This window comes from Adiantum capillus-veneris, chromosome 5, assembly GCF_014529385.1.
Source record: "Adiantum capillus-veneris isolate H3 chromosome 5, ASM1452938v2, whole genome shotgun sequence".
Lineage (NCBI taxonomy): Eukaryota > Viridiplantae > Streptophyta > Polypodiopsida > Polypodiales > Pteridaceae > Adiantum > Adiantum capillus-veneris.
The window spans coordinates 78811224-78955402 of NC_140935.1; the positions used below are offsets into that span (position 1 = coordinate 78811224).

The 144179-nt window shown below is 42.6% G+C and overlaps 2 protein-coding genes across 2 annotated transcripts; one reads left to right on the forward strand and one right to left on the reverse strand.

Annotated features, from left to right (window-relative positions):
• Window positions 1–31710: 31710 nt before the first annotated feature.
• Window positions 31711–52804, forward strand: LOC147457573 (uncharacterized). The gene is made up of 3 exons (XM_086513620.1): window positions 31711–32033; window positions 50045–50104; window positions 52168–52804. Exons 1-3 carry the CDS (start codon window positions 31779–31781, stop codon window positions 52312–52314), a joined length of 462 nt encoding a protein of 153 aa, XP_086369746.1. The 5' UTR covers window positions 31711–31778; the 3' UTR covers window positions 52315–52804.
• Window positions 52805–58354: 5550 nt separating this feature from the next.
• LOC147457574 (uncharacterized) lies at window positions 58355–112467 on the reverse strand. Its single transcript, XM_086512431.1, has 6 exons — window positions 112226–112467; window positions 63647–63700; window positions 62174–62247; window positions 61853–61970; window positions 58749–58807; window positions 58355–58670 (listed from the first exon to the last, which is right to left on the reverse strand). Exons 1-6 carry the CDS (start codon window positions 112364–112366, stop codon window positions 58592–58594), a joined length of 525 nt encoding a protein of 174 aa, XP_086368557.1. The 5' UTR covers window positions 112367–112467; the 3' UTR covers window positions 58355–58591.
• Window positions 112468–144179: the final 31712 nt, after the last annotated feature.

The window sequence follows — 144179 nt, forward strand, 5'->3', positions numbered from 1 at the left end:
ATCTTTTCAAATTTGAGTATTATCTCTCTATAGTCCGAGATGTAATGAGTTAGGAACTTGTTCTCCATCAAGCACTTGTCCATAACTCATAGTTTCTCTTCTCTTCATTGCCTAATAAGAACTCCTTTCAAAACATCATTTCAAACTTTGTCCAAGTGGCAGGACGAGTAGTCAAACTCATCCACCATTTGTACGCCTTGCCAATCAACAAGAAGCTAGCCTCTACAAGCTACACACAACTAGACTGTTTTCATAGTGCATGAATGTTCGACCACTTCGCTAGCTAGCCTCTACGGACTGTACATGAATTTTCAGCTGCTTGGTGGGCGGCACCAATGTCGGCATCGGCGTGGGCACCATCCATTTTGATGGCTGCAAGGTTTTTGACATCATACTGAGTTGCCATGATGACTACACCATCCGCAGCATTGGTGTGATGTGAGCACAGCAAGGGCAGCCTTCCTAGCTGCAAGAGCTTTTGATTCAAAAGGATTGGCAATGGAAATGGTCGTAGCAGGCACTTCTGCAATTGCGGCAACAGCTTCGGCTGCAACCAGGTTGATGATTGTCATGGCTGCAGAGGTGGCAACATAAGAGGCATGCAGGTGTGCATGGTGAGTAGCACAAACCAAGGCTCTGCCAGCAGCTGCAGTAGACTCCATGTCGCATGTTAGGGCTCCATGAATAGGCTTACCGTAGCGAGCGCTGTGGTGTGAACATCCACCATAGGTTTGGTTGCGACCAGGTTGCCAAGCAAGGCATCAATGATGGTTGCATCATCATCATTGGAGTCTACTACTGGGCATGAAGAAGGACGAGTATCTACGCCTGCATGAAGTGTCTGCACCATAAGCGGAGAGCAAGGTTGGTTGTGAGCTGCCACGGAGCCTTCGGGCTTGAAGATGGAGCACCTTGCCTCTTTTGAGGGTCCACAGAAGTTATGGAGGGCTCGTTGTAAGGTAGCAAGAAGAACCATGATGAGGTTTGTTGCCCATAGCAGGGGTTACACCAGAGGCTTGGCAAGGGGCATGTCAAGAGGAGACATATGCGCAGGGGCTGCACGATGGGGCTCCTCAGATCAGGGGAGGCACGATCTTTTGGTTTATCGACGATACCATGTAGAGAAAGGAAAGGCATATGCACAGAGAGAGAGAGAGAGAGAGAGAGAGAGAGAGAGAGAGAAGAAGGCTATTAAGCCTGAGGTGCACAGAAAAGATGATAGGCAAGAAGCATGCTATATTGATTACCAAGGAGTGCAGTTATATACAGTACGTATGGTAGTTACACGGCCACACAATGTTCATGTGATTCATCGGGGTGTGTGCAGTTTGGCATCTGACCACGTGTGGTGATTGGGTGATGACATGGATGGATGATGTGGATTAATTATTCCCACATGATCGGTGGCATCACTGGCTGTGGCTAGTGGTGATGGACGATATGAGGGAGCAACAATCATCGACGGAGGCAAGCGCTGAGAGGAGCGAGTGGGCACAAAATGACAACAAGAGGAGAGCAAGGACGAGCACGAAGAGAGATAGCACGATTGCATAGGGTGTGAGTGTGTGCATCAAAGAGTGGTGAGCATGTGTGAGCGACCAAGAGAGTGAGAGCTTCCTTACTCTAGCATTGGCGTTCTCAGTTGTCTTCCTCGTGGCAACCGATTCTAGTTCTTATCCTCTCAACCTACCTTAATCTGATCAAAAGCTAGATTAAGGCTCATGTAGACTCGTTCACACACAATTGAGGGCTCTAATAGCAATGTTTAAATACGGTAACACCACTAAGGGTGTACCTCTTTAGGAGAAATAGGTTGTTATCTCTCCCCCAACCATTGAGAGAATGAGGATTGCCCCTTGTTCCTGAACCTTATATATGTGTGTGGCATGTTGTCCAATTGGTCCAGTCAGCTAGGCACTACGATTGAGCGGTCTCACCCCTCAACCCCGTCCTCCTAGCTCTACGGCTGGAGGGTGATCCACCTCGTCACGGCCATTAGCGGCTATGTGTAACATTTAATGGTCTAGTAACTTGTGTGTAGCGGAAAATAGCATGAACATAGTGAGCATTTCATTAGAATAGTTTCCCAATGAGAATAACAAGAGTGCTTGGGTGGAGAGAGCAATAAAAAGCATAACACCTAGTTAGATATCATGGACAATACTTCAAAAGAGAGATAAATTAAGCAATTGACAACAGTTGAGGACCGGATTTGCATGGAGCCGGTCCCCCCTCCAAAAGGCTTTGTATTACGGTTTCTCCCATCAAGAGAGACATTTTATAATACAATTCTTTGTGTTCCTTCAATTCTAGCTAGTGTAATGAAGATGGAAACTTCATGCACTAAGCAAAACACTTATCAAACACAACATCAATTCCCTCACGGTCTCCGACCCAAGACCTCACACACCTTCAAAGATGGTGAGAGCTAGCGGGGTATGAGAGTAGATTGAGAGGAAAAAGGAGTATTCTTACGAGAAAGATGTACATCTCCTCACATAATCACTCATATTAGCATAGCTTAGCTTAGTAATTAGCATGGTAGAGGAGATGAGCATGCATTGAAGCTTGGCTCTTGGTTGGATTTGCATCACAAAGCCAAGAGTTGTTGGTGTAGGCCTTCCTTCTCACAAGCTTGGAGTAGGTGATAAGCTTTCCATTAAAGCTTGAGAAGGAGAGAGAGTCTTCTTACTCCACACATGAGCTAGTGTGAGTGTGTAGGTGATAATGCCTTTGAAAAATCAGCCCCCTCTCTCTCTTGGTCGACCCCTCTCGCTATTTTCTCTTGCTAGCATCCTATTGGACCTCCCCACGCTTAGCCAATGGTAATTAAGCAGCATAAGTGATAGCCTTTTGACATGTGTCCCCCTTTCCCCTTTTGTCAAAGCTTTAGGTAATTAATAAATGCAACTAAACTCTCATTGGACCCCTTTGCCTCCTGGCCAACCAATAGGAATCAGGCAAGCCATTGGGCTCTTGAATGCTCGTTAGACCCCTTGGGAGACTGTCCAATAGTCTTCTAGAGAGCTTAATCCCCATTGCTTCTTTTATTAAGTGTTTTTAAATTAATTAAACTAGATTTACTCTAGCCTAATTCTCATTGGTCCACCTCCAAGGCCATCCAATAGGATTTGAGTACACCTTGTGGGAATCTGGGCTAGGGAGCTGACATGTGTCCCTCATTCCCTTTGTGTAAAGGGGAGGTTGTGTGTGTGTGTGATTTTCTCTCTCATCCCCTACTTACAAGGCTCGCCCCCTCCTATGCAGAGATGGATGAAGACTTTTGGGGCACACACAAAGCATCCAATTTCCCTATTGTTTGACCTTTGGACACAACCTTTGAATTTTGGAACCTCATCATTATGGAAGTCTTAATGGACTGAACCTTAGGTTCTTTTAAGCCCATTGGTGCACATAGCTCTTTTGCAAATGGCCCCCCCTTTGGATCCCTATTTTCACTCCTTTGGATCTCTACTGTGGCCGGTCTGCTTACTTAACCAATATTCTAGCTTTTTCTCCCCTGGCACTTTCCCATATTAAATGATCAGTTTAACATGAGAAAATCATTTAGGAGAATTAGATATTGATTATTATGGCATTACCTCTCTCTTGAAATTATAGTCGTCCTCGAATATGGGGTAGAGAAGATAAAGCATATTCCTTAGTCCTTTTTCCTAGCGGGTAGAGGATCCCTATGTTACCCTACGACATCGTTCCACAATGGATGACTAGCCCATTTGGCGCTTGAGAGCCTGAGGCTGCCGCAAGCATGTCTGCACATTAGTCCTATCACCTTCCATAGTAGAGTGACAAGCTCTACTTGGTGTTTGAAAGATGTCGTCCCCGCAAACTTGATCTAAGCATGCATAATACTTCATTTTTGTGCACAAGAAAGAAAAAGAGAGTCTTATAAAACAAAACAAAAAAATCATTTTTAAAATTTGTACATTTGCTTACTCTTGGGAAGCATTGTAAGCATTGACAAGGTCTAGGTTATCCTTTAATTGTATGCGTTGCATGTTAAAAAAAGTTAAAAATTGGGCAGATGTAAATAATCGTGATTATTTACTACTAACAAATTTTTGCATCTTTTTGGTCAACTGAGCATGTACACATGTTTATCACGTCAATATAAGCCTATGAATCAATTTTCAACAGGTTTTGACAAATTTACCCCAATTTACACTCAAGATTCAAAAAGTCAGTACAAACTTTAGTTTTCACCCAGTTTTTTGCCAGTTTAGTGATCCAAATCTCTTGGGCCTTTACAAAAGTTATTTGTACACATGCAATGAGTCAATGGTATGAACCTTGGTCAATTTAGAGTAGAAAGTTAATAATCGCGATTATTAACTTCACACTTGACATGAACACTTTTTTGCAATTTTTTCGAAGACATTCTTTATATGAGCTATTTTAAGCTTATGAATCAAGTCAAAACTTAATTTGGCCTAAAATGTCAAAAACAAAAGTAAATAATCTGAGTTTTGGCCAACTCTTGAAATTTTTACCTTGAAGTGTCTTTGAGCTTACCAACTGGTTCAGACAACTTTTAAGCTTACTCTCCAGTCAGATTGAGTGGTTTCGAGTCTTTTCGAGCTATTTCTAACCATAAACCTGAAATTTTCCAACTTCCAATAACAACTTGCACTTGATTCTTTCAGAGAGAGCAATGTTCTGAAATCCTCCTCGGATCCTACTTACCCCTCCTAGATTCTCATGCAATGGGGTTGTAGAAAGTGTCCACAAATACTCATTTTCTTGTGTTTTATATTTTTTCTGAGCACTGGTCTTAAGACTTGTCTCGTCTACCAATCATTCTCAAAATCCCTACAATCCTAAAGACACTCAGCAAGTACGATTACTTCCAAGCTACCTCTACACAGCAAAAGACGACAATCTTAAGCTATGCGGTTTCTTAAAAGAAAGTTTGTACCTCTAGGCAAACCTAGAGGAAGTTAAAGGATAACTTTACAAGACGCTCATGTTTTTTCCTAGTTTAGGTCTCTTCGATCCCCGACAGCGGTGACAAATGTGGGATGCATGTCTAACCTCACCATCCTATCTTATTGCAGTATTAGCCAGAACCACGATTAATTTGTCAAACCATGGGATGAAGCTGACTTGACTAGTGCATAGAGGCTACAAGAAGTTGTCAATCTCTTGGAAAACAACTAACAACTCGCATCTAACTCAAGCTACACTCAAGTGACTGAAATTACCAAAAGCCAATCGCTCATCGACAAACAAATCACATCTGCAGCATCAGATGACATCCAAATGTAACAAAACTTCTAGGACAAGTTTATAAGACCTAAGCAAACATGCTTATGGTCTCAAATTCCACTTTAGGTCAAGTTCCAAAATTGGATTATTAACAGCAGTGGATTTTTGACCTAGTCGTTTTCGACCCAGAATGCATCTAAATGCCTAGCAATGATGCCCCAATACCCCGCCTATGCTAGTTTTTTATTTAAAAGTGTAAATTTCTAGTTATGATGAATTAGGCCATGACTCTCAGCGACGCCAAAAGCTACGAAATATTGTGAACTGTTTACGTCAATGCGTAGAGCTCTTACCTGCAGTTGCAATGCAACAAACGCAATCCCAATGTGACAATCGAGGAGGGAGTAGGAAGCGCGAGAAGGAGAGGAGTGACCATGTTAGCTCACGCTGTGTATTTCTTTTCCAAAAACTTATAAAAAACTTACAAAAATTGGATTTTATACCTTAGACAAGGTTTTTGGGTGGTCAAAACGAATAATCTGGAGTTCTACCAAAGCTGGGAAATGACTAGCTGATACAATCTGGAAGCTTGTAGCTTCGGCTCATTAATTACAGAGTTTTTCCAAGAAAATAGGAGTTACAATATTCATGATTTATCAAAATAATAAATGTTTTACAAAGAACGATCCGAAAAATGATGTCCTCCATCGAGGTTTCCTGTCAACTATAATTTTACTCCTCTTTCAAGTTTTTAGGTTGTCTATTTAGTATTTTTGCCTTGTACGTTGCTATTGATGACTGTAAGATTTCCGTTGCTTGTTCATGTTTGCAGATGTTTTTCCATCCAATTTTGTAGAGTGGGAGCCAATAGAGTCCTTAATAGGAACTTTGAGGCCATCCACACTGATCTTGGCAAGCTGCTCTACTTGGTTGTCCATCCTTTGAGCTTGCGTAATGTGACATTTTTTTTAATAATCATACTTATGTCACACCTAGGCAAAATGGGTATGGTAATCTTTCTCCAATTTACTTGCCAACTTTAGAGTGTTTGAAATGGCCTAAGCCAGACAGTGCCTTGATCGCAACAACCAAAAGGAGAATCGAGGTGGATGTGCAAGCAGCAATGAAGTGCACCTATGGTTTCCACAAAGCCATGATATTTATGTCTCTTCATGTGTTTGTGTTTATCTTGCTACTTTAGAGTTTTCACAAGACACCAACAATGTGGACTTGCAAAGGGGGACATGCGATCAACAAATTCCTTGCAGCTGGATGTGAGACTAAGGTGGTCAACCATCAGGGAGATAGAATCCAGTGCTCTGTATTTCTAGACAATGTGGTGTTCAGATACCATATTGCGAAGCAAAGCTTTTTGATGGTCTTTCCCTATAGAAGATGGAAGCTCACAATGGGAGAATGGGAGGCACTAGACTCTAATGTTGCTGCTAGAGAATCAATTGACCTGCAAATATGCCTCCATGACAATGCAGTGCACCACATTATAGTGAATAATGACTAGCACTTCAGTCACCTTCGTGAGTATCTTAATCTCAAATATACCTTGCCCAAGCAATATCTCTTTGTAATCAATAAAAAGGTTGTTCGCTCCAGAAAAGAGAAGATCTTTCTATGTGAGAACGTTCCGTTTCCGTGATGTATTTTTGTAACAGGATTTGCTCCCAATAATACATACGGTGTTTTGAATCTTGTTTCTGCACATACTTGTTTATTCTCAACTTGTTCAAGTTTTCAATTGAAACATGCAATTTCTTTGATGTGGAACACAAATGTTTTCAATGTTGGTGTCTTTCAATGCTTTTTCACGTGATTTTGTTTACAATTATATTTTTAAGCTATTTTGACGTTAATTTTAAGTGATTTTTAAAAAGTGACATTGGGTATACAAGTGACTTTCTAGGTTTTAAACTTCATTTCTCACATTCACAAAACTCTAGCTCTAAGCTCTCTTCACATCTTCTTCCGAACGAACCCATGGCAATGTCTACTGATGCACTTCTCTCACAATTAGAAAAGGTAGGACTTGCAGATCGATCACATGAACTACTTAGTGTGTTCAAGGGGACAATTGACATGCATGCCACTGCCAACCTTCATACAGAGGCATTTGAAAGATTTCTTAGTGTGTTCAAGGGGACAATTGACATGCATGCCACTGCCAACCTTCATACAGAGGCATTTGAAAGATTTCTTAACTACATGGTGCAGCACATGGAAGAATATGCCATAGTCTTTGAGGGATCCAAGACGGTGTGGTTGCCAATGGATTTCTCCAAGCATCTCTATGCGACCAACAAAAACTTTCACTTTTGGTTGTTGAGGTTTATTAAAGGCCTCACGGAATGGGACTATAGGGCAGAGGATGAGGATGATCTCATAGATTTGGGCATGGGGTGCATAGGCACCCAATTCATTTATTGGGACATGGTTCTGGCCCTACTTGTGGTTGAGGCCATGGATAAGGGAAAATCAAAGGAAAAGGTCAACCAAAGACCACCTGTGACCATTGTGGAGGAATCAAATGAAGTTATCGAAGAGTAGGGATGTAATTTTTAATGAACAAAATATGTACAAAGATTACTTGGAAAGAAAACAAACAAAAGAAACAGGTGATGAGTAATGGAGCTTGACAATGATGAAGACTCAAGGAGTGCAAATGGTGACACGTACAACAATGTCAACCAAATGAGGAGTCTCAACCTATTCCCCAAAGATCTACAAGAGCAAGTAGACCTCCATAAAGATTTATTCCTTCCTTTAACCATCTCTTAATCTCAGATTCAAGAGAGCCGGAATCATATTAGGAAGCTATGCAGCACAAATCTAAAGAAGAATGGATAAAGAGCATGCAAGTGGAGATAGAATCATTACATTGCAACCAAACATGGGAGTTGGTTGAGATGCCTAAAAGTAAGTGGGCACTTAAGAAAAAATGGGTGTACAAGCTGAACGAAGAAGAAGGCGAGAAGAAAAGGTACAAGTGTAGGCTTGTGATAAAAGGGTTTTCTCAAAAGAAAGGTATTGACTTCAATTAAATATTAAATCTCTTGTTGTAAAAATGAACTCAATTATGCTTGTCAAACCTTGTGGTTGCTCATAATTCAAATCTTGAGCAAATGGATGTAAATACGACATTCCCTCACGGTGACTTAGAGGAGGAAATTTACATGCTTCAACCAAAGGGGTATGAAGTAAGGGGTAAGGAGAAAATGGTTTGCAAATTAAAGAAGAGCTTGTATGGTTTAGAGTAAGCATCAAGACAATGGTACTTGAAGTTTGATCAATGGATGATGGATCATGGATTCAGAAGGTGCAACTCAAATCATTGCGTCTACACAAAGAATTTGGGAGATGGGAAGTTCATCATCCTAATGTTGTAAGTTGATGACATGTTGATTGCAAGTGCTAATATGCAAGACATCAAAGACCTAAAAGAGGAGCTGTCTAAATCTTTTTCAATGAAAGTTTTAGGTACTGCAAAGAGGATACTTGGTATGAAGATAGCAAGGGACAAGATGAAGAAGAAAATAAAGCTATCTCAAGCGGATTACATGAAGAAGGTACTAGAAAGGTTTGCAATGCAAAATGCAAAAGCAAAAACAGTTTCTAGACCTTAGGCTAGTCACTTTAAACTGACCAAGGATATGTGTCCAAAGACACAAGAGGAGATAGCCTATATGTCTAAAGTTCCATATGATGTAGTGATAGATTCTCTTATGTATGCTATGGGCCAGACATTGCATTGACAAGCTGTGAAGTGGATACTTAGGTATCTGAAAGGGACAACAAAAAATGCTTTGTATTTTGGAGGAAGTATTATATTTATTCAAGGGTATGTTGATGCAGATATGGCAGGTGACAAAAATACTCGAAGGAGCACTATTAGCTATGTCTTCACGGTTGGAAGCACAGTAGTAAGATTAAATTTAAACCTGTAGAAATTGGTTTCACTTTCTACCACAGAAGCACAGTATGTAGCAATGACAAAGGCAAGCAAAGAAATTATGTGGCTTCAGAGATTCTTAGAAGAGCTTGGATTCAAACAAGACCATTGTGTCTTGTACAGTGATAGCCAAAGTGCTATCCATCTTGCAAAGAACTCAGCCTTTCATTCAAGGACAAAGCACATTGAGGTAAGATATCACTTCATATGCACGATTTTGGAAAAGGGACAGCTAAAGCTAGGAAAGGTGTATACAAGTGAAAATCCTACAGACATGTTTACAAAGATGGTCAACAAGGAAAAGTTGAGCTTCTGCTCATCTTCAATTGCCATTCAAGGATAAGAAGCCAGAATGGAAAGCAATCACACAGGTTTGGTGTAGAGATCAACCTCCAAGTAGGAGATTGTTAAGTATGGAGCCTGATTTACCCTTGTAATTTTTTGTACTAAAAACGCACATTTGGAAGGTCCCCCGTTATGAGGAGAAGCCATCGTACATGAAGAAAAATCACTCGCTGAAAACCAAAATTTTCATGACCAGTCTCCAGCTTTGCTCGAGATTGGCTTCACGGGAATACTATGGTTGGACAACGGTCAAAAAGTGGTCGGTGGGTCGGTTGGTCGGTGGCCCGTAGTCAATGGCCGATTGCCGATAGTCAGAAGTCAATGGCCCGTGGATAGTGGCTGAATTCAATGGCCGGTTGCCGATTTCATGATGGACTTGTCTTCTCAAGGGCGGCCACACATGGGCACGTTGGAGAGTCCAACTCGGACTTGTCAGTACAAGGGCGGCTACACACGGCTGCCTTTCATGAAAGAGGACAGCCCTTTTGGCCTATAAAAGGAGGCCTCTTCTACACACAAAAACGGATTGTGAAGCATTGTGGTGCATTGTGAAGTTGATGTGAGGTGGTGAGACTAAAGTAAGGGAGGAGCTCCAAACGGATATAATCCCTTTGTAATATTCTTATTGTTTTGAAGTACTAAAGCCATTGAGTGGCTGCTTTCCCGTGAACGTAGCCACATTGGGTGAACCATGTATATCATGTGTACTCTCTCTCTCTCTCTCTCTCTCTCTCTCTCTCTCTCTCTCTCTCTCTCTCTCTCTCTCTACTCTATAATCTCTCCTGTGTGAAAATTATCTCTCTCCATTAAGTAAACTAAATTATATACTTAGTTACGTCATATTCCCTAACATTTTGATGTTTTATATTTTTTGAGATTTTTTTATTTTTGGTGAATTTTTTTAAAAAAATAGTTTTTTGTGCTTTAATTTAGTTTTGGCTTTTTTTCTCGATTGTTTACTTTTACCTTTTCAATGACATTTTACATTTTTATTTAAATTCTACTATTTTTTGGTTTTTTTGTATTTTCCTTTTTTTGTTTCTTCATTGGATTTCTTAATCTATTTTTTGTGATTTTTCATTACATACATTTTTTTAATTATTGTTTACTTGATTTTTTATAGGTTTTCTAAAATTTATATATATATATATATATATATATATATAACAAAAAATATCAAAATGAAATTTATATCAAATAAAAAACAAATAAGAAATCAAATCAAATTGGAATTCAAGTGACATTTAAATCAAGTAAAAAATAAAATATAATATAATAAAAATTTGTAAATAATTGAAATGAAATTAAAATAAGATGAAAGCAATTAAAAAAATGAAACAAAATCAATGGTGTACCGCAGGCGGCATGCAACGAGCGACAAAGAGGGGGAGAACTTTGTTTACAGAAAAAGGCACTAGGCTGGGCTCGTGCACTCAGCTAAGCTGGGCTAGGCTAGCACAGAGGCAAACGGGGGGAGCGAGGAGAGAGAGAGAGAGAGAGAGAGAGAGAGAGAGAGAGAGAGAGAGAGAGAGAGAGAGAGAGAGAGAGAGATCATTGTGTGTGTGTGTGTATGTGTGTAATGCGAAGAGTTTTTGCTCCTCTATCACCTAGATACCTATGTGCTGCTGTAGTTCTCTGCACCTGCGCCTGCGCCTACGCCAGCAAGTGTGCGTTGTGTGTGAGAGTGTGGTCACAAACGTTGCTGAGCTTTCTATCAAGCGGTTCTGCCGTGCGTGTCCTCTCTGCAGTGCACCTGAGCTAAAGTCTACACGCGAGTCCTCCTGCTCTTCTGCACAATTGTCCCAACCCTTGCAAGTGTTCCACCCTTGCTGCCCTGAGCTGCTCACCCCTTGTCAGCCTCTCTGCGACCTGCTGCATCCACAGCGCCAGGCAATTTACAGCTCATGACAGTTTGCAATTTTACAGGCTCTATTATTTTGCAAGATGTATGTCTCATGTGGCAGATGTAAATATTTTTGAGGTCTCTGTGAATAGATTAAATGACAAAAAATACAACAAATTCTTTTGTTTTCATTTCGGACGTGGTCCGGTTGCTGTATGTTAGAGTTCCAGTGTGTTTTCAAACGTCGTAAAGCCATGGATAATGTTTTGAAGAGTGCTTCTGAAATCAAAAGTTATTTGTATGAAGACTTCAAAGAAGCCCGAAAAGCCTGGAATGGTCAGGCACCTTCCTTGAGGTGTGAATTCCAGTACAAGACCTTATGGATCAGGTAGCGCGATATGCCATGAATGTGGTCATCTTGTTTTTCCCGGGCAAAATGCCAATTGTGCAGGATGTCGGACAATGGGTTGATTTCCTTCTCAAACGACAGGCTATCCAAGGAGTTTATTTTGGTGCTCGGGGTTTCTATGAGGTTTTACTGGCAGACACTGAAGCTAGAAAGCCTTTTGATGGAGATGTCTTCGCTCTTTTTTGGCACACAAATGCCTCATGTTCTGTCATGGGCACTTATGAAGGACTATCAAAGCCTTATTTGTCACAAATGTCCTGTGTGGGTGGAAATTGTTGATTTCCCTCGCACGTGGAGGCATTTTCTTTTGTTGCTGGCTACTCAGCTTGGCAAGGTAATTTGCCCTCCGAAATTGGATGCGAATACCAATAGGTTTTGCATTATTTGGGATATGGACAAGCATACCCCGGATGGAATTATGGTGGATTCAGGGGATCCATGGGTTGGCAAGGGTCCTTTTAAACTCAAATGGGGCAAACTTGCAAACTCCTGTTTCCGATGTGGTAGATTTGGTCACATGCAATTTGAATGTCCTGAACTAGTTCTATAGCCCCCTCTTTTGGTTGTTCCTGCTTCTGCCCCTATAGCCAACTCTGTTGGTGAAGCTAAATTGAATGAAGTTTCTATTGTGAAGGTGATTCCCAATGTAGATAAAGGGGAAAACAAAAATCCGCAGTTTGCTGATGTTGGGAATGTAAATGCAGGGAAAGGCATAAAGGTTGGATCAGGTGATGTTAGCTCATGGGTGGTGCCTAAAAAGATAGTGAAAATGTGTACTCCACCTTCCTCCTGTAATTATGTTCCTCTGGTTAACGTCAATTAGAATGTATCATTTCAGAAGCTTCCCTGCAATGACAATCGCACGTTGATTGATGCTTGGGAAAAAGCAATGCATTCCTATAAGGATGTGCTTTTGGGTGAGGCTTCCACCTCTTAGGCAGATTCTATGGACAAGTCTGTTGCTTTCACTCAGCGGATGGGTTCTGGTATGGATGTGGTGTATGGAGGTCTCCATATGGGCATCTCGACTTGATCCATGAGTTTCTTGCCATTGTACATAGGATTTCTACTACACAGTCGCATTAAATACATTACATAAATGTGTGTGGGTTATGTAACCTTGACAAATGGCGATTGAACTGGCACTATGTACATACATGTAGGGTAGATATAGTTGTTTTGCAAGAACACAACCGGCATGAATTTGTTGGTCAGTGTTCTCATTTTGTTAGTTATTGGATTGCATATGCTGGTTTGAAAGATGTTGCAATGGAATCCACCGTATCAAACGCTAGCACAGCAAGACCTAGACCAACATAATGTCAGCCAAGGATGGAGCAATGACCCGCAAGCACATGGAAACAAGCAAGTGGTTGTCAATCACCTACTCGACCTTCTAAGACAATCACTACAAAGAAATCTATCATGACCCACTATGTACATGATGGCTACCATATCTACAACACATCTACCTCTCGAAACATAACCTAACGATCTCCAATCGTAACAAAACTTGAGGGCCGGTCTCTATACACCTAGAGGACACTACCCTAAAGTCTCTACCCCAATATACTATCTACACACACACGAATCACAATCATGTATGATGTCTGGTAGTAAAATTCAGGTCACCGATTTTGAACGTAATTAGACCTAAGGTGTAGCTTGTCTCACCGTGAATACGTGGATATATAACAATAATGAAACAGACACACGGATAGGGAGAGAACTCACCTTGAAGCTCGAGGAAGAGCCCTTCATGAGGAATCTAGAACTGCGCGTTCTTGGCTTTGATGCTTAGCTCTCACCGTAGCTAATGCGTTGATGGAGTCACCTAAGCAATGTTGCTCCAGTAGCATGCATAGAGAGAGAGAAGGAAGACCCACTTACACACGGCACACAGTACGTTACACAGTTGAGCCCAAGATTGATTTAAAATGAAAAGTCTCCCTCAAGGTTACAAGGGTTTGGCTTATATACCTCAACCCTAAGTTGGGTATTTTAGCTAAGAGAGGTACTAATTACAATTATTGAGTGAATCTGGCTCTCCATCCACTTTCATCATTACAGGGGTTTTCCCGAGATTAAAAAAATTAAAAGCATTTCCCGTAATCAGTGAGCTACAATAGCTGGCTTTAGGCAAAAATGATATAATTAATTAATGGGCCTCCGTTGACCGCTTGGATTTGGAGTGTGTTGGTCAATCGCTTCAACATTCCCCCTTCTGCGTTCTTGTCATCCTCGACAAGACTTGTTGTCTTTTGTTGGGGGGTCCTTTGCTTTGTTTTGAATGTCACTTGTCAATTGTTGTTGGAGATGAGCCTTGGCTTGTAATTTGTCACTCTCTTTAAAGGATTCTCTTGTGTACAGAGGGTAATGGATTTTGTTGACGAGGATTTTCTACAACTTGTTATGAATGTTGCTTTTTTTATGATTGTTCCTTGCATCTTCGTATTTGAGTACTTTACTTCTTGTGAGACTTTTTTTGAAGCTTGTACTTTAGTTTTTGTGACCATGATTTTTTTGTGGAGAAGTTTGCGCAGCTTGTCCACTTTGTCTTGTGAGACAACCATTCTTTGTACCTCCTCAGTAAGATCATGTTATCTTTTGTAGTCTTTCATTAATGTCTTTGATGTATGTACACATATTATTGAAGTGTTTTCCTACATTAAGGTCTAAAACCTAGATGACCAAAGGGAAAAACCCAGTGGGAAAAAATACCTTTGGTATACGCTCTTATTTGAGTTGAGCTTGTTGGGCTTTGAGTACCTGTTCATGCAAGGTTAGTGCTTAGGTAAATCAAGAAAAGAGTACCTATTGCAAGTGCCAATTATGGGACACTCTAAATGCATGTGAGAATTGAATTTTTTTTCAATAAAACCATGTTGTGTGAGAAGTGGAGTTGATGGGTACTTCAAGGGAAGAATGTAGCACTTGTGATATCCAAAGACATCTCAATAGCTTCCACTTTTCCTAGAAGGGTTTTTGATGTAGAAGCTTCTCCACTTATTCCTCACTATGCTCAGTGTGTGAGTGTCTTTTAGACATTCTCCTACTTCTTCTCCGGACTTAGATTATATAGATTTTGACTCTTATGCTCACCTATTCCAACATGAGCGACCTAACTTAAATATGCTCAACCTTTCCAACTCGAGCAGTACCTATGGTAGCTAAGACTTTTAGACCACAAAAATATTACATGAAGCTTTGGGACTAATGCCTTGCTCATTTATTGGCTCAGCTATCCGACTCTGACTTTTTATGCCATTTTAATGGTGACTTGGACTTAACTTTTTTTGAAGTCGTTATTTGTGTAAGAAGGTTCTTGAGCTTGTGGACTTCATCATCGTGCTGGTCTTTGGATGCCATCATTTTTCTCATAATTGGGCATACTCTAGATCGTTGTATTTTGAATCAGTGTTGATATTTACTTAAAGCTCAATTTTCTCTCAAGTCTGGTGAATTTGATTATTATAGTTGCCATTGGATCGTCAAAATCTTTGTCGCTCTTGAGTTGGTTTTCACTAATGTCGCTTTACCTTTGTCCACCTTTTGTTGTGTTGATATGAGTTGATGAGCTCCTTCGTTTCATGCTTAATTGATTTTCAGTTAGTTTTTTCTTTTTTGGCGGCATTACTCCGTGTGTCTTTCTATGTAGCATTTGCTCCCCTCTCTCATGGTTGAGTCCTCTTGAGCAATTTAAAGTTACGGCTTGATGGGGTTGATCATTGTGTGTGGGTGATGTCATATGTCAATTTGATCTGTGATGGGCTTTTGAACGCATTTCACCTTGACGTCTATTTTGGTTTGAACCTTTGGTCTCCATTCTTGTTTGATGGGTAATTCCTTTGTTGATACCTCCTTAGAGTTTGTCGCTGGAACCCAAATCTAATAGTAGTTCTTATGGGCTTGATATAGCTTCTTGGGTACCCAAATTTTCTTTATCGTAACTGTTGGAGTCCTTGTTGGTGCCCTTGATGGAGACTTCTTCTTTTGGTTGGTCCGCTAATCTTGGGGTTTTGTAGTGGCTTGTTTGGGTATCCAAACATATTCTTGATTCTTCTATGCATGAAGTACTTTCTTTGGAACCCAAACCTATTTGTAATAACCCTGCGGATGTGAATATAGGCTTAGGTCTTTGCTTTGGTTGTCTCTTCGGTGATCTGTTGTTGGTACCTGGATGTTAAAGTTGAAGATGTCTCTTGTGAGAGTTTTTCTTTCTTGATCCAAATTTTTGGTTGGCCAAGCTCTTCTTTAGGTATCCAAATTTGACGATGTGTACCAGGTTGGTTGATCTTGGGGATAACCTTTGTCGATTGGGCTTTTGTAGGGACTGTCTTTGTCGTATTGATTGCCATTTTTGAATCTAGAGGTGGTCCTTCTTTGGGCAATTGTGAAGCTAACTCTTTCGTAGGTTTTAGACTTTCATGAGTCTTGTGTTTATCAACAAATGCAATTGTGTGCTTTCCTTTGAATGTTTGAATCTGTAGAGCCCTTTGTGAGCATGCAATTTGGGCGTCATAAGATTTTTGCCAAGGTTGTCCCAATAGCATTTGGTATTGCATTTGTGTATTGAAGACAATGTAGAAATGGTGTGTACACATGTTTTTTCCCAATTGTAGTGGAATTACTGCTGAGCCTATGACTTTAGCTTGATAACCAATAAATCATGCGATGTCTTCATCTATTGCTTGTAATTCCACCTCAGCAAGCTTGTTGTATAAGCTTAAGGAAATCAAATTTCCTAGTGCTTTTGTATCAACCATTTCTAGTGCTTGCACTTTATTATAACCAGCCTACTTGGACAATTGGGTCTATATAGTTATCCTCATGTTTATCCTCCTGGTTCTGTTTTTTGGCAATATTTGGAGTTTGTTGAGTGGATTGGGTTTCCTGCACAGCTGAAGACCCTGCTTTAACATGTCTTTCCAAATCAATTGAGCTTGTTCTACTCCCTCTGTTAGCACACTAAAACCATAATAAGCAACCACATTGTATCCGCTTTCATCGTAAAAAAATTTCGTTGAACAATCCATTGTGGCACATACATCTAATGTTGCTAGGACGTGCGTCCATTCCAAGGGTTCTAAAGCTTCTTCCAAAAAAAGTTTCAGGATGTAATATATGTCCTCTATAGTTCTTTCTAGGATATGCTCCTATTGTTTGAGGCTTTCGCAATTAGATGCTCTACACATCCATAGCTCTTTGGGCTTACCCGACCATGCTGGAAGTTTGGACCCGGCTACAGTAGCGAAATCAAACTCCTCAATAGGTGTTCTTATGACGTCCTTATAGCTATGGTCTTTTAGATTTATGCAGGTTGTGGTTTCCAAATGTCTCAGATGGATATTGTCGTATCCCCAATCTTGAACCATCTTCAGCTGTCGCATGAATGGCCGTCCTAATATGACATCATAGTTGTTCTTCTTGCCAAAATCAACCACATTAAATGTATGCTCGTACTCAATACCAGAAGATGTTACAACTATCTTTTCTAGAAGACCGAGGGGCTTTTCCCTGTACCCATCTACAAGCTGCAATTTCATTCTGGTTGCTCTTAAGGCCGGTTTTCCCCATTGTTTTCAAATCTCTTTTGTTGCGATGGCAACTCCAGCTCCACTGTCTAATATGGCCATAGTGGTGACACTTTGAAATTCAATCAAAAGAGTTGTATTACAGTCCTCTCCCTCAAAATATTCTCCAACCTTGTTTAAAGGAGCTGGCCTAGTGTTGAGCTGAGGATTCTCAAACTCTTTGATTCCTTCTTGGATTCAAGTTTCTGGATTCTTTATTCCAAACTTCTCCAAACATTTCCCTACAGTATTCCACATGTTTGGTCGTATTTGTAGAAGGTTAGCAAATGTGATTGTACAATTTATAGGAGTAGATAGAAGGTCTGTCAAGCCCTTTGAGTCCATGACCTTTTTAGAGGACAATCTCTGGGATGGTATTGCCATGATGTTTGATTTAACTTCATGTTCTCCCGTATATGAGGGTAGGGTTCTCAAGGAATGAGGCTTATTGTCTAGTGATGAGAGATCCTCATCTCCAAAATATGATTGCATCCACTTGTGACCTTGCCTCAAATTCCTCAATCAGAGGAAGAGAGATATCTCTCCCCTCGCCGGACTGGTTTGTTTGATGACTCAGGTCATTGGCTTCATTTGCCTCACGAATTTGTCGCGTGTGTGTGTGTGTGTGTGTGTGTGTGTGTGTGTGTGTGTGTGTGTGTGTGTGTGTGTGTGTGTGTGTGTGTGTGTGTGTGTGTGTGTGTGTGTGTGTGTGTGTGTGTGTGTGTGTGTGTGTGTGTGTGTGTGTGTGTGTGTGTGTGTGTGTGTGTGTGTGTGTGTGTCCTCCCTTACCCAAGCACCATAACTAATGAGTGGGTAGACCCATTAGGTAAGGGCCTACTTCCTTAGTAATAGAATAAGTAATGAAACATCAAACTTGGCACCTGGCCATTCCTTTTTACTCAGAGTTGCAGTTATGGTAGTAATCAAATATTTTTTATGGAAGCCATTAGCTTGAAACTTCCTAATACGAACCCAAGTTTCTTCCAGGGCCGAAAACACATTAGAGAAAGAGTAAATAATTAGATACAAAATACCCAAGCATGTATTTAAAGCAATTTTAAAAGGTTTGTTGCTCTTTTTCATAACAAATACAACGGTAGAAAGTGTAAGGTGATTGTGTTTCCAAAAAAAATTAGTAGAAAAGTTACCATCAAATGGAGATAGAATAGTTAACTCAATAGAGAGATAATTAATGTGTTTGGTGAAAGGAATGTGTCTTGTTCTAAAAAGGTAGATTCAAAAGCCAGACAAGGTGGATAGATGCCCAAGTCCAGCTGGGCAAAGCTAGGATTATTAACACTTAGGATGTCATCCATAAATTGAAACGTGTGGTTAAAACACGTAAGAGTTAGTAGACCTTCTATTTGAGTAGCATGTTTAATGATACATTTATAATCAAAATACAGTAAGTAGAGGTTGCACATAGCAGGAGAACACAAGAATCCCATAGGAATACAACACATTTGACGGAAGCAACTATTTGCAAGTAAAATATAGCAGTGGTTAAGAACCCATTGAATAACCTCTTGAAACTGAATACTATTCATGTGAAGAGCGGGAGATTTGCACAGTTTTTTAATCCACCTGGTAGAATTAACAAAGGAGAAGCTACAAAACCCTTCTTTGGCTTTATTTGAAAAGGTCAAGTCCACATGAAAGTCTGACACATTCATGAGGCCAAATTCACCTACTAATGGGATTTTTTGTAACAATGGGTAATATCATCCATATACACCGAATAAATCAAGGATGGAATATTCAAGAGGACTTTAGTCGAGTTACTTACCAACCATGAGGGCTGGATGTTCACCCCAGAAAAGCATCTTTAAAATCTTCCCATTTAAGAGCAGAAGTGTTTTTGAGCTCATCACATACCAATTGAGCCCTTCAATAACATGTATAGTAATATCGGGAAAAAGGCAATTGGAAGCATCTGAGATCCATTGTAATTTTTCTTTGTCACTCTTAAAAGTTGGAAATAAGATGGGAAGTTTGGTGGTTCATACCTGATACCCTAATTCAGTCATACTTTCATAAGTTCTATGCATAATTATATCAAAGTTTTCACCAATGCAGCAGAACTCGTTTCCCTTGAGCTGGGTTTCAGCTGCTTCAAAGGCAAGCTTTTTGCAAATAACACTAGTCATGTTAGAAGCCTTGTCTAGTTTGACAATGAACCATTTTGACTTAAGCCTGCAAAAGGCTAAGGAGAGGTTAGTGGTAAGGCATGTAGATTCATCTTGTAACCACTCATGAGGGAGTTGTGAGACCAGATTGTCAAAGATAGAAGCTAAAGTGTTGCACAATTCATGTTGAATTCATAACTCCATTTGGAGTCTACTGACCAAGTCAATCAGACATTCAGTAAGTGCCTTCAAAGAAACTTGAGGGTTAAGTGGGTGAGGGGAAATGTGATTGAGACCTTGGGAAAGAAGGCTTCTCACAGATACACTCTCAATAATAGAGAGATCCGTGGTACACACATGCTTTCCAAGATTGCCAAATTCCCTAGTAAATCCTTCCCATAGATGACAGACACAAGACAATGGTTTTGTCTTCCTAAGGAATTCATTAGAGTAGACAAAATGCAAGACAGACTCAGTAAATTTCCAACCTATCTTACCCGACCTAATAAATTCAAATTGCCAAAGGCAGACATAAAGCATTTTTAAAAAATAAATCGTGGAGAAAAGAATTCCAAACTTTTGTTGGTAAAGACGTTGTGTGTGTGTGTGTGTGTGTGTGTGTGTGTGTGTGTGTGTGTGTGTGTGTGTGTGTGTGTGTGTGTGTGTGTGTGTGTGTGTGTGTGTGTGTGTGTGTAAGAATCCCCAGAGAATGTATCAATGATGCATATACTCATGCATCTAAGGGTCTTGTCAAGAGGCTCGAGGGTGTGATAGGGGAGTTGAAGATACAAGCTCACTAAAGAATAAGTTTGTGCATACCAATCTATAAATATCTCCCCAAAAATAAAAGCAGATTTCTTCATGTCAAGGCAAATGTGTCAATTTCTGTGTGTATTTATGTGTGTTTGCGATTGCCAGAGAGATTTTCCTCAAGAAAAAAATATTGAGATGACATTGTATATGTACTGTGTGTGCGTGTGCGTGCCTCTGTGTGTGTGTGTGTGTGTGTGTGTGTGTGTGTGTGTGTTGTTGTTTAATGGGCCAAAAGGCACACGAGGGGGAGGAGAGACAAAGTGAGAGAGCTGGAAAGGGGAAGGAAAAGCGATTATTATCGTCGTTGTCAAAGGAGAGAAAGAGAAGAGAAGAGAGAAAGTGGAAGAGAAGAGAGAGAGGGATAATGAGTGGAGACAATGGGAGGGAGAAAAGAGAGAAAGATAATAAGCAAGCAGGGAAAGAGGGAGTTTTCTTTTCCAATTTTTATTTTCTTAATTTTGTTAAATGCAAATTGAAGGAGATTCCCACAATGAAAAAGCCCAAAAAAAAATCTAGTTGAAGCAAGAACTGAATTTGAGACGGACTTTAAACCTTTGTTGGGGCTTACACCAAATCTCATTAGAAATTTTCAATTCTCGATAGGGCAAGCTCAAAATCCGTTAGGATTTTTGCAATTCTGGCCGGTTAAACTCGCGAAGTCCTCAAACTTCCTTTGCCAAAAACACTGCTAGAGATAGAGGACTCACGAGTGAAGGTGCAGGTACATATGTGCTAGCACGAGTGCACACATCAAAACTTAAATTATTGATTTCAATTTTTGCAATTCCATAAATGCCAAAATTAGCGCAATCATCCAAAAGTTCCAAAAATGCACAAAAAATCCAAACATTTTTATTAAAAATCCAAAAAAACTTATGGAATCATTGGCAATCACATTTTCACACATTGGACACGTAAAAGCATGCCAATCATACCATGAATTAGGAGATTTTTCCCAGGTTGTTTGGCCTTTTTATGCTAGAAATGGGCAAAATTGGATTTAAAATGGTGAGAAATGGTCATTTTTGGCAAAGTTGATAAGAAATGAGACGTTAGAACTTTTTCCCGTGTACCTAAGCTAGGGGCTGATTAATAGGGGTGAGTTTCCATATATAAATTATGATTGGGGTTATTTCCATAAATAACTAAAAGTATTTTCATATATGGGGCATGTGTGACATTTGTTATCAATATCATTTAAATTCCCCTAATATCACTAATGCATAGCGGGACTCCGCTCTTAGACAATCAAGTTAAAAATCTAGAATGGAGAACATCATCAAAATTAGTCAAGGCTTCATTGAATATACTTCCATAATTTACATTTCTCTACCATTATCCACCTCTCTTACTTCTTTCATACTCATACATGTACCTCCAATGATCCAATTTTCTTTTTTCTTGATAAATTTTAACTATGAAGTTAAGAAAAGGATGCATTTAGCAAAAGATCAACCAAATCAAGTGTATTCAAGGCACCAAACACAAAAAAGTGGAGGTAGCCATTCTTCACCTCTCCAAAAATTATGGACGGGAGAAAGAGTAACCATAATCAATTTTGTGCTAATTTCTCATTTCACATACTCTACCCTTGTCATTCGCATTATAAGGATACTAACTTAAATTCTAACCTACAAACTTCAATCCTAGCCCTACCACCTCTCCCCATCTACACAATTAATTCTCAAGGAAGATTTGCACTCATAATCAAGCTAACTTTAAGCTCTACATTCTCTATGAAAGAAGGGTCTCACTTTGTAACAAAAGAACATGTAGGTTGTGCAACAAGTGATAAGCTATAAGCCTTGCATTATGTCCATGCTAGCTTAGAGAGTGCCAATTGTCATAACCTTGCCTAATGCTTTCTTAAACCAAAAATTCAAAGTGCTTAGTCTTTTTTCTCAATTTCTATTGCATGTTGCCTTAGCATAGTGCATGCCAAATGAAACTTGTGCTTCCATACACGAGAGAGAAAAATTGTGTTATGCCTCTATAATTGTACGCTTGTTCTGGTCATCATTGGAATGAGGTGGTCACTTATGAAAACTATTCCAGGCTGGTCACTTACAGTTAGTTCAAACCAGGCAAGAGAAATCACAAAAAGACATTCGATATCAAAACTGACTGACTGAAATGAAGTACAAGACTTAAATTGAAATGGAAACTGGAATGGGATAAAGTGGAATATGTATATAGATAAGTAATTAGAGTACAACAATATGAGTTAAAGTTAAGCACTATGGTGTCTTCCAAACCCATGAAGCTATTGCTACAAAAGTTGATGATGATGATGATATGGAATGGGAGATAGCTTCAGAATGCTCAGATATGGATGAAGTAGATTATATGGCTCGTGTGTCTAGGACATGTAGACCAACTAGTAGCTCTTTTTTGTGTATGCCCAACACTCGCTCATCGAAATTGAGTCTTCAACTTTCGTATGCTATGGCATGCCTTTCTTGAAGCAAAACTGCTCCAAAGCAATCTCCACACGCATCACATTGGACCTCAAATGGCTTTGAGAGGTCCGGCAGTGTAAGCATTGGTTGGGAGGTAAGCTTTTCTTTAAGGTTATCAAGAGCATTTTGCTCTTTGGTAGTCCATGTATATTAAAATTTTTTCTTTGTTAAGTCAGGTAATGGTCCTCCTATTTGAGAGAATTTTTTAATGAAGCGTCTGTAGTATGCGCATATATTAATAAAGCTTCGTAGCTCATGCAAATCCCGTGGATTAGGACATCCTTTTATTACCTCTAACTTTGTTGGATCCATACGAATTCCATCTTGAGAGATAATATGACCTAAGTATTGAATCTCTTGAAGGAAAAAATCACAATTTTGATTAATGAAAATTATATTCTCCCTCAAAGCTTCAAAGACCTGGACATGTCGCTTATGCTCCTTGATCATCAAAGAATAGTCTAGTGAACTTGTGATAGGGCCTAAAAATTTTCTCCATTAGACGGTTGAATGTGGCTGGAGCATTTGTCAAGCCAAAAGGCATGACAAGATATTCATAAAGACCAAATGTTGTGTTGAAAGTAGTCTTTACAATAACTTCATTCACTATCCTTATTTGATGATAGCCACTTTTCATATCAATCCTACTAAATTAGGTAGAGCCTTTTAGCTTATCAAACAGATCTTTTACCCGTAGTACAAGAAATTTGTTTTTGATAGTGATCTGGTTTAGTGCTCTATAGTTGACACACATACAATATGTGTCGTCTTTCTTTTGCACTAGTAGGATTGGTGAACAAAAGGGAGAGGAGCTAGGTATCACCATCCCCTTATCTACTAGTTTATGCACTTGCCTTTTAATCTCCTCTTGTTGAGCTTGAGAAGCTCTATAAGGAGGCTTATTAGGGGGTGAGCTCCCAACTAGAATCTCTATTCCGTGGTCATCATCCCCTCGTTTTGGAGGTAACTCCATAGGGATGTCATTGATAAAAACATCTTGGAATCTATTTAGAAAACTAGACAAATCTAATTCTTCTTGATTCCTACCACTTTGTTTTGGTAAAACATTAGCATCATTTATGGGCTCTTTGACAAAAATGATATACGCGGAAAACTGAGCTTTTCATTGACTTATCAAAAGCAGGTGAATTTACAAGAGGTATAGTACAACCCAACTCATTGGCATTTATGTACATGTTCTTTTCCCTATAGGTGAAATAAATTCTCATTTTAGGGAACTTCATATTGGCAGCCATGCGGTTGAACCATGGTGTCCCTAGGATAACATCCTCATGTTGGAGAGGGGAGATGAAAAAGTCATATTTGTCGACGTAGCTTTGGAGCCTCAAATTCCCAATCAAGGGAGTGACGGAGGCTTGTTGTCCCTTGAAAGCTCCATCAGCAGTTACAGTCTCTCCCATCTTGAAAGCTTGTATGCCTAGCTTAGTGGCCAACTCCGTTGATATGAAGTTGTGAGTAGAGCCAGGGTCAAAAAGGATGAAGGTATCATGCTCCCTCACCTTTCTCCAAGCATAGGAAATGGATGATCCTTTGCAATGAGCATCCTCTTGTAGCACTTTAATCGTGGAAGCTAAGGAGTCTCACTGCGTGCATTTCTTTTGGGGCAAGAACGATAACCATGTCCTTGCTCCCCACACTTGAAACATTTATGATCCTTGCAAAAAGCCTCTAGCTCTTTAGGAGAGACTTTATTTTTACCTTTATAAACTCCCTTCTTCTTGGTCTTGTTATTTTTGTTATTGTTGTTGTTGTTACCTTGGGAAGAGTTTTGAGCATTGTTCTTCCCTCTTGAATCATTTTGGTCTTTGTTTTCCATCGGCTTGGCATTTCTTTTAACCCCTTGTTGGAAATTAGTGCAACAAGCAACCATAGTGTGGTGGATGACTTCGGTGATGGTACTAGGCCATTGTGAGTTGACATACTCAGGAATTTCTTCAGGTAATCCCGCAAAAAATTGTTGCTTTTGCTCGGAAAAGTCTATCTTTTGAAAGATTGTAGCTTTGAGATTGATTGTAGCGGAATTGAAATAACAATAGTGAGCAATTCCTTTAAGAGAATTCTTAAAGAGCATAAGAAGAGTACTTGATTAAAGGTATTCAAATGAGCATTACACCTAATTATCTTGGCATGGACAATGCTTGTAAAAGAAAGAGAGAGAGAGAGAGAGAGAGAGAGAGAATTAGAGAAATTGACAACAGTAGAGGACCGGATTTACTTGGAGCCAATCCCCCCTCCAAAAGTTTTTTGTATTATAGATTCTCCCATGAAGAGAGACTTGGTACAATACAAGATTTGTGTTCCTTGAGACCTTGATGGTGCAATGAAGATGGTAAGCTTCATGCACCAATGTTATGTCCTTAACAATCTTACCAAAGCATTAACTTATCACCGGCCTCAATCCCAAGACCTCAAACACCTTTGAAGGTGGAGAGAGCTAGCATGGAGTGAGGGTAGGGAAGAGGAAAAAGAAGTAGTATACGAGAAAGAAATAGTTTCCTCACTTGTCATCACTCTTGTAGCATAGTAGCATAGTGATGGAGATGAAGAAGATGGCAAGATTTTGCTTTGAAGCATGGCTCTTGGTTGGATTTGCATTCCATAGCCAAGAGTTCTTGGTTAAGGCTCTCAATTTCTCAAGCTTGGAGAAGGAGGAGGAGTTCTTGCTCAACACACAATGAGAATGAATGTGGGAGGGTGTGTGTGTGGGAGAGAGAGTATACCCTCAAGCATTCCCCCTTCTTGCTTTGGTCGACCCCCTCTTCTAGTTCAAGCATGTCATTGATTGGACCTCACCAAGCCTAGCCAATCACATGCTTTAGTTATGTCAACCAACAACGGTAGCATTTGGACAAGTGTCCTCCTTTCCGCTTTGAGAGAGAGGACTTGAATAAAGCTAGGATAACTAAATAAATAACCAAATTCTCATTGTACTCCTTTAGAGGCCATCCAATAGGCTTTAGGCACAATGCGAGGAGAAAGAGAGAGAAACTAATTTAACGTCGTAGGAAACTAATTAAAATTAAAAGACCTAAAGATCTAGCCGACGAGGAGTTGAACTCAAGACCTATTATTCAAGAGGGAAATGGCATAATCAATCTATCATACTTGGCATGGGTGATAGAAAGGTTATACCATTTATCTCTTTTTATTGGCACACACATCCACATACGCGCACACACACAAGAAGAAGAGAGTTATAACGTCGTAGGAAACTATCTTAAAAGACGTTAAAGATTAGGTTATATGTAGACTTACATTAAATTAGATTTAGGTTTATTTTTAACTAGATTTACGTTTATTTACGCTAGATTTAGATTTACGTTATATTAGATTAGATTTAGGTCTCCATAGACTGCGATGCCTGCATGAAGCGGGTGAAGAAAGCCCTCAATGGAATATAGGGTATTGCTGCCTTCACTCATGGTGGGCTCCGTCGATCCAAAAGTACTGGTGAAATGTCTTCAGAAGATAGGGAAGAAGGTGGATCTTCAGGGCGGCAAGAGTCACTACATCCCCGACACAATGACCATCTAGACAACCTCTAGTCATTCAACAGCAACTTCAAAGTTAGTAACAAGAGCAAGAACGGTCTAAAGGGCCAATTGCTGTCGTCAGATGTGGATGGAAATGAGGCAGCGTCACCGCCGGAAGTTAACTCTCACATCTTTAGTGATGAGAATGCCAACTCTTGCCGAGTTATGTGAAAAATTATGTGTTAAATCAGTTTTAAGGTTCTTATAATCCCTGTTAGTTTAGCTCTTTGTTTTTAATATAACATAATTTATGTTAGATTTAGATTTATGTTATATTAGATTAGACTTAGGTTTATTTAGGTTTACCCACACACACACACACACACACACACACAAGAAGAAGAGATTTTTAACGTCGTAGGAAACTATCCCAAAAGACGTTAAAGATTAGGTTAGATGTAGACTTACGTTAAATTAGATTTAGGTTTATTTTTAGTTAGATTTACGTTTATTTAGATTTACGCTTATTTACGTTAGATCGAGTCCACGCAAGAATTACTTACGGTTTAGGGTTTAGAGTTAGACGAACAGTGAAAAGATCTAATGTGAAAAGATGTTAAGATGCTGTGAAGTGCTACAGCTAGAGAAGAGGCAAAGGAGTTTTGTCCACTACATGCAGTATCATGTAGACGTGGGTGTGTAGATTTCTTGTACCCACAAATATAGGTATTGACCAATAAAGACGAGATTATAACCCGGTGGTTCTGATCTCCGTGCACCTCTAGACCGAGATGTGCGGGGATTGGACACGACTAGAGAATGTGAGGTAAAGAGAGAGAGAGAGAGAGAGAGAGAGAGAGAGAGAGAGAGAGAGAGAGAGATGGACATTCTCAGTTCTCGCGGCGGCATGGTTAATATTAGGGTTTACTCTTTTCTATTTTTTGTATTGTTTTATAAATGTCGTTATATGTTTATACTTACTGAAAGCTGTCTTCTTGTCTTTTTTTGCAGAATCCGATAGATACGCCGCTTGGACGCGATGAGACGTCTGACTAGACGACGTCAGTTTAGCCGTAGCTAGATAGCATTAGTTTAGGGTTTCTCATAGCTTATGTATCATGAGACGAATTTTATACGTCTTTTTGAACCATGTATATTATTACATTTGTCACCGCAGTTCCTTTTGCCAATCAATTCTTTATGCCTATGATGTTGTACAATTGTCATTATTACATTTGTCAATCAATTCATTTTGCCTATGATGTGTACAATTGTCAATTTTGCAAACAATGCGTCTTGTGGGTGACTATTTTGGGTCTATTATCTACCCTTGCACTTTTTTTAAAAAGTGAATCAAGTACAATATGGTTGATGGGTGGCAAGGCATTCAATGCCCTGCCACCAAAAAAAATTTCTCTCGGGCGTCGCTATAACCGTCGCTATTTATGGCTCTGTAGCGTCGCTATGAGCGTCGCTATAGTCTTCTGTATAAACGTCGCTATAACCGTCGCTATGAGCGTCTCTATATAGCAACGCTTATAGCGACGCATATAGCGACGCTCTCGTAGCGACGCTCGTAGCGACGCCGGGGGTTATAAAAACCCAGTGTATTTCCGTCGCTAACAGCGTCACAAGAGCACACAACCTCTTGTAGTGAGTGTACTCTTCACTAATCTATTTTTCTACCTCTCACAATGATTACTTGTTGAGTTCCATGTTGAAAACCCTTGCCATGGGTTATTGGAATCATGATTCTCAATCTGAAATCTGTTTGGTTGAATGTTTTGGAATGGACTATTCACTGCATTGTTTTGCTGCCTTTTTTAGTGATTACTTGTTGAATATGTCAATGGAATAGAGTAAATTTTCTAGATTTGAATATGTTGCTTATTGTTCATGACCCGCAAAAAAATTTGATGTCTTCGTCTTTCATAACATGAATGAAAGAAATGCCATTGATAATTGGAGTAGATACCAAAAATACATCATCATCTATTTCTTGGTTGGCCATAATGTTGAGTGCATGGATATCTTAATCTTCAATACTTGGAGCTACCAGTGTGTTAGAGGTACCTGTGACAAATCCTCATCATTCGTTGCATCATCCACAATGTTTATGTGGTTGCATGACATATTATCAAATTTGACCGTTGAGGGATCAAATGGCCAAATTCCCGTGGCCTTGAAACCTGCCTTAAAGTTGACCTCTGTAAATGCAGAGCGTATGGATTTTGCCACAATTGTGGCCAATTCTGTCATGCTAGCTTGCCGTGAAAGGGTCCTCATATGCCAAATGTCACATTCCTTGCAAAAGTGAGTCTTCAATGATTTGAAGACCGATACATTTAGGGGCTGAAGCTTGTGAGATGTATGCACGGGAAGTGTGATGATATCTATTCTTGAGTCCCATGCTTTCTTAACAACATCCAAGGAGACATGGCTTCCATGGCGATCTAGAATTAGGAGATGCCTGTCCTCTTTGCCAATGGTTGTAGTGATAGCTTTGTTGAAGTGACCTAGCCAAGCTTCAAAAACTTCTCTCATCCAAGCCTTTTTTTTGGACAAATAGTAGGTTCCCCCAACTTCAGAAAAAGAAAATCTTTCTGAAAGAGCATGGAGATTCCAAATGAAATCGTGGAGAATTTGGAAGGTTTACACTTGAGAATGTAGAAGGTCGTTGACATATCGTGGAGAATTTGAAAGGTGTACACATGAGAATTTGGAAGTTCAAATGAAAATGATATATCGTGGAGAAGTGGAAAGTTGCAAAGTGGAGAATCTAGAAGCTGACTGATAAGAAAAATGATGTTTTCTATAAGAGCTAGCCTCTCCAGGCCAAAGAACGGGAACCGTGGGAGATGGCTACAGATGAGTTGAAAACCTGCGTGCAAGCGTGGGATTTGGTGATGGGCTTTGCAGGAATGCTGGTGGCCAAGGCTGCCTACAAGCTTGGCATTCCAGACATGCTGGCTGAGGCCAAGAAACCGCTGTCGGCCAGGGACATAGGGGAGAGAATGCGCGAGCTGACTGGAGGGGGCGCAGCAGGTGGTGACAGTGCAAATACAATGCCGCCATTGCAATGGCAGGGGAAAGAGAGGGTGGAGATGATGTATCGAATGTTGAGAGAATCTTTTATAGGAATATCTTTTAATTTTTTTAAAGCCATTAGGAATACCTTTTAATTTTAGACAACCATTGTAGCACTTGCTTCACAATTTTGAATATAGTTGCCGCTTAACTCATCGACTACCCTAGTAAGCAGGAATCGTCAAACACAACACAAAATTGTCATCCATTCACGTGAATCGTATGTGACACCATACCCAAATTTTGCTCCCTTTCTTGCTAGCACTTTCATGCCTTTGTCTCTTGAGCGTTGGAATTCTGTCTTGTTTGTATTCCATATGTTGGAAGGTCGATATTTGTGATCCTCATATGCCTTTTAAATATTGTCATGTAAGGACTTGACACCATCTGGTCTAAAATGGGTTGCTCTTGACTGATCCAAACTTTCGAAAGCCATCCCACCAACTTTTGCCGAGGATTTCATTGGAGAAAAGGATATGTCTTAATTGATAGACTTCAATAACTTTAAGCTTTACATCTAGGACTGATAGCGCCATGTTTGAAGTCACAGTTTTTACATATCCATGTAATAGAGAAGATTCCTTTTTGGTTGTTAAAATTGTTGTTGGACCCTTTCTCTCCTTTAGAGTCCTTCCCTCGTCCTAGTTTTCAATTGCCGTCTTGCTCATTCCAAATTGCATAGAGAACTTTTCTAGTGAGAGGCCCTCCTCTCAAGCTTGAAGTGCTTTAGTCATATCTTCCTTTGTCCACTTCTATTGTATGCGAGGTTTGGGTGTTTTTGGTAGTGACTCCTCACCCACTTCTTGAAGTGGAACTCGTAATTCATTTAGAGGGTTGTTGGGTTTAGGGAAGGCAAGTTTGGCTATAGAAGCAAGTGGAGGGCTTTTGGTTAAGGTCCAGGTTCTCCTTTTCCTTTCAACGACTTTGGATGGCACCTTCATGCATTGGCTTAACGAAGTTTTCTTTGATGTATTGCTGACTCTTTCACTCCTAATTGGTTGGGTCCTTTCTCTCCTCTTTGCCATGAGCTTGTAGAAATAAATCAATAAGAAATTAGGTGGAAATATTGAAAAGAAAAAAATTATATGCATGTAAATTATGAAAGCCGATTACACACAATGTAAATTTACACTTCCTGTTGAACCTATCACATTTTCAAGGAGATAAGACTATTCTTTGACAGAGAACTTCTTCTTGGGCATGGGTAGAGTGACCTACTTAGGGCTGGGAAATCGCTTTTGCGGTGTAATGTTTGTTGTGGAAGATTTGGGACTAATGAAGGGAGCTTTCCTCCTAAGTACTTTGCAAGCAAAAACTGGCATCATCTGTACTTTATTGCGACAACCAACTCTGCCACCATTTTTATGTAGCAGAAAAGATGTGCAAAGTAGTCCCTCTAATTGGGGATGTCTTTCCAACAAGCATACCTTACACTCAGAAGGTGCGATAACTGCCATGTAAAAACAAACACATTGATTGGAGTACTATTTTCCTGGTTGAAATAGATATATGCATCAATTAAACACTGTCGATAAGAGTAGGATATGAAGGCAGAAGATTTGTTATGTTTTGTGTGTGCTCTCACATGTATACTCGAATAGCAGGGGTACTGCGTTTCAAGTAAGATCAAATTTTGGAAGTGTTGGGCAAGGCCTAGTCGGAGACATGTTGCAAATACAAGTGTGTTGGGCTGGATTATAGCTTGAAGCGTGTCGTCACATGCTGGTTATGTTGTATGTAAATGCAAGTGTGCTAAAAATACAGATAGAAACATGTTAAGGCACAAGTTTGTGCCAGTAGAGATTGGGATTTACTTTAGCAACTATTGTAGATGGCAATGTATGATAAATATGTGTTGCAGAGAGTGGGTATGGCTTGAGAGAGGTCGAGAGCTTGGTTGTGTAGCAATTGGCAATGTATGACGTGTATAGGATTAAGATGGTGTAAGAGAGGTTGATGAGTTGGTATGGCTAGTTTTATAATCAGGTTTAGGGCGGTTGACAAGGCATGTGGGATAGATATTTACTTAGTGTTTTTAATTTTTGAAATCTATTGTGTCGTGTGTGTAGTATTGATACTAGTGTGCCTGCCCATGATAACTATTGAGTGCTGAGATCATTCATAGATATGGTTTTCTCTATATGGATGTTTCCCTCAATACTGAGATGTATTGTTTGTTATAATGACTAGGTGAGGTGTATGATCAAGGAAGATACTTTGCAGGTGAAAGTGGAGAGACGAAGCAACAATGATATGTGCACTTACGGGTTTGGGTAGAGTTATGGAAAGGGGAGACATATGTTTCAACAATGATGCCGCGTTGTAAAAGCAAACCATTAATCAAATTCTTTTTTCCTTGTTGTGACTTCTTTTCCTCTCTAAGTATAGTCCTCTTCAAAGCTCTTCCTCCGTTCAGGATCATTTCACGTGAGAAGGGCCCAAATGCAAAAGAGAGGTGTGCACTCTCTTCTTCAGCTAGCGGGAAGACTCGGAGGCAGGGCGCGTGTTGAAAATGCGCCAGCACGATCACTGAATGGGCGATGGGCGATGCTCCCTCCCGTTCCTGTTGTTCCTAAGAGCAATGGCTTACTTGTTTGCTTGGAGAAGCGCAAGCCACTGATTGCCATAGCCTGGCTGAAGCAGTGCTGCCCGCTAATCTCTCAAAATGATGCCGAAACTCTGTTCCGCACAGGCCAGGTACTGCAATGTCAATCAAGGCCTTTTTTTTTCTGTGCTTGCAGGGGTGTGAATTGTGTCCGACATCTCGTGCTTTTACTGAGTTGATGTTTACAAGCAAAGAGAAAGAAATATCATTAAAGAAATGTGATTCTCAGTTTGGGGAGTCGAGTGTGAGTGTGTTTCATAAGGTAAAACATGAGAAGATACTACCAAACCTAGAACAAACTTACTCTGGCAATTCCTATTCATGAAGAATAATGAACTTGACTTTGCTAAGACCGTTGTAGAATTTTGGCTTCTGCTCATGACTTGCAAGAATGTTCCTTGTCGTTTTTAGAGTGTAGAGAGAGAGATGGGAGGTGTTGAGAGGTAGAGGGAGAAGACCACACAACGATGGGGTCCATGACCAAAGGGGGTATTAAAAAGTGAGATGCGTGGAGTGCTATTTGTGAAGTGCTTTAAGGAAAGAAGAGCACGTTTTATTTTTCCCAATGTATTTTTTTGAGGCTAGGTATGCTTCGTGAGCTCTCTTGTTGTGTGTCGTGGCTATGCTCATCTTCTTTGCATGTCTGTATGTTTTAAGTTTATGGAAGCCAAGACATGTACAAGAAAGAATGGCTTCCAGTGCATGCTCCCATGCTTTCCAACATGCTAGAGAATTTGGAGGAGTATTACATTCTGATGCACTTGTGAGAAGCTTTGTTAGTGCTTCCCAAGGATTTATCCTACACACGACATGACACAAGGAAAATGACATAAAACAACATAAGGGATAGACATGCAAGTCACCTCCCGAGTCCCAGCCATAGAGCCTAGCCTGCTCACCTAGGAGCCTGGGAGCTTGCATGCTCACCCAGGAGCTTGGGAGGTAGTGCCTCACCTCAAGGATTGGTGTCCCATACCACCATCCCACACCCTAGCTTGGGTGTTTGGGCAAGCACTGTCAAGGGTCTATAGTCCAAGTGTGGGGATTACACGAGAGCTCACAAATGAGCCTAAGATTATATTTATTTGATTCCTCAACCACCCTTCTTAACCTCCTTTTCAACTAAGGTGTCCTCACATATAGGGTCCGTTCACACTCGTCGGACATTGTGTAGACGTCCATCATGATGTCTAGGGACATAACACTACCCCCCCTATTTTGAAAATTGTTGTGTTCAACAATTTCTTCGGCTATTAACCCGAGAATTGACTCTTCAACAACCTCAATGGTTCCCGAGTCGCAGCTGGATCGGGCCTATAATTCAGTTTTATGTTTCCGCTTGTCAAATTATTTGAGTAAGAGCTCCAACGAGACCGTTTTACCCTTCAGTGAAGGACCAAGTTAGGTTCAAGTGGAACTGATCGAGTAGTATCATCCAAGTTAGGAACTTTTCAAGTAGAATAGACTGCTTATTCGGCCTCAAACATTCCTTTAAACAGCTAAACGTGGAACACCGAATGAATGAAGGTAGATCCAACTTATTTTCTCCAAGTTTTCGAACGGTTCACAATACCGAGATGGGAACATAGGCTACTTATTTGTTCGAGAGTTTCAAAGTCTGTGGGTATTTTATCATGTATCTAGAAGCCCATTTTGAGCTCTTGGGGCTGCCTATGCTAGTTAGCATAAAAGGTTGCACTATCTTATGCAATCTTTATGCCTTTTTCGCATCAAATAACCTTCCTTGAGAAAATATCCAAAAACCGTCTCCACATTTTGCACCTTATCGAATATCTCTCTAAAATCTGGGTCTAGCATACTATTCTTGCATTATATGGAAATCTTGATGAGGCACTTCTATAGTAGCAGATATGTGTGGCTTGCGAGACAAAGCGTTTGCAATGACTTTCTTCTTTCCCCTCACGTAGACTATTGAAAAACGAAACTGAGACAAGATGTTCGTTTATCTCATCTGCTTCTTTGGCAACTTGGTTTGGGACAAGCACTCTAAACCTTGATGATCCGTGTACTACAAAATTTTCGTGAAGCAAAATAATGCTTCCAGTGGCTCAAAGTGTGTATGGCTGCTAAGAGTTCTTTCTTGTAAATTTGTGAAACTCTTTCTATTTTTGAAGTATCTGACTCTCATATCTACTACGTGGCCTTCTTGCATCAAGATCGCACCCAAACTGCTTCCACAAGCATCGCAGTAAGCCTCAAAAGATTTTTGTAAGTCTGGTAGAATTAAGACTAGCCCCTCACATTATGTACGTTTCGAAGTGTAGACTGATTGCGAACTACCTCAACTTTCATTGATGGCAAATGGAACTCACTCTTCTTTCTGTTGATCACCAATCTGTGTTCGTGTAGCGCTCTAAACACTCTTGTCACAAGTGAGATGATGTGGCGTGACCTACTGGGCCCCTAATGGTGTTAGTCGAAGATGAGGAACCGTAGAGCCAAGGGAGAGATATGAGAGAGAGAGAGAGAGAGAGAGAGAGAGAGAGAGAGAGAGAGAGAGAGAGAGAGAGAGAGAGAGAGAGAGAGAGAGAGAGAGAGAGAGCTGAACTAACCAACTGGGCAATGAATTAGTGATTTACAGTGGGGGACACTTCTTATATACTAGCTTTGGGGGCCTTCAATTGTTAAGAGTTCAGATTCCTATCCGGCAGTGGCTCCAACATCTCCCAAGAGCAGCTTAGGGTTGGAGAGATGATCTAGGTGTGGGGAGATTTCTACTCCGGCATAGGTGATCAACCAATTAAGATATCTACCCTCCCTACCTTTTCCTCGGATCGGCAATTGAATGGAGAGAACTGTGCCATTTGGAAAGCAACCATGATGGCGGTCTTCGACTCTTACAAGCTTGGAAGCTTTGTTCCAAGCAACTTTCAAAAGCCAAAGGACCCTCCAAGAGCGAAGCTATTTTACTTGTCAATGCTCGAATCCGGTCTTTCATTATCCTCAACAATACACCATCCGTCATCAGTCACATCCGATTGATGAAAGACGCGAAGTTGATTTGGAATTGGCTTTCTTCACTATACGATATAGTTTCTCCAATGAAGCGGATAGCCGTTGAGGTACAGTTGAGGACCTTGAATGTGAAGAACTCTTTTGTGTGGGATCGCATCAACAAGATGCAGGAGCTTCAACAAGAGAGACTTCATATGGGAAAGCTTATCAGCTCAAAATACATGGTCGTCCAGCTATTGGCCCAATTACCTCCTCGGTATACCAATTTCTATCGTTCCAATGGTGTTGGACTAGGAGGAGCGGTTTAATACGAGGAAGAAGTCGGACTCCGAAGCCTTGACTGGTTCTTTCAACAACAACAAGAAGCAGAAGGGTAAGAAGAAAAGCAACAACACCAAAGAAAAAAAGAGTGATGCTAAAAGGGAATCAGTTGAGGTGGAACAACATTGCAATCATTGTGGGGACAAGGGCTATTTTTGGCGGAAGTGTCCAAAGCGAGTTGGAGATGCTTCGACTTCTTCGGGCGGCAGTGGTGCAGTCACCCGCCTTTGTTCATTTGGAGATTCTACCCTTAGAGGACTCTCCAGGGACATCAAAGGTTGCATCCACTCTTGCTGTTGGAGATGATCGTGATTGGATTCTCGATAGTGGTGCCTCACGATACATGACACCTTCAAAGGATCTTTTGTCCAACATGCGGCAACACTGTGCGGGTTGGCTCCGTTCTTCAATGGCTTGACACATCAGCAGTTTGTGACATGCATCGCTCCCAAATATCGGAAAATGAGAGACATTGTGTTAGGTGCAGCGGAATGATTGTTTGCGCTTTGCTCAAGATGAGTGCTCCGAACTGTGCTCAAGGTTCCTTTTGTTCTTATGGAAGGTAGAGCCTTCCGTTCTTAATGAGAGAATGCTATGATCACAAACAAGGTGAATGGACACTGTGCGTGCAAGTGTATGAGACTGAGAGATACGACACCAGAGACGACGTAAAACCCTCCTCCGAAGGCCCCACTCTCATCGGCGAGAGTGGTCTACTTATTGATTGCACAAAGTGGTACAATGACGATGCATGGAAACTGATGCAACTTGGGACTATGCCAATGACGACGACGGGGATGACGACGACGACTTAAGGGTTGAAATCTGCGGTCTTCTATGTGCTGTCCAAGAACGCTAGGGCTGAAATCTGGGACTGTTTTCGGTGGCTGAAAAATGACTGTTTTGGCTGCGTTTTTGAGGACTGAAAATGGGGATACTCTGCATGAGGCTAGGGCTGAATCTGTTGCTGTCCAAGAAGGCTGAAAACGCTGACCATCTGCTGCATGTGAGGCTGAAAATGGAAACGCTGATCTGCTCCTGGAAACGCTAGTAAAAACGCTAGGCCAATTGGGAAGTGCAAGCGATGACTGCAATGGAAAAACGTCAGGATCAGGTGGGAGGCGCTAGCGATATGTAAAAACGCTAGGGCTGAGTGTAGGCGAGGATGGGAAGACCAAAAACGCCAAGCTTGGGGAGGTACTGCGGGTTCTTGCTGAGAAGATGCCTGTTGAGTGGGGAGCTCCTACTGCCTCTTCTGCCAGAAAGTGCTAACTTGGGTTTGCTTATATATTTTCTTAGCAAAATTGCCCTACCACTTTTGTTGGGAAATCACTTAAATTAATAAGTGAAAAATGCCAAAGATAGGTAAAATAGGCTAAATGCACTGGAAATTCTCCTAATGGAATCTGATGGGAATACTGATGATCATGTTGTGTGCAACTAGAGGATATGCATCTATACTAAGTGACTGGGCATGCACGGTCTACGAATCGACTCACAAAAGTGCCAGATCACTTCTAATCTAGACTGATTGGACTGACTGAACCCTGATCGTGCTGTAGCTTGTCCACAGACACATAGGGTTGGATGTGTCACGTGACATCCCCTCCTTTTCAAAGTGAGGTACTGGTACCGAACTGTATGGCGTCGAGGGAGATCGCCAATAGCATCCGTAATCTTGGAAGGGACTCTTCGCCGGCCCACTCCGAGATGTGGGTCGTGCGGTAGGGACTCTTGGAAGGGACTCTTCGCCGGCCCACTCCGAGATGTGGGTCGTGCGGTATTTGAACTTCATAAAGGTCTGCAACGCTTGCTTCTTTGGGCCGCACCGAAAGCGACAAAGTCTTTTGTGGCTCCTTCGATGCTTCAACTTCGTCTAGAGTCATGCTGCTTTCTTCTTCAAGAATCTCCATGGCTGAAAATTCCTGAAACCATTTCCAACACAAAACCATGAACATACCCATTCCATGTAAAGTGAAGGAAAAAAATATTGTCTTCGCTAAAGACTGTGCATGCAATGTAGATGAACCTAGAGACGGAGTGACAACCCGTTCATCAAACACATACAAACAATGAGATCGAATCTTTCTCGTATGATCTAGAGCAATCAATTGTGGCAAAACACAATGGAAATGCCCATGCTTGGTGCTCATACTTTCATGTGCTTGTTCTACCACTGTGTCGTGCCAAGGAAGAGACATGGAATGTGACTTCCTTACATGCATACTTTTCAGCTTTTCATGAAAAATCCGCATACATTCGTGCTCATCCATGAGAGAACGTGCTCAACATACAATATGTCATGCCTAATAAAAGGGATCACATAAAGATGCTGACTAAAATACAGGAAACGATCACGAATGAAACACTCGAACAATGCGTGCGTATCAATCATGCGAACACATAATACTTCCTGTGAGGGTTCTTTGGACCTAGGCTCGAGAGCCAAGATCGGTTCTTCCTGAATGATCGAATCGTCCTGTGGGGGTTCTTTGGACCTCGACTCGAAAGCCAAGATCGGTCCTTCGTGATTGATCGAATCTACAATGATGTTAGCTTCATCGAGACAGTATCCACTAACACATCATCCATGTGAACAATCACATTTTCTTCATGCTTGTGAGAAATCACATCTTGATTATGCAATTCATCATGCTTATCATTGTCATTCAAATCATCATGCTTCTCATAATCATGCAAATTCTGTGTGTCATGCTGTGGAGAAAAAGAGACTGAGAGAGTCTCCTTTCCCCGAATCTCTTGCATCTGTGCCTGAACTTGAGAAAAGAGTCGCAAGAATTCTTTCATGTGTTGGTCGCTCTTTTCTTTGATGGCTTTGTTCTCGCGATCAAATTTTGCTTGTCTTGCTTTGTTCTCGCGATCAAATTTGGCTTCACTTTCTTTTTCTTCCAAGTCGTACTGACGTTGTATGGCTGCCATTCCTTCTTTGTATTCACGATCTATGGCTGCCCTTCGTTCTTTGTAGGCCTTTCTTTCTGCTTCTCTTTCTTCGCGTTCTAACTGTCTTTCCTTAAACAACTGCTTCAACTCCTCCATAGGTGTTAGTGCAATCCTTGACGTAAATGGGGAAGGGTCGGAAAAACCTCCCGGTGGGGAAAATTCTTCTTCGCCTCTCTCATGCTCATCACCTCCAAGCGAAGTATCCATTCCGCTTCGAGTGATGACCATTTTGCAATCGTGGGTTCTTGTGGGTTCTTAAGTCCATGAGAAACTTGGATTCTTGCGGGTCTTGAGTTCTTGAGGGTTCTTGAGTTCTTGAGGTTTTCTTTCGCTTGCAAACCGCGTTTGAGAAGGATCTTCTCTTCGCCCGAGTTCTACTCTTTTCCGCAGGCGCACCCTTGGCAGCCTTGCGCTCACACCAAGGTTGCTTTTTCCCACCTCACGTCGATTGGCCGGCTGCTAAGTGTACGGTCCGCCCTCAATGAGTGAAAAGAGACACAAGGGGAGGCTGGACAAGCCCTTCTTTCTTGGGATTCCTGTCACTCTTCAAAAAACACGATTAGGAATCCACACGCCCAAGCGAACTTGGGTTCGTGCGACCGCAACAAGCAAAAAAAATTCTTGTGATTCTTGTGGTTCTTTCCTTAAGTGATACAGAACACTGCCAAAGCTCTGATACCAATGTTAGGTGCAGCGGAATGATTGTTTGCGCTTTGCTCAAGATGAGTGCTCCGAACTGTGCTCAAGGTTCCTTTTGTTCTTATGGAAGGTAGAGCCTTCCGTTCTTAATGAGAGAATGCTATGATCACAAACAAAGTGAATGGACACTGTGCGTGCAAGTGTATGAGACTGAGAGATAGAGAGAAGAGAGATACGACACCAGAGACGTTGTAAAACCCTCCTCCGAAGGCCCCACTCTCGTTGGCGAGAGTGGTCTACTTATTGATTGCACAAAGTGGTACAATGACGATGCATGGAAACTGATGCAACTTGGGACTATGCCAATGAAGACGACGAGGATGACGACGACGACTTAAGGGCTGAAATCTGCGGTCTTCTATGTGCTGTCCAAGAACGCTAGGGCTGAAATCTGGGACTGTTTTCGGTGGCTGAAAATGACTGTTTTGGCTGCGTTTTTGAGGGCTGAAAATGGGGATACTCTGCATGAGGCTAGGGCTGAATCTGCTGCTGTCCAAGAAGGCTGAAAACGCTGACCATCTGCTGCATGTGAGGCTGAAAATGGAAACGCTGATCTGCTCCTGGAAACGCTAGTAAAAACGCTAGGCCAATTGGGAAGTGCAGGCGAGACTGCAATTGACAGACGTTAGGATCAGGTGGGAGGTGCTAGCGATAATGTAAAAACGCTAGGGTTGAGTGTAGGCGAGGATGGGAAGACCAAAAACGCCAAGCTTGGGGGGGTACTGCGGGTTCTTGTTGAGAAGATGCCTGTTGAGCGGGGAGCTCCTATTGCCTCTTCTGCCAGAAAGTGCTAACTTGGGTTTGCTTATATATTTTCTTAGCAAAATTGCCCTACCTACTTTTGTTGGGAAGTCACTTAAATTAATAAGTGAAAAATGCCAAAGATAGGTAAAATAGGCTAAATGCACTGGAAAATTCCCCTGATGGAATCTGATGGATTCTGATGGGAATACTGATGATCATGCTGTGTGCAACCAGAGGATATGCATCTATACTAAGTGATTGGGCATGCACGGTCTACGAATAGACTCACAAAAGTGCCAGATCACTTCTAATCTAGACTGACTGGACTGATTGAACCCTGATCATGCTGTAGCTTGTCCACGGACACACAGGTTGGATATGTCACGTGACACATTGGGTTTTCTACCAAAGTAAGCCTCAAACGTGGTTCCTTGGAACTGAAGAGGTTGGAGATCCGTTTTATGTTATGAAGTGTAGTCACAACTGCCTTCGCCTGTAACAGACTTGGACACTCCAAGTCAAGAATCAACCGCGACAGCACGAAATAACCACTTCAAAACAATTCACAGATCACAATAGATTTGCACTGGCCTGGCGGAGTTCCGTGCCTAGAGATATTGGCCCCAAAGACTGGCGCCCCTTTCGGTATTTCTTTTTGTATTAATCAATCATCAAAGTACAAGAGAGCGGTTAGGGTTTCACTCTCAGACTCTGCGTCCAGATGTCCTGAGAAGTGAGGCCCTCACCACTAATTTAAAGGTTACAAGGGATGCCCAAAAGCAGAGCCCCAAAAGCTTCAAATCAAAAGCAATTGCTCTCTCTCTCTCACAGAGAGTCAAAACATGAAAGCAAAAGCATTCTCTCTCTCTTTCTCATTTAAGTAGAGAAAAAGCGAAATTTGCGTCGCTCATCATTTTCCAAAAAAAAAAAAAAATAAATAAAAAAAATTCAGCCTCCGCGATTTCCGGAAATTAGGGTTTCTGGCAGAAATTAGGGTTTGCAGGAATTTTAGGGTTTCTGGCAGAAATTAGGGTTTCTGCTGTCCGCCACGTCATCACTTTGTGACATCGCCCATAAAGACTTTGGCAGATATCGATGCTCAAGCATAGTCCGCGCCATCTCAGATTCTCAACCATTGTCCTATTCTTCCATGCCATTTTGAACCGTAAGAGCCGTTTGAACCTCCAATGTTTTTAGAGGATACTCTAAGGGTAGAATCTCCAAATGAACAAAGGCAGGTGACTACACTGCCGTCGCCGTACAAGTCAAAGGATCGAAGCATGTCTAGCTTGCTTTGGACACTTTCGCCAATTATGGCCCTTTTCCCCACAATGATTGCAATGTGGATCCGCCTTCAAGGCATCTGTTTCAACATCACTCTTTGGATTGTTGTTGCTTTTTTCCTTACTCTTGTTGTTGTGGGAAGAACCGGCCAAGGCTCTAGAGCTTGGCTTCTTCCCCATATTGAACTGCTCCTCCTGGTCCAACACCATTGGAACAATCTCATCCCAAGGAATAGTATTTAGCCGGCGATTGGTAATCAACGAAGAATAGAAATTGGTATATTGACGAGGTAATTGGGCCAAAAGCTGGATGGCCATATCCTCTGAATTGATAAGCTTTTCCATATGAAGGATCTCTAGTTGAAGCTCTTGCATCTTGTTGATGTGATCCCTCATGGATGAGTGCTTTGTACCCATGGTCCTCAACTCATAGTTACAGGGGGACGGAGGGGACGGGGCCTAGGGACGCCTAACGACCGTAACCGGGCCGGGGACGGAGGGGGACGGCAGGGAACGACCGGAAATTGGGGGCTATAAAAGCACCTTGGGCCTCATCTTCTCTCGAGTTCAATGAAGGGCCAAGGCTCTCCTCTCTACCGTCTAGTTCTACTATCTAGACTCTAGTATCTACGCCATCTACGGTGTACCTACGGGTGCTCAAGGCTCAAGCTCTACCCTTGAGTCTCTCTACCCACTCTCTACGCCGTCTACGGTCTACCTACGGACGGGGATCGGATGATAGAGACACTTGAGAAGCTTGTGCCTGACCCTGTTCAGTATGCGGAGATTCATGGCTTGTGTGAGTCAAGGTGGAATGGATGCTACTCTCCACTTCATGCGGCAGCTTATGTGCTTGACCCTGCGTTTCAAGGAAGGCGTCAAGATATCGACAAGGAGATGAGCAAAGGATGGCGGCTTGCATTGAAGCGCCTTGAGCCTAGCAGTGACACTAGGCGCAAGATTAGAGACGGGCTACTCAACTACATGCAAAAGAAGGGCTCCTGTGGATGTGTAGATGCACAGTTGATCGCAACAAGATTGGCTCAGTTTTGTGGTGGGAGGACTATGGAGGAGATGGCCCACATTTGCAGCGCTTGGCTGTTCGTGTCCTTAGCCAAGCATGTACCACTAGTTGCTTGGAGCAACTATGGAGTGTGTACAACCACATTGCCTCTAAGAAGAGGAATCGCCTTAGGGTCGAGAGGGCCAATGATTTGGTGTTTGTGAGTGCTAACTTGCGCATGCTTGACAAGAGCGTCACACACAAGGCAGATCCCTTCACTGAGTGGGAGATGGCACAAGAGAATCCATCTATGGCCGAGACACCTTTGGAGGAGCTAGAGGAGGACTTCAAGCCTCAATGCGAGCCTTGCGAGGCCTCATATGTCGTTGACGACCTCGACTACGACGACAATATGGAGATTCAATAGGCGAGCACTTCTTGAGTTTGACGATCATTGATCACTCTCGAGTCTAGAGTCTACTCCTCTAGAGTCTACCTGCTACCTAGCCCTTTGTACTTCTTGTTATCCTTGAGGCTTGTCCTAAGTCCTTTTTGAGCCCTTGTGGCATGCACTTTTCATTTTGTATCCATCGATGTTTTATTAGCACATTTGCGCCTATATGACTCTTGCTTTTTGGTCTATTTAGTGTAAATTTGTGGTCAAAGTGACACTCTATGTGTGTAGGTCAAAAACTGCCAAAAAAACTTTTTTTTTTTGCCGTTTCAACCCTCGTCCCCGTTTCCTGACTTTTGTCGTCCCGTCCTCGTCCCCGACCCCGACCCACCGTCCCATGTAACTATGCAGGCTCAACTGCACCTCTAAGGCTATTTGCTTCGTCCGAGAGACTCGATCACATAGTGAAGAATTCCGATCCCAAATCAACTTTGCGCCCTTCATCAATCGGATGTGACTGATGACAGATGTACTATTGAGGACAATGAAAGATCGGATTCGAGCATTGACACGCTCCCATAAGTTTGCTCTCGAAGGATTCTTTGGCTTTTGAAAGTTGCTCGAAACAAGGCCTCCAAACTTGTAAGAGTTGAAGACCGCCATTGTGGTTGCTTTCCAAATGGCATAGTTGTTGCCATTCGATTGCTGATCTGAGGGAAAAGTAGGGAGGGTAGGTATCTTAATTGGTTGATCACCTACTCTGGAGTAGAACTGGAACCAAGCTCTCCACTCCTCGTTGACGGGTGGTTCACCACCGCGGGTTTGTACCTCAAGTTGTACTTTTTCATAACGGACTGAGTTCATGTCAGAATCATCACTCTTCTCCATCATGTGAGAGTACTTAGGCATGTGATGAGTCTGGGTCGAGGTAGAGGAAGGAAATTCTTCAATATGCCCATTACGGCCAAAATCTGCCCCAAATGACTGAAAAATGCAGGAAAAACAGCAAACTATCTCTTTTCGTCCACGAAAAATCACCACCAAAAACTTGCACAGATCACCAATCCGATTCGAGAGCACGTCGTGGCTTGGATACCATGTCAAAGGTGCAGCGGAAAAGGGTGAATCAAGTGAGGATCTCGTCTGCAACCGCGAGCACACCTCCTCTCAAGACTGGGTGGCCAATGGATCTCTGATCTATCGTGACGAACTCCTATCGCGTACCGCCCACCGAACGGGCGCGGGTAGCAATTTGCAAGTGCAAACTTGCAGGTAGGGGAAGGGGAGCGCTAGACAGGGGGAGAGAGTCGATGGCACAACGTGAGAGAGAATAACGCTGATGACTGAAACTGCTAGAGAGAGGAGAAGAAAACACCACAACATCTAGAGAGAGAAAACGATAGAGAGATGTAGCTTAAACGTCGGAAGATCTGCTCACTAATCACAACATACCATTAAGTAGAAGGGAGGAAGTTTGCATATATAGGAAAATAAAAATTTGCCCTACTTGGCCAGAAAACCCCACGATCCCAAAAATGGCCAATAAATGCTACTAATTGTGAAAACTCTCTGAAAAAGTGACTTGCAACACACATTTAGTAGCACAAGTGGAGAACAATGGAGACTTTGGACCCCAAGAAAGAGTAGGAACAGGGGTCTCGCCTCATGTCAGCCTATCGGGTGGGCAACACCGTGGAGTGATTGCCGAGAAAAGATACGTCTACCTCAAATACGGCCGGACAGAGCCACAAAATAGCCCTCAGTTCCTTGTCTCCTCCTAAGAGATACTAGAGCCACCATCGGACAGGAATTTGAACTCTTACATCCCCTCTTAGCTCCCAAATGGGAAACAAGTCCAGGGGAGCTAACATGAGAGAATAATGTCGCATGTAGAAGGGGTTTGGTGAAGATATCAGTAGGGTTATGTGACGCCGGGATATAATGTCGAATAGAGCCAGCCTTGGTCATCTCACGAACAAAATGGTACTGTATCTCTATATGCTTATTTCGGGCATGAAACATTGGGTTCCTCGCAATGGCTATACAACTCTTGTTGTCAGAGTACATCGAGGTCGTTTGTTGGGGAAATCCAATCTCCCAAAGTAGCCTCCATAACCACACCCACTCACATGTAGCACTGCAAACAACCTTGTACTCTGCCATTGTGGTAGATAAGGCAATTGTAGGCTGTTTCTTATTGCTCCATGAAGCTGCCCTTGAGCCAAAAGAAAAGGTATAACCTATCGCCGACCGTCATTTATATGAATCTCCACCCCAATCTGAATCAATCCATCCTCGTAGAATGGTCTTGGAGTCTGTACCTCCGACTGCATTGTCACAAAATGATGACGTGGCATGACCACCTTGACAAGGATCATATATAAAGTTATTCCCAACTTATGGGGGGTTTCGTCTGATGGACCCAAAGGACACAAAGACAATAAAAATAAAGATTGCGAAGGATGTTGACGTGACAGGCAGTATGGACCTCCACAATCTGCATGCTGACTGTTGACGTGGCAGCACTGTACGGACAGCCTGCAAATAGCGTTGACTGCTAACGTGGCACTTGTACGGATTTTTCGCGATCTGCGTGCAGCTTTTGGCGCCATGGGACCAGATGCTTTTGAGACTGAAGATTTTCATGTGATTGCTTTTGGCCATCCCTTGTAAGAATAAAAGAGCCCTTGGGGCCTTACTCTACAGAGCATTTGGACGTAGAGTGTGAGTGCAAAAGTCTATTCAGTCCGTTTTCTTCTATCGACACGTGGTGCCTGTCTTGTGACAGTGGTATCAGAGCATTAGGCGTGGGCTTTTCTGAAAGCGTACCGGTCTTACGAAAGAGCAGACAGAGCGAATCGGCGCTTCCGAAGGCTACTGGATTTTTATTTGAAGAATCTTCGTGCTCCGACCTGGGAGTTATTAGCCACTCCCACCCTTACTTCATCGCGCATCGGGGGGCGCTCCCGTCTTCACCGCTCTGTCTTACAGGGGCATAAGCCATAAAGAACCCAAGACATGGCATTCATGGATTCAACAATATATTTGTAGTTCCTTCTCAACGAGCTTTGTGACATTCTTTCGCGGCATCCTTAGTAGAATCATCCGATGCTGTAAAGTTTTCAACAATTTTTGAATTACATGTTACCCCCTCAGATGCCCCAGGTGGTACCTCCTCCTCCGGCACCAAAAAGTATGAGAGCTTCCAACCGGCAACCTTCCCAGCCGTCTGTTTGGATTGGGGGAGTCTTCAGAAATATGGTGCAACCATCTGACCCTGATCCAGTACAACCGCCTTTGCCACCGTCGTTGCCCCCACCACCACCTCCACGAATTTACAATGGTTGGAGCCCATATGGATACCCTTATTATCCGTACCCGGGATACGCGCCTAACAACCCAAAGATTCCAAGGATGGCAGCACGACAGTCAAATTTTTCACTTTTTCTAGGGTGAAAGATCAGAAGAAAGCAATGCAGTTCCTACAGCAATTCGACAACATCTATGCTTTAGGGACTATACAGAAGAATTCTAGATTTCTCGAGCAGCAGGATTTCTTAAAGATAATGTATGGGGTGGTGGAGTTCAATCGCGACACAACCGCATGCTCCAAGGACCTAGCAAGCTTTCAAGACAGTATTTGCACGCAATTCTATGACTTCTATGTTTGAAGTTCGGATCTTGGTAGAATGGGGCAATTTCAAAATGCTTGCCACAGAGACCATGGACAACTTTAACCAAAGGTTTCTCAACGTATACCTTCCGGTATCCTTCTTTAGGTTCGTTCCCTTGGAGGCCCAATGCGAGCGATACACCATTGGACTACCATCACCATTGTAGGAATATTGTCTCTCCAAGCAAGTCTCCACCATGCAAGAGCTTATGGACCATGCCGCGGTCGGCTACAAACTGATGAACGCAAAGCTAAAGTTTACCACAGAAGAACCTCTGGCCACTAACCACAACTCTCGGCAACAACGAACAAATTCTCAAGTCTCGTGAAAGTCAACCGCTAAGGCCTCGTGTGTGACGCCTCAACAACGAGACACCTTACTACAAGAAAGCAGATGTTTTGGATGCTTTAAACAGGACATAACTATGTTGGTTGTCCCCAACGCACTGACAGACACGCGGAGTTGAGGCCCGCGCAGACAGTCGAACACCCAAGACCATCTCCAACCAAATGAGCTAAACCGGCCATTGGATTAGTTCTTGACATCTATGTCATATGCCTTGAAAGTACAAATGAATTGTGTGGAGCATACAGCAAAGTCAACGGATTGAAAGCCCTAATTTTCTTTGACCTAGGAGCTACCGAAGACTTCATCCATCACGAATTCTTGAGCAGATGCACTTTGATTATGATACAGAGGGTGGAGAAATTGAAGCTGAGCATGATATGACTCTCTAGGTTCGGAACCGAACCATCACCGTGATGCAGAAGGGCAAGCCAATTGTCCTCAAAGTTCGGTTGTCTGAACAAAACCCTAAATGAACTCTCTAGTTGTTTTATACTTAGATACTTTTGAACACTGTTTGAGAAAATATTGTTTGAAGCGGATATGCAGACTTCACATTTTGAAGAGTTACGACCAATTGATATTGTGCTAATTCTTGTCATCTTTTGTGGTGCGTATGCCCTATCAATTACCTCATTTTTGTGCTAATTTTTCCGATTTAATGCTTCTTTCAATGCTAGGCTTCATTATGATTGAGTTTGCCCTTGATCTTTGGAGTCATGACAGAAACTCAGTACGTTGAACTTTGTGTTGATGTATGCTCATGTGTGTGTGCGTGTGGTGTGTGTTGTGTTGGGGAGCATATGTTAGTACTTAGTTCTACACCAAGGTTGGATCAAAACGTACTTACGGATCGGTTCCATACCGTATGGACGTTCTGTACGGATCCATACCGTACGGAACGATCCGTACGCCTCTTTTTTTTTTTTTTTTTTGGGTGGGTTTTTTTTTTGTGTGGGAAGTCCGTATGGTGCTGATTTAAAATAAAAATCCAAGTCTCTTGCAATAGTTATACAGTATGTGGTTGTCTTGTAAAACGTGTCTTTGAATGTCTCTATAACTTGTTGACTTCTCTCTTGTTTTTTATTGGAAATGTCCTAGACAATTTAGTACTTTGCGGTTTTTTTAACAAGAGTACGTATTTTTACGTACATAAATTTTTTTCTTGTACGGAACAACGTACAATACGTACATATACGCCATGTACAGTATGTTTGGTACCTCCTTGTTCTACACCCACTATTGGGCATTGACGATGTTAGTGGGGATGTCGTGGTATTTAGTCAATACTATTGATGGAGCTGATGGTTATATTGTCTTGTGGGTGACTACCATGGGTCTATACCTTGCACTTTCCTTCAAGGGCGAATCTGGGCTTATCCTGGATTCATCTAGGTATATATTGTTTGAAATGGATACTATCTGTTTTAAACCCGTCTTTGTGCCGATTTGAATTGTCTGACTCTGATTTTAATATTGGTTTCAATAATTGGTGATTTTTACTCCCAGGTGGAGTAGTGAGAAATGATGTTTGAGAATGCTTGTTCATACTCATGGCCCGGACCCTTGTGGTTATTTGCGGGGGGAGTATTGAATGACTAGAAAGTGTTGCTTTTACTCATGGCCTGGACCTTGATGGTTATTTGCGGGGGGAGTATTAAGAAGTCTGAGGAGTGGTTACTCTTAGCACCTCCAAATGATGCAGAGGCTACGGTATGGGGTGCGTTTGGTTGTAAAAGGTCTCTATATCTAATGGCCCGATCCTTTTTAGGTTATTTGTGGAAGGAGTGATGAGGGAATTGTTGAACAGCTCATGGCCTGGACCAAGATGGTTATTTGCGGGGGGAGTGTTCATCTGCGGCGTTATGTTTCTATGTCTTGTAACATGCATATGTGAGCATTTGTATTGCATTGTGATGTGCCACCCAACGGAATATTCCTTATTGGATGAGATACTTCTGGGAAGTCAACGACCTAGGATATCAAGAGTTCCGATTTGGAATTAGACTTCTTATTGGATGAGATTCTTTTGGGAAGCCAACGACCCGGGAAATTAAGAGCTCCAATTTGGAATGAAAAAACTGATTGTCCCTCGGAAAGACCCTCGGAAATTGTTGAGCTAACTTGAGTTATTTTGCAGATATGCTATAATCGCGGATGATTACTTTCTTTCAAGAAGGGGGGATGTCACAAACTACTGATGTGTCAAGTCACTGAAGAACGGAGCCAACCTTCGTATCCCAGCCGAGGGGCCTAAACCGTAAGTGAAGCAGCAGAAGCAGCATAAGAAGTTTTACCAACTTGTAAAGTCTTGCCGAGAGGCCTACTTTTAAAGAGAAGCTAACTTATGGGACCCCGTCCGATGGGGCCCAAGTAACCCAAAGACATTAAAATAAAGTAGAACCAACACTCAATACACAGAGATTTGCGTAGCAATTGAGGACGTGGAAGCAATACGGACGCTCCGCAAATTGGGCGGCACATGTTGACGTGGTAGCTTGTGTGGATTTCCGCGATTTACGTTGTTGACGTGGTAGTTGTACGGATTTCCGCAAAACGCGTTGCCCGTTTTTGGGCGCCAACTTTTGAGCAAGTTGCTTTTGAGATTCAAGCTTTTCATGTAAACTGGTTTTCAAGACCAAGGGCCTTTAAATAAGTGCAGAGGGCTCAATCTCTGGCACTCTTCTGGGTGAAGGTGCAGAGCGCGAGTACCGGCATTGTATTGAGTTCAGTTGTTATTAAAGTGCTAAAAGTCTATTCAGTCTGTTCTTTTCTATGGGCACGGGGTGCCCGTCCTGTGACAAATAATGCGGTTGTGTCTCCCTTTAGTTGTTCTCTCTCTCCCCCCCCCCCCCCCCCCCCCCCCCCCAAAAAAAAAAAAAAGCAGCCCTAGCAACTGGCTGAGTCACGTGGAGCAAGAGAGCTTCGAACTTAAGTTTGGTTGCTCCAAGAAACGATAGGGATGTGTTTTTCCCTCAGCATTGTCGTGCCATTTTCGGCACACTGACAAATCCAGTTTAGATGTATTTTGGGCTATTGCTCGATTTATGATTTATGCGGGGGTTCAATAATGACATTATTTTTACTAAAATGTCTACCAAATGAAGCTTTACATGAGGTTCGTGTCAAAACATGAAGCTAATTCAATGCATAAAATGTTGAGATTTGTGTGGTGGATGAACAACGCTGTTTCTTCATCACACTTTTCTTACTTGGTAATCTTCAATCTATTCAATTCATGTTTCAGTGTGAGCCTAGATTCTCGCTATAGCATGCTATGCAATGTGGTAAAATTATTTATGGTTGATTACATAAAACATTTTTGAATCTAGGATAAGATTTATGTAAAGTTCAAGTACATATATGTATGCTATTTTGCACTATATGTAGTTTTAGTATTCCAACCTTCATAAAAACGTGGTTCTTCTTTTTGTCTTTTGTGTTTGACCTTTACCATCATTTTTCATTTAGTGTTTTCTTATTCTCTTCTTTGTCATTGTCTAGTTGAGTTCTGTTTTGTTCAGTTTCATGAAGAAATTGAATTTGTTAAGCTTAAAAGAAGTATAAGTTTAACTTTTTAGTGTCGTTTATTTTTTCACACCTTCCAAATCGATGTGTGACCATGTGTTTGGTATGATTTTTTGAGAAGTTGACTATGTAAATAGCATATAAAATGATGACATAGAGTAAGGTCTAATTGCAGGTGAAAATTCATTTGGGAGCCTCTGAAGCAAGCGACCCTGAAAAATTTCAACTTAAGAAAGTGAGTGCTTTCGCTACCTTACTCCATAGCTCATATTATGGAGCTGTTTTATTTTTCTTTATTCTCTTAATGCGGTCTCTCAGCATTGATTTTTATCAAGATAGCTGTTCAGTAGTTGTGCTGTAGTCAGGTTTAAAGGTCTATAATGCTGTGATCTGAACTTTTATGTTTGGATGATAACACTTGATGAATCATGTGGAACGGTCTTTCACAAAATCGACTTTTTTGGGTGAGAGAATGGATTGCATTCTTGCTGGGATGTCTTTTGTTTAATCAGTATAATGCATGATCAATCTGGTGGTGTGATATTGCCGTGTCAATGGCGGAAGTGAGTTTGTGAGTTGTACTATGATTGATAGATTAAAAAAGGGCTCAGTGCAAGCTGGGTATGGATCGAAACTTCAGTCCTATATACTATGAAGTGAGTTTGTGAGTTGTACTATGATTGATAGATTAAAAAAGGGCTCAGTGCAAGCTGAGTATGGATCGAAACTACAGTCCTATATATATGTAGTGTGGTTTAAGGACACTTTTCTTCAAAAATCAACGAAGGTATTGGGATTCGGTTTAAATTGAGGTGGGACCCTATTTGGAAAACTACAAATTTTGGCTCAGTATTGTAATCTAAAGGACCCATTATGTTTCGTATTTCCATGAAATACCCTAGTATAGACTGATAAAAAAGAAGCGTGCGGTATGTAACCTTCTGTTTTACACATCAGCGGATGGATCTTATCTAGAGGGAAGTCCACCATTTACTACTGCTTTAAGGCAAAAGGGATTCCAGTTTCCATTCTCACCATGTATTAACTTTGGTGAAAAATTGCCTTGAAAAAGAGAAGCTTAGGTAAATAGTTATACTTCCATGTTAAAGTGAGAGAAGAAATTTTTCCAAGTTATTAGTGGAGATATGAAAAGATTTCAATTCTGGAAGCATTGAGTTTATTCCTCAATATTTATTATTCTGAATTGTGATTGTATGTGGCCTTGCCGCCTTTGGTCCCTCTCTACTCTGGTAATTGATTTTTCCAAGATGCCCCCCCCCCCCCCACCCCCCAACAATGGCATTATGCCCTTTTCAAGTTGTAGAACCCATCAATGATGTGACTTATTGGTTGAGTTTGCCATTGTCTTGCAAAATCCACAAAACCTTCATGTGCGTTTCTACGTTAGTATGTGGGAACCAGAAGATGCTTGAACTGAAAGAAACTGAACAATATAGACGAGACAGAGTGGGGTGGCATTCCCCAGGAAAAATGTATTGGCCCCTAACGTAGGCACCCCTTGCAGTGCTTCTTTCTATTGATCTTCTGGAGAGGGATAATAGTGGGAGTTGTCCACCTACAGGAGGACCACGCAACAAGTACCTTTCTTCAGAGAGCTTTTTTCCCCATCCTCATTTTATGTACACTATGCTACACCCCCACCATAGTACCTATGGAGCTAGGTAGATTATGCACATCAAGCTTGGAGTACAGGAGCGTTTTACCCCATCCTCATTGATGTACACTATCTTACACCCCCACCATGGTACTCTAGATTATGCGCATTAAGCTTGGAGTACCTGATGCAGATACTTTGCATTCTGAGCCCCTACAGATAGAGCTCCATCTCTCAGCTACTGAATTGTAACATCTAGTCCGTTACGCTGACCAGGTTCAATTCTAGCTTTCGTTCTAGTTTTGTCATTCAGTGTTTCCTTTTTTTTGGATGACAAATGAGCTTTCACATTCGTACATTGATATGTCTCATAGGCAGAACCACGGTGCGCCCTGCAGCACCCTCTACCCCTTTTTTGCTGTACAGTCTGACCAAGATCTTGACAGTAGCTTATATCAGATGATAAAAATTCTTGTCACTTCAGCTGGAATGTTTGTTATCTAGTTGTGTCAGCATGTGCTTATTTAAATATTTTGCCTGGTTGCTCTGCAGTCGTATATGGGTTTTCTACAGCGAAGGTGTTTTGCAATCAAGACATGTTGCCTATGTTAATCATTGAAATTTGGATCTTTTAATGATGTACTAGAAAGGAGATGGTTTTCACACTTCTGTACACTATGCAGATAACTAGGAGGAAGGTTCTTGCAGAAGGAACGATTCTCTGTTTGCCAACTCGCTCTCTGCAGTTGGTGAATGAAAGCCGTGCAGCAACGAGACTAAACACCATATCTGAGGTTGGTGAAACTATTTCAGAAAAGGACGAGGACTGAAGCATTGATGTTTGCTCAGTCAAAGTGCTGAATGCCCTAAAAAAGTGGGGGTGAGTTGATTCACGAGGGTACCACGGTAGGTGGTAGCAGTTAAGTATGTTTGATGTCTTGGTTGATGACAAGCTTAGTTTAGTGTATCCAAAGGGTGCTAAAGAAACAACATTTGCTTTACTGGATTCTACAAGCCCCAAAAATCGGATTTTACTAGACCTCTATCTCAGAGATTCATTCTGGGTGACTATACCTAAGAGGTTGTAGAGCAAGCTGAAGTAGGGCATCTGCTTGCACTCTTTTAAAAGTGTCACGATTTTAGTGTACTTCCACTCCGTGGTACGGTGATGATATAAGCATTGAATCAAAAGCAGAGCTCAGAGTGAAATAGGTGGCTCTCTTCATCATGTTAGCAAATAAGTAAATGAATCAGAAGGGGATGAGAGTTTTGTAATTTCGGTGTCTTATAATTTCAGCTTAGATTGGCTGGCTGGCTTCATTGTGTTGGCATTTTACAGTAAATAAGCAAAACTAGGAGGGGAAGACAAGAAAGAATAAAAGTCCAATGCCTTACAAAGTGACTGTTGTTACATTCTCATCAAATGTTTGTCTTCACAATTCAAGAGCTCCATTTTTTTTTTCAACATTTTTCAAACATATAAATGCTTTTTTTGTGGTCCAATGTCAGTGTATGTTGTTGGAGGGCTATCCCTCGTGAGAGCCTGATGAGCACCCCCTGCCCCCCTGCGCGCGGCCCTCCGGGGGGGGGGGGGGGGAAAGGGAAGAAAGAACATGTGGTGCGTTAAACCCATGACTACTTCAATGCATGGCTGTTGTGAAGCTCTGAAGCTTCTTGTCCTAATTGCCAGGTTTCTTTTGGCCTATGATCATCGTTGGACTTGCTGAACATAGAACTACTCACTAGGCCCAAGATCTATGACATCTAGATATTAAGGTTGTCATCAAGAAACAAGCACTCCTTGTGCCCATTTCATCGGCATGTAGTTTTAGTTTTTGATTTGATAATCTCATGTGTAATGGTGTGCTCGTCATTATGAACGCCTCTTTACTCTATCCACCCTAACCCTAACATCAATAACTCTTGACATGGTAACAAAGTACGACTATCTAGCATAGATGTGACTTGTTTGATAGGCTCTCTAACAAACGTCGATGCCACCAGTGCCTTGCAGTGATGTTTTGCTTCATCTTCATAGATCCTTTTTAATAGCAATCCCCATATCCTCTTCCCTCAAAACACCAAGTTTTTATGCATACCTCAACTAGTTAACTCCTCTCAAGCGTAAATTAGAGGCGACTATTTTTCATTTTGCTCTCAAGTCCACTTACACTAACATTGTTCCATTGAGGCTGTTTGGGAAATTTTTGCGGTGGTTGAGAGTAGGGGGGACTTATTTAGGGAGCTTTGGAGGTGGTTCTGAGAAGTTTTTAGGTTATATTATGGTGCATTTGGGGAGTTTTAGGGGGATGTTTCGGAGAGTTGTGTAAGGGTCCATTTGGGGCAGTTTTTGATATTGCTAAAAACCTAACAATAAGGGTGGTCCTCTAACTTCTCTCTTACACTATTGCTCTATGTCTTGTCCCCTTGCCCTTCTCTCTCTCTCTCTCTCTCTCTCTCTCTCTCTCTCTCTCTCTCTCTCTCTCTCTCTCTCTCTCTCTCTATACCTGGCCACCTTTCTTCTCTAAGTGTCATACATCCCTTAATACAGTTTGCTCGTGCGTACACACAAATAGACACAATCAATGGTCTTTCTTGCCCTGATGTGTCCTCTGGTTGTCAACTCTCACCATTGCTTTCAACTACTAATCAACCATCATTTTGAAAGGTTGTTGCCTTGTTTTTGTTTTGTAAATTCTAATTAACCATTAATTTTATTGATCTACTTACATGCCATGTGACTTTCATTGCAATACATAATATAAATGGGTTTTCATTTCTAATGCAGGATCACTTACACATAGTATGTGTTGATTCCACTAACCGCAAATCAATGTAATGATTATTCACCATATAATTTAAACATGTAAAATTGAAGGACACCTTCCATGGAATTTTGTCGTAACGTTCCCACACAACTTGCAAACATTCTTTATTCCTCAAAATTGTCTCCTTAACTAAAGCTTGATTTTTTTTTCATTTTAGGAGCTTTCTAGTACAATAGGCTGGAGTTGTAAGCACGGTTTTGGATCCTATTGCAAGTTTAATCTAGCTAGTGCAAAAAATGGGAGCCTTGTATTATGTTTAACTTTAGATCTTTAAAAAAATAAAATGGGAAAAAATCTAAAGCCTGAAATTTGAGTCTCCCTCCTATATTAAAATATAAGAGTTAAATTTAATAAGAATTAACAAGTAAAAGTTTGGGAGGAATCTCAATTTTTCATCCCAAGCACTATGCAATCAATATTGAGGGGTATCTTATGGCCAAAGGGCCAAGGCTTTTCCCTACACATCCATTGAACTCCACGAATTGACTTAATGCATGAACTGTAGGATTGAAGGAGCCCATAAAGCATAAAAAACAACTATTGTTGCCTCCTTTGTAGAATGGTCAGCCCTCCATAGCCTTGAAGAATTGTAAGCTGTTCAAAGGGATATACATTCACCCTCTAAGACCCTTCTTCCAACTACATCTACGTGTAGAAGCGTTTCAACATTCCATTGTAACTCGCCAAATGTGTGAACACCCACCTGCGAATTGTGCCCGTGACGACTCCGATTTCAGGACTGTTGATCACCCCATCTTGCAACAAATGCCTTCTTCCTAGAATCTATTGTTGAACTTTCCAAATACCTTGAGCTCACTAGCACTGTATCTTCACAACTTAAAGATCTTGTCTAGTGAAATTCACACAAAAGCGTCTTGATGATGGATTGATCTCCATTTGCATTGTTCTTCATAGCATTATGTAAGTATCTTCCATTGATTATACTTTTTTTCTTTTGTTCGCATTTTGGATATATCCAAGGGAGAATGATAAAAATTTATCGTCTTTACACCACCTGTTGATGGTGGGTACCTTCCTTTGACTATTTTTCTGTTCTCATCTTTACCATAACCCCTTGGAAGCTAATGTTTGATAGGGAGCCCTTTCTTGCTTGTTTGCTTTTAACGATTACTTTTTAGGCTTTAAGGTCCAAGCAAAGCATATGTACAAATATTCCCACTGTTCTATAATTCTACACGTTGCACGCACTATGCATTTGTGCGCTTAGGTTAGAGAATATCAAGCAGTGTCTTTATAACAAATCTTTTGAATGTCTATATAGACCTTTTCTTTATCATTATTGTGATCTTTTATGCAATATAAAAATACAGTTCTTGCCATAGTAGTTTGCTTATGTTCTCCATATGTTAAACATGCATTGAGAGCCATTCCAATATAATCACCAAACTAGGCATAGAAAGTACTCTTCTATTCCTAAGCTAACCAATGAAATCCAATGGAATACTTCAAATGGCCATAACATTTTTCTCATTTACTTTTAGCTTGATGTGCATCACTTTATAGAGTCACAACGTAGCCATATGGCCATATGTTTACGCCCAGCATCCCTTTATAGAATCACCCTCCTACGGCCATAGGTTTATAGAGACCTTCTGGCCACAGATTCATAGACAACTCTATGGACATAACATTTCCCCAAAAGTATATCCTATGCGTAAGAGATCTCTAAGGAGTATCCTATAATGATTTGGCTACAAAATTTTGCTCAGATTTTTAAAAGAACCTTTGGCTTTTAATGTTCTCTTGAGGAGCACACAATATGGCCATAGGCCTCCTCTGAATCATGATATCACACAAAATTAACTTGTCCATGTATATCTTAGAAAAGTACCCTGACCCAAATGGTACAAAATTTGCTCAGATTTTTAAAAGAACCTTTGGCTTTGAATGTTCTCTTGAGGAACACACCATATGGCCATAGGCCTCCTCTGAATCATGATATCACACAAAATTAACTTGTGCATGGTATATCTTTGAAAAGTACCCTGACCCAAATGGCCATAGGGTACTTTGTCCGATGGACACATGGTAATATGCTTCCCCTCTCAACATAAATTTTCATTTATATTTGCATTGTTGATTTTTTTTCCACAACATAGTTGAGGCACCCATCACCACACAACCATGGAATCCCACCTTAAACTAAGATTGCAGCTAGAGTTATAAGCCTTTCCCACTCGTGCCATTTTATCCGCAAATCCTTTTGGCCCCACGAAAAATGAGCAACCCCCCCCCCCCCCCCCCCCCCCCCCCCCCCCCCCAAATTCCATATGCCATATGCATACCCTTCGACTACATAGTAACAAAATCAGCAAATAGAGTACGCTTCCATTCCTTTGCTCACCAATCAAAGATGAAATTGTCAAATGGCCATATGATGTCTCTCATCTAGTTTTAGCTTAATCTGCACCATCTTATAGAGTCATAGTGCAACCATATCGCCATAGGTTCAACCTCTTAACGCATCCCTTTATGGAAAGACCCTATGGCAATAGGTCCATCTTGTTAAAGCATCCCTTTATAGGATAACCCTATGGCCATAAGTTTATAGAGAACTGGCCACAAATCCATAGACAAGTCCATGGACATAACATTTCACCAAAAGATATCCTATGTGCTATAAGGACACCTCTATAACAAACTGCCTATAGGATTTTTCTCATAGAAAAATTTTAAAAAAACTTTGGCTTTCAATGTTCTCTTGAGAAACATGCCATATGGCAAAGGGTGATAGGTCTACTATGAACCATTAGTTCACACAAACTTGTGCATAGTCTATCTTTGACGAGTAGCTTATCCAAATGGCCAAGGGGTTCTCTTTATCCTATGGTCACATGGTGATATGCTTCACCTCTAAAAATAATTAATGTATGTTTGCATTCTTGCGTTCTTGGGAGGTACCCCATGGCCACAACCATGAACTTCCATTTGAACTAGGATTGTAGCTAGAGTTATAGACCTTGCCCATTGGTACTTAAAGAAACCCTACACGAGTGTTCCTTTATGTCTACAAGACCATAGTTTCACCCTCTGAAAGCAATCTTCCAACCACACCTAGATGTGAAAGTACTTCACCATTTGAAGACAATCAAAAGCCATAAACTCCTTTTGTCTCAAGGGTTAGGTATTAAACCTTTGGAGGGTACCTTATCCAAATGGCCATGGGATTCTTCCCATATAGTTTTGTTTACGCCTATCACTTTCAACAATTCAACGCTCGAATGGGGTTGTAACTTACATGCGCTACAATAATGGTCCAAGACTTCTTTGCATGGAAGCAATGCTCTCCTTTTCCCTCCTGTTCATTAGGGAGTAGACTTGGTCTGAGTGATCAATGTTTGCCATTTGATACTACATGCTTGGTCGGAGTGGACCGATGAGGACATACTCAATGTTTAGATGATCCACAAAGAACAAAGCACTACTTTTTCGTCAAAGATTTGAGAGCTTCCATCTCAAGTGAGGCTTCCCACCAGGGCCTCTTAGCTACAACATGAGGAAATCATATGTGAAAGCTATGGAGCTTTGCCATCCCACGACAACAAAAGAAATATCATCCAATCCATTGATTTTAAACACTTTGCGAAAAAAGTTCCAAACAAAATTGTGTCTTTACGCCCACCTTTTCCAATGTATAGGCTTAAGCTTTGTTTCCATGTTTAAGATCATCACCATCTCCACACCCACCACAAGTAATTTTAAAGGGAAGAACATAATTATGTAGATGGGTTAAGGTTAGTGTAAGAGATTGCTGCTTCCCCATGAGACTTTGCGGACTCGCTACGACAACTCGAGTTGTACAAGGTAAAATTATACTAAGCATTCACATTGGGGTCCTCCTTATTGTAGGAAAGTATACCAATGTATAACATGCTATGGACTAATCAGCTAAATCCACATCTCCTGTTGACGTATGTTGTTCTTGACGTCGATGTCATGCTACATTGCAAGTTCTAGAAACACATTGCTACTTAAAAACAAGTACAAGGCATGTGCTTTAAAAATAAGTGAGAGGCATGCATGGCATGTAAAAAATGTAAATTAATATTAGCTAAATTTCCAAAACAAAGTGATGTTCTCTGTTCAAACCCAGCTGTTAGCTGACTGGCCAACAGAGAGACTCTCCCAATAAAGTGATATTATTAGAAACGCTAAACCGATAATGCCAACATTTTGTTACAAAAAACCTCAGCATTAGAAAACACTCTTCCATAAGGTGAAGAGTCTCAATAACGTGGCCCTCTGTTATAACAGAAGCTTAGATTTCCATTTCCATACATCTGTTGAATAACCTCTTCACTCCCGCTCTAGCAAAAGGAACGTAGCTCAAGGAGTACCTATAACGATATGACTTGAAATAAGAGCCTGAGAACAGCTATTAAATATGAATGGCCAAGCAAAAGAAACAAGCTTACCAAATGAGAGCAAGAACCTCAACTACCACTCCTATAAATGCAAGCAGCAGGAATCGAAGCTGAAAAGCAAAAATTAATCTAGTTTAGTCCAGCAGATTGGTATTATGTAAACACTCGACAAAATTAAGAGCAGGCTTCATTCATGCTTAATTGGAAATTGCATGAAAGAGGTGTAGGCCAATTGCGGATAGCCTCAACCTTTGCTGGATCCATGCTAACACCCTTGGACAAAACATCTTGTCCCAAAGAAGTGTAGTTCTGGCAAAAAGAACTCACTCTTCTTTCCATTGATCGCCAATCTGCGTTCCCGAAGAGCTCTAAACACTCGTGCTAGATTTGATTTGTACCTTGGGTCGCCCAACAATAACTCCCATCCATGAAAAAGGGACAACAGTCCCATTGCCTCCATAACAACCACCCGTATCTACGACTCTAAGGAGCCCATTGTAAGCATCAATCAACTCGATTAAAAGCCTTCTTAGTGTCCAAACATATCCAAAGCATCAAAGTACTCCAAACAAACCTCATCAAATCTTCACAATCGGTAATACTCTCAAGCATAATATGCACATTTAGTAGTACTCCCAAGCAACACTTTCTACTACACAATCTTCCTCTCTGAGTTGCATCTCAATATCCATAGCAGCTTCATTCATTAAGAAAATTTTAGTATTCCCATGCTTAGCATCACCATTATCAACTCCTTTCATCACTTTTAGAAGCATCTTCCACAACATTTGTGACTTCTTGAACATGTCCAAAAAAAATCAAGCCTCTCTGTATATACCTCACATACATACGGCGTATTGCTAGTAACTTGATCATCTTCAACGACGTCAGTATTGCTCGATTGTGGAAAGGCTCACCTCCATGACATACATACCTCTCTTAACCTCAGTCCTTGCCATAACAAGCATGTTTTACACCCTCATAGTGGTTCTCACACCACATACCACACTTGCATCACTAATTGCTTGAGCATGTCTCGCTTGCATCACCATTAGAGACGTCTGATACATGTGGTCTGATAGCTGAGCTCCCTTTCGCTGCTTCAATTCTATTCATCTTTTGCTATCTTCACCGCATCTTCAACTCAACCTTCAACTTCAAATTACTTTTCAATCCTGCTAGAAACGTGTGCTTCTTGAGAATATGAGTAGGGCTTTCATCTTGAGAGGGCAACACACCACCTATCCCAAAGCCGAGAAAACCACCATACAAATACATCCACCCTCTGATCCTACTTTTCAATGTATCTTTCTATCTCATGCCACACATCAATTCCATTCTTGTCTTTATAAAATTTCGAAATTTCTCTTTTATCACATCATCACATGCATCCATACAAGGTTCCTCCAGCTGCCTTAAGCTTCAAACTTATCAAATCAGACCCTAGCTTCATCATGTAAACATAGCCAAAAAATACTTAGCATATTAACAACTGGATCATGTATCCCTTGCAATAGGCAGTCAATTGCAAAACTTTCCACAAAGTAATTGCATCCTCTTGTAGGAGACCATGAAACTTAGGAAAGGCCTGTGGCATCTTGTTTCTTGCAGAAACAAAAAATCAAACCCAGTATTATACTACTACCAACTCCACACTGAAGGCACATATCACCAAGCCCTCTCCCGCAAGAACACTGATAAGGAAAGCAAAAAGTGTGGCACCTCTATAGCTAAGCCTCGTTGTTCAAAAAACTCCACCCTCTACACACTTCCATAACATTTGTGACATCTTGAACATGTCCAAAAAAATCAGACCTATCTGTATATACCTCATTTACATCCATGTTGCTAGTAACTTGATGATCTTCAACAACATTGATATTGCTCGGTTGTAGAAAGGCTCACTTTCATGAAATACATACCTCTCTTAACCTCAATCCTTGCCATGACATGCATGTTTTACACCCTCATAGTGGTTCTCACGCCGCATATCACGCTTGCATCACCATCAAAGACAGACCTCTGATACACGTGGTCTGATAGCTAAGCTCGCTACACTGCTTCAATTCTACTGTGTCCTTCACTATCTTCACAGGATCTTCAAGTCAACCTTCAACTTCAAATTACTTTTCAATCCTGCTATAAATGTGTGCTTCTTAAGCATATGCGTAGGGACTTAATCTTGCCAGGCAACACACCACCCATCCCAAAGCCGAGAAAAATATGTATCCACCCTCTGATGCTGCTTTTCAATGTATGTTTCTATCTCATGCCACACATCACGTCCATCCTTATCTTTCTATAATTTCCTCTTTTACCACATCCACACAAGGTTCCTCCAGCTGTGCTCAAGCTTCAAATTTATCAAACCAGACCCTAGCTTCATCTTGTAAACATAGCCAAAGCATAACGATTGGATCCTGTATCCTTTGCAATAGGCAGTCAATTTCAAAACCTTCCACAAAGTGATTGCATCCTCTTGTAGGAGACTATGAAACTTCATAAAGACCTGTGGCATCTTGTTTCTTTCAGAAACAAAAAGCCAAATTAAGTATTATGCTACTTTTAACTCCACAATGAAGATGCATATCGCAAAGCCCTCCCTCACGAGAGAACCAAAAACTGATAAGGAAAGCAAAAAGTGTGGCACCTCTATTGCTAAGCCTCATTGTTCGAGAAACTCCACCCTCTACACACAAATTCCAACCCAACACCTTGAACACCCAAGGTGGTCTCATTTCTCCCAACTCAAGCCTTGCCTTTCGAGTATTACAAGCACCTGACAACCCAAACCACCATGCAAGACGAATTGGAGAGGCTAAGCTTTGAACAAGTACACACCAACTAAGCAAACCAAGAGACGCACCATTTTATCATCCGAGAAAAACTATCTCCTTCCCTTTTTCCTCCCACAGCTTCAATTAACTAGGGACAGCACCACTTTGCCTTTTACAAAGCCCTCACCTTCTTCACCAAAACTCCACAAATGCATACACTATGTATGGCACCTTCGGCTCTCGCAGAGGCAAGCCCACACATAAATTTGATGAAACAAACCCTTTATTCAACTTTCAATAAACCCAAAAACAAACTAACCAGAGAGCTCATTCTTCCACACTGAACTTGGCAAGAGTAATAAGGTTAGAGATACTCACATAAAGAGCAGAAACGAGTGCCAGGACAATACTGCCGAGATAGACAATTGTTGCAACTAAGCGCACTGGATCAAGCATCATCTTCAGCTGCTGCATGGGTCCAACCAAAAAGCATGTGCTGCAAATACACAGAAAATTACAGTGGATGGTCCAATATTTTTACATAGGATATGCAGCCAAACACCGACATCTAGCTGAGCACTCATGTGTTGTATATGCAACATTTTTTATTATATCTGTTGCATTACCTTCGAAGATCATGCATAACATAAGCATCCCTTGAATCACTCCACGAACACATGATGTGAGGTGCTGACACACCTTCCTAGGTATAGCAGATTTCCAAATGTGAAAGTGACCGCAAATTTCACTGGATGAAGGAACACCAGCATAGACTGCCAAGATGCAAAATTTTGCAATTACTCATTGGATCCCAAAAATGATATAGCTTAAAATCAATATCAATTTGACAAGAACACTGTTAAACATGAACAGGTTGCTACACCAAGTTGCTAACAGAAACTTCAATAAACAAGTTTCAAAATGCTTTCTCTACTGTCATACTTTTGCAAATGATCACATACGTGACTCACTTCAGGAGTCAGAAGTTGTTACAAATTAAGCAAAATGAGGTTTGGAAGCGGGAAACAGTCAAAACTACAAAAACGGGGAACCAGATCTGGAAGAGGGGTTGAAATTAGAAGTGCTTGCACCTTTAAGTGTACATGCCACAATTGTGTGAGAGACAGAGTATGTTTCTGCTCTATACTGCACATCATTTATGCTGGAGGCACTGTTTGTAAGAGTTAGCTATTGTCAGTGTGCCCCAAAATTTGATTAAGGCTTGAAAAAACCGTTGAGCTCGCCTTTTGAGTGTGCAATAGAGAAAGAGTGTGTTCGTGCGCGAAGACTAGGTGTGTGGATGTCTGAAACCGATTGGTACTTCCAACACCATCAGTGATTGACTGACCAGACTTAAAGCACCTTGTAACCTGAGAACACTGCAAACAGAAACACCCGCAGCAGACAAACAAGGGGCAGAGTCCTCTCTGAGTTGCGTTGGCCCCTAGATGGGCAACCTTGGTAGTATTTCTTCATTCAATAGATGTCAAGTAATTATACTGTTGGCCTCTGTTATAAACTTCCTCATTGCCAAAAGCATACGACAAAGCAATTTCTAAAACAGACTTATCCTCAAAATCCTGTACGATCAGCTGCATCATCACTACGTCCAGTAGTCAGGATTGCTACAACAGCAAAGCGTCTATACACAAAGTGTGAAACTTAATTCTTATACATCACACTTTTATAACGCAATGAAGTAAGTTGCGAATTATGATGGGATTTCACAACATATAGAGTTTCGCAACATATAGATTTAAACACAATCTCCACAACTTGCGACCTTTGTGTCTCTGCTTGTCCAAACAAAGGGAACAATCATTACCCTAATCATGCATAGCTTGGACAATAGATACAGCATCTCCACTCACGTTTCACCACCCAAGAGTACTTTCAGGTTTGTATGGAGCTATTCCCTAATCAAAACTTAAACTTATAACCAGTAAACTGAGTTTTGATGATGCTCAAGCTCTAAAATATTACTATTCAAGGACCTTAGCCATTTGCGGAACAAAAGAGCGCATCTGCACACCCTTGCTTTCCTTTAAACATGAACAACCAAGTAAAGTTCCTTAACAAATAACAACATTTGCATGGGCATTTGCACACCCTTGTTGATCCTTTGAAAATAAACAACCAATAGCAGTTGAGCGTCAAGGATTGAGAGCCTACCAGTATGGAGCAAAAGAAGCCCAGTAGGAGACATGCTGCAAAACCATATAACCTCTGCATCAATAAGTCAGGAACAACCTTTAGTGGTACAATTAAATGATATTTGCAACGATAACATAAAAGATAGTCTGCCATTGCCATAATAAGATCAGAGTAATAGTAAGGGACCCAATGACATGCATAGAAGGTCACACAACCTACCTCCTGAAGTGGTCTTCCCAGCTTCCAACTTAAGAATTCAATGAGCCAATGCTTGTGTGTGTGTGTGTGTGTGTGTGTGTGTGTGTGACACACACACACACACACACACACACACACACACACACACACAGAGAGAGAGAGAGAGAGAGAGAGAGAGAGAGAGAGAGAGAGAGAGATGAAATGAAATGAAATGAAATGTTATATTAAATCTCTTCAAAAGGCCAAAATGACCTACACTCTTGGTGGATCTAGTACAATGTCTGGGTACAAAATAAAATGAAGTAAAATAAAAGCTAACATAAACATCAATGTCCGATTATGCCCGGCATCGGGCGCTGTCCAAGGATGTACTACATCGCTCGCTGAAGAGCATCGTGATGCCTCCATCTGTAAATAGTCGTACTGGACGTCTCCCATGTCGTGCTAGAATAGTCCTAATCCTCTAATGGAGCCTCTGTCTAGCTCAATGGCTCTGTAAGTCAATATACCTCTGGTATAGGTGGACTCTGAAGTCTGTTGTGAAGCTTGCTCATTTGAATGCCGAGTCTCTGCTCTAAAGAAGTCAGTGATCTCCCTCTGTGAATGTCTCCCACTGTCTAATCTGCTCAAGGGACTCTCCCTTTGTCTGCGCAGCTCTAGCAAAAGCAACCCAAGGCATCTATGGTCCTGATATCTCATGACTCTAGCCAATGTCCAAAGCCCTCTCTCAATAGACTGTGAAAGCGGCCTCGTGTTTCGTAGTATACTGGACAATGACATATGTGATGTAACTCTATCTCTGGCTCAAATCCTACTCTCCTAAATCTGCCAGTCTCAGTCTCAATCTCAATCTCAGTCTCTAGCTGATGCGATGATGTACGCATCTGACAAATAGCACATCGTATCCCATGAGATAAATGAGTGTCCATATCGGCATGTCACATAGCCATCCTCTGTGAGATGGACAAGAAGTTCTTTGTAGAAAGCCATCTTCGTGCCTCTCTTGCTTCTCTGTGCGACGGGGGGGCCTACATGACCTTGCACTGAGCCTAGACATCCTCTTACTATACGAATTCCAGTGCCGACCAACTTCCCGTTTGCAGGTGAAACTACCGTTCACAATGGCCATACAATGTCCGACCATTTGCAACTTCAAAACGAGGGTCTCAAAAATAAAACAAAAACCATTGGAAAGAAACCAACAACTAAGGTTAGCAGTTGCCACGTCCTCGTGACATACCCCCCTCTTGAAATCGCAAACATCCTCGATTGCATACCATAAATGCACGCCACTGATGATCTTGTGTTGTTAGCACTCTTTTATCATCGCATGTATCGGCAAGAAAGGTCGTAACACATAGATACAAATGACTTAATGAGACCTTCATACTTTTGTCATTTCCATCTATTACACTGAATTCATATGTACATTTGATGTGCTAGGTATATCATTACCCCTCCTTTGCACACGTTGGGTTGGGGCATAAGTAGGTTGTAACCCAAAGGCTTCAAGGTAAAGCTGCAATACATTTGGTGACTCTGACAGTTCATGCTCTTCCATCCACTTTGCATCCATAGGCGGATAGTTCTTGAACTTTACCAAATAGCGTCTTGCAACCTGTCCTTTTACTTTTCTGTCCTTATGTGCCGAAACTTGCTCAGGTACCAACATCTCATCAAGTTCCTCAACTTTTGGCTGATCCTCATCTGGCATATCTTATGGCACATCACCCACGAAGGGTCTTAGAAGACTCACGTGAAACGCATTATGAATCTTCCACGCTTCAGGAAATTTCAGCCCGTAAGCCACATCGCTGATCTTGTCAAGCACTTGAAAAGGCCCATAGTAACGCATGCTGAGCTTAGGAAAAGCCGTTCCTTGCCCTTCATCTACTTTAACCTTGCCTTTTCGAACCTTAACAGAACCCAATCACCAGGTGATAACAGCAATTCATGACGGTGACGATCAGCAGCCTTTTTCTGCTTTGCCGGAGTCTTCTCAAAGGCAACTTTAATTTTCTTATACATTTCATCCATGTTCTCAACATATCGATCTGTCTCAAAGATCTTGTTCTTTGTATACAAAATGGGAGGAACCTTTTTGCCGCCTTCATAAATCTCGAAAGGTGCTTTGCCAGTTGACGAATGCACAGTATTATTGTACGCATACTTATTATCTGACACATAGCATTTCAACAGATCTAAGACAGTAGAATTAGCCTCTTCTGACTGTCCATTAGTTTGTGGATGAAACGAAGACGAGAACTTGAGCGTAGTGCCCATGTTCTCAAACAATCCTCTCTAGAACAAACTGGTCATGCGAGGATCACGATCACTGACAATCGATTGTGGCATACCATGGTACTTGAAACACATTGTACATGCGTGCCATCTGATCAGATTTTATCTTCTTCCTGACAGGGATAAAATGGGCTTGCTTGCTCCCTGTTGGCGTTCTTGGAAGATCAAAGATAAAGTCCATAGCAATGCTTTCCCATGGCTTATCCGGAATCAGCAGTGGTTGTAATAGCCCTGGTGCCTTTTGCCTGTCAAACTTGACCTTTTGGCAAATTATGCATGCTCGCACAAAGGCATCCACATCTCTCCTCAAGGTAGGCCAATAGAAGAATGTGTCTACCGCCTTAATTGTTGCATCAATACCACCATACCCTACATACGGTGGGACATGACTCTCTTCCATGACCTTATGTCGCAATGGCCTAGTGACACAAAGTCTGACATGCATCATCATAAAAACGATCTCTGAGGAGGTAGTGCTCATGATGTTGCCCCTCTTGCAACTGTTCAAAGATCCTTGCAAAATCTTCATCAGTAGCATACTGTTCCTTCATGTCATCTAACTCATGGTGATAAGAAATTGACACAATTGAAATTTGTGGCTTCCTTGATAACGCATCAGCCACATCATTCTTCTTGCCTTCTACATGCATAATCTGGAAGTGGAACATGGAAAGAATGTTTGCCCATCGCATATGCTTTTCAAATAACTTTGACTGTGTCAAGAAGTATCGCAAGGTCTGATGGTTTGTCTGGACAACAAAATCAGCACCTAAGAGATAGTGCTTCCAACTAGAAAGCGCATGAATCAAGGCCAAGCTCTCCTTGCAAAATTCGGCTTTCATAAGCTACTACCCGTCCATCTTGCAGTAGCACTGCTCCGATGCTACTGCCATACACATCACTGGACCACAAATGACTTCCTGAGATCTGGCAAAACAATAACTAGATCTGAAGTCAACTTTTCCTTTAAGAGACAAAAAGCTGAAAGCTGAAATCTCTTTTTGGGTCCATCTGAAAGTGACCTCTTTCTTTTGCAAAGTGTGAAGAGGTGATGCTATCTCTACAAAATTCCTGATAAACCTTCTATAGTTGGAAAACAATACCAAGAAGCTTCTGACATCGTGCACAGTCTTCAAGTCTGGCCATGTCTTAATAGCTTCGACCTTTGCGGGATCCATTCTAACACCATCCTTTGAGACTATGTGGCCAAGAAAGTGGATCTCTTCCAAGAAGAATTCACTTTTCTTCGGATTGACAAGTAACCTGTGACTACGCAGCTCTTCGAACACAATGGTCAAGTGATGCCTATGCTCCTCTTCATTCTTCGAATAGACTATCATGTCATCAATGAATGTTCCAACAAACTGTTGATGCGAGCGGAAAATCCGGTCCATCATTATGTTGAACGTGGCAAGAGCATTTGTTAGACCAAACGGCATCACTAGAAACTCATAAAGACCAAATGTTGTTCTGAACGCAGTCTTGTGCACATCCTCTGGCCTTATACGAATCTGATGGTACCCACTCTTAAGGTCTATCCTGCTGAAAATTGCAACACCCTCTAAAAGATCGAGAATATCATCAGTTCTAGGAATAGGAAACCTATTCTTGATGATATTCTTATTTAACGCACGGTAATCAATACACATGTGCCATGAGCCATTCTTCTTCTGCACTAGGAGCACTGGGAAGCAAAAGGGTGAAGACCTAGGCTGAATCAGCCTCTTCTCTAATAACTCCTCAACCTGGCCCATAATTTCTTATTGTTGCGCCGCACTAACCCTGTAGGGAGGTCTATTTGGTGGGCTACACCCTGGCACCAAATCAATCCGATGGTCCTCACGTCTCTCTGGCAGCATTTGCAACGGTAATGAATCAAAAAAACAGTCACTAAAATTTTGCAAAAATATTGACCTTTCTTTATCTAACACAGATAAATTTGATTGATCATTATCTGAGACATCACGTGCAAAAATCAAGTACACAGAAAGATGATTCTTTATTACAGAAGTGATAGCAGAAGCAGATACAATAGGGACAGTGTCACAAAGTGATGACGTGGCGGACAGCAGAAACCCTAAAATTCCTGCAAACCCTAATTTTTGCCAAAAACCCTAAATTCCGAAAATCGCGGAGGCGGATTATTATTAAAAAAAAAATTATTATTTTTTTTTTTTTTGGAAAATGATGAGCGACGAGAATTTTGCTTTTGCTTTTTTTTAAAAAAAAAGAGAAAAGACTCCCTAAGAGAGAGAGAGAACTGATGCTTTTGATTTTAAAAGCTTTTGGGGCTCTGCTTTTGGGCATCCCTTGTAACCTTTAAATTAGTGGTGAGGGCCTCACTTCTCAGAGCATCTGGACGCAGAGTCTGAGAGTGAAACCCTAACCGCTCTCTTGTACTTTGATGATTGATTAATACAAAAAGAAATACCGAAAGGGGCGCCAGTCTTTGGGGCCAATATCTCTAGGCACGGAACTCCGCCGGGCCAGTGCAAATCTATTGTGATCTGTGAATTGTTTTGAAGTGGTTATTTGGTGCTGTCGCGGTTGATTCTTGACTTGGAGTGTCCAAGTCTGTTACAGTGGTATCAGAGCACGGCCGATTTCTCTTTTACGGGAAATCCGATCCCCGAATTTTTTTTCCGCGGCACCTATGGCTTCAGGCAATGATCAGTCGACTCCCTCTGCATCTGGAGATGCGGGCTGGGATCACAACGAAGATTCAGACAGAGAGTATGGCCCGCCTCGGCCTACTCAAGCGGAGCAAAGAGAGATGGAGCGTCGTCAATTGATTGGTGATGCAACAAAGATTATGCTCAATTTTGCCAAGGACCCGAAGATGGCAAAATATATGAACCAGACCTCTTTGAAAGAGGTACAGATGGAGTGGCAGAGAACCACAACACCACTCCCGAAACCCGCTCTCAAGAAACCTTCTGCCTCCAAGAAATATACGGAGAAGGAACTGGAGAACGTGGTTGATGCACGGATTGCTCAACTTTTCGACATGCAAAAGAAAGGCAAAAAGCACGGCAAAAAGCAGAACAAAGGTACTGACTTCCCGGGATATTTGGGTCGTCAGTCGACATTCGACAAAGCAAAGAAACGGAAGAAGCGTGTTCGATTTGAAGGAGTACCTAGTTCTTCTTCTTCTTCTTCTGACAGTTCTTCTAGCTCCTCGGATTAGAGCGAAGAAGACAGAAAAAAGCAAAAAGCGAAGCAAGACACAAAGCTTCGGAACGGGCAAGAAAAAGGCAAAGAAGGCTACATCTCGCCCAGAGACTGACAGTTCTCTTGAGGACTCGTCTACAGACAGCTCAGATTCCGATGACGGAAAGTTTTATGCGAACAAGAAGAATTTTTACAAAGCCAACCAGTATGACTTTCTCGAAGATAAAAGCAAGAAAGTCCGAGAGTTTAAGGAAGGTGGCCACTCGATCAAGTTTGATACTTTTCAGGATACTCAGATGCTTCGAAGGCTTTGTCTTTTATACAGCAGTTTGACATCGCTTTCGCGGGAGGACGCCATTCAAAGCACTCCAAGATTCGGAGAGCTGCCTCTTACTTTAAGGGGAATGCTCGTACTTGGTGGTCCACGCTTCTATTAAGCAAGATTGTGCCAATTACATGGCTGAAATTCAAGAGGCTTTTTATTTCTTCTTGGTTGACTCAAGAGTTTGAGCGAGATATACGAGCTGCTTGGAACCATCTCCGGATGACCAACAGCGATACAGTGAATTCTTATTGTGAAAGATTCTGGAGCTCTTTTCTACCCGCCACTTCATTCAAGAAGATCTCATTCAGAGAACAGATTGAGCGGTTTACCTTGGGTCTACCTACAGAGATCCGAGACCACTGCTTGGAACAGAAGTCAGCTTCTATTCAGGAGTTGATGAGTCATGCGAAGCGAGGCTTTGCAATTCACTCTGGCAGTCTGACCTACCCCACAGATGAGGCCATGACACAACGAGCCGAACAGACTTCTGGGAATGAAAGTAGAATGAAAAAGAGCAACCCAAAGAAAAAAAAAAGGATGCACGACCCAAGCTTACTCCTGAGGAGAGAGCTCGCTTCATCAGAGAGGGGAAGTGCTTTGGATGCGGGGAACATGAACATATCTCCGCAGAGTGCCGTGATAAGGCACAAAAAGAATAGAATGATAAAGACGACGACAGGCCTAAGAGTTTGAGAGCAGCTGAGGAATGTGGCAAAAAAGGCAGATAGAAAAGTAGAACTGGTACCACATGGCGTGGGACTTGCACCGAATCAAATGAATGAAAGTACAAACTTTGCCGCTTTCGGGGCAAAGCGAAGGATCAGGAAGCTCTTTTAAAGGAGCCAAGGCCAACTTCTTTTCACTTGGAATTGGCGGCTCGATTTGGAACTACGCCCGACAGACTGACGCCACAGGCGGAGGTAGTTCGACTGGCACCCGGATGGGATGTTGCCATTACACCGAGCATTGGCAAACTTCGTTTGCAATGATAGGGGTGTTCAGGGCACGTGAGTGACGTTCTATCGGGATCCCTTGGTACCACAAGAACTACGCCGTGGTTGACTACCGGGCCGAGAAAGCGACTTTGATAAATGAAGGGCTTAGAGATTGTACTTGATGAACTTCAGTTTTCTTACTCATTCTTTTGGGAGAACTGAACGATGGATAAAGGTTGAATATGTTTTGACCTGAAGAAAAGAACGCCAAGATTTTTTTTTCTCCACGCTCATGCCGATTGCTTTTGAGAGGGCCTGAGATCATACCATTGATTTGATATCTGGAAGCACGCCACCGAATCGGCCACCTTATCGTGTGAGCCGAGTACAGAATGAAGAGATTATGAACCAAGTGAAAGACCTCTTGGAAAAGGGTCTTGTCCAGCCTAGTACTTCACCGTATTGCTCTCCAGTATTGTTGGTTTTGAAGAAAGACGGATCTTGGAGAATGTGCATCGATTATAGCACTCTCAACGAAATCACCATCAAGAACAGATTTCCGATTCCTAGGATCGATGATATACTCGACAGGTTACAGGGATCCTCGTGCTTTAGCAGGATTGACTTGAAGAGTGGATATCATCAGATCAGGATAGCACCAGGAGATGTCTACAAGACAGCTTTTCAGACGGCTTTTGGGTTATTTGAGTTTACGGTGATGCCTTTTGGCTTAACCAATGCTCCTGCGACATTTCACCGGATGATGGACAGGATTTTTCGAGAGTACAGGCTATTTGTTGGCACTTTCTTTGACGACATCATTGTTTTCTCCAAGAATGAGGCAGAACACAGAGATCATCTGCTTCAAGTCTTTCAGGCATTACGAGATCACACGTTAGTGATTAATGCAAAGAAAAGTGATTTTTTCCTACTAGAGATACACTTTTTGGGACACATTGTGTCAGCAGCAGGAGTGTGAATGGACCCGGCCAAGATAGAGACTATCCGTGATTGGCCCGATTTGAGGAATGTCCATGAAGTTAGAAGCTTCTTGGGACTGTGTTCGTACTACAGGCGGTTCATACGAAAGTTTGCAGAGGTTCTTCCCCTTTGCATACCTTGACACAGAAAGGAGTACCTTTTTCGTGGGGACCCACAGTCGCCTTTCAGACATTGAAAGAGAAATTCACTACAGGACCAGATTTGACTTTGTCGGACTTGCAGAAGTCATTTGAAGTCTTTTGTGATGCTTGTGGTCGTAGTCTGGGTGCGGTCTTGATGCAAGAAGGCCATGTCATAGTTTACGAGAGTCGTTTGTTCTCTAGGCCGGAGATGACAGCACAGATTTATGAGAAAGAGCTTTTGGCGGTTATCCATGCTCTTACTCAGTGGCGGCATTACCTACTCGAAGCGGATTTTACTGTCTTTACAGACCATCAGAGTTTGCGCTACTTCTTGTCACAGAAGCAGCTTTCGGAAAAGCAGATGCGGTGGGTGAACATCTTGTCACAGTTCCACTTCCAGATTGTCCATGTGCAGGGACAGAAGAATGTGGTGGCAGATGCTTTGTCTCGGAAACCGTTGGTTCTGGCTATTTCCGCGATACATCATAGGAGCTTCGAGGATATGGTCGATCAGTGTGCCACAGATACAGATTTTGCAGATATTTTCACACGGATACGGGATGGGGAGACAGTAGCTGGATACTCCCTTCGGGAAGGCTACTTGATGAAAAAGACTATGTTGTGCGTTACACAGCCGTTGAGGGAAAAGCTTATGACTGATTGCCACTGTCCACCTTTTACGGGTCACCGCCGCATTGCTACCACCATGAAAGGGGTAGAGAGAGATTTCTTTTGGCGGAGACTGAAGAAGGATGTGGAAGAGTTTGTGCGCAATTGCTTGGTATGCCAGAAGGTCAAGTTTGACAGGCATAAGGCACAGGGATTGTTACAGCCTTTACCCATACCCACCCGCCCCTGGGAAAATATTGAAATGGATTTCATTTTTTTTTAATCTCCCGAGAATACAGAATGATCACGATGATTTTCCGATTACATGGCACGCCTGAGACGATTGTCTCCGACAGAGACCCCAGATTTATGAGTTTGTTTTGGAAAGCAATTTGGGAGAACATTGGCACGCAGTTGCAGTTCTTGTCATCGTTCCACTTGCAAATTGACGGGCAATTTGAGATTGCCAATTCAGTGATTTTAGATTTATTGAAGTCTTGTATCTCGGATCAGAAGACTCAATGGGAAAAGAACTTACCTTTGGTGGAATTTGCCTACAATAACACGATACACTCTTCGACGGGGAAGACGCCATGTGAGATTGTTGAAAGTGTTGCGAAGGTTCCATCCTTCCTAAGCACGAAAGATTAGAAATTTGAAGCGGATAAATATTCGCGAGATTTGGATACGGCTTTTGCCAAGGTTCGCGAGACTTTGCAGGAGTCTCAAGAACGACAGAAAAAGGCAGCGGATCGCCATCGTCGCGACTGGAAACTGAAGGAGGATGATTGGGTGCTCTTACTTTTGAGAAGGCACGCCTAAGAAAGAAACAGGGAAAGGAGAGGCTTTTTCCAAAGCTTAGTATGTGATACTACGGACCTTTCCAGATTACTAACAAGATAAATGATGTCTCCTTCCGATTGAAACTGCCAGATACTTGGAGGATTCATAATGCATTGCATGTGAGTCTCTTGAACCCTGTTAAGGGTGACGTGCCTGATGATGGGGAGCCCGATGAGCAACCCGAAGTGGAAGAAAACGAGGAGATCCTTGTTCCTGAACAGATTTTGGCACATAATGATACGAAGAAAGGTAAAGTCCGAAGGCGGTTCTTGGTTAAGTTCAAGAGCTTTCCTGCATTTGATGCGAAGTGGATGGAGGAGGAGGACCTAGCAGATACTCCTCGGATTGTGAAACTTTACCTCGATGTTTTGGTTTAGCATAGTCTACTCCAAACGGAACCCAGAACTCAGCTTGGCCGAAGATCTGGTGCAGTGGGATGCACAAGAGGGGAGTTACTCCGCTCCCTTGTCAACAGATGCCTCGATTTTGATACTAAAGTCACTGATGTCTCTTTGAGCTTCAGGGATACTGAGAGCTGACAGTATTCTGCTGGATGACTTTATGAAATGGAATTCCTGATTATGATACTGATTTGTTCTTGACTTCTTGTGAGTGCAGGAACTGATAGCCGAAATGACTGCAGCATTTTGGTCTGATTGATCTCGAATAGACATGGTTGCAATAGGGGTTAGTCAATCGGACATCGATGAGGTCCCGATTGGACCTAGATGTGATTGCTAGCTACATTACCGATAAATCATGGTCTAAGATCCGAATGAATGTTGAATGTCATGTGATGTCCTGTGATGTCGTGTGATGTGACTGTCGATTTTGTACATGTGCTAGATGTGCGCTCCTAGTACGTAGGTACTAACAGTCAGTGTCTGCTAAGACGGTTTATGGCTTTTGTCGGTTTTGCAGGCGTAATCGCGGTCGATTACAATGCTTTCAAGAGGGGGGTATGTCACAAAGTGATGACGTGGCGGACAGCAGAAACCCTAATTTCTGTCAGAAACCCTAAAATTCCTGCAAACCCTAATTTTTGCCAAAAACCCTAAATTCCGGAAATCGCGGAGGCGGATTATTAAAATTTTTTTAATTTTTTTTTATTTTTGGAAAATGATGAGCGACGCGAATTTTGCTTTTGCTTTTAAAAAAAAAAAAAGAGAAAAGACTCTCTAAGAGAGAGAGAGAACTGATGCTTTTGATTTTAAAAGCTTTTGGGGCTCTGCTTTTGGGCATCCCTTGTAACCTTTAAATTAGTGGTGAGAGCCTCACTTCTCAGAGCATCTGGACGCAGAGTCTGAGAGTGAAACCCTAACCGCTCTCTTGTACTTTGATGATTGATTAATACAAAAAGAAATACCGAAAGGGGCGCCAGTCTTTGGGGCCAATATCTCTAGGCACGGAACTCCGCCGGGCCAGTGCAAATCTATTGTGATCTGTGAATTGTTTTGAAGTGGTTATTTGGTGCTGTCGCGGTTGATTCTTGACTTGGAGTGTCCAAGTCTGTTACAGACAGATTCCCCTTTGAGCTTTACATCCAAAACATGAATTTTGCCCCTATGCTGAAGGGTGATTGTCTTGCCAAAGACATCTAGCACGCCATGCACTCTGAACATCCATGAAATCCCAAGTAGCGCATTGCACCCTTCCAATGGCATGATATAAAATTCTTCTGTGTCCACATACGACTTCATATGCAGGCGCAGCTTTCCAATAATGGGAGTAACAAACTCCGAGTAGCCAGGACATGCCAACCCTACCTGTGCTGTGTACCCCATCTCTTCAGCTCTGATGCCCAGCTTCATAGCTAACTCTGATGAGATAAAGTTGGCTTTGGCACCTGGATCAAAGAAGATGAGTGCCATCCCATCCCTAACTTTACCCCATGCCTTGCATAACTCACTGGCATCTGTACTGGGCCAATCACCCACCATATCTGGCACCAAACCTACTGTGGGTTTAGGCTTCTTGCCTTTTTGGTCCTCTTTATCATCTGAGTCAGCTGGTCTCTTTCTTTGTGGACAATTGGTAGCAAAGTGACCAGGCTGCTCGCATATAAAGCATTTATTTTCAGCCATTAGGACATTCTTTTCCTCGAGCGACTTGCGCACAAAAGGCTTCCTTTACTATTTCTTTGCCTGCGCTCCAGAAGTCCCGGCTAAATCCTTGTCTTTGGTGGCCTTTTCCGACCCCTGTGACGCTTTAGGAGCCATTTTCACAAAGGGCTTCTTCGCTGAATTTTTCTTCTGCTGCCCTCCTTTGTCGTTGCTTGGAAACCCACTGTCCTCTCCTTTCAGCAAGGCAAGACCAGTGTTAGCAACTTCCATAAGCAAGTGAGGGTAGCTACTCTATTCTTGGTACAGTAATCCCGAAGCCCTTTAAGCAGCCCACAACAATACTTCTCTATCTGCTCTGTCAATGGCACAAATCTATGGGAGGTCACTGAGAGTAACGCTTTACAAAACCTCCGATTATATTCCAACAAGCTCTTACATGTAGCCGAAGTAAGCTGGTGCCAATCTGTCATGACGTCGGCTTCAAATTCATTTGACAGCCAAGCAGATGCAAACATTTGCTTGAAGTAAACCCAAGTGGCAGGTGCCTGTCCTTGCATTAACAATGTCGTCCACCATGTAAGCGCATTGTCCTTTAAGAAAGTGGCAGCTTTCCTCACCTTAGAGGCCTTAAAATTCCCTCCTGCATAAGCTGTATCAAACTGCTGGAGGAAAGTGAGAGCGTTTGCTTTATCCTCGAAGCCACTGAAAGTGCTGAACTTCACAGCTGCACCACCTTCTTTGTAAGCTTTCGGCTTTTCCAGTGCCTCCAAATTGTCATACGGAATAGTCTGCAACATGGACACTGTAGTAGGCATCATCGGCACATCTTGGCCATTAACATTTTACGTCAAAGGTGCCATATCTGGCTGCTGTCCAGAAAAACCAGCCATGCCAAAATGAGCCTGTGGCACCCCAAACTGACCCTGGTTGCACTGAAAACCTAGCTGCATGCCGATGCTACCATACATGGGGTTTGGCATCATGCCTTGCGTACCCCCAAACACTGTTCCTGGTATGTACGCTGACTTCCAGGCGCATAATCAGCCATACTTTGGAACACTGATCCACCCCCGAAATACCTAGGATGTACCGTGGGTGGTGGAAAAACTGGGTGCATTGCATGGTAACCAGTTCCTTGTCCATTCAGGACAACATGCGGACTCTGAAAGGTGGCGGGCTGAATTGGCATAACCTGTGGAATAGGCGTTCTAGCCACCTGTTCAAGCACGGGAGGAACCTGTTTTGGAGCCCCGGACTCCGCAACATGCGAGTGTTCCCTATCCTGCTGAGTTGCATGAAGAACTTGGGCTTGAGCCTCAACAAGCTCTACACGTGGTGTAGGTTGCCTATTTTGTTGTTGCACTGGTGGCGTTTGTAAGAACTCCATAAACCTTGGATTTTGCACCAATTGCGAAAAGACATTCACCGCGGCAACTAGCTGAGTCCTGAACGCATCATCTCAGGTTGCCTAGTCATAAGCCCTTTACTACTGGAGGGACATTCACATCAACACGAGGTACAGACTGACGTGGCTGTGAGCTCTCGCCAATCTCGAACACCATAGCAGTTTCCTGTCTGTCCTTCGAAGAGGAACCCTCTTCCATAATGCCCTTCCCTTTGTCGGCCATAGTGTAATCCCGTGTTCGTGTACTCTATGTCTTTACCCAAAACAACCGAGGCTCACTCTTTGAGGAAAAAAGTGATTGATGTCCCGGCAATTGAACCTTGAAACCGGCCCGTGGGGCGGTAGGCTTTGGCTTTCACCCGAAATTCTTTACTTTAGACACACACACACAGAACGTGCAAAGGAAACCTGCGACGGGGATTAACACTTAAAGCACACACACGGCTCGGAAGCTAGAATGCCCCGAGCAGACGCCGACAACCTATAGGCCCCAAAATTGGCGCCCCTTTCGGTATTTCTTTATTCTTTAGGAGGGTAAATTACAAAGGAATCTTTTATCTGTATTGAGCTAGATACCACCTGTTTTGGCCAAATTTCGGCAACATAAGAGCCCCAAAACTTGCGCGAAACCAATTCCCCTATTGGAACTCTCTTCCACTGGCATAAACCCTCAGATTCCTGCCCAAAAACAATAAATTCAGCACACTGTATTTACTGGTTTTTGCTCTGTTTTCAGCCCCAAACAGTCCCCTAACTCTCCTCTGCCAGTGGGGCACTATTCCCAATGGTTCTGGCACCCGTATGGCTGAAAAACAGTCGCTCTTAACCTGTGACAAAACGCAAAGTGAGGCCTCTCCTAGCTTAAATTTCAGCGCCCATTTTTCTGAACGAGGCAAGTGCATGAAATTCTGCCGCTTGGCGCAATTATAAGCTTTTGCCCGTTTCGAGGTTGCCGCCTAAAAATCTCCCGACTGGTTGCCCAGTTGACTTCGCGGTAGATTTGTAAAGTGTTCCCCTGGTCATACCGAAGGTAATGACGCGAACACATTTCACGGCCCAAAATAGCAGTTCCCTAATTTTTAGGAGATGCTTCCGTTGGGCTTTCACTGGGCATCTAACCGTCTATTCTCATTGGAACCGCATTCAAAAGTGCAATGTGGCCCAACTGTCGGATACTTTCTGTTGGCGATCCCACCTTGACTTTATGCCTTATATTGAGTTCACTTCCTAGTATCACCAACTTGCTAAGTGCGACGGGGGGACCTACATGACCTTGCACTGAGCCTAGACATCCTCTTACTATACGAATTCCAGTGCCGACCAACTTTCCATCCGCGGGTGAAACTACCGTTCACATTGGCCATACAATTTCCAACCATTTGCAACTTCAAAAAGAGGGTCTCAAAAATAAAACAAAAATCATTGGAAAGAAACCAACAACTAAGGTTAGCAATTGCCACGTCCTCGTGACAAGCCCTCTAGCTACCCTTCTCAAGCAAGAACCCCTCAACAAGCACTAGCGTTTTCAGCCTGATCTACCAGCGTTTATCAGCCTGATCTGCTAGCGTTTTTCAGCTGGATTTGACAGCGTTTTCAGCCCTGCTGTCCATAGATAGAACCAGCGATTTTCAGCCAAGAATAGCAGCATTTTCAGAGATCTGCATCAGCGTTTTTCAGCAAGGTGAAACCAGCATTTTTTTCAAAGCTATACCAGCGTTTTCAGCCTTGCCTGACAGTAGCATTCTCAGCCATAAGAAGAACCGTTTTTCCAGCCATCAAGTTAGCAGATCTGCCCCCGACTTGGTGCAACAGTTTACCGATTCACAGCATTCAGTTTTCAGCCTTAGCATTGTCATCGTCGACATCGACATAGCATCACTTAGACTCACAGCATCAGCACCTTGTATGGATTTGTGCAATCAATAGCAATAGACGACTTCTCTTGCCATCGAGAGAGGGGCCCTTGGAGGAGGGTTTCATAACTTTTCTGGTGTCGTATTCTTCTCTCTCTACCTCTCAGTCTCAGCACCTTCACTCACAGTGTTTACGACTTTGTTTGTGATGATTTGCACTCTCTCACTAAAGGAACGGAAGGCTCTCCCTTCCGTAAGTAAAAGGAACCCTTGAGCACAGTTCGGAGCACTCATCTTGAGCAAAGTTCAGCATTCGGTATCAGAGCTTTGGTAGTGTTTTGTATCACTCAAGGAAAGAACCACAAGATTTTTTTTTTGCTTGTTGCAGTCGCACGTAACCCAAGTCCTCTTGAGTGTGCCGATTCCTAGTCGTGTTTTTGAAGAGTGACAGGAAACCCAAGAAAGAAGGGCTTGTCCAGCCTCCCCTTGTTTCTCTTTTCACTCATTGAGAGCGGACCGTGCACTTAGCGGCCGGCCAATTGACGTGAGGTGGGAAAAAGCAACCTTGGTGTGAGCGCAAGGCCGCCAAGGGGTGCGCCCGCGGGAAAGAGAAAGAAAGATCCTTCTCTAACACAGATTGCAAGTTAAAGAAAGAACTTCAAGAACATCAAGAACTCAAGGACTCAAGAACCCAAGAACCCAAGAACCTCAAGACCCCAAGTTCCTCATGACCATACAAACCCAAGATCTCAATGTATGGTCATCACTCGAAGCGGAATGGATACTTTGTATTAAGGTGATGAGCATGAGGGTGGTGAAGAAGAATTTTCCCCACCAGGAGGTTTTTCCAACCCTCCCCCTTCTCCATCTACGCCACGGTTTGCACCAAATGCGATGGAGGCTTTGGTCATGTCGATGATGGACATGATAATACAACGTTGCGCCACCTCTGATCGCGAGCGGTTAGCCTTGGAGCGTGAACGCGAGCAAGCGCGCTTGGCGGCCGACGACAAAAGGGTAACCTTGGAGCGTGAGCGTGAGCGTGAACGCTTGGCGGCCGAAGACAAAAGGGACCAGAGTAGCCTTGGAGCATGAGCAAGCGCGCTTGGCGGCCGAAGAAAGACGAGCGGCCTTGGAGTTAGAGCGTGAGGCACAGAGAGACCAACGCATGCAAGAGTTGGTCCTACAGGTACTCACCTCGAAGTCCGAGCCGGTCAAAGAAGTTGGTAGTTTATCAAGTAGCACAAGCAAAGATTCGGACTCCAACAACCCTGTCTCACAGAGAAGCTGAATGAGGGTTTTGAGAGGTACTTGAGAAGTCTTGTTTTCCTTGGGCTTTCCCTTATTGTGCTTCATCGCTACCGCCTTGTTGAGATCGATTGGATCGAGTACCTCGACATCATACTTGATATACTCGTCCAATCCATAAAGGAATGTCTCCTTGCGCTCAACATCCGATTGCGTAATTGGGTGCCGAGCTGCAAAACACGATTAGAGAAAGACATAACGGGCATACCATTTTGCTTGAGACCGCACCAATCGTCCTTCAACCGTGCGAGGTACTGGGGTGGCATAAACCGCGCCTTGAGCTTGTCTTGAGAGTCGGGCCAATTGAAAGAAAGGGGCGCGCCTTCCTCGGCTTCCTCTAGGTGCATGGTCAACTGTGCCTCTTGCCATGCGTGGTACCAATTAATGGCATCACCGGCAAGGTACATAGCTGCCGTCAAAACCTTGCTATTTCCTATCTTCTTAGTTGTCACAAAGTAAGCATTAAATTGATGCAACCAAGAATGAATAATGGTAGCATCCATCTTACCGGCATACTTACCGATAAGAATGGTAACTCTTCTAGCAAATCTTCCTCTAATCCTTCGGAAAAGAACTCACACAAAATGAAATTAAGGGTAAAGCTAAAACACCTGCTAAACCTAAGCTAACCTCGGATGAAAAAAGCCGCAAAAGGAATTATAGGAGGATACATAACGGTAGAAGAACAAGTCATTTATGCTAAGGAAGGTCGTTGTTATCAATGTCACGTCAAGGGTCACATTAAAGCGGCTTGTCCTAAGACAGCCCCATCTAAAGAACCCACAACTGCCACAAGCACTTTAATGAATCAATCTGAGTCTTCACATGTCTCTGACACACACATTGATGAGTCTCTCATGAAGTGTTATGATCATGTAAAGGGTCAGCGGTTTGTCATATTGTTTGATCCAAGTAGTATGCATGATGTGATTAGTGCCTCTCTTGTAGAGAGAGCCCGCCTAGAGGTTAGTCAGACATCTCCTCTCGAGGTGTCTAGCTTCGCTCCAGGTATGGACTCTCTCATCACGCAAGAGTGCCATGATGTGTTGTTTACAGTTCAACAAGCTGCCTTCCGTAGGAAATTTGTCGTGTCTCCTCTTTCAAGATGTGATATGCTTTGGGGCATTCCATGGTTTCGTGAGCATAACCCTCTCATTGATTGGGAGGACAATACTCTCATATTAAATACCAAAAGTGACTCTCCCATGATCATTCGTGCTGAGGAGGGTCTGCATTCTTTGCCTCTCATTCCTCATGTACAGGCAAAGCGTGAATTACGACGAAGAGCACAAGCAGCATTCATCTATGCCGCTCCAGTTACCCAAAGCATTCAGGCTCCAGACAGGTATTCAGCTTTGTTTACCAAGTTTAAGCATCTCTGTTTGCAGGATGATCTTCCACCTGTCTCCCACCCGAGCGGCCGGAGGACCATCGCATGGAGCTTACGGAGGGGACACAGCCTGTCAGTAAGGCTCCCTACCATTTGCCAGAGGATTCATACGTCCTAGTGTAAGTCCTTTTGCTGCTCCTATTTTGTTTGTCCGCAAGAAGCATGGTTCCTCTCGTTTGTGGGTTGATTACAAGACATTGAACAGGATGACCGTCAAGAACAAGTTTCCGATGCCTCGCATTGAGTATATCCTCGATAGGCTCAATGGGACAAAGGTTTTCAGTAAGGTTGATCTCAAAAGTAGATACCATCAGGTAAGGGTATTCAAAGGCGACATCTTCAAGACCGCTTTTTGCACAGAGCGAGAGCAATGGGAATATGTAGTCATGTCTTTTGGATTAACAGGTGCCATGGGTACATTCAATCGTCTCATGGTAGGCCATTTTGGCGATATGGTTGGTGTATGTGTGTTCATCTTTCTTAATGATATTCTCATTTTTTCTGCATCGTGGGAACAATGAAAAGGATGTAGAACGGGTACTAACCCGTTTGGATGAGTGTCAGTTCGACATTGTAGCTAAGAAATCTGAGTTTTTTCTCACTGAAGTTACTTATCTAGGTTATATCATTTCTGCAGAAGGCGTCAAGCTAGACCCCACAAGGTGGAACAGGTATGTAATTGGGATTTGCCCAAAACTGCATATGATGTGCGTTCTTTTCTTGGTTTATGTCAAGTATATAGCTCACACATAGAGAATTTTGCACGCATTATTACACCCATGACTGATGTTTTGAAAGGGGTAAAGACTCGTCGACAGCGCGTGAATTTACTCGAGGCAGCCATTGAGGCTTTCGCCTCTTGTTTGAGGTAAGGACAGATGAGAGCAATGTCGTCATAGGCGCTATGCTTCAGCAGCATGGTCGTCCAGTAGCTTTCCTCAGTCGGAAGCTCAATAGTGCAGAAAATAACTATTCCGTTTATGATAAAGAAATTTTGTCTGTCATTCACTCTCTTAAGCATTGGAAGCATTTTCTTTATGGTAGAGAGTTTATAGTTCGCACAAATCATCAAGCCCTCAAGTGGCTCCAGTCTATGCCTAGTACACATTGGAGTGATCGCCAAGCACGGTGGTCACAATTTTTTGAGCAATTTGGAGGTTTGATTGAGTATGTGCCTGGAAAAGCTAACCCTGTTGCAGATGCGTTGAGTCGCAAAGGACAGATTTTGGCTCTTGAGTCAAGATCCACAATTTCTCTTCACGGTGTGTCTTTCGACAGCATGAAGAACCAGTATGCAGATTCCGAGTTTGGTAAGCAATGGTTGCACGCTCTTGCTTCCCAAGGGCCAAGCAACTATCTCATTCGTGATGGTTTATTGTATTTTCGTCAACGTCTATGTGTGTTGCCCTCACTCAGGCCAACCATATTGCATGATGCAAATGACTCTCTCACGGGTGGGCACAGGGGAATGAACACCACTCTGGAAAAAATAGAAAGATTCTTTTATTGACCTAAAATGCGAAAAAATGTGTTTCGTTATGTCACACAGTGCACTATTTGTCAAAACGTAAAAGCTCCTCGGGGTAAGCAACAAGGCATCTTGCTTCCGCTGCCTATTCCCGATGGACCTTTTCAAGATATTTACATGGATGTTGTGACTAACCTTCCACCTAGTTTGCATTCAAGGAACACTCAATGTTTGACAATTGTTGATCGTTTCACCAAGTTTTGCATGTTGATTCCTTGTAAGGCCACAGTCACCACACAAGATGTAGCACGGTTGTTCATAAAGCATTGGTACCCCCTCTGTGGTTTGCCAAAATAGATTGTTTCAAATAGGGATGTTAAGTTTACATCCAATTTTTGGCGCGCACTCTTTGAAAATTTTGGCACTAAGTTGAAGTTTTCATTGGCTTTTCATCCACAGTCCGATGGTTAGACAGAGCTTTACAATCAATTGGCTTTTGATGTTTTAAAGTCATATGTGCATGATCAGCAGTCTCATTGGGAGCTCTATCTCCCATTGGTTCAGGCTATTTTGAATGACTCTTTTTCCTCTGCCATTGGTCGAACTCCGTATGAAGCAACTTTTGGTCGTCCGTTCCAATCACTTTTGACTCGCTCGGTCAATCAAATGCCTGATGCCAATGCTGAAAGTCAGTCGTTGAATGAGATTTCTAAGACTGTGAAGCTTTGGCTAAGCAAGGCTCGGGAGTCTTACTCACGCCAAGCTAACAAGCATCGTCAGGATGTTTCGATCAAGGAAGTGGATTGGGTGTATTTAAGAATCATGTAGCAACGTCTTAAGCAAGTTGGAAAGAAGTGTCCAAAGTTGTCTTTCAGAATGTATGACCCATTTCCTGTGATTAAAAAGATAAATGAGTTTTCGATGAAATTGCAATTGCTTAACTCATGGTCAATGCACAACGTTTTCCATGTTTCTTGGTTGAAAGTGTTTCAGGGAACACCTCCAAAGGACATTTCTGAAGAAGAAGAGCCGGAGATCATTGATGAAGCGGAAGTCATGGAGCCGGAGCAAGTGTTGTTGCATTGGTTTCGCCATGGTTCAAAGAAGCAAGTGAGGGGATGTCACGTGCACATCTAACCCTATGTGCATGTGGACAAGCTACTTCATGACAAGGGTTCAGTCAGCCTAGCTTAGGAAGTGTCCTGGCACTTTCGTGAGTCTGTTCGAAGACCGTGCATGCCCATGCATATCCTCTGGTTGCACACAACATGATCATCAGCATTACCATCAAAATCCAACAGGAGCAATTTATGGTGCACAGAACCTATTTTCCCTATTTTAGCCATTTTTCACTTATTATTAATAAGTGACTTTGTTGGGAAACTGGGTAGGGCAAAGTTGCTAAGTTAATATAAAAGAAACCTGGCAGTCACTCAGTAGAGCTCTAGCTACCCTTCTCAAGCAAGAACCCCTCAACAAACACTAGCGTTTTCAGCCTGATCTACCAACGTTTTTCAGCCTGATCTGCTAGCGTTTTTCAGCCAGATCTGACAGCGTTTTCAGCCCTGATTTGCTGGCGTTTTCAGCCCTACTGTCCACAGATAGAACCAGCGATTTACAGCCAAGAATAGCACATTTTCAAAGATCTGCATCAGCGTTTTTCAGCAAGGTGAAACCAACGTTTTTTTCAAAGCTATACCAGCGTTTTCAGCCTTGCCTGACAGTAGCATTCTCAGCCATAAGAAGCAACGTTTTTCCAGCCATCAAGTTAGCGGACTGATGAAACTGGCACGTAGGGCGGTAGACTTTGGCTTTCACCCGAAATTCTTTACTTTACTTTAGACACACACACACACACACACACACAGAGTACTTTGCAAAAGGAACCTGCCATGGGAATTAACACTTAAGTACACACACAGCTTGGAAGCTAGAATGCCCTGAGCAGACGCCGACAACCTGTAGGCCAAAAAATTGGTGCCCCTTTTGGTATTTCTTTATACTTTGAGAGGGTAAATTACAAAGTAGAGTCCTGGGAATTCTTTACCTGTATCCAGCTAGATACCACCTGTTTTGGCCAAATTTCGACAACATAACAGTGTAAAGTGTGAGCTTTGTCCTAAGTGGGAGTCAAGGAGAGGAGTGGAATTATCCCACATGCTGTGGAGCAAGGCTGTAGAGCTACTTAAAGCTCATTTCATGAATGAATAAACACAACTCTATTTTGCACTACATGCTTCTCTATGGTGAGTCTGTGATAAGCTAAGTCAATACTCAAGATTGTGTTTATGAGTCCAAGCTAATTCTATCTTGGAACCTAATTCACTTGAGTGATAATCTTGCTTACACACACACTCACACACTTGCACTATGTTTCTCTTTCATCCACCCTAGCTAGCACGATTCCATTCATGACAATTGGTATCACAGCTACGGTGTGCTAGCTAGGAATGTTGTTATGCGTTTGTGTGTTAGTACGAATAGCATTACCTTACCTTCATTAGCTAGATCCATAAGGTTTTCCCTCTCATGCCTAATTAGTAATCCATTAGCTAGCATGAGCATGTTCTCGAGCTAAAGACTCTTGAGCATTAGAATTCATTAAGTTTTTCCATTAAAACTTGCATTTAAATTGATAATTTGGCATCGATTTTCCATAATTTGCATCTTCAAATTAATTATTCAACTTTACAACTGCCAAGCATTGCCCACATCTTCGCAAAGTACTCCTCAAGCACTTTCCGTAGAGCGCCTAACCTCTTCAATCCGAGCCCGGGAGCTCCCTCTACACCATCCCCAATTTTTGCTTGAAATAGGTGTGTGTGTGTGTGTGTGTGTGTGTGAAGAAACCCTGCAAAACCGACCTAAAATATCTTTTTTTTGGATTACTACTCACATGGAGCTCATTGGGCCCCTTGGCTTAGCTCATTCCCCTCTGTCTGTTGTGAATTTGGAAGGTTGTGAGTTCAATGTGGGATCCCTTGAGCGGGCAGATCGGGCGGATCTCTGGCAAGCAGTAAAATGCAACTTTTTTGACGAGATGGGTCTGCCACCAACTGATTGGGAGTAGTCCCAACATTCCGGCAACGACCGGCCATGAATGCCTGCCCTGATCGTCCGATCACGGAATTCAATTGAGGCACCAAACCTCCCTTTATTCTTTTCAGGTCCGCCCCTCTCAGGTCCCCTTCCCACGCCTGCCATGGTCCAGGCCGCCTACCCTTGGCCTTGCCCATTGCTTTTGGGTCCACCTCATGCAGGTCCCCCCCTTCCTGCGCTGCTCCACTTAACTTCCCTCGGGCCATATTCAAAAGCTGTTCCCACTTGCAGAGAAGCCAAGGCGACTAAAGGATTCCTACAAAGAGACAAAAGTCCATAAAGTTATTCTCAAAGGGGTAGTCCTCACTGCCATAAGCCTTTTTCAAAACTCCTTTAAGCATCGGAAGCGGCAAATTCCAATGAGCGTCGGAAGCGGCAAATTCACCCAGTAAAGCAAAAAGCACTACATCCTTGTGAAGAGGGGCTTCACCGACGGTGAAGAGGAGCTTCACAAAAAGGAGTAGAGCTTTATCAAAGAAATTGTCTCTCTCTCTCTCTCTCTCTCTCTCTCTCTCTCTCTCTCTCTCTCTCTCTCTCTCTCTCTCTCTCTCTCTCTTTGCAATGAAATAAATCCATTCAAGCACAATAACTTGCCAATAAATTTTTTCATTTCCTAAGGGCTATTTGTGCTCGTGTAAAGAGGTAGACACTGGCTAGGAGAGTCTCCTAAGCTAAGACCCCTCTATTAGCACAAATGGGGGAGAAGGGAATAGAAAAATTCAACGGGGAGGGGTTTCACACCTGGCAAACGAAGTTAAGAGGTTACCTAATGAAAAAATGTTTATGGTCTGTCATCAGCACTGCCTTAGAGCAACAGCCGAACCCGATGGAGTGCACACTAGGGCAACTACACTCATAGCAAGTGCACAGAATTTTGCCAAAGACGAACAAGCGTTAGGCATCATCATCACCTCCTTACATGACAACTATGTGCATTTCATAGACGAATGTAAGCATGCACATGATGCCTGGCATGTCCTAGAAAGTAATTTTGGAGCTAGGCCCAAAAGAAGTAAAGTTAGTCTCAAAAGGTAACTTTACAAAATCAATATGACTGAAGGGGAGGACATTGCTAGCCTAGTAAATAGGCTTAAGAGCATTGTCACGCAGCTCACTTACATCAAGGTCGAAGTACCAGAAGACGACAAAGTGGCCGTACTATTAAGTGCACTTCTACCTTCATATGACTTGAAGAAAAAGAATCAGGTCCACCTTTCCAAGATGTCATCAACTCAGTCCAGGCAGAAGAAAGAAAGCAAAAAGGTTTATTAACATCATCAGGAGAGGCTTTTTTCACGACATACTCAAGGGGAAGATATTCACCATCAACATCATCAACTGGAAGAAAGTGTTACGAATGTGGAAGAATGGGACACGTAGCGATAGACTGCTACACAAATAAACCTTGCAACAAATGCGGTAAGAAGGGACATCCTCCTTCTCGATGCTACTAAAACGGAAGCAGTAGCAGTGGAGAAAACAACAGTTATAGAAGCAACAACAGAAGCTACGAAGGAAAGAGACCTAACAAAGGATTAGCTCACATGGTAGAAGACAAAGAAGACGAAGGGGAGAACAACCTTGTCTTTTATGAAGACGTAGTTTGAAGATGCAGTCTCTCTACTTGTAGGGGAGGACTTTTTTTTCCTCTGTGGATATTATCATCCTGTGTGGATTTTGTCAGCTTGTGTGGATTTTACCATCCTGTGTGGATACCAGCTTATCATCCTGTGTGGATATTGCATCTTCAGTACTTTGTCATAGTCCAAACCTCAAGGGGAGGATTGTAAAGTGTGAGCTTTGTCCTAAAGTGTGAGTCAAGGAGAGAAGAGTGGAATTATCCCACATGCTGTGGAGCAAGGCTATAGAGCTACTTAAAGCTCATTTCATGAATGAATAAACACAACTCTATTTTGCACTACATGCTTCTCTATGGTGAGCCTGTGCTAAGCTAAGTCAATACTCAAGATTGTGTTTATGAGTCCAAGCTCATTCTATCGTGGAACCTAATTCACTTGAGTGATAATCTTGCTTACACACACACTCACACACTTGCACTATGTTTCTCTTTCATCCACCCTAGCTAGCACTGTCACGTGACACATCCAACCCTGTGTGTCCGTGGACAAGCTACAGCATGACAAGGGTTCAATTCAGTCAAGTCAGTCTAGAATAGGAAGTGTTCTGGCACTTTTGTGAGTCTGTTCGCAGACCATGCATGCCCAGGCACTCAGATTAGATGTATATCCTCTGGTTGCACACAGCATGATCATCAGCATTACCATCAGAAGCATTTTCCATTGCACAGAACCTATTTCCCTATTTTTGACATTTTTTACTTATATTTTTAAGTGACTTTTGTTAGGAACTAGATAGGGCAAATTTGATAAGCTTGTATATATAGAAACCTAGCACTAGCACTTTCTATCAGAAGAGACAGCAGGAACTTCGCGTTCAACAGGCACCTTCTCAACAAGATCCTGTGGCACCCCAAACTGGCCCTGGTTGCACTGAAAACCTTGCTGCATGCCGATGCTACCATACATGGGGTTTGGCATCATGCCTTGCATACCTCCAAACACTGTTCCTGGCATGTATGGCTGACTTCCAAGCGCATAACCAGCCATACTTTGGAACACAGATCCACCCTCGAAATACCCAAGATGTACCGTGGGTGGTGGAAAAACTGGATGCATTGCCTAGTATCGAGTTCCCTGTCCATTCAAGACAGCATGCGGGCTCTGAAAGGTGGGGGGCTGAACTAGCATAGCCTGTGAAATAGGCATTCTAGCCACCTGTTCAAGGACGGGAGGAACCTATTTTGAAGCCCCTGACTCCGTGTCACCAGGAGGTGTATTTTTCCTGTTGCCTTTCGTAAATAAGTACTAGATATTTTTATTTATTTTATTTTTACTTGTTTTCCCCGGAATCCTTGAAAAGGTGCAACTGGACATTGCATGGCCAGTGTGAAACGGCTACGGCCGAATAGGTTTCTCACAGCGGGAGTCTGGGTCGGTCGGTCTAGGACTGGTCGGGCCAGTTAGCACTGAATTTTGATGAGTATGGAAGCCTGTTGCGCCAAATGAAGTCTGGGCCACTCGGAAAGTCACTTATAACTTTATAAGTCAGTGGGAACTAGAGAATTAACTCAAAAGGGGCAAACTGGACACATGGCGGCTCCATGCAGTTTTGCCACTTCCAGCATGAAGAGGGGGCGCCCAATTTGAGAGAGGAGGCTGATTTTTGAACATAAGTGACCTACAGTGTGTGTGTGTGAGTAGTGGGTGCAGGTCTACAGCTTTAATGGAAAGCTTGCCTTCTCCTTTGTCTCATGTAGCGCGATGATTTGCTCTCGTGCATCTCTCTCCCCCCTTTGGCACATATGGTAATGCCCCACTAGTTGGGCTACTCAGTTGAACATGTACAGTTCTGGGGGTTTATGCGTGTTTGCCAAGGCAAGAGCCTTCTGAACAGGAACCGGATTAGCTAATTGCTAATCCCCCACAGGTACGCATAGTTCCATCGCGAAAGATTGCGAGTTTGGAGAGTTTTCTCGCGTGAAAACTCGTCCAATTCACAGGGGAACTGTCCCATTGCGTGCGGGAGTCCTTGGGACACGCGTAGGCGTGTTTGCTCCGCTGAAAACGATCCGAAACAGCGAATTACAGCCTGCTGTGTTTTTCTGCAGGTTTAGGGTTTCGCACCTAAACTGCAAGGGAACACCGGGGGAGCCTCGTGAGAGCCTTGGGATGCGTGTACAGGCTTTTGGGCACCCGGCAGTGAAAAACAGGGAATTACAGCCCGCTGAAATTCTGTGACAGCTCACCAGAAAGCTTCCAGATAGCGAGGGAATCCGTCCTAGACAGGTGCTTTTGACCTACAGGGGTTTTTGCGTCATTATGCTGCCAAAATCAGGTCGAAAACTTGCGTTTTCAGCCCTCGCCGGGTTTGGACAGCTTTGTGAAAGCTTGTGCTAAGTGGTCGGATCGTCTACCTTAATTTGAATAAAGAAATACCCAAAGGGGCGCCAATCTTTGGGGCCTATAGGGTGTCGGTATGGTGTGCGCAGTGACATTCTAGTCGCTGGACGCAACTGTGTTCTCTTCCCTTCTTAGTGCTCTGTGTAAAGTTAACAGGTAATTGAAATAGTACCGCCCTCTACGTTGTACAGGCCAGTTTTATGGTTCCATCGACGGGATAGTCACTTTTTCTTCAAAAAGTGCAGCGTGGATTGTTGTGGGTGAAAGCAACACACAGCTTGTTGTTATGGCAAAGAAGAGAGACCAAGTACCTGAAGAGGGATCTTCCTCACATGGCACGGAGAAAGTTCCTTCAACTCTTCAAGAAGAGGACAGGTTGTTTAGAACTCAACTGCGTTGCTGCATGGACATGTTTCAGCAGTTGGCTAACAACCCAAGGATGCAGGAGTTCTTTTTAGGCTTCGACACAGGGTTTTCAGCCTCCTACACAGGGCACGACTAAGCCGTTGCAGGAAAAGGAGATTTCCAATGCGCAGAGGACTCATGATGCTCGAGGGAAAGAAACCCATGTGGTTGAGCAACTAGCGGTGTCCAATGATCCAAAGCAACTTGCTTTAGCTGGACAGGAACCGTTTGTGAATGGTCAAGGGAGTAATGAACACGCTATGCGTCAGACACTTCCATTACCTAATACTTATCCTGGTTATTTTGGAGGTGGTTCAGTGTTTCAAGCTATGGCTGGACCTTCCACAGGTTATATGCCAGGGAATGTGTTTGGGACAATGCAAACAGGCATGGGTAACCCTATGTACGCGAACATGGGTGTCCAACAAGGTCTTCAGGGTGCCTATGGCTAGTTTCGACTGCCTGGAACACAATTTGGTATGGCTGGTTTTTCGCAGCCATACGTACAAAATGCAGATATGACAGGTAAAACATTTGATGCGAGTGCTGGAATGAACAATCAAGGAGCACCACTGTTATAGGCACCTGTTTATGATAATGTGGCTCCTTTGAGTCAGCTTAAGGATTACAAGGAAGGTGGGCAGGGAGTGAAGTTTGAAACTTTCAGAGGAACTGAGGATCAATTGAAGGCTTTGACCTTCATACAACAGTTCGATACAGCTTATGCTGGAGGAAACTTCACGGAATCTTCAAAGATAAGCAAGGCTGCCACTTTCTTGAAAGGGAATGCGCTCCAATGGTGGACCGCATTGTTGAACCAGGGTCAAGCCCCAACAACGTGGGTCCAATTCAAACAGCTTTTTGCGCCTGCATGGTTGACAAACACTTTTGAAGTGGATGTGATGACAGAATGGCACAAGTTGAATGCTAAACAGTGTGCAAATCTGGAAGAGTACAATAAACAGTTTTGGGCTGCACTGTTGCCAGTCACCTCTTACAGGTTTGTGCCATTGTCAGAACAGATTGAGAAGTATTGTTGCCCACAGAAGAAGTCACAGGATAAGGATGACAAGTCAGACCATAAAGGGAAGAAGCCAAAGCCAAGTGCAGGACTTGTTCCAGATTTGGTTGGAGACTAGCCAAACACAGATGCCACGGAGCTGTGCAGAGCTTGGGGCAAAGTTAGAGACCAGACAGTGCTGGTTTTCTTTGATCCAGGGGCCCGTGCAAATTTCATATCACCAGAATTGGCATCAAAGTTGGACATTCGTGCAGAGGAGATGGGTATGACAGGGGAAGCAAGTTTGGCATGCCTAGGTCATTCAGAGCCCGTTACTCCCATTTTGGGAAAGCTTCGTCTGCACATTCAGAGCTATGTGGATGCGGAAGAATTTCATATTATGCCACTTGAGGGCTGTGATGTGTTACTGGGTATCCCATGGTGTTACAGGTTGCATGCTATGGTGGATACTTACAACAAAAGATTACCCTTGTACATAGAGGAAAGACTCATGTCCTTGATGTAAAGCTTAAAGGCGAGTCTGTTCCAGTTGTTTTTGCTTCTGCTATTTCATCTGTAATAAAGAATCATCTTTCTGCGTACTTGATCTTTGCAAAAGAAGTACCTCAAGTTGTATCTAATTTGTCTACCTTAGATAAAGACGGGTCAACTTTTTTGAGTGGTTTCAGTGATTGTTTTTCGGACTCTTTGCCAGGGGAGTTACCTCCTGAGAGACCTGAGGATCATACCATAGATCTTGTGCCAGGTTCTAGTCCACCGAATAGACCACCATACAGGGTTAGTGCAGCCCAGCAGAAAGAGATTATGAGTCAGGTCAACGAGCTTTTAGAGAAGGGGCTGATTCAGCCCAGTTCATCCCCTTTTTGTTCGCCTGTACTCTTAGTGCAGAAGAAGGATGGTTCATGGCGCATGTGCATTGGCTATCGCGCCTTGAATAAGAATACCATCAAGAACAGATTCCCCATACCGAGGATAGATGACATTCTTGATTGGCTTGAGGGAGCGTCATTGTTTACAAGGATAGACCTAAAGAGTGGCTACCATCAGATACGCATTAGGCCAGAAGATGTCCATAAGACTGCGTTCAGGACAACATTTGGTCTCTATGAGTTTCTTGTTATGCCATTTGGTCTCACAAATGCTCCTGCCACATTTAATAGAATGATGGACAGAATTTTTAGACCACATAGAAACTTCGTGGGTACCTTCTTTGATGACATGATTGTCTATTCGAAGTCTGAAGAGGAGCATAGGGATCACTTGACTGCAGTTTTCAATGAGTTACGTAAGAACAGGCTACTCATTAATGCGAAGAAGAGTGAATTCTTTTTGCAAGAAATTCACTTCCTTGGGCACATTGTTTCAAAGGATGGGGTACGCATGGATCCCGCTAAAGTGGAAGCAATTAGATCATGGCCAGACTTGAAGTCCGTACATGACATTCGAAGCTTTCTAGGCTTATGTTCCTACTACAGGAGGTTGATCCGAAATTTTGCTGAGATTGCTTCTCCACTCCATGCATTGCAAGGAAAAGGAGTTACTTTCGAGTGGATAGCCAAGGAAATTTTAGCGTTCAAACACTTGAAAGAGAAGCTGACTTCAGATCCGGTAATCATTTTGCCAGATCTTTCAAAACCTTTTGTGGTTTAGTGTGATGCATGCGGCCATAGTCTTGGTGCAGTTCTAATGCAGAATGGCCGAGTAGTCGCATATGAGAGCAGAATTCTTTTGAAGACTGAAAGGAACTTGCAAGTCTATGAGAAAGAATTGCTGGCAGTAATTCATGCTCTCACTAGTTGGAAACACTATCTGCTAGGGGCTGATTTTGTTGTCCAAACGGATCATCAAACCTTGCGATATTTTCTCACACAGACGAAGTTGTCTGAGAAGCACATGCGATGGGCAAACATCTTGTCAATGTTCCATTTTCAGATTGTGCATGTGCAAGGGAAAAAGAATGTGGTGGCTGATGCGTTGTCACAAAAGCCCCAAATTTCAGCAGTGTCAATTCCGTACCATTGTGAACTAGACGAAATGAAGACACAATATGCTGAAGATTCAGATTTTGCAAGGATCTATGACCAGCTTGTTGATGGGCAACAACATGAGCACTATATGCTTAAGAATGACTTTCTCATGATGCATGGAAAGTTATGCGTTACTAAACAATTATGGCCAAAGATTTTGATGGAAAGTCACGCTCCACCTTATGCTGGGCCTCGTGGAATTGATGCGACAATGAAAGGGGTTGAGGCATTCTTCTATTGGCCAGCTTTGCGTCAAGATGTTGACACATTTGTAAGATCGTGCTTAGTATGCCAAAAAGTCAAATTTGACAGACAAAAGTAACCGGGATTGTTGTAGCCATTGCCGATCCCAGATAGGCCATGGGAAAGCATAGCAATGGACTTTATCTTTGATCTTCCAAGGACGCAAACAGGCAATGATGGGATTTGGACTATTATTTGTAGGTTCAGTAAGCAGGCCCATTTCATTCCTGTGAGGAAGAAGATAAAGCCAGAACACATGGTCAAGATATTTATGAGCAATATCTTTAAATATCACGGAATACCTCAGTCAATTGTCAGTGACAGGGATCCACGTATAACGAGTCTTTTCTGGAAGGCATTGTTTGAGAACATGGGCACTACGCTAAAGTTCTCTTCTTCCTTTCATCCGCAAACTGATGGACAGTCAGAAGAGGCAAATTCTACTGTTTTGGACCTGCTCAAATGCTATGTGTCAGAGCACAAGGCAACTTGGGAACACCATCTTCCATTGGTTGAATATGCTTACAATAACACTGTGCATACGTCAACAGGTAAGGCACCATTTGAGATAGTGGAAGGAGGGAAGAAAGTCCCGCCCATTTTGCAGACTAAGGACAAGATTTTTGAGGCAGACAAGTATGTGCAAGATATGGATGAAACATACAGGAAGATAAAGATTGCTCTGAGAAGACTCAGGCTAAGCAAAAGAAAGCTGTTGATCATCACCGTCGTGAACTTGTATTTTCACTTGGTGATTGGGTGCTTTTGCGCTTTGAAAAGGCCAGGTTAAGGAAAAGGAAAGGCAAGGAACGCTTGTTTCCTAAGCTCAGTATGCGATATTATGGTCCTTTTCAGATTTCAGAAAAGATCAGCGATGTAGCTTACAGGTTAAAGCTACCAGAAGGCTGGAAAATACATAATGCTTTTCATGTCAGCCTTCTAAGACCCTTTGTCGGTGATGTGCCAGAGAATATGCTTGATGAGGAACAACCCGAAGTGGAAGAATTGGATGAAATCCTTGTTCCTGAACAGATATTGGCACATAAAGAAAGAAAGGTTAGAGGAAAGGTTGCAAGACACTATTTGGTGAAGTTCAAGAACTATCCATCATTGGATGCCAAATGGATGGAAGAGTCTGAATTGCTTGATTCACCTCAGCTATTGCAATTGTATCTTGAAGCCCTTCAGATGGAACCCACAGTGACTTGATGTAGATTTTCTGGAGCAAGGCAAGAGCATGGTTCATGATGCTCAAGAGAGTAGTTAAGCAATTGTATCTACTCTTTCCATACAGAATTTAGCTAGAGAAGTTTGTGCTTGAGAGTACACTAGAAGACTTCTATGCTTGATATATATGTCGTAGCCAGGTTGGTGGGATTGTTTAATCGTCCAACCCTACATTTCCGGAAGCATGTATATCTTGGATTCCCATCATAGAATATGTGTGATATCAGGAGATATTGCATGTATTATTGGCATGCAAGCGAGGTCGCTTGCAGTATTTCAAGGGTGGGGTGTGTCACCAGGAGGTGTATTTTTCCTGTTGCCTTTCGTAAATAAGTACTAGATATTTTTATTTATTTTATTTTTACTTGTTTTCCCCGGAACCCTTGAAAAGGTGCAAGTGGACATTGCATGGCTAGTGTGAATCAGCTGCGGCCGAATAGGTTTCTCACAGCGGGAGTTTGGATCGGTCAGTCTGGGACTGGTCGGGCCAGTTAGCACTGAATTCTGATGAGTATGGAAGCCTGTGTGCGCCAAATGAAGTCTGGGCCACTCGGAAAGTCACTTATAAGTCAGTGGGAACTAGAGAATTAACTCAAAAGGGGCAAACTGGACACATGGCGGCTCCAGGCAGTTTTGCCACTTCCAGCATGAAGAGGGGGCGCCCAATTGGAGAGAGGAGGCTGATTTTTGAACATAAGTGACCTACAGTGTGTGTGTGAGTAGTGGGTGCAGGTCTACAACTTTAATGGAAAGCTTGCCTTCTCCTCTGTCTCATGTAGCGCGATGATTTGCTCTCGTGCATCTCTCTCCCCCGTTTGGCACATATGGTAATGCCCCACTAGTTGGGCTACTCAGTTGAACATGTACAGTTCTGGGGGTTTATGCGCGTTTGCCAAGGCACGAGCCTTCTGAACAGGAACCGGATTAGCTAATTGCTAATCCCCCACAGGTACGCACAGTTCCATCGCGAAAGATTGCGAGTTTGGAGAGTTTTCTCGCGTGAAAACTCGTCCAATTCACAGGGGAACTGTCCCATTGCATGCGAGAGCCCTTGGGACACGCGTAGGCGTGTTCGCTCCGCTAAAAACGATCCGAAACAGCGAATTACAGCCTGCTGTGTTTTTCTGCAGGTTTAGGGTTTCGCACCTAAACTGCAAGGGAACACCAAGGGAGCCTCGTGAGAGCCTTGGGATGCGTGTATAGGCTTTTGGGCACCCGGCAGTGAAAAACAGGGAATTACAGCCCGCTGAAATTCTGTGACAGCTCACCAGAAAGCTTCCAGATAGTGAGGGAATCCGTCCTAGACAGGTGCTTTTGACCTACAGGGGTTTTTGCGCCATTATGCTGCCAAAATCAGGTCGAAAACTTGCGTTTTCAGCCCTCGCCAGGTTTGGACAGCTTTGTGAAAGCTTGTGCGAAGTGGTCGGATCGTCTACCTTAATTTGAATAAAGAAATACCTTAAGGGGCGCCAGTCTTTGGGGCCTATAGGGTGTCGGTCTCGTGTCCGCAGTGACATTCTAGTCGCTGGACGCAACTGTGTTCTCTTCCCTTCTTAGTGCTCTGTGTAAAGTTAACAGGTAATTGAAATAGTACCCCCCTCTACGTTGTACAGGCCGGTTTTACTCCGCAACATGTGAGTGTTCCCTATCCTACTGAGTCGCGTGAAGTACTTGGACTTGAGCCTCAGCAAGCTCCGCGGTGTAGGTTGCCTATTTTGCTATTGCACTGGTGGCGCTTGCAAGAACTCCAAAATGTAAGGTGCAACGGAATGAATGTTGTATTTTCTCAAGATTAGTGATCTTTATTGCTCAAGGTTCCTTTTAGTTCTTAGGGAAAGAGAGAGCTTTCTGTCTTATGGAGAGTACTGTGATCACGAACAAAGTGAGTGGATATTGTGTGTGCAAGTGAATGAGACTGAGAGAAGGAGAGAGAAGAGATACGACACCCGAGAGGTTGTAAAACACTCCTCCGAAGGCCCCACTCTCGTTGGCGAGAGTGGTCTACTTTGATTGCACAAGGTGTACAATGCGAATGCAATGGACCGATGCAAGTTGGACTATGCCGATGACGACGACAGTGATGACGATGGCTAAGGCTGAAATTTGTGATCTTCTAGGGCTGAATTGGGGGTTGTCTTCGTCGATGAAAATGTCTGTTTTCGTCGATGGTTCTTGGCTGAAAATCGGTGGATCTTTGCAATGCTTCAAGGGGTTGCTCTGCTTCCTTTCAAATGCTGGAAACGCTAGGTATCTGCTGCTGGTTTGGGTGCAAATACACTAACGCTGGCTGATGCAGTCTCTTGCCAAAAACGCTTGCTGTGGGAGGTCAAAAACACTAGTAGGCTGATGTCAAAAACGCTGGGGAACTGCTGGCTATGGCTGTGAATTATGGGCTGCAAACTTGTTGCAAAAACGCCACCATAGGCTGAGGTTCATGCTGATAAAAACGCTAAGAAATGTTGCAGGCTGATGTGCTTAATGATCTTCAAAACGCTGATGATGGGGCTGAATTGCCTGAGTCCAAAACGCTATGCCTTTGGGGCTGATCTGCAAGTGGGACTATAGCCAGAAGGGGGAGGACTTCAAGGCGAGGGATGATCTGTGAAAAACGCAAAGGGGATGGGAGGTATGGCGAGGCTACGTGCTTGGGGGGGGGGGGGGGGGGGGGGGGGGGTACTGCTGAGAAGTTGCCTGTTGAGCTGGAAGCTCCTGCTGCCTCTTCTGCCAGAAAGTGCTAATTTGGGTTTGCTTATATATTAACTTAGCAAAATTGCCCTACCTACTTTTGTTGGAAAGTCACTTAAAAATAATAAGTGAAAATACCAATAAATAGGAAAATAGGCTAAATGCACTGGAAAATTCCCCTAACTGATGCTAATGGATTCTGATGGGAATTCCGATGATCATGCTGTGTGCAACCAGAGGATATGCATCTATGCTAAGTGACTAGGCATGCACGGTCTACGAATAGACTCACAAAAGTGCCAGATCACTGCTAATCTAGACTTGACTGAACTGATTGAACCCTGCTGTGGTGTAGCTTGTCCACGGACACATAGGGTTGGGATGTGTCACGTGACACCATAAACCTTGGATTTTGCACCAGTTGCAAAAAGACATTCACCACGGCAACTAATTGTCCTGAACGCATCATCCTCAAGTTGCCTAGTCATAAAACCCTGTACTACTGGAGGGACATTCATATTAACAGGAGGTATGATCTGACGTGGCCATGAGCTCACACCAATCTCGAAGACCATAGGAGTTTCCTGTCTGTCCTTCGAAGAGGAACCCTCTTCCATAATGCCCTTCCCTTTGTCGGCCATAGTGTAATCCCATGTTCCTATACTCTGTCTTTACTCAAAACAACCAAGGCTCGCTCTTTGAGGAAAAAGTGATTGATGTCCCGGCAACGGAACCTTGAAACCGGCCCGTAGGGCGGTAGACTTTGGCTTTCACCCAAAATTCTTTACTTTACTTTACACACACACACACACACACACACACACACACACAGTACTTTACAAAAGGAACCTGCGCGACGAGAATTAACACTTAAGTACACACACGGCTCGGAAGCTAGAATGCCCCGAGCAGACGCCGACAACCTGTAGGCCCCAAAATTGGCGCCCCTTTCGGTATTTCTTTATACTTTGAGAGGGTAAATTACAACATAGAGTCCTCGGAATTCTTTACCTGTATCTAGCTAGATACCACCTATTTTGGCCAAATTTCGGTAGCATAACAGCCCCAAAACTTGTGCAAAACCAATTTCCCTGTTGGAACTCACTTCCACTGGCATAAACCCTCTGATTCCTGCCCAAAAACAATAAATTCAGCACGCTGTATTTACTGGTTTTTGCCCTGTTTTCACCCCTAAACAGACCCCGAACTGTCCTCTGTCAATGGGGCACTATTCCCAATGGTTTTGGCGTCCGTATGGCTGAAAAACAGTCAAATTACAGCGCATACACAACGCTGAAATCGCACCTGTTTGGTGAGGTTATCACCCTCACCAATGCCTGCTTTTGGAGTAGTAGCTACTCTTGTTCCTGCTCAAGGTGGGCTCTTGCCTCGGCACAAAAGCATAAAACCACACAGCTGTACATCAGTCAAATGAAGAGCCCTCTTGTGGGGCATCACATAATTGCACGTAGGGGAGAGAGAGAGCAGAGTGTAGTGTGCAGGGCATCACTCCTAGCACCAGACTATACATAGAGTGGAAAGAAAGCACTCCATAGCTCTTAACCTGTGACAAAAACTGAAAAATGAGCCCTCCACCTACAAATTCAGCACCACTTCTTCATGCAAGAGGAAAGTGCAAAGAAATGTGCCACTTTGCGCGATTACAAGCATTTTCCTGTTTCGGGGTTGCCACCTAAAAATCTCTCCATTGGTTGCCCAGTTGACTTCACGGCAGGGTTGTAAAATGTTCCCCTTGTCATTCTGAAGGTAATGACGCGAACACATTTCACAGCCCAAAATAGCAGTTCCCTTATTTTTAGGAGATGCTTCCGTTGGGCTCCCACTGGTCATCTGACCATCTATCCTCATTGGGATCGCATCCAAACGTGCAATGTGGCCCAACTGTCGGATACTTTCTGTTGGTGATCCCACCTTGACTTTATGCTTTTATTGAGTTCACTTCCTAGTATCCACCAACTTGCTAAGTGCGACGGGGGGACCTACATGATCTTGTAGTGAGCCTAGACATCCTCTTACTATACAAATTCCAATGCCGACCCACTTCCCGTTTGCGGGTGAAACTACCATTCACATTGGCCATACAATGTCCCACCATTTGCAACTTCAAAAAGAGGGTCTCAAAAATAAAACAAAAATCTGTTATGAGCGCGTATAGAGCTAGAAGAGAGCAAGAGGAGGCGCTCACAATGTACAAAGAACTTGGATTTGAGGATAAGCTTAATATTGATTACAAGACTTAATACTTTATTAAGAGAGGTAGATACCAGACTTGGATTACATGACTTGAGTACAAGACAAGGCTTGATTGCAAGGACAAAGACTTGAACATAAGAACTAGAAGAGGGATTCCCTCATAGGAGGCTCACAACTTATGTTGGCAAGACTGAGGGGCTTGTGGCCCAAGACCCCTATTTATACTAGTGCTTGAGGAGGTTACTTGAGGAGGTTAGGACTTTCTAGGTTCTTCTTGAGGAGGTTAGAATCTTCTAGAACCTTCTTGATCCTTCTAGTTCTTCTAGAACCTTCTGGATTCTTCTTCAACTTTCTAGAGCATTCCAAAAACTTCTAGATTCTTCCAGAATCTTCTCCAAGCTTCTAGAAACTTCTTGATCCTTCTAGTTCTTCTAGAACCTTCTAGATCCTTCTTCAACTTTCTAGAGCTTTCCAGAAACTTCTAGATTCTTCCGGAATCTTCTCCATGCTTCTAGAAACTTCTAGAATCTCCTTGATACTTTTAGAACTTCTAGAATCTTCTAGATCCTTCTGGATTCTTCTAGAGCCTTCTAGCGATAATGTAGGCGATGACATAGGCAACAACTGACTCTTCAAGCATCCATGACATTACCCCCTCCTCTAGCGACGAGTTCCACGAGGAGCAGTGGTGTTCCTTGAGTTTGGCTTCCATGGATGTTGTTGATGGAACTCTTGGACTTTGAGAGATGCATGATGTAGATTGTCTGCTGGTTCCCAGGTTCCTTCACTAACATCATAGCCTTTCCAATGCACCAAGTATTGTAACCTGCCACGCGAAACTCGAGAATCTAGGACTTTCTCGACCTCAAATTCGTCATGTCCTTAAATCTCAACCGGAGGAAGTGCTTGTAGGGCTCTTCCTGGGATCTTAGATGTCTGACAAGGTTCTAGGACTGAGACATGAAAGACCGGATGGATTTTCATGGATGAGGGCAATCGGAGTCGATAGGTGACTGGATTGACTTGACAAATAATTTTAAACGGGCCAAGCCTTCGATTATCAAGCTTTTGACAGGGACGAGGTGAACACAGATCACGTTGGAGGAGCCATACTTTATCCCCTTCTTTGTATTTTGGATGCTGCATGCGATGAAGATCTGCACTTTCCTTATACTTGGATTGAGCTTCTTTGATATGAATTGTAAGTTCTTTGTGAATTGCAGATAATTGTTGTGTAAGATGAATAGCAGCTGGATTCTTGACTTGATAGTGTTGTGGATATCCTCTTTGGGATGTTGACCATAATTAGCAAAGAATGGAGTGTGACGAATGGAGGCATGAAAACTGTTATTATAGGAGAATCCTGCTAGCGGTAGAAGCTCGACCCAATTATCCTCGTGATAATTGATAGTACAACGGAGATACTGTTCCAAAACTTGATTTACTCTCTCTGTTTGTCCATAACTTTGTGGGTGATTTGCTGAGGAGAGGTTGATTTGTACTCCGAGTAGCTTGAATAAGCTTTTCCAAAAGCTAGAGATGAATTGTGGGCCTCGATCAGAAACTATGTCATCCGGTAAACCGTGATAACGATAGATATGTTGTAAAAGAGTTTGGCCGCACCTTCGCTGGTGATGGTTTTAGTAGTTGAAATGAAGTGTGCCATTTTTGTAAACCGATCCACGACTACTAAAATGGAGTTAAATCCTTGTGACAAGGGTAACTCTACAATGAAATCTATGGAGATGGATGACCATGGTTTGCTTGGAATGGGCAAGGGATGGAGTAACCCATGAGGACGATGACAAGGGGCCTTTGATCTATTGCAAGTGTCACAAGTGCCTACATACTCCTTGACAAGCTTCCACATTTGAAGCCACCAAAAGTCACGGGAGAGAAGCTCAATTATCTTATGAACCCCAAAATGCCCTGTTGATGGAAGATCATGCCGTTGTTGAAGTACCTCCAAGCGTGTTAGTCCTGGCAGAATATAGAGAAGACCCTCATAGTAAATTAGTCCATCAATTTCTTGAAAGTCCTCATTAACCTCTTGTCCTTGTAGTTGTTGTCTAATATTCTGAGCAAGTGGGTCTTTGGCAATTTGCGTCTTCACCTTAGAAAGAAAAATAAAATCTTCAAGAGCTTGGCTCATGGTGGCGTTTAGCTTAAGCTGCTCAGGTTTCAAAATCACTGACTTGTTGATCAAATGCTACGTCGCCTTCTCTAGGTGCAAGGTAGGATCTTCTTGATAAGGCATCTGGCTTACCTTGTTGACGGCCAGGTCTATAAGAGATAAGAAAATCAAACCTTGATAGGATACCACTCCACTTGGCTTGGAGACGATTCAAGACACGGGATGCCTTGAAGTATTCCAAATTCTTGTGATCTATATAGACAGTGATCTTATGAGGAGCTCCTTCAAGTAGGTGACTCCAAGTGTCGAAGGAGTCGATGATTGCTAAGAGCTCTTTGTCATGGATTTCATAATTGATTTCTACAGCTGAGAACTTGTGGGAATGAAAAGCCACTGGATGTACTCGACCATCCTCTCCTACTTCGGATAGAATAGCGTCAAGGGCAACATCTGAAGCGTTTGTTTCTAGGATGAAAGGCTTTGTAGGATCTGTGTGAATTAGAATGGGTGTGGTCGTGAAAGCTTGCTTGAGAGTCTAAAATGCTCCGAGTCCCAGACAAACTTATTATGGCCTGTCAACCTTGTGGGTGATGTAACCACCTTGGGTATCCCTGTATAAAGATACGATAAAAATTTGCAAATCCGAGGAAACATTGAACATCTCTTACCGAGGTGGGTGTCTCCCAATCAAGGATGGTTTGAACCTTCTTTAGATCCATGGAGATTCCCTTTTCAGAAATTACATAACCAAGAAATTCCACCTTAGATTGATGAAAAGAGAACTTCTCCAACTTTGCATATAACCCTGATGCACGAATCCTTTCAAGCACTAATCGTACATGGTGCTCATGCTCTTCTTGATTCTTGGAAAATATCAAGATATCATCCAAATATATTACCACAAAATAATCCAAATACTCCCGAAAGATATCATTCATTAAATGTTGAAAAACAACTGGGGCATTTGTGAGACCAAATGGCATGACGGTATATTCAAAGTGGCCATACCTTATCCGAAAGGCTGTCTAACATGCATCACCTTCTTTGATTCTGACTAGGCTGTAAGCACCATGAAGGTCTATTTTTGTAAATCTTATTGCCTTACCAAGGCGCTCAAGAAGCTCTGGGATCAAAAGAAGGGAATAGCGATTCTTGACGGTGATCTTGTTCAGGCCCCCATAATCCACACACATCCGGAGAGTTTCGTCTTTCTTTCTTACAATGAGTATTGGAGCTCCTACTCGGGACTTTGAATGCCGTATGAACCCCTTAGCAAGATTCTCATCAATATTTTTTCGTAATTCTACCAATTCATCTTGAGATAGCTTGTATATTGGGCCAAAAGGGGGTTGGGTTCCCTCCTGAAGCTTTATAGCACAATCATAGGGTTGATGCTCCGGTAAGAGGTCTGCATTCTTCTTCTCAAAAACATCATTGTAATCTTGATATTGACGTGGCAATGCCTCCATGATTTTTGTTGTCGACGTATCGGTTGGTGTTGCAAATATCAAGAAAGTTGGATACCGTTTGGCTGCACGCATGAAGACCTTGGCTCCAAGATATATAGGCCTATTATGCCTTCCCTTCTTCTTTTGGACTTTTCGTGGTTCAATTCTCCGAGCCCTCCAATCGATGTCAGGATTATGTAATTCAAGACACGGTAGCCCAATAACAATTGGACTGCTTGGGCTTTGTATAATATTGAACGCTATTCTTGAAACATGCTCCTGCAATGTTACTTCTATGGGGCGAGTTTCATACCTGACATCCCTTGAAACGAGGGGACGACCATCAATGACTTCTACAGTTGCTGGATTAGACTTCTCCACAAGTGGTATGCCTTGTTCTTTTGCAAATTCTTTGTCCATGAAGCACGCCGTTGCGCCTGCATCTAGTAATGCTTCACAATCCATGTGCCTACCCGGCATATGGATCTTGACTGGTAGCATAAAACTTGAAGTGGAATCAGCGGAAGAAAGAGACGTTTTTTTACTTGTCTTTTGTCCAACCAATCGATCTCTATTGGGGTTGGACGTCCGTGTTTTCCGAACAAGTCGAGGCCATTGCACCATGAACCTTTATCCTTCTCTTCCTTGGACACTGTTGAACTATGTGCCCTTGCTCTCCACAATACATATATAAGCCATTAATGCGTCGCCTTTGCTTCTCTTGGGCTGAGAGAGGTTGAAACCGTGCTGAATCAATTTGCATGGGCTCAATGCTTGATTCATGGCCCTATTGAGATGTGTAGCCATTATGTGTACAGTCACTTCTGTTTGGGGTCGCAATGGTGCCCCAAGACGCCTCTCTTGTCTCCTCTCAAATAGTCGACTATCACATTCTATTGCTTGAGAGATAAACTTGCTTAGTGTGTGAACCTTTGGCATAGTCAATAAAAGATCTTTTACGTCATCCTTTAATTCCCACCGAAATTGGCTGATGAAATATTCCTCATGCCAAGTCAGATCAGCTAAATGCACTGGAAAATTCCCCTGAAGGATTTTGATGGATTCTGATGGGAAATTCTTATGATCATGCTGTGTGCAACCAGAGGATATGCATCTACACGGTGTATGAATAGACTCACAAAAGTGCAAGATCACTTCTAATCTAGACTGACTGGACTGACTGAACCCTGATCATGCTGTAGCTTGTCCACGGACACATAGGGTTGGATGTGTCACGTGACAATGCTCGTCTCTTGAAGCTCTTGAATTTGACGTTGAAGATCTTGCAACGCCGGTCCCAAGATTAGGGGTTGCCCTGCTTGAAGTTGAGCGTTACTCTCGCGAAGTTCTTGTAACTGAGCTTGGATGCTTTGCAATGCGTTGATGACACCTTCCATCGTCGGCTCCATGATGGCTTGAGAAGATTAAGAGATGGTGGTCTTGCCAAACTGTTATGAGTGCGTATAGAGCTAGAAGAGAGCAAGAGGAGGTTAGAATCTTCTAGAACCTTCTTGATTCTTCTAGTTATTCTAAAACTTTCTGGATCCTTCTTCAACTTTCTAGAGCTTTCCAGAAACTTCTAGATTCTTCCGAAATCTTCTCCAAGCTTCTAGAACCTTCTAGTTCTTCTAGAACCTTCTAGATCCTTCTTCAACTTTCTTATGCTTTCCAGAAACTTCTAGATTCTTCCGGAATCTTCTCCATGCTTCTAGACACTTCTAGAATCTCCTTGATACTTTAAGAACCTTCTAGAATCTTCTAGATTCTTCTAGAGCCTTCAAGCGATGATGTAGACGATGACACAAGCGATGATGTAGACGATGACACAGGCGATGATGCAGGTAGCAACTGACTCTCAAACATCCATGACAGTTGATTCCCTTACTTCTTCAGAATTCTCTAATGAACTTTCATCCGGTTCCCTTGGTTCTTTCTTTCCTTGGAAGACTCTTGCCCCGTTGAGGTGGCCGTTGGCTTATCCGTAGGATAGGTAAATGAGCCGATATGCATACCAACACCTTGCTTGGCATGTCCCATAAGTCTCTCGATGGAGTCAAGACTTCCGTTGCACACAATACCATCGAATCTCTTTTGGCAAACCACAGTAAAACCGCTCAATCTTGTCCTTCAAAGTGATCCTCCGAAACGAGGACACCGGCAAATAGGTATCCCAAAACCTCACGCAATAGTCATCCAAAGTGTCTTTCTTAGTTATCCTCAGTTGATGCCAAGCCATGATGACATCTTCTTCATATTCTTCCGTTATCTAGGAAAAAGTGAAAACTCTCTTGAATTTGACCCACTTCTAAGGTGCTTCTCTACGTAATAACAAACTAGATCACCATGTCTATGCATTTCCTTTCAAGTAAGACGCCGCCCTTTACACCTTGGAACGTGTTACAGACTTGGACACCCCAAGTCGGAAATCGAACACGACACACGAGAGAATCGATTAAAATACTTCACAATTTTTATTTAAAGAGTTGACATGGCCCGACGTAGTTCCGTGCCCAGAGGTATTAATGCTTGAGCAAAGTTACAACTCCCGCGGGCCCTCTTTGCTCAGTTGCTCGTCACTACACTGAAGAAAAGAGGAGCCTTGGGTTCTTATTAAAAGGCCCTTGGCCATCAAACTCAAAAGCAATTTTACATGAAAAGCTTATAACTCAAAAGCTACTGGCCCAAAAGCTGCTAGCGTAAATCACGGAAATCTGTACAGCCTGCCACGTGGCATAGCCAGCGCAAAACGCCGAATGTCCGTATTGATTCCACGTCAGCATGTCAGCGCAATTTGCGATCGTCCGTACGACTGTCCACGTCAGAGTGTCCACCACGTCATCAGTTTGTGACATACCCCCCTTTTGAAAGAATAACAATCGCCCTCGATTACGCCTGCAAAATCGGATATAATCCATAAACCAGTTCAGTAGACACTGACTCTACGTACTGATGCACTAGATGACACAAATCCAGCACTTGTACAAAGATGACAGTCACATCACATCACATTCAAGTCATATCACATAGAATCCATTGAGATCTAGAACCATGATTCTTGGCAACGTATTTAGCAATCGCATCTAAATCCACAACGGACCTCACTGATGTCGGATTAACTTTGTTTTGTTTTAGGAGTCGAGTTTGGGAACTCCCGGCCGTTTTCCTCATACACCAAAAAAGGGCACAAGAAGAACTAATCCTTATTGCGATCGTGTCCATAGATTTCTCAAGACTGAAATGCTAGAGTCATTTCGTCAATCATTCCATCTTTCAATCTTGCACTCAAACACAATCACATGTGTGAGTAACCATTTCCGAGAATTCTAGTTCATCAATCAGACACTGAGTTCATACTGAACAGAGTGTTTCAATCATTCAGTTCTAGTCATCATATCGTTGTGTAACCATCTCATCCCTTGGGAACTCTTGATGCGCTCACCACGGTTTCATTCAATCATTCATCATCGATCATCATTATCATTCAAAATTCATGATTCTTATCATTATCATATTCATTCTTGAGTTGTCATTGCTCTCGATTGCATTCAGATGCAATTTCGTCATGATCTCATGCTTGATTTCACCTATTATCTGTTCACAAATAGCAGGAACTTCCAAACACATTAATTTCATACATAAACCAAAGTCATCTTCGAAAATAAATTGTTCATTCATAAAGTCATAAAACAAAATACTGTCAGCTCATCGATATCTTTTTCAATTTTATTATCCAGTATCTGTTATGAAGAGAGTATTTCCTCGCCCAAGTCAGTCGTTCTCATTCTTGTGCCTTTTTGGAGCATCACGCAGATATGTGTCCTTGTTTCCCACAATCAAAACACTTCCTCGTCCTGAGGTATTTGTCTTTATGTTTCATTGTCAATCGAGGATGTGTATCTTTGTCTCTTCTTCTTTCATCATCACTTGTCGAAGGTTGATCTGTTGGATAACTCAAGTTACCTAAATGCATAGCAAACCCTTGCTTAGCATGTCCCATCAACTGTTGTATGGACTCAGATTCCTGTAACAAGCAGTAATCCCGTATCTCTTTGGGCAGTCTTCAGTAAAATCGCTCGATTTGCTCCTTAAAACTAATCTATGAAGCAGGTAGAAAAACATCCCAAATTCTCTCGCAATAAGTATCCAGAGTGTCTGCCTTGGCCATCCAAAGATGATTCCACGCGGTAATCACATCTTGTTCGTACTCTTGAGTGAGCCACGAAGAAATAAAAAAGTCTCTTGAACTTAAGCCACTTAGTCGGTGCTTCTTTTTGTAACAGAAGTGTGGACCACCATGTCCGTGCATTGCCTTTCAAATAGGATGTTGCCCTTCTAATCTTGGAGTGCTCTGAATAGCGCCCCAAGAAAAAGCTACGTCAATTTGTTGAATAAAAGGGAGGGCCTTCTGCTCATCTTGGAAACCTGGAAAGGTATCAAATTTTATTGCTTGTACGCCCTCCTTGAATTCTTTGATCTTGCTCTTATCTTCGCGAAAGTCGTATTGATTGGCTCTATAAAAGTGCTTCCTCTTAGAATAAAACATCTGGTCATCAGAGTCTGAACTCTCAGAAGAGGATGAATCATCCTCAGAAGTCAGAAAATTTCCGAGATCTGCAGTGGGATCTGCTTTTCTTGGCCTTCTTCTTGTTCTTTCCATGTCTTTGATTCTTCTATCGTTTCTTTCCCTTTTTGTCCTCATCATTGAAATCAGAAGAGGCAGAGCTATCGGAATTTTCAAAAGAGGATGAGGACGAACTGGACACATCCTCAAAGCGTTCACGCTTCTTGGCTTTACATTCATTTGCAAAAGAAGATTGTCGACCCAAATAACTGGGGTAATATGTTCCCTTGCTGAGTCTCTTTGGAGACTTCGTGGTCTTCAATATTTGGTTGACTCGTCGTTCAATCACATCATCAAGTTCATCTTCAGTGTACAATCGCACGGCAGGAGGTTTCTTCAAGGCGGACTTTAATGGTGAATAGATGGTTGTACCCATCAGGAATGCACCTCTTTAATTGGGTGCCGGGTCAAAAATTTCGCGTAATAAGGATCCTTCGAATACTGGAGCATCTACTGAGCACAAGCATCAACCTGCTATTGACGCTGCATCTCCATTCATTCATACTCCGTAGGCCATGGAGGCCCGTACTCTTGTTCCGATTGTCCCTTTGAATTTTCCGTACTTTCACCCGAACCGGAATTGTCAGGTGGGTTCGTCTGATTCTTGCAGGACTCATCGTTTGAATTCATGTGTAATCTGGGGTTCTTTATGGCTTATGTCCTATAAAACAAAGCAATGAAGACGGGAGCGCCCTTGATGCACAATGAAGGGTGGAAGTGGCTAATAAGTCCGGGGTTGGGACACGAAGACTTTGGAGGACCGGTACGCTTTGAGAAAAGCACACGCCTAAAGCTCTGATACCACTATTACAGATTTCGACACCTCAAGTTTGAAATCGGGCACGACACACGAGAGAATCGCTTAAAATACTTCACAATTTTATCACACTTTTAATTAGAGTTGACACGGCCCGCCGGTGTAGTTTCGTGCCAAGAGGTATTGGCCCCAAAATTTAGCGCCCCTTTCGGTATTTATTTTTTTATTAATGCTCGAGCAAAGTTACAACTACCACGGGCCCTCTCTGCTCAGTTGCTCGTCAGCACACTGAGGAAAAGAGGGGCCTTGGGTTCTTATTCAAAGGCCCTTGAGGCTTGGCCATCAAACTCAAAAAGCAATTTTACATGAAAAGCTTCCAACTCAAAAGCTACTGCCCAAAAAGCTGCCAGCGTGAATCGCGGAAATCCGTACAGTCTGCCACGTGGCACAGCCAATGCAAAACGCGAAATGTCTGTACTGTTGCCACGTCAGCATGTCAATGCAATTTGCAATCGTCCGTACGGCTGTCCACGTCAACGTGTCTGCCACGTCATCAGCTTGTGACACAACGTTCCAAGAAACGACCTCCCAAGAAGGGGATGTTAAACTGCTCTATGAATTCAAGGGCTCGATGGGTTCCCTGGTAACCTAACAATCTGTCAAACTTCACTTCTTGACCCCCATTATTGAACTCGTTGGTCTTCTTGTCCTTTTGTTCACTCTCTAAACTGTCAACAGAGGATGAAGTCTCCTCCACTGAACTGCTAGACTTTCAAGACTTTTTTGAAAATTCGCTTTTCTTGCTTTTTCATTGCTTCTTCCCTCTTTTCTCATCCTCTCTGGAACGAGGATGACGAGCTGTCGGAATTCTCTGAAGACGAAGAAAACTTTGCAAACACGCTTCTTGGATCTTCTTACCACCTCAAAAGTCGAATTTCGAACCAAATAACCAAAGAAATCCGTGGATTTCTTCTTCTTCCAAGAGTGCTTTAAGCTTTATATCAACTGATTAGTCTTATTTTCAAAAGCTTTGTCAAACTCTTCCTGCAAGTACATTTTCTATGTTTTTGCACTCGGCCTTGCTTTTTGTTTCATTACCTCCTTGACAAGCAAATGGACGGCCTCTTGCCATTGCCCTTTGGAGTGAACCTCGTCAAACGGGTAATTCCTCAAGTGATTCACATATTTCGGGTCTTTGGAGTACTTCATCAGTCTCTTCACACACGTCAACCTACAGTTGACGTTTGTACTCTTGAAAATTGCCAAAATGTCTGTTGGTTTCTTCCATTCCCACGCTAGGACTTAGCTTTTCATCTCCCTGCAGACCAAAGGTCGGAGGGGTGTCATCTCTATTAGATTCTGCGAGAGAACCCATGTGCGCTACAAAAAGGATCAAATCGTCCATAGAAGAAGAATCATTTTGAGCTCTCATACCACTGTTACGAGCTTGGATACTCCAAGCGAGAAATCAATAGCAATACACAAACAGAAACTGCAAAATCATTGAACCTGAAGAAAGAGAGAATAGGAGAGTCGACATGGAACGGTGGAGTTCCGTCTCTAGATGCACGAGCCCCAAACATTGGTGCCCCTTTCAATATTTCTTTATTATTGCTTTTCAAAAGTACAACTCCCGAGGGTCGAACTCTCCCCGAGACCCTGCAATCAGATGCTCTCTAAGGACCCTCTGGGTACTTATAAACATACAAGGGATGCCCAAAAGGAGAGCCCCAAAAGCACTTGATCCAAAAGCTCTTGCACCCAAAAGCATATGTGGCCAAAAACATGGAAAAACCGTTAAGACTGTAGGCAACATAAAACGAAGATATCCGTATAGCCTACCACGTCAATATGTCAATGCAATTTACAGAAATCAACCTCAAGGTTCAAACTTTTGAGTTTTAGGTTTTAGGCCCCTTGGGCGGTTCTCCATAAGTTGATAGGGGTTAGGCTTTTTATCTCTAACCAGTGTTATCGGAAACGCCTATTTAGGGGGAAGGGAACGTCAGAACGGCGTTCCGAGCATGTGGCAATCTTTGGAACGTCTCAGAACGACCAACCTTTTCGAACAAGCAGGTGATACCGGAACGGCCCGATTTTCAGATTTTAGTTTTTCTATCCTATGAGCCTCCCCCTTATAAAATGCCCCTTCCCTCACCCCTAATTTTTACAATGCACACAAGCTTTCAAGGGCCAAGGCTCAAGCTACCCTCTCAAGTCTCGACTCTCGAGCTCTAGCCTCTTTCAAGCTATCAAGCCTACATAGTACAAGCTCTCTCTCTCTCTCTCTCTCTCTCTCTCTCTCTCTCTCTCTCTCTCTCTCTCTCTCTCTCTCTCTCTCTCTCCACGACACACGTTTGGTATAGTAAGGTTGAATGGTCTTCAAATTGAGTTTTTTGTGAGTCTTAGAGTCAAAGGACTCTAATGCTACTTGTCTTTAATCACATAGAGCTAAAAATTGCATAATTTGGATGTTTTCAATGCCTCTTGTTCCGTGTCGTTCCCATTCCGCCGTTCCGGACCCCTTTGCCGTTCCCCCCTTCCGTGTTCCAAGTACCTCTGTCTCTAACCCCCCTTGGTCATTCTTCAACGTTCAAATTTCCTTGTCCTCTTTTGGCCATTTTCTTTCCGATTGGACATGCCACATCATCACTTTGTGACAAATCGACTTCGATCAAATTGGATTCCATAAAACTAGCAACTGGAGACACCAATAAGGCCACCGCTCTCATCGGTTCCTTCACAGTTTCTATGGGCACGTTGACTTCCACATCATGAAGTTTGCGAATTGCGACTCTCTCTTTGACATAATAAGGTAGATGCTATCCATACGGCATGCCCATCATCATCATCATCATGGCATCCATGAGATTTGGTGGAGGAGAGAGTGAAGAGGACCATGATGGAGCGGGACCATTGACAATAGAGGTATCACCTTCTTGACGAGTGAAGATATCCATGCTGCTACGGATCACCCCCATGCAAGATTCCTCCTCTACGTAAGAGAAAATTGCACAACACCCCGATATACATTGTTTGCTTTCTCCTTGCTTAATGGGCAAAGAGACAAGCCCATTACTCTTCTGTAAAAATGTGGGACATTACTTTTCATGAAAATGCACGAGTACAACGCTTGGACAAGTTGTTTGACCACAATGGAACACTCAAAATCGTCCATCAAGAGAAAAACTTATGAAATTGAGGTTGTAGACAAATTTGTACGGCTTGTCAAAACAGCTTCGTGCATTCTGGTATGGATGATTTCATCATTCCTATGGAGAGACACAATTTTGGCCTTCTGATATTAATATTTGGACCTTTTTGTTATGGCCTTTAATTATACCTCCTAACTAGTTCATGCAACACTTTAAACTACGCATGTGGGATCCTTGGCCTCCTGCTTTCAATTTAGGTAAATTAATCGAACTTCACAAGACCACATCGAACCCCCTCTCCACAATTACGGCTGTATTATCTCATGCTTCCGTGCCATCCCTCATTGACTCCATTGTTGGCACAGCCAGGGATCAAAAACACTAGCTAAAGAGGCTGATAGACCACGGTAGATGTATCATGAGGATACTCGTGTCATTTCTCGTCAAAGGTTAAGGGGCCTTGATGCATAGTTGAGCATTTCCAACTAAATCCAGCTAGCATCTCTATTTTAAATATATTCTCTCTCTCTCTCTCTCTCTCTCTCTCTCTCTCTCTCCTAAAGATCAGGGTTGGAAGAGAAAGGAGACCTGCTTGCGGGAAAGGGTGCAAGAGCGGTTAAACTCGTCCATAAACGAGAGGTCTTGGTCCTGCTCCAGCCCAAGTTCATCGTCTGCATCCATACCCACCAGCACCCGAAACTGCCCAAATGCTCCATTGATCCGGTCCATCACCACGTCAAGATGCAGGATCTGCTGGAAGTCCAGTGCGTGCCTGTATAAATAGCTTGATGTGACAAGTTCAGTAGTTTTTTGGATTACATAAGGGCCTGTTCACACTGCCCATGTAATGCTCCATTGATCCGGTCCATCCTGGGTGCCTGTATAAATAGCTCGATGTGACAAGTTCAATAGTTTTTTGGCTTATATAAGGGCCTGTTCACTCTGCCCATGTTCGGCTTACGTGGACCAGCAATTCACACTCCATAGGTGTCGGCATGCTAACTCACGCCCAAACAGCCACATCCTCCTTCCGGTCTGTTCCAGCCGCCCAAAGGGTGGAGAGCCACTTTTCACCCAATCAGCTGCCTCGTTTCACCTGCGTAGAAGCAATTTTGCAGGCTCATGTGTCGTCTGAACAGGCCCTAAGACTCTACTATATCTTCCATGGACATAAGCATGCGGGATCTATGATGGGGGAAACGAGCATCATAGATCTTAGGCAAAATAACCTTAGGAAATGAGGGCTTCGTTCGTCGATTATGAGATATTGCATTAACTTAGGTTTTGGTTGGGTGGAATGTTCTGCATACAGCTATAGATAGTGGGTGGGGATCTACCCTCTAGAAGTGGCTTTTACATAGTGGAATTACCAGTAACCTCAATAATTAGGAGTCCATAATTGTACGGTGGGACAGTCAGTCAGAACGACTTAGCAGAGGCGCATATAAATAGAACTCAATGCTTTCATTTTGGGGATTCATCTTTTGTCGCTCGATCTTGGACAGAGCTCTATTGTATCCATAAGTCTTTGGAACTCTTGTACTGTCTACACTATCATGTGTACTTTTGACTCAATATCTGAATCTCTCATTTTTAGCCGTCTCAATGTCCATCATCTGATTCTACATTTTAGTCTTGTTGTTTATTTGGCTTTTCCATTTGGTCATATGAAGTCTGGTTCTATTCATTCTATCTGATTTGATATCTGACATCTGACTCTAAAGTTCTAAACCTAGAATAGTTATGGAGTAACCAGCTAATTCCATTTTGGCGATCACAGTGGTGAGCTAAAGCTCTTGATAGAAACTATACTTCTATTTAGAATTCGAAGTCAACCAGCTATTCACAGTGCCACCAGGACATTCAACGAGAGAAAGAAGGCCTACAACAGTGTTTGCTGCGCATAAGGACCACATCAACACAATGGCTGAATAATCAAAACACAGCTCTGATGGAGAACCATTCTCACAGTGTGCTGATACAATGAAATTTGGGAGTTCCACCCCACATCCCTGTGTCGTGCTCTCTCTCTCTCTCTCCCTCTCTTCTCTCTCCATCTTCGTTGCACACACGCACGCCAACGATCCATTCCTTCACAATTGGTATCAGAGCTTTGGCGACGCGTGCATGATGACTTCCCGGTGAGACGAAAGCGACAGAGCTCGGCTATGGCGGCTTGAGCTTGGCGACGGTGGAGAGATCAAGAAAGCTTGAAAGCTTTGTAAGAATGCAATGGGAGCTTGTGGGCTCAGTTGAGAGTGATGTATGCTCTTGGAAGCTCAGAAAGGAGTGTGGAAGATTGTGTGTAAGTGAAGGTGCTTCCCTAAAAATTATGTGCACAGCAGCACTGTTTCAAGATTCATTTTTCTCCTTGTAGAATGCAGATCTAAGAATTTTGCCAATTACGCCCATTCATTTAGACGTGGTCTACAACTTTGCAGAAGAAACTTTTTGCAAATTCCTCACCGTTTTGCCGATATTCAGCTCAAACATACAGAAATTGCAGGTTTTCGGTTTTCGCATAGTGTGTGAGTTTGATGCACTTTTGGAAGCACGGCAGGTGCTCGAAGTTAGGTGCATACATTCCGAGCTGAAGATGCAATTTCAGCTTGTACAGAGCTTGTGGTTTGAGAGTTTTTTGGTAGATTTGGGCAAAGAGTCGCGGAGGCGTTTACACACCATTGAAGCGGTCTCTTGAGAAACACAATTTTTGGAGCACACAGGTGGAGCTCCTTTCACAAGTTTTCACTGGATATTTTTGGCAGTGATTTTGTGCTTGGATTCATGGTCTTTGCGGATGGTTTGCATATGGTGATGGCACATGGTTGATGCTCATTGTACATGCATTTTGGCAAGCACTTTCAAGTGCCGGTGAGCTCTCTTGAGAGCATTGTTTTTGTAGTGATCAAGTTTTTGGATTGCAACTCTTTTGGTGCTTGCTTATGCGCGATCACTCATTTGATGTATGTTGTGCGGATTGCCATTGTATGTGAAAATGTGGATCCATTTTGGCATTTCTACTCATTGGCATTAAGTAGTGTTATGGTTTATGGCAGAGATTGTAGAGTTTTTGCTCAGTTTTTAGGGTAACTCTATCGTATTTTTCCCAAGATTTCTCGCCATGGTTTATGCATATTTGAAGTTTGCTCTCAAATGGTTTAGTGGTCGAGTTGAATCCCACTTTGACACTTATCTGCAGTTTTTTTTTGGCTTGCAATTCGCGTTGAGTTTTAACTCATTTTGCAAAGGAAATTCTGTTCATTTTTCCCCGTCTTCTCGCCATAAAAGTTTGCAATGTTATGCCATCTTGTACAATGGTCGATATATTCCCACTTTGACAGTGATCGAGTGTTTACTTTGACTTTTGACAGGTTTTGTCGATTTAGACACAGTTTGGTGTTCTTGTATCCACTCTCGCAGGAGTTGGCATTGTGGTCACACATGGCACATTAGACGATGTTGCTTCAGGCGTATGAGGCAGTGGAAGAGACAGATGCATGGTTCTACTATGAGGACATATGCTAGAGAGTATGCATGTGACGGTGTTGAGCCAGCAGAGGATCACACCCTCATTTTTGTTCACACCCATCATTTTGTAACCATTGATTGTAATAAATGTCTTTCTGACATTAATTTTGATTTGAGCCATTCATTAAGTAACGGGACTCAATTGAGTTTCCAGCTTGTAATCCCGACGTAATTTCACCTGCTGATGTAAATAATTAGAGATGTTTTCACCTCCAAGGCTGAGGTATATAAGCCAAAGTTTTGTAACCTAAGGGAGGATTCAATTATTAATCAAAGTGAGTTTTTGAGCGCCGTGACTGTGTCTGAGAGAGAGAGAGAGAGAGAGAGAGAGAGAGAGTCTTATCTCCTTGCTACGCGAGCTACGGGGCTGCCATTGGAGAAGCGACACCGCCATTGTGTTAGCAACGGTGAGAGCTACGCACAGATACCAAGAGTGCGCGCTATCGGCTTCTACGTGTGGTAAGTTCCTACGAGCTTCGGTGTGAGTTTTCTTCCAACTCGTGTGTCGGAATAGAGTGTGCAGCATATCTATAGAACCACAACGAGTAGAGCTACACATTAGTACCATCGGGGTCAAGTTTCGGTCACCTGTATTTTTCGGCCTGTCTTCATACGCGTTTACCGCACGGAGTGGTTATAGGTTGATTTTGCAGTTCAAGTCTTTAGGGTGTTGTTCTTACCTAGTGCATAGACTTCCCCTTGAGTTTGAGATCGATTCGATGATTCTAGATCCTGTTTCGTATAGCATTCGTTCGTAGTACGGATTTCAGTCACTTGCGTATTTTAGAACTTAGATTTGATTTCCTTAGTAGTGATTGTCATTAGAAGGTCGAGTAGGTGATTTGACACCCACCTAGTTGTTTCCATGCGCCTGCGGGTCAAGCTCCGTCCTCGTCTGACAAATTCTGTTGTTGGTTGAGTTCTCGCTATTTAGCTTCCGCTAGCGGCGTAACCGCCTTAACATTTGGCGCCGCTGCCGGGGACGAGAGCCCTAAGTAGGTGACCTTAGACTAATCCTACGAGGTGAGTCGTATAAACTACTTTGTATACTTTAGTTAGAAAAGATCTAGGAGTGGTGGACTCCGAAGGTCTCGAGAGATACTAGGAAGTGGGGTATTCCTGGGTCTTCCGTGTTGACAGTATTTTTAGTTTAGCTTAGATTAGATTGTTTTTGATGGTGTTTAAGTGGTTGTTGACATAAAAAGCATTTGCTACTCCTTGTGTGGTAGTAAATCTCTTTATATTTTCAATTGCAAAAAATCCATTTTATGATTAGAAGTAGCTTAGGTAGGGCCTGATTTGATCCTGATCTAGAGCTATCGATTGGTGTTCTATTTGCTTGATGTGTTTGATTGCATGTTAGATCACTGAAAAAGTCTCTTTGGTAGTGAAATATGCAATAAACAAAGTTCAGAAAAATTTTCTGTGTAACTGATTGTTGCTGAGCACTTAAAAGAGCTATTGGAAGAGTTCTGTGCTGAAAAACTGGAAATCTGCAACTTTAGACATCATACGCGTATGATGTCTTAGGACCTAAACAGAGACTAAAATTGAAAATTTGACATTGCCAGAGTGTTTAGAAGGGGGGTTTTACCCTAAGATCAACTTAAAACAAGAGCATTTACACTCAAAGAAACCCGAAAAGACAAGTCGGAGTCCAAGAAACGCAAAGAATAGGAAATTTTGGATTCAGATCTTGTTTTTACATTCAAACCTGACAAAAACACTTGAAACTCAATTATAAACATTGGAGAAGGCTTAAAACCAAAAAATAGTCAAAATCTGGGACAAAAGACATCATACGCGTATAATGTCTTTTGGCACATCCACTGCTTATTTTTGAAATCTGACCTGACAAGATTGTTACAAACACTGTGGGAAGCATAAATATCAAGTTTGGACCCAAATTGATGAAAAAGACATCATACGCGTATGATGTCTTTGACCTAATTTTGGACATATTTTGATACTTTGCTAACACAGATCCATTGTAATAGCTGTCTAGAGGTTATATTTCAAGTTTCATCCCATTTGGATCACAATTGACCCAAAAAAAACAAGTCAAAAGCGGAAAATTGCCAAGAAAAGCCTAAATTAGCCATAACTTGCTCAAACAGAGTTCAAACTGAATTTTGTGAGTGAACAGAGCATAAAGGGGTCACTGAGAGTGAGCATAACCAAAATAGTCAAAATCAGTGGAAAAAGACATCATACGCGTATAATGTCTTTTTCAGCATAACAGTAACAAAATTCTCACTTGATGAAACAGAAGATGTCCAACTGACAAGATTAAACAATTGACCAATTATCAGTCAGTTTGGATCAATTCTGACCACAAAAACTTGGGGAAAACAAATTGCCGAGACGGAAAAGTTACAGTCCTTTAGGGGAATTGATGAATTTGAGATCGGGCAGGAATCTCCGGAATAATCAACCAAAACAAGGGGAACTAGCAAGTGTCATATCAACCGAGGGAAGTGTAAACCAAAGTTGGGTGCAACCATTAGAGCCGATCTTTGAAGGAAGTGTCTCTGATACTTCTTCGGAGAGATCTTACGAGATTTTCACCGAAAACTTGGAACACTTGAAGCTGAACAACAGAGAAAATATGGCAGCAGGATCATCAAACCCTTCCGCCACCATGAAGCTATTGTTCATAAAATACCAGTACGACAATGAGCAAGGTGCCAAGATCTACAAAGATGGAATGGACCGCTATTGTGTAAAGATAGAAGATAGACCTAGTGAGTTCAAGGACTTAGTGCCTGTGAGCTATAGCGGAGATAGATATCTAGATGACGAGGGTACCATGTACTTGGTAGTCCTAAACCCTAACATTGTGGACAAGTGGGGATTGATGGGCACCAAAGCCAAAATAGATGAAGAACTCGAGGAGAAAGCACCAATAATGAACTTCCCTAATGCGAGGTTAAGAAGAGAGAATGAAACTACAAGGATCAACTCTGATAACATCTATGTGGGGCTGTACAAATATAATAATGGGGAGCAAGATCTCTATTATAGATGTGAAGAACCCTACACCGGAGAGTTGACAGACAAAAAAAGACTCTATGTCTTTACCTACACAGAGGGATCGGAAGTGAAAATTGCCGCTTACGATAAGTATGGCAGGCAATACTCAACAATGGGCAAGAAAGAATTAGAAGGATATACATACTTTGGGGGACCACTACATCAGTATTATGTTACTTCTAGCTCACATAGACCAGCACCAACAAATGGAGTGCAAAACTCAATGACAACAGGAGGACAAAGAACTCAGGTTGCTGACTCTTTCAGTCAACCTTGGGACTCGAAGCTCGGACCAATGGGATCATTACATTCCAGAGAGTCAATGGAAACGAATCGAGGTAGTGCAGTTCCAATCCCCACCTATACCACTCCAGGTCCAAGGTTTGAAGCGGAACCATCACATTTACCTCCTAGTAGTAGATTCAGGGCGGGGGAACCGACAAGGGTAACCCATGAAGTCCATGATGCTAGAGAAAGCTTTAGCCGAGACACAGGAGCAATGAGATTGGTAGCAGATCATAGACGTATGAGACCATCTCAAGTAGCCAAGTGTATGCCAAAGAAGTATGGTGGTTCAGGAGATCCGTATGCACATGTGTCACTCTTTAAGCAAGTCTTAAGAGCTGAGCAGATAACAGATTTCCATACACAATACGAGGGATTTGGTCTTACTCTAGAAGGTACCGCATTGACATGGTTTCAACCAATGAACATTGGGGGATTCCATGACATTGACCATTTGCTAAGAGAGTTTGCTGAGGAATTCTCAAAACGAGGGATTAAGCACAATACGGTCTCACAAATATATGCTTTTAAACAGAGAGAACACGAAAAGGTGAAGGAAGCTTCACTTCGCTTCAAACAATACATTGAGAGATGTCCAGTACGTGAACGACCGCAAGATGACAGACTATCTGTTCTCTTTATTGAGGGACTGAGGAACGACACTCTCAAGAAGGACTTGCACTTGAAAGCTTGTACAAGTTTCGAGCAAGTAACGAGGGAGGCATTGTACTTAGTGGATAACTGTACGGTTTATGGAGAGGTGTCAGCGGATACAGATTTTTCATCCAGTAGCTCCTCATCCATAGCGAGCGAGACTACCACTAAAAAGAATGTTCAAACAACAACCATGCCAAATGTAGAGCAAATGATAGAAGATGCTCTAAAAAGGATGGCACCATACCAAAAACCACTGCCAAAAACACTGAAATGGTGTGCTATTGAACAAAAATGGACAAATCATCCAACAGAGGAGTGTTATTACAACAAAGGGTATGTAAGGGACCGCCAGTATGCACCTCCTGCTCAATTAGCACCACCTCAAATACATCCAGTACCTCGATACCCAACGGGAAATGTACCTGGACCTATGGGGATAGAAAGACCGCAACCGGTATTGGGACAACAACCACCTTTACCAGGAGCAAGACCAGTGGGCATTAGATATGCACCAACCTTAGAGAATCAAGAAGAACAAGCCTTAGTGCCTGTTCAAGCCTATTACGAAGAATCGGGTGCACACATGTCTCCGACAGTTTATTACCCACCAGAAGAACCAAAACAACCAGAACCATGGGGCATGATGGGGAATGTTGGAATACCAACAATTACAAGTGCTTCTGATGAAGAGAGATACAATTTGGACGCAAGAACCTTGATGTTCATAGCTCATGGAGGGTTAACAGGACAAAGACCATCCTATCCACAAAGGACGAATCAAGCGGACCAAGACCAGCACTAGGACCCTGTTACAAGTGTGGAGGTGACCATCTGATGAATGTTTGCCCACATACGGAAATCATTCGAATTAACGCGTATTGCACTGAGTGTGGGGTTACTCACTTCATTGAGGATTGTTCAAAGAATCCAAACAAAGTGCAAAAGACGACATTGAATATGCTAGAAACTATTCCTACCAGCAGTGGGTCTGAAAATGAAACTCTGATACCAACGCAAGTTGTTACTAGAGCTCAAGCTAAGAAAACCACTAGAGAACCTGAGAATGGAAAGTTAGCGACTGACGTAGTTAGTCAAGGACCGCGGAGTCAGAAAAACACATGGAAAGCTAGAAAAGCACGCATGAAGTTGAGAAAAGAACGTGAAGACGCTATTCTAGCTGAGGAACTAAAGCAAACTAAAGCTAGATTAGAAAAACTTGAGAGTCAAAACGGGAAACGAGAGATGAGCCCGGAAAGAACGAAACAAAAGAGTATCAAAGAAACAACGAGCTTAAGCTCCGGGGGATCAGTGCTAGTAGACAAGGTACACGAACCATTGGACGCACTGATGAGAGCTTACGAAGCTAGGTTAAGGAACAACCAAACACAAGAACAGAGGTGGATGACATACCCAAACATGGAATTGGAAAAGCAGAGACTTGAAATGTGCCAGAGAATGATCGAGACTGCACAAGCCTTATTAGAACCACCAAAAGAAACAATGAATTGTGGAAAGGAAAACCCAATTCAGCAAGAGACTATCGTTTCACGGGTAGCTGAAAAGACTCCCAGTGCACAAAAGCCTGAAGATACACAAAAGGATGACCGCATAGTATTGAACACAACCGATCAGGAGATAGAGAGTTTTCATCCAGTCATACAGAGGATTTACGGAAAAGATGAGGATTACAATGAATTTTGGAAACAAGTGAGAGAGGCAAACTTTGCAAACGAGCTAAGTTGCCAAGCTAATCAGACAAATTGGGAAAAGGACATCAGGAATCCTCCCATAGTGGAATTTGAGGCAGGATCTCAAGTGGACTTGGATCTGCAATCTTACTGGGGAGATGGGGGCTCTGTTAGAACAATGGAGAGCAAACCTCATTCACTGAAAACCTTACCTTCATACTTAGGAGAGTATGAAGCAAAATCCGAGATTAGAGCACTTCCCTCACGAAAAATCTCATCAGAAAAAGTCATGGACTCGCAAGGATTGATAGAGATTTTGTCAACACCAGTGACATGCACTATCACTTTAGCTGAGCTTTTGAGGCTAAGACCACATATGTGGACCACTGTAGGAAAATGCTTGGAGAAATTCGGGATAAAAGATCCAACATCGAGATTGCAAGAGAGCATTGAGGAGCTGAGCAAGCCACAAAAGAACGCTAAGCCTGTACCCTTAAACAAGGTCGGAGAGTATTGCGAAGGTGAAGAGGGGAATACAACCTTACCAGTTGAATTCCAAGGAGTGAACACAATGGCAATACTAGACAGCGGAGCTGGGGTAGCCATTGCTACAAAAGAAATCTGGAAAAAATGGGGGAAACCAGCAATAAGGAAGACTAGGTTGAAACTCCAATTAGCAGATGGACACATGGAGAAACCTATGGGGTTATTAGAGAAAGTTGTAGTGACTTCTTGCGGCATTGAATACGAACATACTTTTCGCTATTGTCGATTTTGGCAAGGAGAATAACTATGATATCATACTGGGAAGACCATTCATGAGACAGTTGAAAATGGTCCAGGATTGGGGCTACGATCACATATACCTGAGAAATATGGAAACCACTACACGTGTGAACCTGAAAGACCATAGCTACAAAGATGTGAACCGAACACCGGTAGAGGAGTTTGATTCAGCTACTTTGGCGGGATCCGAATTTCCAGCTTGGTTAGGTAAACCCAAGGAGTTATGGATGTGTGGAGCTTCGAAATGTGGAAGTCTGAAACGAGAAGAATGTGTTTTAGAAAGGGCTATCGAAGACGAAACTTATGTAGGAGAACCCTTTCCAGAGGACACGTTTGAACCATTAGAGTGGACACACATTCTAGCAACCCTAGATGTTTGTGCAATTCCGGATGGTCCCACAACGAAATTTTGCGACAAGGACGGGTACGACGTGGTTCCGTATTTCATGTTGAGAACTGTACTCAAAAAAGAAACTGAAAAGAACGATACACTGGAAAAGGAAGATGAAGAAGAGGTGTTTCACGACATTCCCGATCATCCTGAGTGGGGAAATGAAGCAGACAACGAGTCAACGGACAATTCAAGCGGAAACGAAGAAACTATAACGGATGTCCGATTTTATGATTTTCCGAACCAAACTAAACAACGCCAGAAACACTATAGAGCAAAGAAAAAAACAAAAGGGGTTAGAACCAATCCGATGCCTAGAATAAGAGGAAAAAATCAATTCCTAATGCTAGTAAAGGCTGAAGATTGTGTTAAGGATAAGATTTCTGGAAGAATGAGAGGCAGTGATCAAAAGAGCTTACGAAAAGACAAAAGAGGCTCAAGAAATCAAGTTCAAAATAATGGAACGAAAACTGAAACAGAAAAATCAGAAAAGAACAAGCGCAACAGAGAACACACGGAGTCCAAGCTAGAACGTAGAAACAAGTACAGAGAGCTCAAGAAAACTCTGAAAGAAGTTTGGACTACAGAAATTGAGAGTGGAGAGGACAAAAACGCCAAAATCAAGGAAAACATGGATGTTCCCTCTCACTATAGGAAATTCACAATAGAGGATAGGAAGGTGATATTAACCCCACCTATTCGAGAGAGGAAGGAGAACGAATCTTATGACGGACCGGAGGATGCAAAAAAAGTTGATTTAGCAGCTCCAGGTGAGCCACCTAGACCGGTATACATAGCCACAGATTTGTCTCCAGGCGAGGAAGAGAGACTTTTGAGTCTTCTCAGAGAGTATAGGGATGTGTTTGCATGGTCTTATAAGGACTTAAAGGGAGTTGACCCATCGATATGCCAACACACAATCCCACTGAAACAAGACGCAAAGCCTAGCAGACAGAGACCATACACATATAATGATACGTTTGCTAAGCGAATCAAGGAAGAGATAGATAAGCTAATGGAAGCTGAATTCATATACGAGATTGAACACACTGATTGGGTATCTCCGATTGTGGTAGTACCTAAGAAGAACGGAAAACTCCGAGTGTGTGTCAACCTAAAGAAAGTGAATGCTGCAACAATCAGGGACAATTATCCCCTGCCGATAACTGATCATGTTCTAGAGCGTGTATCAGGGAAAACAGCATACTCCTTTCTTGATGGTTTTTCAGGATATAACCAGCTAGCCATAGCACTGGAAGATCAACATAAAACAGCTTTTGCAACGGAGTGGGGAATTTATGCTTATCGGGTTATGCCTTTTGGTCTAACCAATGCTCCCGCAACCTTCCAGAGGCTGATGACGCATGCTTTCAAAGAATACTTAAGGCTGTTTCTAGAAATCTACATGGATGACTTATGTGTACATTCTCTACTGAGAGATGAGCATCTAGAACACCTAAGAAAAGTATTTGAGAAATGTAGGACATATCGCATTTGTCTCAATCCTGAGAAATGTGTGTTTATGGTCCGACAGGGCAGAATTCTGGGACATATTGTCTCACAAAACGGAATATCCACGGATTTAGAGAAGATAAAAGTTATAGTGGATATGCCTAGACCAACCAATGCGAAACAAGTACAGAGCTTTATGGGACATTGTGGATATTATAGACGATTCATTTACATGTACGCTATAATAGGCCAACCACTTTACAGGCTAATAGTGAACTTTGAATGGACAGAGGAATGTGAGGAATCATTCAAGAAATTGAAAGAGGCACTCATTACCGCTCCAGTCTTGAAATCACCAGATTGGGAGAAGATATTCCATGTGCACATAGATGCTTCGGCATATGCAATAGGATGCATTCTGGCTCAGCCAGAAGAAGGAAACATGGATTTTCCTATCTGTTACGCCAGTCGACAGCTCAACCATGCAGAGAAGAATTACACCACAACAGAGCGAGAGGGATTAGGAATGATATATGCTGTGAAGAAATTTCGGCATTATCTTCTAGCCAACAAGTTTGTGTTTTTTACGGATCACCAAGCCTTGCTCTACCTAGTGAATAAACCATGCAATACCGGGAGAATAGTGAGATGGTTCATTATCTTACTGGAATTCGACTTCACGGTAGTAGTAAAGAAAGGAAAAACACATCTTAGAGCTGATCATCTTTCGCGATTGACGAATGGAGAAGACCCTATAGGAGTAGATGACGACATGCCAGACGCGTACTTGTTCAACATAGAAATGATACCTAAGTGGTCTCAAAATGTCGTTGACCTATTAACCTATGGAGGAGAGTTCGATAGAAGAAATACAACCTGAAACATATTGCTATTCAGCAATCCAAGAATCTTCAATTGATTGCAGGAAGGTTGTATCAATTGGGAAATGATCATGTTTTACGACTATGCATCAATCCTGAGGAATATAGTATATATCTGCGCGAAGCACATGTTCAGAATGTGCATTTCATTGTTCAAGAAGGAACACATATAGGAATTTGTTACAATTGGGAGTCTATTGGCCAGGAATGAAAGAAAGCGTACATGAATATGTCACTGTATGTATTGTATGTTCATCAAAACCGCCAGCTGAGTATTCGACATTATATCAGATAATGATCGCTCCAGAATGGAGTCAGTATATTGTTGAATATCTCACAAATAGAACTTTCCCAGAAGGAACGTCAAAAGCTCGTCAGAAATCTGTAGAGACAGAAGCTAGAGATTACGCTTTAATAGGAGATCAACTCTATAAGAGAGGTAAAGACAACCAGCTTAGGATTTGCGCATCAGAGTCTGAGTATGTGATAATCCTGGAGCAAGCTCATGGAGGAGTAGGTGGAGGCCATTTCTCAGGTGATAAGACAGCAAAACTTGTCTTAGCCGCAAGAATATGGTGGCCAACATTACATATGGACGCTGAGGAATACGTTAAACGGTGTGATGACTGTCAGCGGACCAAAGTACCACTTAAAAGAGATGATATGCCGCTTAGACCAATGATGGGGGCAAGAGCTTTTGCAAAATGGGGCATTGATTATGTCGGACCCATTTCACCTCCTGCATATAAGACTCATACACAATACATCATTGTGGCTACAGACTATCTAACAAAGTGGGTCGAAGCAAAGGCAACTCAAAAAGCAGATGCCAGGACCACGGCACAATTTCTGTATGAATACGTCTTTGTACGATATGGATTGCCAATAGAAATTGTGAGTGATCGAGGCACACATTTCATAAATGAAGTGATAGAGATCCTTCTAGATGAATTCATGGTAATCCATAGGAAATCAGCCCCGTATCATCCACAAGCAAACGGACAAGCTGAAGCAACAAACAAAACCATATGCACGGTCCTCACGAAGATTGTATCTAAGTCGAGAACTGACTGGGACCAAAAGTTGCATTCAACATTATGGGCATATAGGGTGGCGTATAAAACATCCATAGGAACGACCCCATATAACATGGTTTTTGGGCTAAATGCTATCTTACCGATAGAATTCTTGATTTCAACCTTAAGGGTGGCTAAGGATCTAGAGTGGACAGGGCACGAGCTCTCTGATAGAATAGATGACCTAGAAAAGCTAGATGAGCTTCGCCTAAAAGCAGTAGCTTCTATCTACGCTCAAAAAAGGCGACAAAAGGAATTTTTTGATAAGCATGTGCGGACTAAAGAGTTTAAAGTTGGGGACTATGTCCTAGTTTACACTCTGAAACAGCATGCTAAGAAGCTTAAAAAGCGAGGGATGGGACCTCTGGTGATTAAAGATCTATCACCAAGTGGAGCCGTCAAGCTTGCTACATTAGACGGAGAAGAAATGCCCAATTGGATTAGTAGATGCAGAGTGAAAAAGTATCTGTTGCCGCTAACACAAGACATGCTTCTCAAAATACATCAAGAAAAGCTGCGTGTCCAGAAAAAGAAAAAGATTGTGGAGGAAGCGCAAGCCGAGGCGAAGGAAAGAATGGAGAAAAGAAGACTACTGCGTCAGAAACAGCGCAATGAAGGAGCAATGCGAATAAACGCAGTTAGTATAACAGAAATGGATAATGACAAAGAAGAACCCATCATTGAATGCAAAGTAGGAACCAACCAAATCAAAGCCAGAGCACTATTGGATTCAGGAGCTCAAGCTAACCTACTTTCACTCAGTTTGTATAGACAATTGACAAATGACACTAAACTACAAACTGCCAAGCAAGAGTTAAAGAGTTACTCTGAGAATGCAATCAAAACTGTCGGATGCACAGTTTTACATATACAGATTAACCAATATGTGTATCCTCATATGTTTTACGTGGTTGAAGACCAAGCTACACAACATCCATTATTGCTAGGACAACCATGGCAGAAGAAATACAATGCAATGATTGACTGGAGTTCTAAATCAGTGCTTATCAAATACGAAGGTGAAAGTCAATCAGTTAAGTTCACCAAAGGAGCAGAGCCAACTCCAAAGGAAGAATCCACGGACAAGGGCAAACAACAAACAGAGGAAAAGAAGAAGCAATGGCAACCAAAAGTTTCTATACAACCGGAGTACTCTTCGACGAGGAATTCTCAACAGTGGATAAGGAAGACAAGCAATAATATAACAGCTCAAACTTGGGATAAAACGGAGTCAACATTGGTATGGAGACCAAAAAAGGTGGTGCCAGAAAAAACAAACAGAGTCTTCAATACCAGACAACAGAGTGATCCCCGACAATCAAGGAAGTGAAACAGATCTGGATTCCAAAGAAGTTCATGACAGCACAAAGCTACAGCCAGCAAATTTGGATCCCAAAGATTTATAAACAGGAACTCCCTTCAAGACAATCAACGGAAACTCCTAGGTATTTCAAGGCGAGGAAATCAACACACAGAACAAAGCAGGTTTGGGTCGCAAAGAGTTTGTGGCAAGCACAAGCAAAGCGGAAGCAGATTTGGATTGTGAAAAAAGACAACAAGGTAACGAAGAATCCATCTACTGATTCTACTACCGAAGTGCCAAGACCAACCCAAAACCCGACCACCAATCCTTCAATCAAACAAAGAGCAGCTTTATTGGAAAGAATGTTGTATCGTCGCTCTACAATTGCATTGGGAACTTATGACCAAAACAACTACAATGCTTCACCCACAGACACTTCATAGTCGTCCGGGAGGACTCAGACTAGGAGGGGGGGAGGTATACAGGAGCTACAAAGCAGCTACAAGCGGGAAAAACAAAGAAAAACAAAAATTATATTACAAGGGCAGTGTCTTACATGATTTTGTAATTTTTTATGTTTGATTGCGGATATTGATAATATTTATGCCCTTATATACCTTGTTTTGCAACAAGAAGAGATCAAATGATGAATTTGGGTCTCTAGATGTGTAAATATCACTAAAGAAGAGTGTTTTTGGAGCTAAAAAGTGGAAAAAAGTGGTAATCCAAGTCCAAAAATCACAAAGAAGTGTATATTCATATACACAGGGTTACCAGCTATTTATCATGTATGTTTGGAATTTTTTGGCTTCAATTTGCTATTTTCCTTTATTTTTTATGATTTTCTTAATAAAAATAAAAGAAAAATAAAAAAGCAGGTGAAATGAGATCGGAAAAAAGAAAAGAATAGACGGTGATGATCCTCATGACAAGGGAAACCCAGGATAAAAATTGGGTACAATTCTGAAAAAGTTGCGGAAAGCCCGAAATGACAGAATTTTGGCAAAGTGGACAGATTTCTCAGAAACAGGTCAAATGGAGTCCAAATTGAGGAATTTCAAATCCTAAAGTGCATTTCACGACGAGATAGGAGCACATGTCAAATTTGGTAACAAGTGATCCGGGAAGCCCGAAGTTAAGTATTTTTCACTTCACTATCAAGCTTATTTCCACTATTACCTTCTTGGAGAGAGTAAAGAGCACACATGAGCATCCGGCCTTCTACCGCCTTCTACGACTGCTACGAGAGCTCAGAGGACACCAGACATGAGAGGTAGACTCGCTGCCATAAGCTTTTGATGCTTATCGTTAACTTTTGTCGCGAAAACTCACCAAAGCCAAGAAACAAGAGCAGACAGGGAATGGGGAAGAACGCTAGGTAGGGGCACAACCGCCTAACCAAACTTTGCAAGAACTTAGAGGTGGGTTACCCTAACATAGAGGATGAGTTTCTAGCACTCAAAGCTCGAGAAAGAACGACTGGAAAAACCCTAGGTCAACAGAGCCTGCAAGAGGCAAACAGAAAAAAGTTGTCGGAACGACACAAAACTTCTCAGGAAGCTTAACAACATCGAGGGCAATGCAACCATGGAGTATCTCCGGGTTTGGATCACCAAAAGTAGGTCGGAACAACCGATTCGGCTGCGGACACACAAAGCGGCATTTTGGCATAATGGCTAAAATTGACGACCAAATGACATGAAACTTCACGAGCAGTTTCAACTATACATGGATGACTTATGTTTGCAAGCAAAACCCAAAAGAAAGTTGATTCACTTACCGATGGTGAAAAAGACGCTTTCGAGCAACCAAATGGATAAAGATGGAGAACGGGGAGCCAAAGTCAAGTTCAACCGAATAGGTGGCTTCACAACATATCCAATGAGCTGGAAATGCAACTCTCAAGAAGAAAAGTTGAAGAAATTCAACTCCAAGGCAAAAAGACGACTTCGGAGACTGAAATGCCTATAAGGGGGCTTTTTAGCTAAACTGATGACTTTTTAAGTTGAAAACTAGTTAGCAGGGCTTAGGGCACTAGCACAAAGCATTCTTTGCACAAAAAGACCAACATTTCAAGAAAAGACATCATACGCGTATGATGTCTCACAGCATGATTTTCACATCCATTTCAACATTTGAGTGCATAACCTCATTCCACATGTTAATCACATCCTATGAACCAAGTATCATGAGAAATGGAGTTAGAAAACCCAAGGAAAACCAAAAAGACGCAAAGTAGGCCATAAAATTGATTTTTGGTCCTAATTTTGTCAAAATAACTCCAAACTCATCGAAACTTTGTAGGATTGTTGATTAACACATCTACAATCTATCTGGAATCAAAAAGCACCATTTTGACACAAAAGACATCATACGCGTATAATGTCTATTTGCACTTACAGAGTCAAAAATGCTCATTTGTCATCATACATCCATTATATATATCTAATACATGCTACATATGAAGTTTGGAACCATTTGGTCAAGTGGATCACCCCATTAGCCCAATTAAGAGAAAATCCTTCATACAAAGCCTATTTTTGTCCCAAATCCAACATATTCAAGTCCAAACCAAGATTTGAGTATAAACAGTCCTTCACTAGCACATGGAGAGTCCACAGAACCAATCCCATGAAAAATTGATGAAAAAGACATCATACGCGTATGATGTCTCCAGAGCCATTTTTAGCCCAAAATCTATCCAAACTTCATAAATCCACTGAATAAGCCTATCTAAAGCCAAATCCAAGCTTATAGAGAAAATTGGTCCAAAAATGCACTAAAAGACATCATACGCGTATGATGTCTCACTATGTGATTTTGGCACCTCAGGGCTTCAACCACCAAACAGAAGTGTTCCACAGGCCATTTGAAAGTAATCCACCAAGTTTTACCCAATTTGGATCATAAAATCCAATTCCCTTTCAAAATTTTGCCAAGAGCCTGAACTCGAGTAAACTGGCCAAAACTTGACCAAATGGGATCCAAACTCAAATCCAAGCGTATGACACTCATGTATACACTATCACCTACAAGCACAACCAATATGAAGTCATTCTGACACAAAAGACATCATACGCGTATGATGTCTCAAGCATGTTTTTGAGCCCAGTTTGCATATTTTTTCACCTACATTGCATCCTTAGGCCCTGAATAGCTCATGTTTCAATTTTCAAGTCATTTGAATAGTTAAAAGCTTCATTTCGGCTTTCAGTATGCAAAAGACGCTAACTTCTGAAATTGGAGTTACAGGATCCATGGATTCCGCTAAGTCATCGGCAACTAAGAGAAAAAGACCAACCATCAAAGATGCTCTTGCAGAAGCAGAACCTTTTGATATTCCAACAGAAACCCTCAAGCCAACCAAGACTTGGGTGGAGGAAGCAGTACTAGAAAAAGAGGGAATAAAGATCTACCAGGGGACTTTCAGAGATCCTCAAGGGCAATCGGTCGATGTACCTATGATCCCACGAGAATTAGTGGACTATAGCAGATCAGAGAACATAAGCAGATACCTGGAAAAAGCTGACTTACACAGGTTCTTCACCTCGAGACCATCAGGTGTAGACACAAGAAGAGCGTATGAGTTAGCAACATCCATCCAGAAGGATGGGAAGGCCACGTTGACAGCCATGGATGGAGAAACAGTTGAAGTACAGATCACTCCACAGCTCATTGCAGATGCATTGAAGCTGCAGAACAAAGGGAGTTCTGTCAGAGAAAGAAGGGAGGCCATAGAGGTCTATGGATCAAAGAGACAAAATACAACCTACGGAGATATGGCAGATCAACGAGCGGCAACCCTTTGCCGATTATACAACCAGTTTTTCCATGTGTGCAGCAAAAGACCGCAGAAGTATACTACACCACCCCATGCCATTGCCACAACCATCACATGGGCACTGAAGAGCAACGTGCCAAAAGAGGTGAATTATGCTCAATACATCCACGAGCAAGTAATCGCCATGCACAACCAGAAACCAAAGTACATAGGAGGAGGAGAAATCCTAACAAGAATAGCTTATGAAGCTATTGGAGCTAGGGATCAAGGGCCCCAGATTCCCTCCCAGAATGAGTGGCTTAGAGAAGCCGATGAGGAGGAAGAACAGCAAGAAGTGTCCAAGAGGGCGTCCACAAGAGCACGCCGAAAACTAGAAATAGTTTCAGAACCTGAAGAGGGTGTGGACGAGCCGCTCAAGAAGAAAGCGAAGAAGAAGGCCGATCCCAAACAAACCAAAAGTCAAAAAGCCGCAAGAATGGAAAGGCTGGTAGAGTAGTTTAGAGCGGAAAGAGCTCTAAAGGGGGACTTCGAAGAAATGTGGGTGCCAGACCCCAGTAAAGTCGGAACTAGCTCAGCCAGGCCACATGTTGACCAATATGATCAATATATTAGAGCTTATGAGGAGTCGGAGGCCATACTGGAACAACAACCTATCGAGCCTTATACTGAAGAGGAAGTACAGCTTTTAAAAGCTGAGCTGCAAAAGGACGACAAGGGGAAGAAGAAAGTAGATGAGTCTACTGAACCTCAAGAGAAAGACGGGCAAGCAAACAAAGGGAAAGCCAAGATGACTGAGGACAATCAGCCCTCTTTTACTGTTGTACCAAGCCCGAAGAAGATGAAAATTATTGTGGAGGAAACCACAATAGAAATGGAAACAGAAATTATGGAAAAACCGGAGGCCGGGACCAAGGAAAAGAGGATAGATCCAGTTCAGCAAAAGAAAGATGATTATGAGGATCTGGTTGCGATCGGATACAGTGAAGAAGAGGCCCTGGAGGCAGTTTATGGGATATCCCTACGGAAACAAGATGATCGGAAAGGGACGAAAGAAAAGACAAAGGGTACAATGGAGAGTGAAGAAAAAATGGTCGAGCCGAAGCCATTGGAGGTGGTGGCAGAAAGAGCTGTCAAGTTGACAGATGAAGATGAAAAAGACATGCACATGGTGCATGAATTGCTCAGCAAGATTAAAGAAAGATCCAGAGCAAAGGAAGTAGCACTTGAGACAGCAAAACAAAAGGAAGCAGAGTTGCAGAAGAAGTTAGAGAATGCTATGACTGAATCTGAAAGTCATAAAGCATCACTCTACGACGCAGAAAACGAGAGGGACGGCTTGATACTCCAACTAGCCGAAGCTTCAAGAGAGGTAACAAGCTCACAAGAAGCAAAGGAGCGAATAGAAGATGAGCTGGAGGCAGCCAAGGATGAGCTCATTGAGCTAAGGGAAAGAGTCGAACTTCAAGAAAGGACAATCATGAGACTCAGGACCACCCCTAGAGCTAGCAGAGCAGGAACAGAACAAGAGGGAGCCCTCGTACCAGCTCTGGAAGAGCAGGTCAGAAGTTTGCAAAGAGAGCTGAGGTTAGAGCAAGTACAAAGATTGCACATGGCGGAGGGATCACTGGCTGCAGAGGAGAGGCTCACATCAGAAAACCAAACACTAAGGACAGAAAATGAGGCCCTCCGCAAACAGCTCCAAGACCTCCAAGAGCAACAAAGAAGAGAAACAGAGACACCACAAGAAGAAGCAGGGGGAGCAGCCATAGAGCTACCAGAAACTGGAGAGGCAACCACAATCGAAGATCCAGCCCCAGTTCAAGAAGTGGCCTCGACTTCAGGAATCTCTGAAGGAGAAGAACAAAGGCTCCAGGACCAAATAGAAAAGTCAACAGAGGAAAGTGCCAAGGCGGAAATGGAATGGGAAAGGAGACTCCTCATCTCCATTAGACTTCAAGGTTTAGACACAAAAGTGCTCCACGAAGAGTGGATGCAACCAAGCCTGCCTTTCCCTCTGATGAAATTTGAAGTGATAAAGACGAAAAAGAGAATAGAGGAGGAGCAGTATGTCGCTCTTTATGAAGGCGACATCACAAAAAATGAACAATCAAAGAAGATTGTAGATTCTCAACCTAGATGGAGGAAAGGTTGGCTGAACAAATACCCAGCCTACCTCATCTACTTGGTAGAGGCTCCAAAAGAGATTCGGGAGGATGCAACCTTCTGCCCGGTGCCAAGAGTCAGAAACTGGAACGAGCATGGCAGGATTGCAGAAAAGAAGCCAAAATGGCTTAATTATCCCAGGATGCCAGGACCAAAGGAAGGAGAGAGAATAGGTAAAGCCTACATGGTGAAAACCCTAACGGGCACCATCAAACTCTTTACTGGCTCTCCTGACCTTTCGTGTCAGATGCTAAAGAAAATCTGCAGGACTCTCTTAGCATGCATTGAAGTGTTCGCGCCAGATAAAGCCAGGACCTCGAGTCTACTATCGACGGCCGACACAGTGACGGATATGATGTATGATCTTTCATTGCAGCCATCACCAAAGGTGTTACATCTCTTATACCAAAGAATTATGTTTTTGCCTAGCTTCCACATGCAAACATTCGAAGAAGCTTTCTACACCGGCTTTTTCACTCACGAAAACAAAATATTCGGCCCAACCTTGACCATCGGCAACCTACGCTACGAATCACATTTGCAGATGCTCAAGACGACAGGACTCTATTGATCAAGCCTAAAAGTCATGTCAGGGACGACATGAACGCGGAGGGGGGGAGTGTTGAGCCAGCAGAGGATCACACCCTCATTTTTGTTCACACCCATCATTTTGTAACCATTGATTGTAATAAATGTCTTTCCGACATTAATTTTGATTTGAGCCATTCATTAAGTAACGGGACTCAATTGAGTTTCCAGCTTGTAATCCCGACGTAATTTCACCTGCTGATGTAAATAATTAGAGATGTTTTCACCTCCAAGGCTGAGGTATATAAGCCAAAGTTTTGTAACCTAAGGGAGGATTCAATTATTAATCAAAGTGAGTTTTTGAGCGCCGTGACCGTGTCTGAGAGAGAGAGAGAGAGAGAGAGAGAGTCTTATCTCCTTGCTACGCGAGCTACGGGGCTGCCATTGGAGAAGCGACACCGCCATTGTGTTAGCAACGGTGAGAGCTACGCACAGATACCAAGAGTGCGCGCTATCGGCTTCTACGTGTGGTAAGTTCCTACGAGCTTCGGTGTGAGTTTTCTTCCAACTCGTGTGTCGGAATAGAGTGTGCAGCATATCTATAGAACCACAACGAGTAGAGCTACACATTAGTACCATCGGGGTCAAGTTTCGGTCACCTGTATTTTTCGGCCTGTCTTCATACGCGTTTACCGCACGGAGTGGTTATAGGTTGATTTTGCAGTTCAAGTCTTTAGGGTGTTGTTCTTACCTAGTGCATAGACTTCCCCTTGAGTTTGAGATCGATTCGATGATTCTAGATCCTGTTTCGTATAGCATTCGTTCGTAGTACGGATTTCAGTCACTTGCGTATTTTAGAACTTAGATTTGATTTCCTTAGTAGTGATTGTCATTAGAAGGTCGAGTAGGTGATTTGACACCCACCTAGTTGTTTCCATGCGCCTGCGGGTCAAGCTCCGTCCTCGTCTGACAAATTCTGTTGTTGGTTGAGTTCTCGCTATTTAGCTTCCACTAGCGGCGTAACCGCCTTAACAGACGGACATGTCACTTTTGAGTCTAGCTTGCCTGCAGACTACTTTGTGTCTTGGGATAGCACATTGTCTACGCGTTTTCTACTAGACGAGCATGTAGTTTTTCACGTGACCCCACATCGTTATTTGTTTTTCTCTTTCTCTAGTGGGAGACTTGGTTGTGTGCAGTTTGCTGATGGTTTAGCATATGACATAGAGAGTGCTGGAGATGTATGTATGTCTTTACCTAGCAGTGCATTGCTTATGCTACGAGATGTACGTTATGTACCACAACTCAGTCAGAGTCTCATTTCAGTGCGTCAATTTTACAGAGTAGTGGACATTGTGTACTGCTTGGAGAGCGATAATTCTAGATGCATAGGGGATCACTAGTGATAGCCAGCGGTGCTAGGAGTGGTTTGGTATACCCTTTGCATATTTCTGACACACGAGGCGGTGTAGTCTCTGTGTATTTGCTGCCATGTTTAAAGTGAGAGACGAGGCGTGTCTCTTTTGCGGATGTGTTGCATGGAGAGCAGGTTGTGCATTTGTCTTATGGTGGCGTCACGCAGACACTGGTATCTCTGGGGATGCACAGCTTGGTCAGTCCACCAGTTGAGGTGACATCAGTTGAGCCAGAGACCAATGCATTGTTATGATGCGTCCGATACATTTGAGGGTGAAATTGTCCTTCAGACAGCTGTGTGTGATTACAATGGTGCTGATTTTTTTATTTTGGAGTCATTCTCAGTAGATATGCCTTTGCCAAACAATGCTGACATGGTGATGCATAGTATGGTGGTTCCTAATGAGGATGCATATGGCATTGAGGTTGCTGACACGGATAGGTTGGCACACATAGTGCATGTTTCGTCGGCTTTCGGGTCTCTCATGTTTGACCTTTTGGTCTCGAGACCTAATCTTGCTTATGCGGTTGGTGCATTTGCAGTGGGAGTTGTCCATTGTGCAATGACTGACACTGGCATTGTGCATTGTGGAGCCATGCAAGTCATCACTTGATACCTGCATCAGGAGTGTCATCATGGCTCTATCCCTAGTGGTATGCATGTTGCATTTCCACTAGAGCGGCTACAGATGCACTCATGTGTTTGGAGTGAGCCAGCGGGCATAGGTTGAGAGTCGTCTTCTCTCACCTCTTGTATATACTAGTTGTAGGCTAGTCTTCTTGCCGCTTATCGTCACATAGCCTTTAGTGAGAGAATGTTAGGTAAAGGTGGTGTGCCTCACCGTGCTTTGCCCGTGTCCATCGACCAGTGTCCGGCTGCCCACATCTATCTCCTTATTCTTTATACATACAAAGAATAAGGAGCCTTCACTCATTCTCACAATGTGCTCATACAGTGAAATTTGGGAGCTCCACCTCACATCCCAGTGTCGTGCGCTCTCTCTCTCTCCCTCTCTTCTCTCTCCATCTTCGTTGCACACACGCACACCTACGATCCATTCCTTCACAATTTAGGTAAAGGCGGTGTGCCTCACCGTGCTTTGGTCGTGTCCGTCGGCCAGTGTCCGACCGCCCACATTTATCTCCTTATTCTTTATACATACAAAGAATAAGGAGCTCTCACTCATTCTCGCAGTTTGCTCAGACAATGAAATTTGGGAGCTCCATCCCACATCCCTGTGTCGTGCTCTCTCTCTCTCTCTCTCTCCATCTTTGTTGCACACACGCATGCTTATGATCCATTCCTTCACAGCCAGTAGGCATAGTAGAAGAGCATGGTCACACACAACAGCCAGACAGAGAGATGATCATGATACAGTTATAAAAACAGATGATAATTGTAAAGAAAGATGTGATGCAGGCACAAATCATCATAGCAAGCACAGACATTGGAAAAAGAAATCGAATCACGAGGAGAAGTTGAGAACAAAGAAAGAGAATTGGATCATCTTCGATCCAAGTATGGGAAACGACCTAGTGATTTGAAATTTGCTTTTTCAACTTTCAAAGGCAGTGAAAGAATGATTTAGATGTGCATATCCAAGCCTTTGAACAATATGATGAAGATGAGTGGTCGGAATACTTCCCATAAACTCTGAAGGATGTAGCAAGGAAGTGGCATTACCACTATCCAGCGTGCAAGCTTTAAACACACAGTAAGTTGAAGAAGGCATTCCTATTGGAGTATAGTGAGAACCGCGGGGATGAAGACATTATTTGCAAACTAGATAAATCAAGTAGGGTAAGCTGTTTGCTAGGAATTATGTCAGAAGATCAAGGAATTAACCAGGCAACTGAATGAACCACCATCAAAAAAACAAATGCATGCATGGTTTCTGAGTGGGTTCAAAAGCAAGAAATTAAGAGAGCAAGAGGTATCGGCACCAACTCGGAAGTTCGATTTGGTGCAGAGATCTCTGAAGTTAGAGCAGCAGGACAAGAAGGAGAAGGGCCGCAAAGGAAGAGAGAGCTCTAGTGATAGTGAGTCATCCACTGAGGGGTCCAATACGAGCTTCGGTTCTTTGGATAACGAGTCGGAGGACCGGTCCAAGAGTAAGATGAAGGGAGCATGGATCAAAAAGATCAAGGCACTATCGAAGCGAATATTTGAAATATCCAAGAGCACACCATTAGTAGGGAAGGTGGAGAACTAGTGCATAAAATGCAATTGTACTTACTGTAAAGAATTTGAACACTTGTGGACCAACTACAAGATTATAATAAACCAATTTGAGGAGAGCAAAGATGTGTCCTTGATAGCTATGTCAAATCCAAAACTAGCTAAGCAAGAGAGAATGTTAGAGAACATAGACAATGGGGGTGATACCAACAACATGGTGAAAAGAGGACGTTATCAAAACTTTGCTAGTAGAGGTCAGGATAGATATGATTTTACGAGACATAACTTCAACTACTCTGTGAGTGGTAAATACGAACACTTTGAAGCTCAATGCGCAGATAATGTAAAAGTTGAAGTGGTTGAGGGTAAGGTGGCAGAGCCAGTTACGATGTGTGTGATCACAAGGAGTGCTGGAATTGTCATCGAAGAGCTTTTAGATGAGCCATCCGCTCAAACGAAGCAAAGTGAAGAGGCTAAGAAGTGGGAGAAGCAAAGATTCGTCTAGAATGCGAAGGGAAAGGCAAAAGAAGTGGATGAGTGGCAAGAGCAAAGGACACCAGTGGCTAAGATCACCGAGGATCTGAGAAAGAAGATGCAAGAAAGACTAGAATGCTCATATGCTAGAACCATTCAACGGATTTTGCCAAAGGCTTGAGAGGCTCTAGAGAGGGAACTCCCAGATAAGGAATCAGGTAAGGATAGTGCAAGAAAAGAAGTTGAGGAACCGGCAAAAGGCTCAAAGGAGCATTTGGAGAAAGATGTATGGCAAGTCAAGGTGGACTTGGCCGAAGCTGATACATTGGATTTGGGGACTGAAAATGTTCGATAGCAGCAATTTGATTTCCCACAAAAGAATCCATCAGCTAAGAGACGCAAGAGGCCAACAGAGGCATGGCACTACGAGGACAATTAACCAGAAGGGAGATCATCTAGTTCAAATAGTCGCTTTAGGAATGAATAGGATCATATTTATGTCAAGGTTGGTGAGCGAATCCATAGGTTGACTATTGACTGGATGGCATCAGAAGATGTTTCTTGAGACTACCAATTTTATCAAAAAGCTAAGGAAGAAAGAATCAGATGCAATGGCAGTGGACTTGTCTGAAATAAAAGATGACAAAGTACCAGTCATCCGGATCCACTATAATATTAGGAAACATTGAGAACCATTGTCAAGGGTGATAGTGGATGGTAGTGCTGGAGTCAACATTTTGGGGGGGCACATTAGACGAGGATTAGGGATCCAAGATATAAAACCCGATCCTTTCAAAATCAGAATGGTAGACCATAGGATAGTCCACGCCAATGGTTTGATTGAGAATCTTAGGCTTAGAGAAGTTCAAAACCAATTTTTTTGATTCTAGATATCCAAGGGGCATATAACATGATATTGGGAAGACCATGGCTCATGACCATGGCTCATGAGTGTCGGAGCCATACACAATTATTCAGACCAAACACTAACAATCCAAGGGCCCAATCAAAGAATCAAATTTGGACAAAATTTGGAGAAGAGCAATGGGGCCACAAGAGTTATGTAGGAAATATGGGACCAAGAAGATCGAAAGGATGTTGGCATCAATGAACATCTTTTCCATAGCTAGATAGATATAAATGCAATTCTTCTGGATAAAGAAAGAGCAAAGCAGCAAAGTTAGCAATATCCATACAACGTCACCGAGTCAAATCCTAGCGAAAGACAAGCGAATCATGATGTTTTGGATAATTGGAAAGCCAGACTGCTAGGGAGGCCAAGTCAAATGAAGAGCACATGGGGAACATGCAACATAATGCAGATAAAGACCACTGAATCAGTGCGCTTTGAAAGTTGACCCACGCAACTCTTTGCTCACCACCTTAAACGATGCTATTAAGAAAAGTAGCACCATCGGCTATTTGCCCAAAGGTCAGCAAAACACCAGATCTACCTGTCGCCCCTACTCCTAACCTCTTGTAGCTTCTACTTGCAGTTGAGGGCTATTAAGCACTAGATTCACTCAATTTCTCCAAAATCTCTAAAGGTACTCATTTTTTAGTTGATGGCCCCTTGGTAGATTTCAAATTTTAAAAGGTGGGACTACACAATATCTAAGCTTGGTGTGAGTATTTAAGGGATACTTTTTAGAGAGAGAGAGAGAGAGAGAGAGAGAGAGAGAGAGAGAGATTTAGCAAGCATAAATGAAGCCTTTTGAACAAAACAAAGCCACTTCATTAGACAACATTAAACAAACGTATAAGCCCAAAAATACTTAAAAGTAGACAATTAGGCATGAAAATAAGGGATAAATATCAATATGCCAAGCAGAGATGCTTGCAAATTATGCATAATTTTTGCACAATGGAGAGAATATATACATATATATGGATAGAGAGAGAACCGTCTACAACACAATTGTTGCCTAGGAAATTGTTTCTCTCCTAGGTAGTTGATTACCCAACCCAAGCAACACTCATTGCTTCCCCCTTCTCCCTCTATGCACACCCAACGCGTGCAGGCTCAGCAAGCCGGTGTGTGTGTTGATGTTTTTAGACTAATACTTATACACAAAAGAACGTAACAATTCAAAAGATATCTATCTTTAGACAAAGGACAATGATTAGCACAAAAACAACTCAATATTTGATTCATTTTTGTACATCATAGTGACAGGGAGGTATCATTCTAGTGTTTTGTACATAAGATAGTCAAGAACAACTTATTCTGAAGCGAAAGAGGTCACATTTGATAGTGATGGATAGCACCTTAGCCAAAAAGATCCTAAGTAAAGATAGAGTCTGTTGGAATTAGTGTTGCGGACAAACGCACACAGCTTGAAGAAGACGAAGGAAGCTCAAGACACACAACTGAGAGTGTGTTAGTGTGCAATGGAAAGATAGTTAGCCCTAGAGTGATGGGCGTATATACAATGCACGGGGGAAAAAACCTCCTAAAGAGGGAAAAAATGCCCTGGCGGTCCTAGTGTGTTCACACACATCACTACCACATGTATATGGTAACAAATCCCCCCTGGAGTGATGCGGTGAGCGAGAGCTGTCACATGAGTAAAGGGAAGTGCCATGCCCTAAGGACATGATCAGTCCACAAAGGGGAGTAAGCCCAAAGCTTTGCAGAAAGCTTCAAGCTTCTCACAAGACAATGCCTTTGTGAAAAGATTTGCAAGGTTGTCCTGTGTTGGCACATAAGCCAAGTTGATCTCTCCTATTGAGGGCCTCTCCCTGACATAGTGGTAATGCACCTCAATGTGCTTTGTGCGAACATGAAAAACTGGGTTCCTAGCAACTGCCAATGCACTCTGACTGTCAGTGTAGATAGTGTTGGCAGTGTCCTCCCAACACCCAAATCAGCCATAAGGCGTCTGAGCCATACACACTCACCTGTAGTTGTGAAGACTACCATGTACTTAGCCTCACAACTCGAAGTGGCCACAGTTGGTTGCTTCTTGCTCAACCATGATATACATGAACTGCCAAGCATGAAACAAAAACCACTTGTGGACACTCGCGTGTTAAAACAACTAGCCCAATCTGAGTCCAAAAAAGCATGTAAGTCTGGCGGCAATGATCCCCCTTGGGACAAAACAAGCCAAGATGTAAAGTGCCACTAAGGTAGCGGAAAATCCTCTTGACAGCCTGCCAATGCTTACACCCTAGGCTATGCATAAATTTGTTGCCTTGTGAGACTGCAAACTGAATAACCGGCCTCATGTTGCATACATAAATGAGGCATCCAACAACAGTTTGGTAAAGAGTGACATCTGTAGGATCACCAGCATCATGAAGATTCAATTTTAAACATGTTTCCATAGGAGTGGCAATAGGTTTGCAATCCTCAAGTCCAAACTTACATAGCAATGTCTCTATGTAACTTTTTTGACACAAGGCAATACCACCATCACACTGCTTAAATTGTATGTCCAAGTAATGATGCAACAGCCCCAAATATTTCATCTTGAAAGTAGCATTCAAATCAGCCTTAAATTCAGCAATATGTCTCTCATTTGGTCCAGTGATCAACAAATCATCTACATAAAGAACCACAATGAGAAGTACATCACCCTCACGCTTTACATACAATGTGCTTTCTGTTGGATTGTTACGAAAGCCTCGTTTGACCAAATGAGTGTCAGCTTTCTCATACCAAGCACGAGGAGATTGCTTCAACCCATACAAAGCCTTCTTACATCTGCACACTTTGTCCTCTTATCCTTTCTTGACAAAATCGCGCGGCTGTATTACATAAACTTCCTCAAATATGTCACCATTCAAGAAAGCAATAACAATGTCTGATTGATGTACATCCCAACCAAAATGAGCTGCCAATGCACATAGAAAATGCACAATCGTCATACGACAAGTGGGAGCAAAAGTTTCTTCATAATCTATGTCTTTTTGTTGTGCATAACCCTTGCAACAAGTCGAGCCTTATGGCAATCTATCTCACCATCCGGCTTGCATTTCAACTTGTAAACCCACTTCATACCAATGGCCTTTTTGCTGGGAGGCAAATCACATAAATTACATGCGTCATTTTTTATAAGTGCATCATATTCTGATTGCGGCAGCCATCCAATTTTTTGAATTATGTGCTTCATCAAAAGATAGAGGTTCCTCAACATCATGTAAGCTAGACACAGCCAAAGCATAACAATCTGATGCATAAGATGCATGGCCAGAGCCTGAACAAGTACGACTAGACAAAGGTGCATCCAAGTTACTGTCATGCAATGTATGCACCAACCATTTTGGCATACCTCTAGCCTGCTCATTTTCAGCCCTTTCCTCATCAAGTAGATCATGTACATCTGCATCAGTAATAGGTTGATCTGTAACATTTTTGGAAACCCCCATAGGCTATACATTTGCCTCATTAGAATTTACATTCGAACTTCCACAACTAAAAAGAGACAACAAAGTGTCATAAATGTCCTGTGAGCTTACATTACTGTCTCTAGTACATGATAGCAAAGGCTGAACAGAATCTTCCACAAACACTACATCCTGTGAAAACAAAATACGCTTTGTTTGCAGATGATACAACCTGTAACCTTTGCTTTCAACACTATAACCAACAAAAATACATTTGACAGCTTTATAATCCAATTTTCTGTGTTGTGTTTGTGGCACCAAAGCATATGCCAAACATCCAAAAACACGCATGTGCTCAATAGAAGGCTTTCTATCATGCCATGCTTCATATGGAGTAATAGACTGCAAAGCTTCCATAGGACACCTGTTAAGTACATAAGCGGCACGCATGATGGCCTCAAGCCAAAAGAATGCGGCAAAGCTTGACTTTTGACCATACATCGTGCCATTTTCGTAAGTGACCTGTTTTTCCTCTCAGCAACATCATTTTGATGAAGTGTATAAGGCACTGTATATTGGTGTTTTATCCCACGACTAGACAAAAATGCATTAAATTCATGAGACATATACTCCCCTCCTCGATCGGAATGGAGGGTGCCCATAGTACATTTTGATACATTTTCAGCCATAGCCAAAAATTGTTTGAAGCACATAAAAACTTCGGACTTCGCTTTAAGCAGAAATACCCATGCATGCCTGGAGTAATCATCAACAAATGTCACGAAGTAAAGATAATTGCCCAAGGACGGAGTTTGCATGGGCCCACAAACATCACTATGCACAAGCTGCAACCTGCATGTGGCCCTAACTGAACCATCCTTTGGAAACTTCGAATGCTGCATCTTACCCAAAATATAGCCTTCACAAACATGTTTGACAGGTGCTTCAAGAGACGGCAAAGAAGCAACCATATCAGATTTTTGCAAACACCGCAAATTGGCAAAATTCAAATGCCCAAAACTTACATGCCACAGTTTTGCATCTGAAACAGCCCTTGAATATGCAACTGCATTTGAAAAATTTTGTCCACACTTGTCATACACAGTGAGCTTATATAGCCCACGGCACAAAAGGCCAGATGCAACAATTGCATCACCAAAACTAAGATCATGAACTGTACATCTCCCATCCACAAATTTGACTACAAGTCCAAGTCTAGCAAGTGCAGACACAAACAAAAGATTCTTCTTCATCCCGGGTACATAAAGTGCATCAACAAGTGTGAAAGAACTACCATTTGCAGTAATAATTCACGATGTGAGGTAATGTGCTTTGTAGCACCACTATCAAAATACCACACATGTGAATCTGCAACAACTGACATGCATGCATCATGGACAACAGGATTGTAAGTGCACTCTGCACTAAAAGCCCATTCTACATCAACATCAGCATCACAGTCTCCTTTCACAGAAGACTCAACAATGGCTGCATTTGTAGTGGAACCAGCATTTGCAGTGGAATGACCCTCTTTCTTCTTAGCCTCTTTGGCCTTCAACTTAGGATACTACTTGATCAAGTGATCATTAGCTTTATAATAATGGCAACGCATCTTCTTTTTGCCCTTATCACCAGAATTTCCAGACGAATTGCTGCCAGCAGAAGCATTAGGAACAAAAATTTGCCACCCGTAGCAAAACCATAAGAAGTGGCTGCATTGCTGTTACCACCCTTTCTTTGAGAAGCAATAAAAGCCTGTTCAACTGCATGCTGCCTAGTCCTGTTTTTTCTAGAAAGTGACTCTTGCAACAGCAATGTGCATAATGCATCAAACTTGACAACTTCAGGATTTCCTTGGGTCATAAGTCTCCAAGTACTAGCAAAAGTCTGGTAAGAATCTAGCAAGGCATCAAGAACAGTCTACACAAGGGAACAATCTGAAATGACTTCACCTGCAGAAATAAGTTGCTCATTGATATCCTTGACACCAGCAAGTAAAGTATCCATATCACCTTCCTCATGCATAATCTTCGATTGCAGCTCTTTACACAGCAAAGCAATTTTAGCCTCATTGCGGCTTGCATAAAGATCTGCTAGAATATCCCAAGCCTGTTTTGCAGATTTCACTGAACGAATGTGAGGAATAGTGGTGCGCTTCACAGACAACGCAATCAACGCATGAGCCTACGCATCCTTTACATCCCAACGAGCTTGTTCTGCCATAGGAAAAACAACTGCAATAACAGCAATTCTTGCAGCAAGACCTGCAATATCCTCAACATGGCCTACATCCTTAGAACCAGGACATACATCGATGCCCTACACAATATTCTAGACACCCTTTGACACAAGGACATGTTGCATCATGTAAGCCCACATAGGGTAATTGTCCCCATCCAATCTGTCTTCAGCTCTGCAAACATCTTGAACACATCTGTGTTGTTGTCAGCCTTGGAAAATGCCTGCACCTGATGTGAAAACTGTCTGAAATGAGGAGAAACTAAGTGAGACCAGCACGTGCTATATAGCACAACCTGTAGTATATTGTATAGGACTTGTTATGCAAAATTTAGCACTAACAAAAATTCT

Excerpts from the sequence above, each read along its gene's own strand:
- LOC147457573 (XM_086513620.1), top strand. The coding sequence starts at position 31,779 with ATGCAAAAGAGAGGTGTGCACTCTCTTCTTCAGCTAGCGGGAAGACTC. Across the intron at positions 32,034-50,044 it reads CTCTGTTCCGCACAGGCCAG|GTGAAAATTCATTTGGGAGC; the intron begins GTACTGCAATGT and ends GTCTAATTGCAG. Across the intron at positions 50,105-52,167 it reads AAAAATTTCAACTTAAGAAA|ATAACTAGGAGGAAGGTTCT; the intron begins GTGAGTGCTTTC and ends TACACTATGCAG.
- LOC147457574 (XM_086512431.1), bottom strand. The coding sequence starts at position 112,366 with ATGGACCGGATCAATGGAGCATTTGGGCAGTTTCGGGTGCTGGTGGGT. Across the intron at positions 61,971-62,173 it reads AATCTGCTATACCTAGGAAG|CACATGCTTTTTGGTTGGAC; the intron begins GTGTGTCAGCAC and ends GTGTATTTGCAG. Across the intron at positions 58,808-61,852 it reads CACTCGTTTCTGCTCTTTAT|CTTCGATTCCTGCTGCTTGC; the intron begins GTGAGTATCTCT and ends TTTGCTTTTCAG.